The 144,179-nt window shown below is 40.4% G+C and overlaps 2 protein-coding genes and 1 long non-coding RNA gene across 5 annotated transcripts in view; 1 reads left to right on the plus strand and 2 right to left on the minus strand.

Annotated features, from left to right (window-relative positions):
- The first annotated feature begins 12,025 nt into the window (after positions 1-12,025).
- cox14.L lies at positions 12,026-14,825 on the plus strand. Its single transcript, XR_001934509.2, has 2 exons — positions 12,026-12,523; positions 14,423-14,825. It is a non-coding gene; the product is annotated as a cytochrome c oxidase assembly factor COX14 L homeolog (long non-coding RNA).
- A 3,264-nt stretch (positions 14,826-18,089) lies between these two features.
- cers5.L (ceramide synthase 5 L homeolog) lies at positions 18,090-67,252 on the minus strand. 2 transcript variants are annotated; one of them, XM_041580923.1, is made up of 11 exons: positions 66,922-67,252; positions 51,349-51,454; positions 43,969-44,099; positions 43,447-43,504; positions 39,925-39,975; positions 37,433-37,525; positions 32,474-32,602; positions 30,940-31,046; positions 29,485-29,641; positions 29,123-29,152; positions 18,090-19,877 (listed from the first exon to the last, which is right to left on the minus strand). In XM_041580923.1, exons 1-11 carry the CDS (start codon positions 67,092-67,094, stop codon positions 19,734-19,736), a joined length of 1,179 nt encoding a protein of 392 aa, XP_041436857.1. In that variant the 5' UTR covers positions 67,095-67,252; the 3' UTR covers positions 18,090-19,733.
- Positions 67,253-94,842: 27,590 nt separating this feature from the next.
- lima1.L (LIM domain and actin binding 1 L homeolog) overlaps positions 94,843-144,179 on the minus strand; it is a 57,015-nt gene continuing 7,678 nt past the window's right edge. Inside the window, 10 exon segments of one of the 2 annotated variants that reach the window (NM_001094929.1) lie at positions 94,845-97,166; positions 97,942-98,075; positions 101,429-101,526; positions 104,039-104,093; positions 104,281-104,364; positions 108,814-108,941; positions 113,085-113,178; positions 120,761-121,156; positions 136,346-136,391; positions 138,072-138,196. In NM_001094929.1, coding sequence (NP_001088398.1) covers positions 96,191-97,166; positions 97,942-98,075; positions 101,429-101,526; positions 104,039-104,093; positions 104,281-104,364; positions 108,814-108,941; positions 113,085-113,178; positions 120,761-121,156; positions 136,346-136,391; positions 138,072-138,187 — 2,127 coding nt within the window. In that variant the 5' untranslated portion in view covers positions 138,188-138,196 and the 3' untranslated portion in view covers positions 94,845-96,190. 2 annotated transcript variants of the gene reach the window in all.

Consider the following 144,179-nt stretch of genomic DNA (forward strand, 5'->3'; position numbering starts at 1 on the left):
ATTCATGGCTTTTGTGTATTATATATATATATATATATATATATATATATATATATATATATATATATATATATATATATATATATATATAATAGGGATGCACCGAATCCACTATTTTGGATTCAGCCGAACCCCTGAATCCTTCGCAAAAGATTTGGGCGAATGCCGAACCGAATCCTAATTTGCATATGCAAATTAGGGTGGAGAATTTTTTTTTTACTTCAGATGATTTCCCTCCCATCCCTAATTTGCATATGCAAATTAGGATTTGGTCGGCCATGCAAAAGGATTTGGCCGAATCCAAATCCTGCTGAAAAAGTCAGAATCCTGGATTCGGTGCATCCCTAATATATAAAGACCCTGTTTTAAGTGCAGAGACAATAAGCACTGCTGTCCCTAATTGTAGAGGTATTTCGCCTGCCAGGTTCTAATTAGTTTATGTTTGGTCCATGTGAGGTAGATAATTTGATTCCCAGTGCACAGATACTCCCCCTTCTAACAAAACAGTTACAACAAAGGGTGATGGAGCAAGCGCCAAACATGGGTGGTTTTAATTTCCCTGTTCAAGAAATTTTCGTGATTAAAACAATAAGCAAAAAGGATGTTCAGCACCAGCCCTATTCATTGCACTCAAGTTGAAGAAGGGGGTGGCAAGTGGAAAACAGTGACAAGCAAAATGCCCGCCGTGACTCCTGATGCAGCAAATGACAAGTGGCCGGGCTGAAACCAATGGAACAATGACAAACAGACGTCAGGTCATAAGGGGAACATTTTTGCTTCCTTGCAATTCTGGGCTGGCCATGTTCCAGCATGAGATGCAGGTGTAGTACTGAAGCCCTTGTGCCCCTTGAGATGCCTTACATACAATATACAGCTGCAGGCCCACACTTTGCTGCCACCTGACCACTTCCAAACAAATAGGAAAGATGGTAGTTTTTTTTAATAGATATTTGCAGTTGTCACAACATTGCTGATGGGGAGCACTCTGTATTAGCATCATGCATCGTGTGTAGCTTTAATCAGTACAGTGGGTGCCCTGCTATGATCTCTATACTGTGTGATATGGAACTGTATCAGTACCATTTGTGCATGCAATGCCCTTTATGCAGCTGGTTATGTATCAGACTGGGCAGAGGGCCTGTGAAGACTCTGACCTTCTACTGACTGGAGCTCCCACCCCCAACTCACAGGCCTAAGGATCCTAATCTGCTGAGTGAGCAGGGAGCTGGGAGGTAGTTTGTGCTAAATGTCACTGCCCTGGTAACCTTTCTCCAGCTAAACAAGAGCTCCCATCTTTCACTCTTGCATATTGACATTAAGTCCCAGGCACTGACTGCTGAGCCGGCCCCAGATGCAGCACACAGCTCTATTTGCCTGCTCTTATATAGAACTCACTCTCTGTGCTGTAAGCAAGTACAATAGGCTTCTGTGCTCTCTGTCACCCTGTGCTATGGCTGCACCTCTGAAGATGGATGGTATGCACATAGCAGGAATAGCACCCAGATCAAGCTACTCTGCTGTTACTAAATAAGGGTGCGCCACAGGACCTCACCACTGACCTTTTCATTCAGGGGAAGATTTAAAGGTGTATCTAACTCATTCCCTACAAGTCTTGTGTCTTAATACTGGTCTTCATTTTAGAATTTAGAAAGATAAACCTTTGTGAGCAATGTTACACAGAAAGAGTCTGAATAAAGACATAAAACAATCAAGTTCAGTCTTCCTATAACTCATAAGGGACCCCAAACTGTCTTACTACTCTTCTATGCTCAGGACCTGGGGTTTTCCAGACAACAGATCTTTCCATAATTTGGATCTTCATACCTAAAGTCTACTAGAAAAATCATGTAAACATTAAATAAACCCAATAGGATAGTTTTGCTTCCAATAAGGATTAATTATATCTTAGTTTGAATCAAGGTACTGTTTTATTATTATAAATATTATTATAAATATTAATATTATTATAGTTTTATTATTATAAATAATTTATTAGAAAAATAAATTTTAATTATTTGAATAAAATGGAGTCTATGGGAGACGCACATTTTTGGTAAAATGGCATCAGTCCATTTCTAAATCCTACCATTGCAGGTAAAGTTGCTGTACCATGTTAGCCAGTAAAAATGTTACAGGGCAACCCTTTTGAAATAAAAAAATAAAGTGGTATAAAGGTGATACCTTTATTGGCTAACTAATATACTCATAGCAAGCTTTCAGAACATTTTACTTCCTTTTTCAAGCTGATTACACTGAAGCTGTAGTGTTCTCTGGTATATACTATATATCCAATACTCAGCTCATAGGTCAAATGACCAACAAAAGGAATATCAATCGGCTTGTAAGGTGTCAAAGTCATTTAGGAGGGGATAAGGTACAAGATACTGTGGGTCAAAGAGGTCGAATATAAATTAGGGCTGAATTACTGAAGTGTGGAGTAAAAGGAATTCCATATGATCTCTTAGTCCAGATCCACACATGTTGGTATTTCTGACCTGGCACAGTCCTTTCTTAATCCACATAATTAGCCATAAATCCAAGGCCCAGGTTTAATCCCTTCTCCAAAGAATTAAAGTTTCCATTAGTTTGTACACTTTTCTTTCATTATCTGTTTTAAAATTGCCCTTAAAGGAGAAGTAAACCCCTTATTAAAAAAACTCATACCCCCTAACTAACATTGACCCCCCCTCCCTCCTCCCTCCAGCCTAGCTGCTACCCCGGGCAAATTCCCACTTCACAGCATCGGAGTTCACGGCAGCCATCTTCTTCTCTTCGGTCTTCATCAGGAAGTAATTTCCGTATCGGTACATGCGCAGTTAGAGCAATCTTCGGGTTTTTGTCAACTGTGCATGTGCCGAAAGTCACGAAAAAAAAAGTTAGGGGCAGTTAGGAGCATTTGCCTGAGGTAGCAGCTAGGCTGGGGGGAAGTGGGAGGGGGTCTATGTAGGGTAGGGGGTAGTTTTTTTTTTTTAAGAAGGGGTGTACCTTTAAGAACCAAAATTCTTAAATCCTTTATGGAGTGATTAGGGCCATTGAAATGATTTCCTATTGGTGTGTCCAGTTTTTATTGGTTATAGTGAATCGTCGTGTGTATTTCTCTTTCTCAGACTTTGCCCAGTCTCTCCTGTATACAGTCCCCCTGATATGCATTTAGTGCATTGTATTAAGTACACCACATTGGAAGAAGAACATTTGTAGTGACCATGGATGCTGTACTCCTCTAATGTGTCCGGAATTGGTATTTTGTCTGAAGTCAGGATGTGTGGACAGGTTTTACATTGTTTTTGCCACATGGGTATGTTCCATTTTTGGTGGGGAGCAATAAGGCACTACTTGTTATTAGTGTTTTTAGGTTGGGAGGCTGTCTGAATGCTAGGAGTGGTGGCTCTGGGAATATGTTTTTGAGCCTCTCATCCTTATGAAGTGTACCCTGTAGATCCCTGGCTATTTTTCTGAGGGTCCTTAGTTGTGGATTGTATGTGACCACTGGGGGAACCGATTTATTTCAGATTTTTGTTTATACTGTATATACTGCAAACTGAATAAGCTCTTTTCAGTATCTGTCCAGATTGTGAATATATCATCTATAAAGCGGAGGCTTGGTGTTGCAGATGGAGAGGAAGTCCTCTTCTAGTTTTTTTTTTTCTTGGCCAAAAAGAAGCAGTGGTGTGTTCATATAAACTCAATCAACTGTACAACAGCTTGGGATGGTAGAAATGTTTTGTAGGCATCTATTCCATCCTTGTGTGGAATGTTTGTGTATAATGATTCAACATCCATTGTTGCCAAAATGGTACCCTCCGGAAGTGATCCTATGCCTGCAGATCAGTTGTATCTTGTAAATCGCTTGTTGTACCCTTACAACAGGTTTTAAGATCTGCTCTACCCATCCTGATATGCCCTCCTACCACTTATGAGCCCCTTTTGTCCTCACTACAAGAAATAAGCACCTTGAGCCTCGGGCTGTTCTACAGGACTATACCCACACTAACATTAATCTTACCAAATACACAGTAACAGAGAATACAGAACTCCATATTCAGAATCACAGATAACAGATGTTTTGGTTTCTGACCTCAATTTACTGCTTTCTGTGAAATGTTATTTTACATACTGAATGCTATGAATATTGTTAATTATCAATGGCTGCACAAGGCATAACTGCAAGTCCAGTGCGCCCCCTACTGATGCCTTTAAAAAGTGTTAATTGGAATGCATGTGGTTCTAGTGAATTGCAGGCACAAATTGTCCCTGTTTACTAGGGGTGCTGGTTATTCTGGCACAGCAGAACCTGCTCCCTCACCATATGCTGGTATAAGCACCTGGTCCCAAAGGAATCCTACCTGGGTTTTAGAGACATTCTTCCATGACAGAGTGGCCAGACACCCAATCCACAGTTTCCCAAAACCTCTCAACCCCACTCACTATTAAATAAGTAGGAATGTTCATCAGTTTAAAAATTTCAGATGGCTTTTACCGAATTTCTTGTATTGTTAAGGGCTCTTTTGGGTCCTTATAGTCCTATTCCCCATTACTTTGTTGGTTTTTCAATTCTGTTGCTCTCCAGCTCATTTTTGGTGTTTAAGGCATGTGAATAACTTCTATTTTCAGAAGTGTTTGATTCAAAGTTTCAAACAACATCATGGTAGTGCATTGCTGCATATTTAAGTTTTTAAGCTAAAGCAGAAATGACTAAAGGTGGCCATACAAGGGCCGATAAAAGCTGACGACAGACAGAGTTGGCAGCTTATTGGCCCGTTTATGGGGCCCCCTGACGGGCTTCCCCGATCGAGATATGGCCGAAAGTCGGCCAGATCTCGATCGGAAGGGACTAAAAATCCCGTCAGATCACGGCCGCATCTGTTCGTTGATGCGGTCCTGCGATCCGCCCGCCCGTTAGGCATTGTTAGGATCGATCGTTGGGCCCTAGGGCCCACGATCGGATCAGCCCGATATTGGCCACCTTTAGGGTGGTGATTACACTGAGTAATCAATGCATTGTATACATGAAAAGCTTTCTGCATTAGTGTAGGAGACAAATAGGGTAAGGGGGCTGCTTAGCAACTAATATTCCTCTACACCCTGAGGGCACCCTCCTACATATTTTATGTCAACCTCACTAAAATATATAAACGCTGTGTAAAACAATAGGAGATCCATAACCTTTAAATCACAAGTATTGCCAATTAACTTGTGTTTACTTATTCAAATGCCAATTAGTAGAATCATTTGACGTTAGTGTCAGTTATTTAAGGACAGAATTAATGACATTGCAGATCACTTGGAACAAATGTTTACGTTGCATTTGCATGTTTTCATCCAGTCGGGCCATACTGGGAAAGAAAATACATCTACTGTAATTCGCCCTTTTTTATAATACCCTGTAATTCATCCACATTAAGTTCAAAAGCCTTCAAGCTGTTTTGATCAACAATTGCTGAACTAATTTATTTGCTTTCACATCAAAAGGGGGATGGAGGACTAATGTCACGTTCTTGGCTACCTGCTGAGCAGAGAGAATGTCAGGAATGGGCATTGATCATTTATAATCTGATTCTTTTCTTCCCATTTGCCTTTTCCTTTGTGTTGCCATCAAAGAGTCTAAACCGCAATGTATTTGATCAGGATTAGACAAACTGTGGCTGCCAAGATCCCTGACTCAAGGAGAGTCTTATAATGTTTTGGTGCAATGCTAAGGATGAGGGCACTGAACACAAAACTATGCATTTTTGTGATGGTATCTGCTCAGTGGGGCTTGTTTATAAACACTGGGCAAATTTGCACCTGGGCAGTAACCCATAGCAACCAGTGATTAGATTTTTTCAGACAGCTGCAAGGAGAACAATGAAATCAAACATCTGATTGGTTGCCATGGGTAACTGCCCAGGTGCAAATTTGCCCAGTGTTTATAAATGAGCCTCAGTATCTCTGCATGCAGACAATGTGGAGAGAAGCTGAGCCTGCACCTCCACCGGCCCAATAAATAGTGACTGTCGATGTCAGCCCCTTTGGCATTTGCCAGAATCCACAGATTGCCAGTTTGGGCCTATACTACATGCTCCTTATTTCCTACCCACTAACATTTCCACCTAATAATATCAGAGCACTTGGCTATGTCATAGGGTAAATGTGGGGACATCTGCTCTAGTCAAAGCAACTGGCAGGTATATGAACCATTTAGTGTACAGTGGAGTGAAGAAGAATAAAGCTGAGCCAGACTGAAGGTCACTATTACTGCTGAGCAAATGTTTCAGGAATCTCGGGAATTACAGCTGAGGTGGCCATTTTTTCATACCCTGTTTGGCATGTGAGACTGAGATTCAAATACATTGAGGCCCAGCAACCCTTCAGGGGCCTTAAATAAAGCAAATGGCAGTTACAGCAGCTTGTCTGGCATTTGTCAGTCTGGGCCTGTTGCTTGGGGTTAGTTATATAGTTCTGAATTTTGCGGGTTACCAGAATTTGCAGTTATATACCCCAGTCTCCCGTCACTCCAACACATTACCCTGATTTCTGATGACTTCTGACAATTTTCGGCAAAAATCCAGTGTGCGCATGTGAAATTTTTCAGGGCCCGCAACTGCCAGTTTGATAGCTCTGTATGGTTGAAAATGATGGCCCACACTAAATCTAACTTAAATTCTATATTCTTTCAATCCCTGCACTGACTTCCGTTATCTTTCAGAATCAAATTCAAATTATTGACACTGACTTTCAAAGCACTTCATAACTCTGCCCCACCCTACATCTCTGAACTCATCTCTATATACTCACCCAACCACTTACTACGCTCCTCTACTGACTTGCTACTCAACTCTTCTCTCATTACCTCCTCACATGCTCGCATTCAAGACTTTGCAAGGGCTGCACCCCTCCTCTGGAATTCTCTCCCACGGTCTGTCCGACTTTCTCCCAACCTTTCTGCTTTCAAGAAATCTCTTAAAACAGAGAAGCTTTCGAGAAGCCTACCCTCACTCTGCTTAACTACCAAATGCAACACCACATACAATACCACATTTCTCACCCACTTAATTCAATCTTGTCCACTCCCACACCTTGTGTATTACTCCCTTTAGACTGTATGCCTATGCATAGGGCCTTCCTCACCTTTTGTACCGGTATTATGTATGTAACTCCATATGTTCTATGTATATAATTCATGTGATTTAGTTGTATAATCACATTTACTTTACAGTGCTATGCAATATGTTGGCACTATATAAATACATGTTAATAATAATAATATATTATTATGTATTATTATTATTATAAATATAGCTGAATCAGGGGCTCTGTAGGTACAATCCCAGTATAAAAGGCACACACAATTATAAGGAGATAGAGTAAATTAACTACGCTCTGAATGGTGCTACATATATATATATATATATTCAGTATATATAAATATTCCAATGCTACCCTCTTGTGGTGACACAAATTTATTGTAGTCATAAGTGTACGCCATGTGCCATGATGAAGCAGGAAGACTATTTATAACATTTACAAACTGCTTTAACGGTTCCTCTGAAATGTGAAGAAATGCCATAACCATATAAATTCCTGCCTGTCTGTCAGCATTTGCATACTGTCTGATTCAGTACAGGCTAATAAAGGAGAAGGAAAGGTTCCGTCACAGGGGAACTTACCTGATACCCCAGGCTGGTGCTCCTGTTAGCAAATAAAGCTGCACTTACTATCCTCATATCTGTGTTACCCACCCACTTAGATGTTAAATTGTCAGCAACTTATTGGCCTGTGCAGGGCCCATCCCAGCAGCCTGCCCGAGTCATTTTTGGACAGTATAATCTAGCAATCTTGCAAGATCGCAGAACTTTCCATGGATGCCAGTCTTAACTGTGGAATTAGTAATGAAAATGATATCAAAGTAGTAAAATGCAGTAACGTAACTGGAGGGAGGCAAGCCCTGGTGTGGGATGTGCAGCCGGGCCCTCCGCCCCCTTCCATACCAGATTATCTGCCCCAAAATTGGCCGCTTTGGGGGGCCCTGGCCCAACTGCACCCCCCTGCTCCCCCGGTAGTTCCGCCACTGGTAAAATGTCAGGTTTCGGTAGTACTTTAAACTGGGCCTTGTGGCTTTCATTAGAATTCTGTATGCTTAATGCATGTGTTCACATTTCAACGGGATTAACCTTCTTGTGACACACCTAATCAATAAATATATTCGCAAAGGGTTTTTCCCCCTTTTTTTGATCTGTATATGATACTGGTATATGCTACCAGTGGAAATGCTGATATTACCCTGGTGGCAATAGGGGATTCCTATATTTATTGTACAGGTATGGGATCCATTATCCGTAAACCCGTTATCCAGAATGCCCATCTCCCATAGACTCCATTTTATCCAAATAATTCAGATTTTCTTTTTCTCTGTAATAATAAAACAGTACCTTGCACTTGATCCAAACTAAGATATAATTAATCCTTATAAAAGGCAAAACCAGGCTATTGGGTTTATTTAATGTTTACATGATTTTCTAGTAGACTTAAGGTATGAAGATCTAAATTACGGAAAGATCCCTTAACCGGAAACCCCCAGGTCATAAGCTTTCTGAATACCAGGTCCCATACTTGTATATGAAATGTTGATGTCATCTTGGTGATGTCATATTATATTTATGCCCTAGAAAAAATAAAGTGGAATAGTTGACTGAAGATGGGGAAAATGCACTATAACAGTGGTGAGTTTTCCTGACATTTATATTTAATTTACCTTTAAGATCCAAGATTTGGTTATCCCATTGGGCATGGATACCTTGGGCCATTGAAGGGCAAGTGCAGGTACAGTATATAAGTGATTGTGGCAGTTGGGTTTAGTCGAGGGATTTTGGACTCACATAATGAATTTACTTGTCCTGGTCAGTTCTTCTAACTGTATAGTTGGAGAGATATATGTTCAGAAAAAAACCCAGAACTGTTCTAATGTTGCTTTGCTCAAGAGAGAGAGAGAGAGAGAGATGGGAAAGGCCACTTGATGTTTCTGATCTCTTTCCTGAGCAGAGAAGTATGAGAACAATTCTCTGTTTTCCTTCTGAGCATATATCTCTCCAACCACACAGTCAGAGGAACTCAGTGTCGGACTGGCCCACCAGGAAACCAGGAAAACTCCCGGTGGGAATGATAGATTATAGTATTAGAATATGTAAAGAAAAGAGACTATAGAGGTTGAGTGAGGAGAGGAAGAATAATAGTACTGAGAGTGGGCCCCTGGTCTAAGGTTTTTTGGTGGGCCCCTGGTGTCCCAGTCCGACACTGGAGGAACTGTCAAGCAGGTGGCACCGCTGTTCCTATATTTATATTAGCAGTTATTAAGCGATGTAATAGCTTTGAAACAAAAGTACCCTGAGCAATCTTACATTCATGTTTTCAAGGTTTACATATCCTTTAAAGCAGGGGCAGCCAAGTTGGGGGGCACCTTAGGCAACCCAGCCAGGCAGGTTACCCCCCTCAACCTTGCGTGTGCATGCAAGTATTCTGACAATTGGAGACAACAATAAAAGAACAGCAGCAGTGGGGAGACACAAGGGCCCAGACTAGGGGTAGGCAACAGAAGAGGCACGCATACCTCCCAACAATTTTGAAATGGAAAGAGGGACAAAAAGATTTGCGGCACTGAGTGTGGAATTTTTTTGACCATACCCCTTTTTTGAGGCCACACCTCTTAATTACCAAGCCCATTTTACAAAATGTGCCAGGTTATGAAAGTTTGAACACATTTCTGTAGTTTTTATGTTTTAATACAGTTTTACTAATGAAGGCGAATTGTCCTTTAAGCTGTGAGTCTAATTTATCCCAAGGGACAAAACTGTTACAAATGTATCAAGTATCTCTTCTGGGCTCTCTGCCAAGAGCCAATTACGTTAGAAACATTAAATCTTATTTGGCTATTCAGTGCAGAGAAATAGGGACTTTCTGATTCAGTGCAGAAAAAGTCAGGTTTTTCCAGTACTAACAAGGGATTGCAGGTTGAGCTGTCAAAAGTGGGACTATCCCGCTCAAAACGAGACAGTTGGGAGGTATGGGTACGTGCTTGTCCCCCCAACTGTTGCACCCTAGAAATGTGCTTCTGCCAACCCTTACTGGAAATTCCAGCCCTTCTTTAAAGGGCATTTTAATTTTAACTCTTTCCAGGCAGCTGTTTTTGTTTACTGAATAAACTGTAATACAGAAGATATATTGTGCTGGTACCCTGACACTAGTAGATTCTACAAAGTATGGCAGAGAAGGGGATAAAAACTTGTGTGTGTTATACATGGACTTATTTAAAGCAACCTAGTTGTCTTCAAGCAGGGGCGTTACTACAGAGGAAGCAGACCCTGCAGCTGCAGGGGGGCCAGGAGGTAGAGGGGCCCTGCGAGGCCCTAATTCATATACAATTACAGTAAATATTGGTAAAACATATCAAATTCTAGACATTTTGGGGGCCTGAAAAATCATTTGCTGTGGTGCCCAGTAATATTTAGTTACACCACTGTCTTCAAGTTTTATGTTTTTAACCATCAAGCTCTAGCCTGGAGTTTAAAATGCTATCTGATTGCTGGAGTCCAAAAATAACTTACAGTTATACTCAGACGCTCTACTATACATCTCTCATTCTGGCTTTCTATCCTGGTTGTTAGGGTAACAATGACCTACATTTCAGAATGGAGAGCTCCAGTACAATAATAATTTCCAAAATAAAGACAAGGTGCTGTGTCCTACCTAGAACATAATTGTGTACAAATACTAAAAGTTAACTGAAAGGTGAACACATTATTAAAGGGCAAGTAACCCATCCTGCCTATAACATCACAACCTTCATTACCTGGATATATGCTGTTGCATTCTGGATCACAGATATAGGGAGTGAGGAGAGCAGTTGCCAGTTCTTTCCTGGGCACCTAAGGGTCTGCCCATTGAACAAGAAACTGATGTTTCCAACTGACATAGACATAAATAGGTTCTTGTGACAGTCATAGCAACTAACTCAGGTCTTGTTAAAGGGCATGTCGGACCAAACAATTAAAAATGTAAAGAAAATGAAACTGCAATAGAAGTAGTTTATCATTTGCTATTGTGTTATTTGTTTGCCCAACTACAAATACACTTTGGAAATCAGGCCTTCTTTGGTAAAGACTCCATTTCCTAGAATGACTCACATGGAATGTGATTAGGGTTGCCACCTTTTCCGGAAAAAAATACCGGCCTTCCTATATATCTATATTTTTTCCCTATAATAAATTATGGGATCAACCATATTTTTTACCGGCCAGGCCATTAAAATACTGGCCTGGACCAGACTGTAAATTATATCTTTATAAACGGCGCGTTCTGACGTCAGAACGCACCATTTATAACAGGCGTCCGTCCGAAACGGACGCCGGCACCATTAAAACGGATGCCGGCGCCTCCACAAACTGTAGATTATAATGCATAATGTACCCCCTACTAGAAATTTATAAAGATATCAGAAGTCACCTCGGCGTTATGTGACCTTTATCTGGTCACATAACTCCTCGGTGACTTATAATATCTTTATAAATTACAGTAGGGGGGTACATTATCCACTATATTACACCACTGGGTGTCACTGTTTCACTGGAGCAGAAGAATTGTATGTGGCTTGGGAATTCACTTCAAGCAGCAGTATGTGTTCATATAAGACTAATAGCAATATGTAGGTAAGTAAGAATCTCTGCGCAGGTCCTGGGAGGTATGTGTTATAGAATGGCCAATTCTAAGCAACTTTTCATTTGGCATTCATTTTTTTTTTATAGAGGTTATTTGACTTTTTCTTCTGACTCTTTCCAGCTTTCAAATGGGGGGTCACTGACCCCATCTAAAAAACCAAATGCTCTACAAATGTATTGTTATCGCTACTAAATACTTTCTCTTCAGGCCTCTCCATTGCATATTCCACTCTCTTCAGATTAATACATGGTTGCTAGGGTAAAGTGGATCCTAGCAACCAGATAGCTGAAATGACAAACTGGACAGCTGCTGAATAAAAAGCTAAATAACCATGAAAACCGAATATCACTCTGTACATCACACATAAATCTACATCAAAGTCGAATGAAAGGTGAACAAACACACATTGGTACGACATTTCTTATATAAGGCATCTTGTTACACTACAAATAGTAGCGACAGTCGCGAGGGCTCATGGGAAGGTGCATTTTAAAAAGAAAAAGTATCCGACTTAAAAATTCTAATACAGCATCATCAATCACCAAGACATTCCTGACAATATACGCATGCATAATGTGATATTACTTTCCTCAGCAACAGCTCTTTTTCATATAGTGCGAGGGAGGGGCGTAAGGCGCTCAGTGAAATAAGCGAGGGATGTCCCATAACGTGCACCGTAGTTAGTGGATCACATGTGGGTGGCGGAAGTGACGGATGAATCCTGTGAAAGTCAAGACCTTCGCTGTGGTTTGTTTAGCAGCTCATTTTGCGCTGTGTCTCGGAATCTCCTCACCTGCAGGAGACAGTGACAAGTAGGGGAAGCTGCTGACTGAAGGTGAGGGGAAGTCGCTACTGGGTGTGAGGTGTGTGTGTTGTGAAGCAGCAAATGGCTCTTGTACATCCCTGTCAGTCTAATGAGGGAATGAGATGTTGATCTACACTAACTCTTTCTACAGGCATCAGTGCCAACTACTCCTCTTTGGTACGAACTGGGTAGAATAGGGGAGTTGAAAGTGGTAATTCACCTGTAAGTCAAGTGTTATAGTGTGTTATACAATGCCATCAGCACATATTCACTGGCTCTTCCCTTTTTATAGCTATGAATTATTTCCAGACAATAAAGCTATCATTGGTGCCTATTTTTCCCACAACCCATCTTCCAGTCGCTCACTCAACTGCTGCCTGGGTTGCTAGGGTAAATTGGGCCCCAGCAACCAGATAGCTGCTGAGCAAAAACCTAAATAATAGATGCCTGTTTAAAGGTGAACTACCCCTTTGAATGAGAACAAACCATAAGCTCCTTTTGTGCTCTCAACTGGAACAAGGACACCCCCAGATAGTCCTGCTCTCCCATACTGGTGATACACGCAGATAAGTGAGGCTGGCAGCCACCTTGTCTGGCCATTTGCTTTATGGCAAACTACAAGAGAGACAAAGGTTGGAAGGCACTGGTACAGTGAAGGTTCTTGGTGCAGTTTAAAAGTGGGGACCTATGTTTGACTTTTATTTTATTTTCGAAAGATGGTTGTGATGTTGAAATGGGGGGGGGCACACTGACCCCATCTAAAAAAACAAATGCTCTGTAAGGCTACCAATTAATTTGTTATTGCTACTTGTTATTACTTATATTGCTATTCAGTCCCTCCTATTCATTTTCCAGTCTTACTCAAATCAGTGCATGGTTGCTAGGGTAGCTTGGACCCTAGCAACCACATTACTGAAACTGGAAACTGGAGAGCTGCTGAACAAAAAGCGAAATAACTCAAAAACCACAAATAATAAAAAGAGAGAACCCCATTGCAAATTCTCAGAACATCACTCTCTACATCATTGTAAAGTTAGCTCAAATGTGAGCAACCTCTTTAATAAACCATTTATAGCTCCAAATCTTGCCCACTTGTTAAACATCAGTGCAATGAATAGGGTTTGTGCTGATTATAGTTTGCCTATTGTTTATAAATATTCATGGATTTTTTTTTTAGCTAAATTGGACGAAAGAATAAACAAAAATAAGTCCCTTTCCAACTTCCTGGTTCTTGATGTATTAAATTTGCAATGGTTTCATATTTTTTATATAAAAATATATATATTTTCTGAAATAGAATACATTTTTTTTTGGCTCACATTCTATTTATTTCCCTATTGTAAATAAGTGTGTATATAGGCATATACTGCCACTTTTAAAGGGGAACTAAAGGCTTCCTGTCAGGTGCAAGTGCCCCAGCTCCAGAAATCAAAGCAATTAACAGCAATACTGTCTTCTCTCTGCAGCAGAAAACAAATACAGATGGTGCTTAAAGGAACAGTAAGGCCAACAAATTAGTCTTTTTAAGTAACAAATATAATGTACTGTTGTCTCTGCATATTACCTACAGATAATGTTTTCTATTTGGGCTCTATTAGATCCTATTGTCTGTGATGTCATCTAGTTTACCTCTTGTGGGATTTATGTAACTGCTCTTATAACTATTAGGCTGAGCTGGAAGGTACTCTTAGGAGATTTAACATTAAAAATGATCCCTATTGATGACAAAGTGAATTTGTGTGTGCTGGGAGTTTGTCACCACATACACTGGCGTCAGAAGTCCGCTTTAGACCCACCTCTACTAGTTGCTTGTAAAGGACCATACACAGTGTATTGCATGTAGGTAACAATTCATAGACATCACCGCTGACTTGTTCTTGCCCAGATAATTACTATTAACTGTTCTTTCCTTTTTTTTTTGTTTCCCAGGAAAGCAATGGCATCACCCAGACGTGTTGCAGATATTGGCTACAGACTCTTTTCTGGATCAATGATGCTGCTGACTCTATACGGCGGTTATTTGTGCAGTGTCCGGGCGTATAGATATTTCCAGCGTAGAGAACAACTGCGTTTGGCAGCAGAAAATCAGACGGATGAAATCCTAAAAGACTGAATCCATTCCTCCAACCTGGACACACTCACCACTCATCTGCCCTGAGTGAAGCATCCGGCCGTAACCATGAATTGGCTTTTTCTTCCAAATTACAACTTGTGCTTCTGGGATTTGTGACTGAAAATATAAATTTTTGGTGCATAAGTGATAATGTACCTCTTTTCCTGATGTTCAGCAAGTAAGATGTTGAATAAAATGTATTTTTTTTTATAAGCTGTACACCTTCCGGTTTAATAGACTTTTATACAGAACATTTGCTCAAACACACAGTGTAAATAGATCTTTGTAGAGAGAAATCAGCTGGATTTGACCTTAAAACTGGTTTGGACTGATGTCCCATGTATGGTGGTGGCACAATGCATGTTACTGGGGTATCTGAGCTTTCATTGGAAGGTTTTAACCAATAAGTTAATGGGAGAATTCACAGAAGAGACAAAAGCAGTGGTTTGCAACCTTTGTGTGAACCATTTACAGCCAATAACGGCCCATAGTAGTTAAAGGAATAGTAACACCAAAAAAAGTGTCCTAAAGTAATGACAATATAATGTACTGTTGTGCTGCACTGATAAAACTGGTGTTTGTTTCCGAAACACTACTATAGTTTATATATACAAGCTTCTATGCAGCTATACAAAGCGAGGAAAGGCACAGGATACACAGCACATAACATCAAACACCTGTTTTGCCAGTGCAGGGCAACATTATATTGTCTTTCCTTTAGAGCAGGACTCCATGGACGATTCCGGCGCAAATTTGACGAGCTGCGCAAAAACGCAAGTGTCACGACTGACGGAAATAAGGTAAGGAATGCTATTGTCGGATCGTGTCGCATTATTGATGCAGCGTCTGCTTTCGACAGTCACGTTGCATCAACTCTGTGACACGATCCGACAATAGAATTACCTTATTTCTGTTGCATCCGACGTGACGCCTGCGTTTTTGCATAGCACCTTGGATCGCACCGGAATCGTCCTGCCCAAAACACTGATTTTTTGTTGTTACTGTTCCTTTAACATGAGATGCAAACGTGTTCTAATACAAAGCTGGTAACCAAATTTAATCATAGACCCAGAGGAACAACTTGTGTGTTCAGCATGATTCTGTTAGATGTAATTAGCTTGAGTTAGGTGCCACATTATCATTAGACTGCCATGCATGTGCCACAGGTCTCCATACTACAAAGGCCTCCAGCTACTTGCAGAAATCAGGATACAAATAAAATGGCCTGTGTCCTGCATTCATAATGATCCCAAATATGTAGCGTAGGTACATCAGACTGGGACAGCACAATTGCACATACATGACAGTGAAGGAGTCATGTGTACAGCACCAAAAGTGCCCCATATAAAAGGCTAAAATTCAGTTTTAAAGGACCAGTAATACAAATTTTTAAGTTAAAAATCCACTCTACCATTTTCCACCTACAGAAAGTGTGTTATGCTTAACGTTTAAAAAAAAAAAAAATACCATTATAAAACACCGCTTCCGCATGTATACTGTCTTTCCCAAAAGGAGCTCGGCATCTCCTTATTGCCAGCCTTCTAATCCGGAAGTTAGTTCTTGCTGCGGGCAGTGTTTCTTCTTCTGCGTCATTTATTTCTGTAAGAGCGGATGAAGGAATGCACTCACTAATTTAGGAGGGGTCTTGGTTTTTAGGCTGACCAGTGTGCTGCTGCATTCTTCACCTCTCATCTGCTTTTACTGAAATAAATGACCGCCACACCTTGGAATCGTGGAGTCACCTTTTGGGAAAGACAGTGTACTTTCGGAAGCAGCGTTTTATAATGGTATTTTTTTTGCAAAGCAAAATACACTTTCTGCAGGATAGATCTGTAGGTGGAAACGGGTGTGAATTTTTAACTTTGAAAAATTTGTTACTGGTCCTTTAATCCTTTAGGAATATTGGCATGGGAGCAGGTTTCCATAGGAGGTGGCTCCTTTGTATTTTTCCAATGCGATTGTATTATTCCCCACCCCCCATGTATACAAGAGGCCTGTGCTATTCAGGGCCCCTCTATTTGCATGTGATTGTTCTTCAATATCCCCTCCTCCCCCCACATGCAGTGTCATCCACACTCCAGTCTTGCCTAAAGGTCCCCATAGAGGCAAACATTTTTCTTTGATGAACGACCAATTTTAGTGCAATCCCACAAATTATCGTGAGGTTAGTGGGAATCGAACGATCTTACGATTTTTCGTCCGACATCAGTCAGAAAATTGATTGGCCAGGTTAGAAAATTTTCATTGGTCACAGTGAAATGTATCCATTGTCTAATTGTTTGCAGGGCCAAGCAGGCAACTCCTCAGTTTTCCTGGCTTCAACTAGACAACATCACTTGAAATGGTCTTTTTAGATGATGGACAAATGGTACATTTAAACGATCGTTTCAAGATAAACTTGGTCTCACAATAACAAAAAGATCTTTTAAAAATCTTAACGTCTATGGCCATCTTTAGCCGCTTAATCTGTTGTAGATCATATCATCTACACTGCCAACTCTGAGTGGATTTCACATTTCTGGGTTGCTCTTTAATCTGTGCCACTTCACCATTTGTCTATCAAGATGCAAACTCCAGCAGTTAAACCACCACATTCAATTTTTAGTGTGGCTCTACATGTGCAGAAACGTTAGGCCAATTTGTATGATAATTAGAAAACGTCTGTCACCAGCTTTAAGGCTACAACTCTAGAGATTCTCTCCTCCTATGGGAGGCTGGCCACCATCTTCCTTAAAGGAACAGTTTAGTATAAAAATAAAAACTGGGTAAATAGGCTTTGCAAAATAAAAAAAATGTTTCTAATATAGTTAGACAAAAATGTAATGTATAAAGGCTGGAGTGACTGGATGTCCAACATAATAGCCAGAACACTACTTCCTGCTTTTCACCATTTCAGTTAACATACAATGGCCAGTTCCAAGCAACTTTTCAGTTAGTCTTCATTATTTATTTTTTATTAATTATTTACCTTTTTCTGCTGACTTCAAATGGGGGGTCATTTAAAAAACAAAACAAATGGTCGCTAGGGTAATTTGGACCCAACTCAAAAACCACAAATAATAGAAAATGAAAACAAATTGCAAATTGTCTCAGAATGTCACTCAGTAAATCATACTAAAAGTTACTTTAAAGGTGAAAAACCTTAACAACTCCCATAGCAATCTTATTATATTCCGTCATAAAAATCCAAAAGATAAAGTGATGAACTCAATAATTTCTCCAAGGCATGCTAGTAAGTAAAAAAATATACTTTATTTACATCAATAGTTAAAAAACATGAAAAATATCCCCTCTAACGCGTTTCATGCTTACCCAGCACTTAGTCATAGGCAGAATCCCTATCGTAAGTGCTGGGTAAGCATGAAACGCGTTAGAGGGGATATTTTTCATGTTTTTTAACTATTGATGTAAATAAAGTATATTTTTTTACTTACTAGCATGCCTTGGAGAAATTATTGAGTTTATGGTTTTACCTCTGTTTGGTCACTAGAGGTCTCCGGCATGCATACAAGTAATGTTTACTGATTCTGCTCCCAATTTGATTCTAATAGCAAAAGATAAAGTGGCCAAGCAACTAAAGACATACTTAAGGCTAGGGCCACGGGGGCTGAAATCCGCTGCTGTGGGCTGTAGCATCCTCTCATTTCTGCATTCAAAAAGATTGAATTGGAAGTGGCACAAACAGACTCGGCGGATTTTGGTGAGCACCGCAAGTCTCTGCATTTTGAGCCAAAGTCTGTTTGTGACACTTCAAATACTATATTTCTGAATGCAGAAAAGAAAGGATGCTACTATCAGCAGTACGGCAGAAATATGGCAGCCCCAAATTTAATTTAACAAGAGGGGTCACTCAGCGCACGCTCCGTCAAGCAAATGTGAGGTGCAATACTTACGGAAGTCACCAACAGGTAAGGAACGTTCCAAAAAGCTGAAGAATGCACAGAATATTCTATCAATTTTATTCCATCAAATACATTTCACAAAAATATAGGCCCTACGCGATTCGACCGTTAAGGTCTTTATCAGGGGCAAAATATTTCTTGTATATTTTTCCCCTGATGAAGACCTTAACGGTTGAAAGGCATGGGGCCCATGTTTTTGTAAAATGCATTCTTCACCTTTTTGGAAAATTCAATTTGCAACACTTTTGCTGAAAGTTCCTCTTCTCTCTAAAAAAAACAAAAAAACGCTCTGGCCCAGTTAAAGAACACACAGGCGAAGACCTTAAAATAAATAACACGACGCTAGCGCTCAAATCAAACCATGTTAAAAATACAGGATAGAATATAAATATTGGTCATTTAATAAGTTTTACTCTAAATTCCACAAAACTCAGGAGGTGAACAATCCTCTCTGCCCATTGAGTTGGGGAAAAAAATACTCATTTCAGATCCTGTATTTTTAATAGAACAAAAAAAAAAAAAAAAAAAAAAAAGTGACCAATGTTTTTCATTTTTTAAATTTTTTTTTCACAGAAAGTAAACAACGATATAAAATATAACATAGTAAGGCACACACTTCTGATTAGGGTTTCTACACACAGCCTTTCATTGGTCTTGCCGCTGTAACTGGCGCCTCTGTGTGGGAGCCCCGGTGCTGTTAACTGGCGATAAAAAGTTGCGCTCGCTTTAGACACCGCCTCCTTGTGACACGATATAAACAGCAAGTGTTACACAGCTGATCAGGTCACCATTGCTCCTATTCTGCTCCAGCTCTTGCGCACAGCAGTCTGGTTTGCGGAGCAGCTGAACTGCTGTGAGAGATCGGCACCAAACGAAGGCCTGTGCTGTTTTAGAGAGAGTTGAGAAGTGTGCAGTGTGTGCACAGAAAACAAACTGTGTAGCGGCAAAGTCAGTCTTCTCTTTTAAACCAGATCAGATTCTTATTCCAGGCAGAAATGTAAAAATGATCAAGTAAAGGTAAAATCTGTCATATGGTATAGGGAGAATCCAAGTGCTCCACCAATGAGAGGTTGCTCCACCAACAATGAGAGCTGGCTCCACCAATAAGATTGCTCCACCGGTTGGGCAGACTTCTGGATTGGTTGTGTGCAGAATAAAGTAGTCCGTGTCTCATGTGAAGTCTTTTAGGATACATCAGCCTGTCTCCTGGAGGTATGCCAAGAACTTATTCTTCAGCCCACTGACTGCTGGATGTTGCATGACCATTCACCCGGTTGGCACCATTATTGTGTATTGCTTTGGTGCCATTCAAAGTGGTATCCTCCTCTTCTGAGCTGCTTTCAACATCGCTGCGATCATCTTTCAGTACCTACCAAAAGTGGTTGAAAGGGAATTAGAAGGATTAAAGCTCAGTGTAATGAACACCTGACACAAGTTCAGGGAGGTGAGCTATCACATTGCCTCTAACAGCCTGTTACTTATTTTACATTACCCAGCAGCTGCCCCTTACAATAGTGTAATGTCATCCCAAAAGGCTCTGTTTAGCTTCCTGGCACTGTCACTGCTGAGCGTGACCTTATTCTACCTGGCCAATATCAATAAGCAGCTGGTAAAGGGGAGTTTGCTCTGCTAATCTGATACTGCTTATTGTACAGCATGATATATTACGGAATAGATAGATAGGACATTCAGATAGATAATAGATATATGATACTTATATAGATTATAGTTAGATGATAGTTAATTAAATAGATGATAGATATATAGATGATAACTAGATAGATAGATAACACATACAGATTGAGAATAGATATAGGATAGTTAGATAGAGTAAAGATAGATAGAGATATAGATGATACTTGGATAGATAGATGATAGTTTGATAGATAAATATAGGAGCTAATATCTGGAATGCTTAGGACCTGGTTTTTTTCTGGATAAAGGATCTTCATACCTCCATAAGAATGAGAGATTGTTAAAAATATTTCTGAACCTGCCCGTGCTTTCCTACACATAGCCCCCAAATCTGTTTATTATGCAGAACTCCCTGAATGCTGTGGAAGGTGGCAGTGCATCTCTCTACAGTCACAAGCTTGGTGGGATCTGCACCCATTGAGATAGCACTGGCAGGGTGTTGAGACTATATCCCTAAATAAAATATGGAATACAGGGTACCATCTCACTTATTGAATGTGTTTACTTGATTATGTGTCCCACTGCAGCACTATATTTTGGAGAGGACACTTCATCATAGAATGAAAGGGAACAGATTTACCTGGGAACATGAGTTAACAGCATACACATAAGTGCAAGTAAAAAAAAAAAAAGTGTGCACATTCTGAAAGGGGAAGGAAACCTAGTTGGCGCAAAAACCCTCCCCCCTCCCGTGTTTTGCCCACCCTCCCTCCTCCCCCCTGGCCTACCCGTCCTGCTGGGCAAATGCCCCTTACTTGTTACTTACCCTTCTGCGCAGGTCCAGTCCAGGGAGTTCACAGACGACATCTTCTTCCACGCGATTGTCTTCCTGCTTTGAACAGCGTTTTGGCGCATGCGCAGTAGATCCGTACCGGCGAAATGCTCCTACTGCGCATGCCCCAAAACGCCGTTCAAAGCAGGAAGACGATCGCGTGGAAGAAGATGTCGTCTGTGAACTCCCTGGACTGGACCTGCGCAGAAGGGTAAGTAACAAGTTAGGGGCATTTGCCCAGCGGGACGGGTAGGCCAGGGGGGAGGAGGGAGGGCTTTTGCACCAACTAGGTTGCCTTCCCCTTTAAAGGAGAAGGTAAGGCTAAAACCAAGTAAGCTTTATGAGAAAGGTCTATATAAATACACCAGTAAACCCTCAAAGTAATGCTGCTCTGAGTCCTCTGTCAAAAGAAACACAGCATTTCTTTCCTTCTATTGTGTACTCATGGGCTTCTTTATCAGACTTCCTGTTTTCATCTTAAACCTCCAGGGCTAGGGCTTGAGCATGCTCAGTTTGATCCTCCCTCCTCCCCCTCCCTACTGTAATCTGAGCCCAAAGCTATGAGTGAGCAGGGAGATACTCAGGCAGGAAGTAATGTGACACCAAGCTAATATGGCAGCTGCTATTCTAAACAAACAGAGCGCTTCTAGAGCTGTTTACTAAGGTATAGCAACGCATTCTGCAGATAAAATATAGGGTTATAGCTTGCAGGATTGTGGCTAATCTATTGGTAATAAATGGATTTGGAAAAACAAACTTACACTCCCATTTTGGTTATTTTACAAATGCTCTTACCCCTAACATTGGCTACTTCCCCATTCCTGAGAAGGGAACAAGGTACAAGAGTAAAATAACACATAACTGGGTGGTGCTTCCACATCATAATCCTCTTTTAGTGTAATCCATAACCTGCACTGTCTCTCTGTTTATATCTTTCATTTCACTTTCAGAAAAATGTAACATGGTTCCCCCGTGAGAGACAAAGGCATGTGCCACACAAAGAAGCTGACTGTCTAGGAACAGCGACAGAGCTAGATTTATAATGAAGGACAAACAAGTTCTCTCCAATCCATCCAAAATGATTTCTCATTGGCTGCTTCTAATTTCTTCACTGCGCAAACGACTCAACCTATGACTGCTGCAAAAACCCATGTGTGATATAAGTAGACAACCAAGAGATCCAAGTAAATTACATTATGGGGGTTATTTATCAAATGTCACATTTTTTAGACCTTGAATTAACTCAGATTAACTCACAACTTGAATGGTTTCTAATTTAAAGGGATGGTTCACCTTCAAGTTAACTTTTAGTATGTTATAAAATGGCCAACTTTTCAATTGGTCTTCATAGTTTATTTTGAATAGTTTTTGAACGATTTGCCTTAAGCCTTCTGACTCTTTCCAGCTTTCAAATGGGGGTCACTGATCCTGTCTAAAAACAAATACTCTGTAAGGCAGAGTTATTGACATTTTTTATTACTCATCTTTCTGTTCAGACCCTCCCCTATTAATATTCCATATTCTCATTCAAATCAATGCATGGTTGCTATGGTAATTTGGACCCTAGCAACCAGTTTGCTGCCATAGCAAACAGGAGAGCTGCTGAATAAAAAACTAAATAACTCAAAAACCACAAATAATAAAAATTGAAAACCAATTGCAAATTGTCTCCGAATATCCCTCTCTACATCATACTAAAAGTTAACTCAAGGGTGAACAACCCCTTTTAGAAAAATCTCAAAGGGAAAAAACTTGAATCACTCAAATTGATTGCATTTTCGAGTAAAACCTTCCGGAAAAAAAACCCTCAAACATCAAGAAGACTATTAACATCTTCACATGGTTCAAGGAGCCTCTGCCATTGACTCCTACATGTCCTCCACAGGTTTCAGATGGTGCATTTTCGGATCCCAGCTATTTCCAGGGTCAGGGTATAATAAATCTCAAAAGAATATGAGTTTTTTATAACCCAAAAATCTATTTTTGACCAAAAAAATAACCCAGAAAACTCGACTTTCGTGGAAAACACAACTGGAACTTTGATAAATAATCCCCTATGTATTAATATTAGAAAGGCAGCGGGTGCATTGTTAGCATTGCGCTGGATGTGAACAGGTTCCATATTTATCAAGTCACTAGCACAATCATTTATCAAACTGTATATTTGCACTGTAAATGTTTCTTTTACTGATTTAAAATTAAAATGTCTGCATTCCAACAAAATCTTTGCTGCTGCGTGTTCTATGGTACATGTATGGGAATGTTATCCGGAATGCCCTGAACCGAAGGTTTTCCGCATAGCGAAATTTGGATCTTCATACCTTAGATCTTGTAAACATTAAAGGGGTGGTTCAACTTTAAATTAACTTTTAGTATGTTATAGAATGGCAAATTCTAAGCAACTTTTCAATCGGTCTTCATTATTTATTTATTTTTATAGGTTTTTCATTATTTGCCCTTTTCTTTGGATTATTCTCAGATTTCAAACGGGGGTCACTGACCCCATCTCAAAACAAATTCTCTGTAAAGCTACATATTTATTGTTATTGCTACTTTTTATTACTCCTCTTTCTATTCAGGGCCTCGTCCAGTCTCTTATTCAAATGAGTGCATGGTTGCTAGGTTCATTTGGACCATAGCAACCGGATTGCTGAAATTGCAAACTGGAGAGCTGCTGAATAAAAAGATAAATATCTGAAAAACCACAAATAAAAAAAAAAAAAAATGAAAACCAATTGCAAATTGTCTCAGAATATCACTCTCTATATCAAATTCAAAGTTAATTTGAAGGTGAACAACCCCTTTAAATAAACCCAATAGGCTGGTTTTGCTTCCAATAAGGATTAATTATATCTTAGTTTGGATCAAGTAAAAAGTAGTGTTTATTATAGAGATTATTATGCACCGAATCCAGGATTCTGCTCGGGATTCGAATCCTTCTGCCTGGCCGAACCGAATCCTAATTTGCGTACACAAATTAGTGGTGGGGAGGGAAATTGCTTGACTTTTTGTCACAAAACAAGGAAGTTAACAATGTTTTCCCCTTCCCACCCCTAATTTGCATATGCAAATTAGGATTCGAAACGGTATTCACTCGAATTTTTCGTAAAGGATTTGGGAGTTCGGCTGAATCAAAAATAGTGGATTCGGTGGATCCCTAGAAAAAAGGAAATCATTTTTAAAAATTTGAAATATTTGGATAAAATGGAGTCTAAGGGAGACGGCCTTTCCATAATTTGAAGCTTTCTGGATAATGGGTTTCCAGATAACGGATTAGATAAAGCATTATTAATATAAGATAAAGCATTATTAATATAAATGCCAGGTCTCGGCTGGCACCTGTCCTGGGTACAGTTAAGTCCACTACCTGCCACTACTTAACAGAAGGGTTAATTCCCCCATCCAAGTTCAGATCACCTGCAGATTTAGGGCAGGTCCAGCCCATAATTCAGAAACATGCACAATGCAATAAACTTACTAAAAACCAATGAAAAAACTAATTTTGCACAGTAGGACTGGTGGTCATAATTGCAGTTCCACTAGTCTCAGACTGATTTTGCCTTTTCTCTGATGGTGGAGAAGACACGTTATCCCATAGGCCTTAGAGAAAATGTGGATGTTCCAGTTCAGCATTTATCAGGAGGATTTGTACAATTTGTAGCAGTTTGACTCATGCAGAGTAACTGAGGAGGAAGTGGTAGTGGGGTTTATTTATTTAAAGGGGTCATTCACCTTTAAATTAATCCTTAGTATGCTGTAGAGAGTGATATTCTGAGACAATTTGCAATTGGTTTTCATTTTATTTATGCTTTTTTTGAGTTATTTATCTTTTTAGTCAACAGCTCTCCATTTTGCAATTATGGCAACTTGGTTGCTAGGGTCTGAAGTACCCTACCAACCACGCATTGATTTGAATAAGAGACTGGATGTGAGCAAGAGAGGGTCTGAAGTGTCTGAATATAAAAATGAGTAATAAAAAAAGTAGCAATAACATTAGCATTTGTTTTTAGATGGGGTCAGTGACCCCACATTTAAAAGCTGGAAAGTCAGACGAAAAAGGCAAATAAATTTAAAAAAAACACAAAATGAAGGCCAGTGGAAAACTTGCTTAGAATTAGCCATTCTGTAACATAATAAAAGTGAACTTAAAGGTGAACCATCCATTTAAAAGGTTGCACCGTGTGCATTTGTTTAGATACATATACACATAGATTATTATGATAGTAAACCATAACAGCAGAGAGGGGTATTTTGACTAGGGATGCACCAAATCCACTATTTTGGATTCAGCCGAACCCCCGAATCCTTTGTGAAAGATTCGGCCAAATACCGAATCAAATCCGAATTTGCATATGCAAAATAGGGGTGGGAAGGTGAAAAATATTTTTTACTTCCTTGTTTTGTGACAAAAAGTCATGCAATTTTCCTCCCCACCACTAATTTGAATATGCAAATTAGGATTCAGATTCAGTTTGGCCGAGCAGAAGGATTCGGCCGAATCTGAATACTGCTAAAAAAGGCCGAATCCTGAATTCAGTGAATCCCTAATTTTGACAACCTGATAGCAACAGCAGTCAAACACCCACTGTGACATTAGCTGAAAGGGGTGGTTCACCTTTAAGTTAACTTTTAGTATGATATAGAATGGTTAATTACAAGCAACTTTTCAATTGGTCTTCATTAATTTATTTTCTATAGTTTTTTTAATTATTTGTTTTCTGACTCTTTCCCAGCTTTCAAATGGGAGTCACTGACCCCATCTAAAAAACAAATGCTCTGTAAGGCTACAAATGTATTGTTATTGCTACTTATGAGTTTATTACTAATTTTTCTATTTGGTCCCTCTCCTTTTTATATTCCAGTTTCTTCGACAAATCAGTGCATGGTTGCCAGGGGACCCTAGCAACCAGACTGCTGAACTTGCAAACTGGAGAGCTGCTGAATAAAAAACGAAATAACTCAAAAACTACAAATAATAAAAAATGAAAACCAATGGCAAATTGTCTCAGATTATCACTCTCTACATAATACTAAAAGTTAACTCAACTCCTTTAACACACACAGTCCAGGTGCATGCTCTTAAGCACTTGTACAAGGTTAACAGGCAGCTAAACGTGCCTAAGGTGGCCATAGACGTAACAATTATGATCTTTCTTGGAAAAGATCTTTCCAAGAAAGATCGTTCCTTTCAACACACACGTGTAGAGCTGGATTGTCCGATATACATTTAGAAACAACAGAATTCTACCTGTATCTGATGATTCAGCAATAACTATGGGCGATCAAAAATTTCCGTCCAGCCCAATCGACGAGCCGACCAATATCCAAGTCTTCTGCAGATATCGGTCGGCTCTTTTCCCACCATACACGCACCGAATATCGGACGAAAATTAGTTTCGTACCATATGATGTGTGTGTCTATGGCCACCTTTAGGTGTGTAGCCTGGCAAGTCCATCCTATTGTGTTATCTTCAATCAAATCTGACATAAGACAAAGCATCATGCAGTGGTGATGGTGCTCTGATGGCAACTACCCAAGTGCAATTCTGAAGGCTGGTTTAATAAGTTCTCTGGTATACGAGATACATGTGACACTGTATTGCTCTCCGTCAACATCTTTGGAGATCAAATATTTGCTACAAACAAGGCTCACGTTTGTGTAGCAATGCACTAAACTGCAGAAAATGGAATGGCTGGATGCATATGGATCTTGCAGGAGTTCTCTGAATGCTCTACATGATCAAGCAAGTAAGGATGCACTGAATCCAGGATTTGGTTCGGGATTCAGACAGGATTCTGAATCCCAATCCGAATCCTAGTTTGCATTAGAGTCCTGCAGCGGGTCAAGTACCCACGGGTTACCAGCAAAAACCTGCGGTACCCTGCAGGTTGTGGATAGAAGTTCCGGGTGCAGGTATAGACGCGGTTCTGCAGGTTTGCAGGTCAGGCCACGGGTCTTCTCAATAGCGATATTTACTCCTTTTTTCTGGTCACGGCTACTTCTGATGAGATCACTTCCGGTTTGCAATGAGAGCACTTCCCGTTTTACTCTTTCTTTCTGATCACGACTACTTCCGATGATGTCACTTCCGGTTTACAATGACAGCACTTCCTGATGGTCAGCGGGTTGCGGATAAAAAAAATGGACCCGCGCAGGACTTTAGTTTGCATATCCAAATTAGGGGTGGGGAGGGAAATAGCGTGAATTTTTGTCACAAAACATGGAAGTAAAAAATGTTTTCCCACCCCTAATTTGCATATGTAAATTAGGAGTTGTTAAGGTATTCTTATTTCATATTAAATACATTATTTTACAATCAAATTGGGATGCGTCGAAGGCAGGAGTTGGCACGTGACTCTGAACTTCTCGACAACTGTAAATGGCAGCGTTGATCAAAATTTGGAATTATTTTCTGCAAATCTGAAAATGAAGGTTTGGATTTGGTTTAGTATTCCGATGAATCTTCTGTAGATTATGGATTGAGTGCACCCCCTACAATCAAATGGTGCTTCCAAAAGAGGTGCACACTTTTCTTTTTATTTAAACGGGACCGGTCACCCCTAAAAAATTGTTCCAAATCCTATTTTATCACGTTAGTCAAGCAAAATAAACTTTAATTAAACTATATAAATTATTTGAATCTTGTTTCCTTTGGTCTGGGAATTCATAATTATAGCAAGCAGGCAGGAGCCATATTGTGGACACTGTTATTAAGGCAAGTCTTGATGTCCATCCCCATGCCCTGGCTACACAATTAAATGGTGAAGAGAGAGGGGGTAATTTGTGGAGCAGTGACATCTAGTAAGTGCTGAATGGAAAGTGAAAGTAATTGTCTGCCCCGCCTCTATAACGAAGGCATAAAGGAGGGGCAGACAATATTTGATTGACAGCTGCGACTTTTAAATGCATTTACAACAGCCATGAACACTTTAATAAAAAAAAATGGAATTTGGATTTCAGGTTTAATTTGAAAAGGACTTTTATTACACAGATTTTTGTGTCTGGCTGACAGGTCCATTTAAAGCCAGTGTGTTATTCATACCCCTTATGATCACTGGGGCCACAGATCCCAATTAGGAATAGTTGGATTCAGAAAAAGACAGGTGAATTACATTACTTAAATTACTACTACTTACAACACACTTAAATGAGAACTAAAGCTCAACTATAGATGTAGCTAGAAATGTTGTACATTATGTTTTGTGCTTCTTTACCAGCCCAAGGCAACCACAACCCTTTAGCAGTAAAGATCTCTGTTTCCAAAGATGCCCCAGTAGCTCCCCATCTTCTTTTCTGCTGATTCACTGCACATGCTCTGTGCTGCTGTCACTTACTGAGCTTAGGGACTCACTCACAATATACAGTACACATAGAATAGAAATGTCACAATATAAGGCTGATTAGTAATGAATACAGATAATTACTACATGGCAGGATAGAAACTAGTGCAATCAGCATAAGAATTTAATAATCAGCCCTGTAGCATCAGCTTATATTATTACAGGCCAACCTCATTTTCTGCTGGATAATTAGTGACGACCCCTAAGCTTAGCTTCTCAACAGCTGCTCAGAGCCCACTGAGCATGTGAGTGTCACAGACACTTTCCAAGATGGTGACTCCCCTGTGACATGTTTGAAGTCCTGGATCATTGCTGCTATTGACAAGCTGAAACTTTAGGCTGTTGCAAATTTAACCATATTCATTTTTAGGATTTAGTTCTCCTTTAAGTCATTTTTGGGGAACTCTCTCTTCAGATTAAAATTTTCTGCAAACATTTTCTGTGCACAATTAAATGTTAAACATATATTCTATGTTAGAATACTATGCATTTTGCTTTCTAAATGCCCTTATTAGAGGCTCCTGAAATAATAAGTGTGTGAAGATGCTGGTTATGAGCATAAATAGATCAGCTATTAGAGCATGTGATATTTTAGAAGACGGTGCAGGGAAGACACAGGACCAGATTTATCGGAAAATCGCATTCCATGCATACTGTACAATAATTCCAATTGTCTGCTGTAGGGATTATTACTGCAGTGCAGCCGAGATAAATCTGGACCAGAGTTAATTATGAAGGCAATGAACATGCACAGGGAGGTAGAGGAGAAGGACTGAACAGTGGCTGTAGCAGCAGGTAAAACTTACAGACAAAGGCTGATATTTTCCAGTTCCAACCTGACACAGAGAAAAGGAGGGAGAAAAAGAGTGAGGTGCAGAGCGCAAAGACATAAGAAGTTCAACCGTCACTTTGGTATAAGTTGGCAAGCAGCAATATCACCAGGAGGAATAGCAGCAAGTCGACTTCATCAAGCACCAATATAACCAAGAGCAACATCAATAATGCACTCGGCTACACTGGTCAACAAAGAAAGCTGTACGATAATCAACATGCAGATAATAGAGAGAGAGAGGGCCAGACATTCTCATGTAAAATGAAAACTAACATGTAAATCTCATAGGTCTGTCCGTTTACCAATGAAATAATCCACTATGAACAGGAAACCTACCTTTCCCCTAACCAAAGCCTTGTATGCGATGCGAAGTATGAGGTAAGACCATACGATGTGAAGAATCTGCAGGACCAGGAGGAGACCATTAAACAGCCACCACGAAGGATATGGACCAATAAGGTCCCAGCTCTCGAACATTGTGGTGTTCAAGATCCTGTAATTAAAAAAAACAAATATTAATGCACTGAAAAAAAGACGCATAATGAATGAAGTCATAATTGTAAGCAACTACTATATATATAGCATTTGCCTTCTTCTTCCAACTCTTTCCAGTTTTCAAATGGGGTCACCAATCCCATCTAAAAACAAATGCTCTGTAAGGCTACAATCACTCTTTACATCATACTAAAAGTTAACTCAAAAGGTGAACAGCCCCTTTAATAGCTATAGCCGTTTTCATTCCCCAATGTTGGTCTGCAAGGGGCCTCAAACGAAATAGTCAGGAGGACTCTACAGATAGGCAAGTGAAACCCCAAGAAGTAAACTGCCACACAAGGGTAAAAAACAGAACAAATGTAGTGAATTGAACCCTTCATTTTCTTTATTACAAATAACTGGCACATTTTTGTTCCGGGGTAATAAAAGGGATTCTGCATGACAAGCAGTATAGCCATAGTGTTTCCAGGCGAATGCTATATGAAGCTGTTTTTACAGTAAGATGGCACTAAAATAGAATAAGAAATGCTGTATTTTGTATACTAAACATAAACATGAACTTACTGCACCACAAGCCTAATCAAACAAATGATTTATGCTATTCAAAGTCACCATCTTGTAACTTGTTAAACATCTTTGCAAGACCAAGACTGTGCACATGCTCAGTGTGGTCTGGGCTGCTTAGGGGTCATCATAAAGCCGATACAGCAAGATTGATTAATAATCAGAATATGCAGACTGCACTGGGTCCTGTGTTGTCATGTAATCTAATGTGGATTTTAGAGTTTTTGTATTGTTTAATACAAACTTTTTCCAACTCCAACCAGTGGCTGCAGCAAAATAATCCTCCAAATAGAATCCCAGTTTATCTGTTTAAACCTGGCTCCATGATCTTTGTTCCTGCAGCTGGAGTTGGAAACAGTAAAGGGGATGTAAAGGCAAAAATAAAATCCAATACAAATTTCTACACAGTCGCCGACTGCTCTACAGGGAAACAAACAAAGCTGCCTGAGTTCTGTATGGCCGGGAGGTAAGGCGGGGGCTCCCCCTGCTGTTCATAAGTATGATTGTTTCCCTGCAGAGCAGTTAGGGACCGTATGATAATTCCTATCCACAGCAGTAAATGAAGGGAAAATTTCACTTTATACAGTCAGGTTTCTTATAAAAACGGTACACATTTTTTAATTAACGTATAATGGAAATAGGTTTTTTTTTTTTTTTTTAAAGAAAGTAAAAATGGGATTTTATTTTTTTGCCTTTACATGCCCTTTAAACAACAAACCCATGAGAACTTACCATAAGGGGAAAATAATAAGTCGTGTTGTAACAAACACAAGTGCGAAGAACATGAAGAAAGAGTCACACAAACGCTGGAATTTTGCATAGTTTGTCAGTTTTGCTGCCTTTGGGGAGAAAAAGAAAATAAAAATGATTTGTCTGAATATTCAAGAGGACATGTCTTATGTGTGACAGAAAAAACAATGAACACAGTACAAATATTAGATCAGTTATCTGAAAAGCCATTATCCAGAAATCCCCGAATTTCGTCTCCCAAATTTGTAAAAATGATTTCCTTTTTCTCTGTAATAATAAAACAGTAGCTTGTACTTGATCCAAACTAAGATATAATTAATCCTTATTGGAAGAAAAACAAACCTATTGGGTTTATTTAATGTTTACATGATTTTCTAGTAGACTTAAAGGTATGAAGATACAAATCACAGAAAGATCCATTATCCTGAAAAAGCCCATATCCCAAACATTCTGGATAACAGGTCCCGAGTATTCTGGACAACAGGACCCACACCTGTACCAGTAAGGGCAATTGCACATTGGTGGTTCTGAGCATTTTCACAGGTTAAATCATTGGTGCAGGAGATTTCCCAGAAACGGAGGGTGATTCTGAAATGTTTTATCATCCAGTTGCCCAGCAGGAAAAATGTTCAGGAGATCAAAACCCTGGAATCAACCCATGGGCAATTACCCTTAAAGGAACAGTTCAGTGTGAAAATAAAAACTGGGTAAATAGATAGGCTGTGCAAAATAAATAATGTATCTAATATAGTTAGCCAAAAATGTAATGTATAAAGGCTGGAGTGACTGGATGTCTAACATAATAGCCAGAACACTACTTCCTGCTTTTGAGCTCTCTTGGTTTCCACTGGTTACCAGGCAGTAACCAATCAGTGACTTGAGGGGGAGACACATGGTTCAGATCTGTTGCTTTTGAATCTGAGCAGAATGCTGAGGATCAATTGCAAACTCACTGAACAGATATGTCCCATGTGGCCCCCCTTATAGTCACTGACTAACTCAGAGTTAGAGCGCTGTTAAGCAGGAAGTCGTGTTCAGGCTATTATGTTACACTCCAGCCTTTATACATTACATTTTTGACTAACTAACTATATTAGAAACATGTTTTATTTTGCACAGTCTATCTATTTACCAAGTTTTTATTTTTATACTGAACTGTTCCTTTAAAGGGGCAGTATACCTCCTTGTTCAATACAATGAATAGGAATTGTTCTGAACATACTTTTTCAGGTTGGTGAGGTTCTCTCCACAGGGCTACTACATATTTACTATAGATATGGGATCAGTTATCCGGAAACCCATTATCCAGAAAGCTCCGAATTATGGAAAGGCCGACTCCCTTTTAATGAAATAATTCAAATGTGTTGTGCAGCTGGTGAACAGTAACTCACACTGGACCCAAACCATATCTAGATACACTGACTTCAGCCTAAACTTGCCTGATCTGTGGGTATTAAGACCAGTCAGCATATCACTAATTTCTGCCATATTCTATAGTTCATTAGTGAAAACTTACCTCTAGCAAAAAATCAGAAGCATCGTGCAAGCACATGACCAGGGTCCCAACACGCACCATGTTATTCACATAGGAAAAAGAGATTAGGCCAACTGTGGCCAAATGATGAATAAACATGATCAGGAAATCCTGCAAGAGAGAAAGACATTTCTGGAATGTAAAAAAAAGAAAAAGAAAATCTACCCTATAATACAAATCAGATTGCCTACATCAATGGGATAAGATTCCATTAGACAGTGTAATGAACTGAGCCAAAATAACACTAAAAGCCGCACGGAGCACTGCCCTGCATGTGGATAGAGTATATATCCATTAACTAAACATTTACACAATGCATTTTTAATATACAGTTATGGGATCCATTAACCGGAAAACCCATTATCCAAATGCTCCGAATTACGGAAAGGTTGTCTCCCACAGACTCCATTAAAAATGATTTCCTTTTTCTCGGTAATAATAAAAAAGTTCCTTGTACTTGATCCAAACTAAGATATAATTAATCTTTATTGGAAGCAAAACCAGCCTATTGGGTTTATTTAGGGGCAGATTTATTAAGGGTTGAATTGAAAATTCGAATTTTCACATTTTTATGGCCCAAACGGTCAAATTCAACTAGGGAATTGTTAAAATTCAATTAGAGTTTTTATAAAAAAAAAATCAAATTCGATTTTAGAGATTTATCAGTCCTTTAAGAACTATTTGCCACCTAAAACCTGCCGAATTGCTGTTTTAGTCAATGGGAGGTGTCCTGGGATCAATTCAAGTTTTCAGGTCAATTCTACTCACCCAAGTTTAAAAAAATTAGATTTTTTTTTTTAAAAAATAAATTTCGACTGGTCGAATTTCGAGGTTATGGGAGTTTTCAAAAACTCCCATGAATTCGAAATTCGACCCTTGATAAATCTGCCCCTTAACGTTTACATGATTTTCCAGTACACTTAAGATCTGAAGATTCAAATTACGGAAAGACCTGTAAAAGGTCCCGAGCATTCTGGATAACAGGTCCCATACCTGTATTTATACGTAGGACATTTTACAACTGTAACGCATCCATGGCAATTCAGCAAGCAGAGAGATTGCCCAGAAAGTTCCTTGCAATTATTAGTATCTGCCACTAATTGTGGTCTAAGAAATCACAAGCTACATTAGAGCGTGTAGAAGGCAGGCAGATAATTACAGATTTCAGTCAAAGAGTGATGCTTTTATAATGAGAAGCATAATGAATGCAATTACTAATTGGACATGAGCACTGGGCTGTGGTAATAAGAGTTTTTTGTCCATTAACTTTCATTCAGCTTAGAGGACACAGCAAGAGTGGTTACAAGCTCAGTTGCCCGGTTCAATGGTTTTAGGCTTGCAACAATAACACTGTTTGACATGAATATGGCTTCCCTGCATGATTACAATACAGCCCAGCAACTTCATCCTGCCACAAAGTAACTTAAAGGGATGGTGTCGTTTAAATGACACTGTTAACACTGCAAATAATTCCCTCTACAATATAAAATTTAATTCCTGAACTAGCAAGTATATATTTTTTAGTTGTAATATTGGTGTGTAGGCAGCCATTTCAGGTCATTTTGCCTGGTCATGTGCTTTCAGAAAGAGCCAGCACTTTAGGATAGAACTGCTTTCTGGCAGGCTGTTGATTTTCCTACTCAATGTAACTGAATGTGTCGCAGTGGGACCTGGATTTTACTATTGAGTGCTGTTCTTAGCTCTATCAGGCAGCTGTTATCTTGTGTAAAGGTGGACATAGACGTAGAGATCCGCTCAATTGGCGACTAACCCCGATATGTCCACATAGGTGGAGATGGGCGATATCGGGCTGATCCAATCGTGGGCCCCAGGGACCTGCAGATTGAGGTCTGGCCGACTATCGATCGGGGAAGCCCGTCGGTTGGCCCCACGCATGGGCCAATAAGCTGTCGACTCTGTCTGTCGGCAGCTTTTATTGGCTCGTATATGGGAGACCTTTAGGGAGCGGCTATCTGGTTACTTTCCCATTGTTCGTTTGTTAAGACTGCTGGGGGACGGAGGGGGTGATATCACTCCACTTGCAGTACGGCAGTAAAGAGTGACTGAAGTTTATCAGAGCACAAGTCATATGACATGGGGCAGCTGGGAAACAAACAATATGTCTAGCCCCATGTCAGATTTCAAAATTAAATATAAAAAACATCTGTTTGCTCTTTTGAGAAATGGATTTCAGTGCAGAATTCTGCTGGAGCAGCACTATTAACTGATGTGTTTTGAAAAAACTCTAGTTGAGCATCATCGCACGCAGAGTAAAGCCAACAGCTGCTGGTTTCACTGAAGCTCCCGGAATGGTGGCGCACACTTACAGGAAAAGTTGTGGTGTAGGTGTGCAATGCAGAAGTCAAGCGCAACAGGAATGTGTCAATATTTGAGTTCAGATTTAGCTGAAACGTAGGTTTTGGACATGGGGCCAGCTGTAAACAATCTAAGAACACATTGTCACTTTGTGATTATATGGCAGAGACAATTACACAGGCAATAATTTGCATTATACAGTGAATAACATGGAAGTATTAAGTAAAATATAGGGATATAATAACAGAGGTGTTCCATGATCATATAAAGGCTCAGTGCTTGTATACAGGCCATGGAACTTCGCTGTGACTTCTAATATGCTCATACATTACAACAGGTGGTATTTTATTTATTATAATAATACACAAGTTTCGCGCACTGATTATAAGGATTAAATTTGAAGATATTGTGGATCTTGTGTATACATGTCAATTATAATGAGCTTATTATATGTAGTGTGTGAATACACTGTTATAATGGCTTTGTACAGGGCAGTCATGCTGCGATCCTTCTGTTATTCATTCCATTGCTCTCCGTCAGGCAGGGAAGCCATGTTTAAACACAATACTGGCTAAGGATGTTTATATGGCTGTTATTGTGTAATGCAATCTATGACCATGCTCTGTACAGTTGGCTCCTAAGATTATTATTATATTGTATTTGCCAAGGAGCAGCACATTATACTGTGCAGTACAACGAGAGAAATGCAGATATTACTGTTGCACAACAGGTAAGGATGGCCAAGCTCAAATGAGTCTAAAGTCTAGTAGCAAATGGGAATACATGAGACTATGAGCAGGGGTGGAAAATTGGTACAGTGATTTAGAGTGCCACCCCGCCGGAGATTTACATTCTAGCCGGCGGGAAGGCAGTTCGGGGAGATTAGTAGCCCGAAGAAGAAGCGATTTGTCGCTGGGTGACTAATCTCCCGAAATAGCAGTGTGCGTCTCTGCCCTTAAAGGGCACCTTAATCTAACCAACATAAACCAAATTTAAAAGGACTTGAACTGAATTTGTGTTCTGTTCTATAGAGTTTCATTGTTTAAATTAATGGATGGTCTTACTGGTTTCTACCCCTCCCTGGTAGACATAAAGAACTTTGTATATACATGGCTGCCGCTCACCCTTCCCAGGCAGCTGTTTGGCCCTAGCACAATAGATTAACCTCTCCATCAAGGACAGGGGAGGCTTCCTACATGTGCACATAAACAGAATATATTCATTTAAGTGCAAGTTCTCACATGCCACAGATTTAGTGCTGCAAAGGCCACGTGAGCTTGCTCCTTTAGACTTGCATAAACCTAGATTTATCTTCTCAGACAGCTGATGCACTACAAGACAGCATTGGGCATTGTAATGGTGAGGCTCCAATACCACTGCTCCTGCAGAACAAGCCACTTCTGAAACTGCACCTTGGAATTTCTTAGACTACTAGTAAACACTGTCCAGGCAGCTGTTATCTTGTGTTAGGGAGCTGCTATCTGGTTACCTTCCCATTGTTCTGTTTGGCTGCTGGGGGGAAAAGGGAGGGGGGTGATATCACTCCAACTTGCAGTACAGCAGTAAAGAGTGATTGAAGTTTATCCGAGCACAAGTCACATGACTTGGTGCAGCTGGGAAATTGACAATATATCTAGCCCCATGTCAGATTTCAAAATTGAATATAAAAAAAATCTGTTTGATCTTTTAAGAAATGGATTTCAGTGCAGAATTCTGCTGGAGCAGCACTATTAACTGAATCATTTTGGAAAAAAATTTTTTTCTCATGACAGTATCCCTTTAAGTGGGTAAAAAGGGGGGAAAAAAGGGAAAGAGATGCTCGTTTGATGACCTTGGATCATAAAGTGTATGGCCACCTCACGTTCATTCAAGAGAATACAGAATTCCTAGCCAAATTCATATCAGACTTGAGTTGACCTTTAAAGGGGAACTATCACGAAAATTTAATATAAGCTTCATCTTACTGAAATATGAAACTTTCTATATGCAATCAGTTAAATATTCTGAATTGTTGTTGAAATAATCAAGTTCATGTTCACTATCCCTCTCTCAGCATCTGTTTCTCTTCATTCTGTCTTCATGCAGCAGTTGGGTGTCAGATATTCATTGACAGTTAGATCCACTATATATTATAGGGGGGCTCCTTTTGCTTATAAGATTTATTAGAACTCACTTTATTAAAATCAGCAGACATCATGTCTCGCTACATGCAGAATTTGTGCAAAAGGCAGTTATTTTGTTAGATTGTGTTTGTAATGGAATCAGTTATTTGAGTGAGCTTTAATACATCTGCTAGGAAAGGAAGCCTCCCCTATTAGATATATTGGATCTAACTGTCAATGAATATCTGACACCCAACTCCTGAATGAAGAGAAACAGATGCTGAGAGAAGGATAGTGAAAATAAACATTATTATTTCATAAACAGTGCAGAATATTTAATTGATTGTATTTACAAAGTTTCTTATTTCAGTATGAGGAAGCTTATATTAAATTTTCCTTTTCATCATAGTTCCCCTTCAAGCTATGGAATATTGAACCTATGGGTTGCCTGTGGATAAATCAATCTATTCTATAGGTCTATAATGTGTGCCACTAAAACCTGGTCAATGTTACTTTTACTTACCTTTCGCTTAATATCTGTAAACTGGGAGAACATAAGGGACCAGTAGAATGCCAGCTCCTTGATGTAATAATAGTACAACCCTGAAGTGAGTGGCTGAAAAAAAAAAAAGAGGGTGGAAAGGATGAGCCTGCCGAATTACAAGACTTTCAGTAGAAACTTACACTTGCATTTATCAATGGAGTTACATAAGGAGGCTTACATACACACAGGGTACAATGAAAGCAGTCTGCTCTGGCTACAAAGATCACAGATTCTGCCCCCCCCCAAGCAGCTCTCTGAATGGTCAAGAAATGTGGTATAATAAATAATACACATGGAAAATTTGCAACTATGTGGTTTTTCTGGATGCAATTTATAGAAAATAAGAATTCTGCACTGAAATCCATTTCTCAAAAGAGCAAACAGATTTTTTATATTCAATTTTGAAATCTGACATGGGGCTAGACATATTGTCAATTTCCCAGCTGCCCCAAATCATGTGACTTGTGCTCTGATAAACTTCAATCACTCTTTACTGCTGTACTGCAAGTTGGAGTGATATCAACCCTCCCTTTTCCCCACCAGCAGCCAAACAAAAGAACAATGGGAAGGTAACCACATAGCAGCTCCCTAACACAAGATAACAGCTGCCTGGTAGATCTAAGAACAACACTCAATAGTAAAATCCCATGTCACACTGAGACACATTCAGTTACATTGAGAAGGAAAAACAGCAGCCTGCCAGAAAGCATTTCTCTCCTAAAGTGCAGGCACAAGTCACATGACTGGGGGCAGCTGGGAAATTGACAAAATGTCTAGCCCCATGTCAGATTTCCAAATTGAATATAAAAAAATCTGTTTGCTCTTTTGAGAAATGGATTTCAGTGCAGAATTCTACTGGAGCAGCACTATTAACTGATTCATTTTGACCAATGAAAACATTCAATGGAAATGTATAAATTATATTAATATGAGAAATGATTAACACGGTCTCATATACAGAAATGTAAAACATTTTCTTTCAATAAAAAGTTGAATAAGAAAAAAAGAAATGTGGTATATACGGAAAATATAGGGGACTATGCTGCGTAAAACAAAATTCGCCAGAAAAAGTGCGTAAAAAGCTGTGTAAAATAATTGGCAAATTTATAAAAGTGTGTATTATTTTACTCCATGCGAACGCCAGATTTGCCGCCTTTATTTTACACTGCTTCAGGCCTTTGTAAGTAAATTCCAACAAAAATTGCTCAAAGAAAAACAGTGTTTTTGTGACAACATTTTACGCCATATTTTACACACGTGTGGCGAATTATTGCGCTCTTTTTTTACACCACATAATAAATCTGCCCCATAATGCCATTGTACTGGCATGAATAGATATACAATGTTCCACCACTTCACTTCAAGGCATGTCTTTATAATATCACCCACCTTGACAAGTACAGATTAGGGTAACTGACCCAAAGGATTATCTACACAGACTGCCTTCTGTTTCTGTAAAGACATTGCTTAGGGCTATAGGGCTGGCAATTCAAAAGAGCAAACTACAACCAAAAATCTGTGGGTTTATGGCAGTCTGGACCACTGACTGAGCTGTACAAAGAGACTCCATGAACAGACAACAAAAATATTTCTCTGGTCAGTATTTTCTGAAGGAGTGGACTATGTATCACATATAAGGCGTCTCCATTGCTAGTTCTATATAGAAAATAAGGCAGCACTTTATAATATTGTGCTAAGGGGCAAGGAAAAGCCATCTGTACACAATACATACCCTGCACAGGTCTCTCCTTATGAAATGCACAGTATGCAATTGCCAATATGGTGCCTTCCATAACAGTTATAAAAGCAGAGTAGCGCAGCAGGGTTTGCAACTCCATGTCAGGTTTTTTTTTTTTTTTAACAGGTATGGACAGTAGCAGTACTGGGGATTGCAGATGGAATGGTTTGGTAAGGGAGCAACATGTGTAGATGGCTTCCCTTGCCTGAAATATAATTTGGTGTGGGGCCCTGTAATATCTATCTATCTATCTATCTATCTATCTATCTATCTAAAAAAAAAGACACCAACACATTTTAAACTTTAAAGTCGGTATTTTCGGTAAGAAATAACTTCCCGAAAATCCCCTTGCACTCCTCTTCAGAAAAGGCGATCGGCAATCCATCGTGCGGCACTCCATTTCTCCTCCCTGCCTTCCTTATAGGAGATAGCTAGGGAGGAGAAATCGAGCGCTGATGGATCGTCGCCCTGTTGCCTTTTCTAAAGAGGAGAGCAAAGCAGAGTTTTCGGTAAGTTGTTTCTTAATAAAGACTTAGCAATTTTAAAGTTTAATTTGTGTTACCGACTTTTTTCGTAGTGTATGATTTTTTTTTTTTTTTTTTTAGAACATTTTTGCCGTTACTGGTGTTTTAAGCTAGTCTTGTCCTTTAATAATAACAACACATTTTGGAATACTTTTCTGCAAACAGTTAAAAAAAGGGTGGAGAAATAATATTCTCTAGAGATAATGTACCTGATAAGGATAATTATACCAGCACTGTCGTGTATCCCAGAACCATGTGGTCTGAAAAGAAAAACAAAGCAGAATCTTATGTAAGGACTTCTTTATGATTCATCATATATGAATTATAATAACATCTGATAACCGGGAATATTTCAATTCTAATATGTTATTCATATGTTCAAGTAAATATGCAAGAAAGGCAGTTTTTCTGCATCTATCTATCCATCCATCCATAGATATATATATATATATATATATATATATATATATATATATATATATATATATATATATATATATATATATATATATATATATATATATATATATATATATATATATATAGAAGTTGCTGCTTGAAAGGGTAATGTTGGGGCCATAAACTAAGAATTGAATCAGCATGCACGTAGGTGATATAATTAATTAAGAGGAATGCAATCCAAACAGTTTCAGGAGTCTAATCCAGAATTGAATATAAACCACCAGAAAGATGCTGCTTGTAATTGCAATTACATTTACAAATGTAAAAGTGATTAATGGATATTGGAAGGTTGCTTAGAACTCCGGTTCATTTAATTATGCTAGGAATGCACTGAATCCACTATTTTGAATTCGGCCGAACTCCCAAACCTTTCGCGACCTGGCCGAATACTGAACCGATCCTAATTTGCATATTCAAACTAGGGGTGGGAAAACATTTTTTACTTCCTTGTTTTGTGACAAAAAGTCGCATGATTTCCCTCCACATCACTAATTTGCATATGCAAATTAGGATTCGGTTCGGCTGGGCAGAAGGATTCGGCCGAATCTAAATCCTGCTGAAAAAGGCCGAATCCCTAAGCGAATTCTGAATTCGGTGCATCCCTAGATGATGCAAAAACTTATTTAAAGGCAAATCTCCCTTCTAAGGTAAATATGTACCGTACTCTATATATTTTGTGTTGATTAATGAGGATTTTTGCTATCGTACTAGAGAGTTATCGCACAGTCCTGGGATCCCTTCAAATTTCTCGCTGGAGGAGAAAGCTAATGGCCTGGTTAATAAAGGCTTGCACACGGCCAATATAGTTTGTGAAACAGTTAACATTTTCATGTGACAAAGTCCTTGTCTTAGTTGATGGCTGTGAATCAAGGGCCCAAGTTTGATGTGCAAAATCAAAAGTAGTCACATAGTAACAGTTCATTAAATATTAGCAGTTTTGTAGTTACTGGAAAAGCTGCTCAGAATAGGAAAGCCAATTGTTTCTATGTTGCTTTCCAAAGCATTTCATATACTGACTGAACAGCAAACATGTGGAGTGTCGGTTTGTAAATGCACTCACTGGGGTAAAGGGCCAATATTCCTGAAATACACCTGCGTGTTGCTGCATTATGTTTGAATAAGATATAAGAATAATATGAACTTTCTGCTGCACCTTTGATACTGAGAGGCGAGAACCAGGAATAACCAGAATCCTGTATCATATAGTCACTCCATCAAATGCTACATTAGTTCTTTATTATCCAATCAACAGTCATGCTAGCTCATTAAAGGGAAAGTTAATGTTTTCTAAAAGATAGATGCAGTCTGTGCTAATATACGACAATTTACAACTGGTCTTCAGTTTTTTTGGTTTTTTTTAGAGGAACAGTTCAGTGTAAAAATAAAAACTGGGTAAATAGATAGGCTGTGCAAAATAAAAAAATATTTCTTATATCACAAAAATGTGATCTAAAAAGGCTGGAGTGATTGGATGTCTAACATAATAGCCAGAACACTACTTCCTGCTTTGCAGCTCTCTTGGTTTCCACTGATTGGTTACCAGGCAGTAACCAATCAGTGACTTTGGGGGGGGGGGCACGTGGGTCATAACTGTTGCTTTTCAATCTGACCTGCATGTTAAGGATCAATTGCAAACTCACTGAACATTTACAGTATGTCCCATGGGGCCCCTTTCAAGTCATTGACTAACTCAGAGTTAGAGAGCTGAAAAGCAGGAAGTAGTGTTCTGGCTATTATGTTACACATCCAGTCACTCCAGCCTTTATACATTACATTTTTGGCTAACTAACTATATTAGAATTTTTTTTATTTTGCACAGCCTATTTAAACCAGTTTTTATTTTTACACTGAACTGTTCCTTTAATACATCCGCCTTTCAGCTCTGCCTTCCTCCAGCCTAAAATTAAAGATGCAATCTGGCTGCAGGGGTTCCAGGCAGCTAAAATCCTAAAGAATTATAATTATTATTACTTATTGCTGATCTTTCCATTCCGGCTCTCTTCTAAGTGGGCCTCTTGCAAGAATATAGCCATTCAAGTGGAGAGCTGCTAGACGAATTCAAATTGCTTTAGAATGCTCCTGTCTACAATAGCATACATTATAATAATAAATGACCATGGTTATTAGAGACAACCAGGACACAGCTCAATGACAGGGAAGACACTTAGTATACTATTACAATTAGTGCTTAGAGAGTTGCTTTGTATATTTAACAAGCAGAAGAACTCAGCTGAAGAGGAGTGATTGGATACAGCACTGTAAGGTGAATTGACCGTATCAGAGGCTATAACTTTGGGCACGGCTATGGAACAGTTAGGGAATGTGGGAATCTGTGTGTGGCTGTGTGGGAAGGAGACATGCAGAAATATCCATAGCAGCATTCAGATCTATAGCTGGACTACAAATCCCAACACCCTCCCAAAGCCACTGCAGAGTCAACCATAGCTGGAGGTCTATAGCTTTTCCCACCCTCTTCTTCTATAAATCTACTGCAAGTTCCCTTTTTAATGTCAATCAGTCCACTCCCTTTGGTGCTTTTCTCATTACATGCTGCTTTGTAAGGGCTGTAAAACACACACAAACATCACGTGTCATACAAGATATGCAGACATGAAAGAACACTGAACTTTTAACAGTTTTACAGCTATGTGGTTTCTGGGATCAGTGACCCCCTAACAACGCAAAAGTGGTTTCAGTTACAAGGCTTTATAACCTGTCTCATGTCTGTAAATGCAACTAAAAGCATCTATCCTTCAGCTAGTGAACTTTCTAGTAACAAAGGGTGAATGAAACCCGCTGCCAATGACAGCCATCAACACTACCACGAAGCTATTACTCAAAAAAAGTGATGGTTGTAAAGTAACAGTAATACTAAGAAATGGAAGTGTTTTAAATTAATGAACATTTAGGGGGTTATTTATCAAAGTCCGAATTTATCTCAATATCTTCTGCTACAAACTCCGCTCAGGGTTTTAAGGCTTATTTATTATTAAATTTTCCCGAATTTTTTTTTGGGGGGAAAAAAACAGATTTTCACGATTTCTTCAGATTTTTCCATCCGATTTTCACGTTTTTTTCTGAATTTTCACGCGAAAGCTTCGGGATATTGCAAGAAACCCAGAAACAATTAGCTTCAACCCCTGAAATGTTTACACGGAACCAACCATAGAAATCTAGGGTACAAAAGACTAGTAAAAAAAAAATAAAATAAAGCACAGCATTTTGTGTTCAAGGATCCTGCAACGTAGTTAAATAATCATCTTACTTACCGACCAAAGAAAACGTATTCCATAGCAAAATATATACAGGTAAAATGTAAACCTCCACCTGACAGGGAAACAAATGAAGAAATGAGCTGGTAACAGAAAGAATTAAAAAAAAAAAAAAACAAACATCCACACACTTGGGTACTACCTGGCTATATCTTAAAGTGATCAAGTACAAGCTACTATTTTATTATTACAGAGAAATCATTTGAATTGTTTAGATAAAATGGAGTCTATGGGAGACGGCCTCTCTGCAATTTCTGGATAACGGATACCATACTTGTAATACATTTTACAGTCTTTTGGCAGTTTTATAAATAGGCTCTTGTCATTCAGTGAATTAAACAATTCTTTAACCAGTGGCAACACGTCTGCTTTCTGAATCACAAAGCAATTTTGAGCGTATTTTACCTGCCCTGGTGACAAAACAAAAGCAAATGCCTTGTAAGAGGGCAAAGAGCATCAGGACTCTTGCAGGAAAGGTTTATGAATGCAGTGTATGTGTCTATTTATACATTTACTTACATGCTCTCACAAAATTTTGTTAATGTGCTTGGCTTGTCCTGATTCCGCCTATGTCTGAACCATCTCTGGATCTTGCGTGCATCCCAGTCTAATTGTTTGGATAAGCCTTCCAGCCTTTTCCCATCAGGACACTGTAGAACACAAAAGCACTACATTACACAAGGAGCATACATTTCTCTGAACCCATGGAAATTTGTTTCAAGCTTGATTTCAGGTAGGGTCCACCATATAATGCTCTTTTATAAAGAAAAATAGTCAAAATCTGTTAAAGCATGACAACTGCTCCTTTTTGGAAGAAAGGAAACACACAGTCACATCAAGAGGAAGATCAATACACGTTACACTTGAAGATAAGAATAAGAAAGCATTGCTATTCAAAAGGCATTTGGTGAATTTTGCATGTGGGTACTGATGGCACAAAGTGACAATAAATGGGTAAAATAACTCTCACACTTTCTGTTTGTTACCATGGGATTTTTAGAAGTGTATTTATCAAATGGTGAACTGTTCCATTCAAACAAGGGAATGGGAACAGCTACAGTCATGTGATCAAGCCCGGACTGGCAATCTGTGGGTTCTGGCAAATGCCAGAGGGGCTGCTGTATGGTTCCATAGAAATTTACCATATAGTGGGCTGGTAGGGGGCTATTTGGGCCTCTGTGTACTTGGAATGGCAGGGCCTATTTTGACTCCCAGTCCAGGCCTGCATGTGATCCCACTGGTGTCTAATAAAAGGGCAGCCAAGTTTGGGAGTTTTACTTTGAAAGCAGCAAGTAAGTTGCAGGTAAAACTTAGTCCCTTTGTAAAATGTATAATGAAGCAATTGAATTCTTAATGAATCATGAAAATTAAGCGTAGGACTGGCCAGATATGGGATGACTTTGACGTAGTTGGTCAGCTCAAATATATTGCAATATATGGACAAACAATCCCTGTTTTGTTTAAAGGGTAAGACATTTTTCAGTAGCAGTTTGCACAAAATGTCTCTGTCTTAACTATATTGATAATGTGTTCAGTACAGAGGACTCTTGTATTTGTCGAACTGTTCCATTCACCCAGTGATAAACACACTTCTAAAAAAATCCCATAGGAATGAATAGGAAGTGAGTTTTGTTTTTGCGGCAAGCTCTAATCTCCTATTTTGATAAATCTGCCCCTACGTTGCATTGCTTCCCCCCCCCCCCCCAAGTTATTTCCCCTACTATTTATATTCCTGTGTCACATTCAAGCCACTGCCTGGTTGCTAGGATAAATTGGGCCTTAGAATCAGATAGCTGCTGTCATTCCAAATTGGAACTTGAAATAATGGAAACACTACAAAAAATAAATAAGGACCAACTGCAGATTGTCTCAGAATAAAGAGAGGAAGATGCTGAAACGGGATAGTGAAGATTTAGAAAGTTACTTATTTCACTATGATGAAGCTTATATTAAATTTTAATTTTCGGATAGTTTCCATTTAACTTTTAGTATAATGTAGATCAGGAGTGCCCATACTTTACTAATATGAGGTCTACTTTTAGTGATATTGTCCCATTATGATCCACATCCATAAAATAATTGTTAGCATCTGTTCCATGTCAATATTACTTAAATACTGAAAATGTATATTGCTATATTCAAAATCAACAATTTCTTATGTAACCTTAACATAAATATCTGAAAGAAAAGCAAGAAACAGGAGGATTATATGGAAAAGCTGTTTATTGACAGTGTCTTGAGATCTACTGATCACCAGCTAAAGGTCTACTGGTAGATCCCCATCTACCTTTTGGGCACCCCTGATGTAGAAAGTGATATTCCCCTTGAAGTTAAAGGTGAACTACCCCTTTTAGAGCAGAAGTCGCCTGAAGTTGCCTTGGAGGAAAGTTTGGGTGACCTTGTGATATGTTGTTTTTACTGCCAGCGATTTCCGTTATTTCCAATGGAGGCGCATTTTCAGGAGATTTGTCACCCACAGTTGTGGATAAATAATCACGCATGACAAACCTAAGACAGACAAATGTTTGAGGAAGAACTTTGGAGTACTTATTGCTAATAAAAGGTAGCAGCTGTAATAAGCAATGGCAGTCTTCAGCAGGAGAGGAAGTTCATATGTACTTTTGTTTAATTCCACATTGCTGTGGTTTTGAGATATATATATATTTTATAAAATGTATAATGAAACCATAGAATTCTTAATGAATCAAATGAAAATTGAGCATAGGACTGGCCAGATATGGGATGACTTTGACGTAGTTGGCCAGCTTAAATATATTGCAATATATGGACAAACAATCCCTGTTTTGTTTAAAGGGTAAGGCATTTTTCAGTAGCAGTATGCACAAAATGTCTCTGTCTTAAATATATTGATAATGGGTTGAGTGCAGAGGAATCTTGTATTTGTCTATATATATATATATATATATATATATATATATATATATATATATATATATATATATATATATAAAAAAAATATATATATATATATATATATATATATACACATATACATATACATATACATATATATATATATATATATATATATACATATACATATATATATATATATATATATATATATATACATATACATATACATATACATATACATATATATATATATATATATATATATATATATATATATATATATTCCTCCAGATGACACACGGGCATCTTTGAGAATAGGTGACATTTTTTTTTTTTTAATATAATAAGATAAGATTCTTTATTTGTCACATGCATAGTTATACAGGTACAACATGCATGAAATGCATCCTGATCCACTTGTTTAGACTGTGCAAAATTAAACATACTAGTTAAATACTACAACTAAGTACAAAAGGGTTTCAGGGGGAGACGTAGATAAAAAGTTCAGATGATTTTTCCTGCCTACTACTGTATCACCTACAACGTAGGCAGGATTTACTTGGCCAAGTGTTTAACCTGCCGGCCTTTATTTCAACCTCTTCAACTTCAGTGTAACTATTCAAATACAGTATTCCTACTATGCACTGAAATGCAAGCACAACTCTAAATTTTATTTTTAGGACTTTAATGGGAAAACATTTTAAAAATTAAAATTGCCTTCTTAATGAATTCCAAGGTTTATGCGATTATAAAATGTACTTCTATAAATAAGAGTAGGAATTATTAAGTGATGTCATTGTTTCTTCTGATATAAAAGGAATGCCCTGAGTGCTGAACCCTGGTTGGGAATACAAGAGCCAAAGCCTGTCTGCTTGCCTGCAGAGCACACAGATACTTTCCCTGCTTAAAAATTCACCATATCCTTATTGAGGCCTTCTCCCAGGCTCATTGGCATCAATCACCAACCAGGTTCGTGAGCAGTTGAAACCAGGACTAAATTGCACATACTTTTGGTCAAAGAGCCTGGTGGTGGCAGTCAAGTGGCACCAACCATGTTGAGCTACTGCAGGGGTGCCCAAACTTTTTGCAACGAGGGCCAGATTTGGTGAGGTGAAAATGTGTGGGGGCCGACCATTCAGCCCGACATTCTTTGAAGCATTAACATTAAATTACAGGAATCGAGTAGCTGTAGCAGTAATATTTGGGCACATTAGTGAAATGATCTGCCACTTGGGAGGAGTCTGCAGGGTACCAATGTTGCTTAAAGGAGAAGGAACACTACCAAAGCAGTTCATAGCCAATAGATTAGCCACAATAGTGCAAGATATAACTATATTTATTCTGCAGAATGCTTTCCCATACCTGAGTAAACAGCTCTAGAAACTCTCTGTTTGTTAAGGATAGCAGCTGCCATATTAGCTTGCTATAACATAACTTCCTGCCTGAGCCTCTCCCTGCTGCTCATAGCTATGGGCTCAGATTACAGCAGGGAGGGGCAGAGGAGCAAACTGAGCATGCTCAAGCCCTAGCCCTGGAGGTTTAAGCTTAAAGAAGGAAGTCGGATACAGAAGCCCATGAGTACACAACAGAAAGAAAGAAATGCAGTGTTTCTTTTGACAGAGTACTCAGAGCAGCATTACTTTGAGGGTTTACTGTTGTATTTATGTAGACTTTTCTGATCAAGCTTTCTTAATTGTAGCCTTTCCTTCTCCTTTAAATGGATTTTGCTCTCCTTTAATTATGCCTACATAATAGAGATTAATAATTCAAATGATTAAATATTTAATGGATCTGTAGATAAGAGTTTATTAAATAGCATCATCAGCATAATTCAGCACTTAGTTTCTTCACATTAGCAGTAGGCACTGGCAGTCATTAAAAAAAAACAAAAAAAAAACACCCATTAAGCATTCTGTGGTATCATTAGCCAGTGTTGTGCTGGCATACCATATAAAGCTAATGAATGTACAAGAGCACTCTAATTTCAATGTGCGACAACGTCACATTTCAGAATAACAATAAAAGTTTCAATGTGTCCCTTTTAAGTATGTGAAGAATAAAAGTTGTATTGAATGGCTTTACTAAGCCTTCTCCGTGTGTCTGGCTGTGACAAACAGGCTGACCTAAGAACAAACAAGCAAATTATTGACAGAAATGTGAAATCCCTAGACTTTACCCTAAATTTCACTCCTCCCTCCATTTGTTATTACAAAACCAGAGGAGATATGATGTGTACAAGGTGCAAGGTAGAGTCATAATACAAAGCTTGTGACCAGACCCATTACTTTTTTATGCCTTAAAGGAGAAGGAAAGCTATGGAGGCATTTTATTGCCAGTAGATTTGCTGCAATAGTGCAAGCTAGAATGCGATATTTATTCTGTAGAATGTTTTACCAGCTCTAGAAGCTCTCTGTTTAGGATAGCAGCTGCAGTATTAGCTTGGTATGACATCACTTCCTGCCTGAGACTCTCCCTGCTCACGTATAGCTCTGGGCTCAGATTACAGCAGAGAAGGGGGGGGGGGAGAGGAACAAACTGAGCATGCTCACAGCTGGGGGAAGGAGGTTTAAGCTGAAGGCAGGAAGTCTGATACAGAAGCCCATGTGTACACAGGAAAGAAATACAGTGTTTCTTTTGACAGAGGACTCAGAGCAACATTACTTTGAGGGTTTATTGGTATATTTAGGGTGACCTTTCTGATAAGGCTTTCTTGGCTTTAACCTTTCCTTCTGCTTTTCTTCTCCTTTAAAGGACCAGTAACATCAAAAAATCTTTTAAAAAAATTCGTTAGTACACAACGAAAAAAAACACATACACAAATTATACTTTAAAAAAGCAAAGTCTTTATTAAGAAATAACTTACAGAAACTCTGCTTCCTGTCTTCTACAGAAACGGCGAAAGGGCGACCATCCATTGAGCGGTGCTTGATTTCTCCTCCCTGGCTCTCTGCTGGAACTTGAGGCGGATCTGCGGTGCCGGTGTTCCTATGGGCCATGATCTCTCTATCACTGCTGTAACAGCTCAGGCCCTACAAGATCCCCCTCCGCCCGGGGAGGTGAGTCCTGGTCAGTTCCCTGTAGGGCGGCTGTGTGGCAAGGGGAGAAAGAAGACTCTTCACAGTTCTCTTCACAGTTTGCTGGGACAACCGGTAGTTGGCCCTCGCAGCTGCGCGCACCCGCTGCAACTGTTTCTCTCTGGGCTTCGTAGCTACCGACAAAACTACAAGTCCCACCATGCATCCGTCCCATCTGCTGGGCAGCTTCTCCGAAAGCGTTAACGGCAGAGGGACGCAGGGACTTGTAGTCAGCTGGATGCAGAGCCCCGCAGCTCAGCAGTGCCTGAGCTGTTACAGCAATGAGAGAGAGAACATGGCCCATAGGAACAACGGCACCGCAGATCCGCCTCAAGTTCCTGCTGGAAGCGCCGCTGCACTACAGAAAGCACAGAATGTGGCAGCTGAAGGATCCAGCAGCAGAGAGCCAGGGAGGAGAAATCAAGCACCGCTCAATGGATGGTCGCCCTTTCGCCGTTTCTGTAGAAGACAGGAAGCAGAGTTTCTGTAAGTTATTTCTTAATAAAGACTTTGCTTTTTTTAAAGTATAATTTGTGTATGTGTTTTTTTTTCGTTGTGTACTAACGAATTTTTTTAAAAATTTTTTTGATGTTACTGGTCCTTTAAGGGTGTCAAGTTATTGTGGCTCATGTCATTTATACGAAGTACATTGGCATGAAAAAGTACCCTCCACTCGCAGTCAGTATCCATTATTGTAAAATAATGATCAAAGGGTAGGAAAAGGAAATTGAAATTAGACCAAGAGATGGGTGTTAAAGAGATCAATCGCTGTTGCCTTGTGAACCTTCTGTTTGCTATTGTGAACATATAAACAAACAAATGTATGTTCAGTGAATTCCACGTGCACACCAAGAAGGAGGGTGAAATGGGACACTGCAGGACAAGACCAACGCTATTCACAACAAGCAGGTGAGGAGAGAAATCTAGAACTGTACAAGGTGAAATTCCAGCCACACACTGGTTATGTTTGATATTTTAGCTCAACATCAACTGACTATACAGGAAAAACCTCCAATAGGGACCCTTCCCTCCCCCATATAACAGCTATGAATGCTTAAATAATAAAAGAATTTGGGTTTGATGTTTAATTTGAAAAAGACATTTATTATACAGCTTTTTAGGTCTAGGTGACAGGCCACTTTAACAAGCCATGACATAAATCTTAAGGGGATCTATACCCGAACATAAATCATAATGCCAATATATTTATGCTACTGAATTGTTTATCCATTTCAGTTGACTGGTTCTGATTCTTGACACTATGTAGAGGTCAGTGCACCCGTACTAGAAAAAAACCCCTATCCTGCATAGACCAACCTCCCTTCTCCCCCACAGCCTTACTGCCCCCTGAAAAGCTTTCTTAATTTTCAGCGCATGCAAAGTCGTTCATGACCGGAAATTTACTTCAACTGCGCATGTGCCGAAACTCCACTCAGATTCCAAGAAAAAAGAAGATGGCGCCCGTGAACTCCTGAGGCCAGATCTGCACGGAGGGGTAAGTAAAAAATTAGGGGCATTTGCCTGGGGGGCAGTAAGGTTGTGGGGGGGGGAGGTTGGTCTACGCAGGGTAGGGGGTTAGGGGATTTTCTAGTACGGGTTTGTTTCTAAGGGGGGATACATGGGATATAACTGTTCAGTGAGTTTACAATTGATCCTTAGCTTTCAGCTCAGATTCAAAAGCAATAGTTATGACCCAACCAGAGTCACTACTTTGGCCTGGGTGCATACCAGGTGTGAATTTTGGAGCGGAGTATGCATTTCATTTTTTTTGGGCAAATCTTTAACAGAAATTCCCTACGGTGGAAAATGATGCTGGTCGGGACAAAAGGGTAGCCGTTTGCTTCACTAGATTGCCCAATGTTTTAATTCAGAGGTGCACTGACCTCTACATAGTGTCAAGAAGGAAAAGAATGAAACCGTATCCTCTGGCATGTAACTGGGCACTGACCTTTGTAATGGACACAAAGACTTTTTCTAGGATGGCGTTGGGCTGAGCCCTGCGTGGGCCGCTGCTCTGGATTCCCACACGAATCGCACATGGCTTTGCGATAAACCTGTAAGAGTTCCAAATATGAAATAATCAGAATCTTTATTAAAACAAATTGCCAAAAGAAAGAGGCTGTATCTGAAATCCGTATCTGATCCTGGCAACAAATATGGTTGAAGCATGAAAAAAAAAAAAGAAGTGAATAATTAAGAGAATTTTTCAGACTTGCTAGGCACATTCAGTGCTTCAAGTGGCACAAATGTTAAAAGCTTCAAACACATGCAAATAACTGCTGTCCTGTGACTAAATTCCCTTTTGTAATTTCCCCCTTGTGCAACTCTATGAGTTCATTCAGTTGGGTTGTATCAACACTATCTGAACTGCTGCTCCTCCCTCACCTTGTTGCATGTTGATGTCCCTCTGCATTCCATGGTGGGTGGTGCACACATTCTCTAAAATGCTGAGAGGATTCAGCAGTCAATCCAATTAAGAGAACTTGAGCCGAACACACTTTATGCCCATTGCTTTAATCTAACATTTTTTTTTGTTTCTCTAACTCACAGGACGTAAAGGGAAACAGCGACAACTCCATGTCTGATCCTTGCGAGGTCAATAATTAGATTATAAATGCACAGCCCTTCACCCTTTGTTGCGATTGTTTTTCTCTAGCACAAGTCCATTTTGCAGTGTCATTATCTGTGCACTGGCAGGCAAACAACAAACTGACTATGGGGCTTCAATTTTAGAGGTATTCTTATTTTCTATTGCTTATTTTTCTTTTCAGGCCCTCTGATATTTATCTTTCCATTATAACTTCAGGAGAGTTCCCAGGTTACTATGGTAATACCTTAGCAACTAGATAACCGTTTAATTCCAAGCAAAAAATAAAATGGAAATAGTTCATAAATCACAAAAAATTATAGGAGATGGTCGTATAATTTTGTTCACGAAAAATTATTTTAAGGTGGACTATCCTTTAATGGCTACATGATAAATTATACCTATGTAATGTATTTCCTTTATAATGTGTATCCAGCACCTACAAACTAATGACAAGTCATTTTCTATATTAGAGCAGCTTTTATTCTATAGTTTTGTACAGACATTTGACAAACGTTTACATTCCTTTATATGTTATGTAAACATGTACCGTTTACCCTACTCAACTCGAATGGCTGTCCAATGGCTACACAGAAGCTTATTTATATAAACTGTAGCAGTGTTTCTAAAACAAACCATTTTTACCAGCGCATTATCTTTAAATGCATATAAATCCCTGATGTTGATGTTTCTGGTGTTACAAAGCCCTTTCATTTTTGTGTTGTTACTGCCTCTTTAAAGGAATTTTTTAAAATTTACTTTCATGATTTGAATGAATACAATTTGCCCTAAATGACACAGCTAGAAAAACATAACTGCTTGGGACACTGCGGATAAGAAAAACTGCTTAAAGGGATACTGTCATGAGAAAACTTTTTTTTTTTTTTAAACACATCAGTTAATAGTGCTGCTTCTGCACTGAAATCTGTTTCTCAAAAGAGTAAACAGATTTTTTTTTATATTTAATTTTGAAATCGGACATATTGTCAGTTTCCCAGCTGCCCCCAGTCATGTGACGTGTGCTCTGATAAACTTCAGTCACTTTTTACTGCTGTACTGCAAGTTGGAGTGATATCACCCCCTCCCTTTCCCCCAGCAGCCAGAACAATGGGAAGGTAACCAGATAGCAGCTCCCTAAGATAACAGCTAACTGGTAGATATAAGAACAACACTCAATAGTAAAATCCAGGTCCCACTGCGACACATTCAGTTACATTGAGGAGGAGAAACAACAGCCTGCCAGAAAGCAGTTCCATCCTAAAGTGCTGGCTCTTTCTGAAAGCACATGACCAGGCAAAATGACCTGAGATGGCTGCCTACACACCAATATTATAAATAAAAAATACACTTGCTGGTTCAGGAATTGTAGAGTGAATTATTTGAAGTGTAAACAGTGTAATTTAGAAATAAAAACGACACCATAAAAATTATGACAGATCATGCCATTGTCTCGTATGCAACATATTTTCTTCATCTGCATAACATTTGTTGTCATTTTGATTTAATTTGTTTAATATGAAAATCAAATAAAATATTTTAAACAGAAAAATCATGACAGAATCCCTTTAAGACCTGGAGGAATGATGTAACACTCTTTATGTAGTAATAACTTAACATTACATGCAATAATGGGATGAGTAAAAGGTAAAAGCTGAGGTTCATGGGAAGTGCATGTGTAACATTTATGGCTAAAAGGCAATGACCTTCAGATAATTGGATGAAGCTGCTGTAAGAGGACATTTGAGCAAAGAATAATGTTTCATTCACTAATAGAAATACTTTGTGCCTTAATGGGTTGTTCACCTTTGAAATAACTTTTAGTATGATGTAGAGATATTCTGAGACAATTTGCAATTTGTTGTCATTTTTTATTATTGAAGGTTTTTGTTATTAAGCTCTTCAATTTGCATCTTAAACAATCTGGTAACTAGGGCCCAAATTACTTGCAACCATGCATGGATTTGAATAAGAGACTGGAATATGAATAGGAGAGGGCCTGAAAAGAAGAAGTCAGAAGAAAAAGGCAAATAACTATAAAAAATAAATAATGAAAGTCAATTGAAAAGATGCTTAGTATTGGCCGTTCTATAACATAATAAAAGTTATTTTAAAGGTGACCCAACCCTTTAAAAAGTTTTTGAGAGTGGAAAGATAGCAGATTGGGGCAAGTTATATCATATAGTCATTTTTATTTCCATTTAAAGGACTGTCATGTAAAAAAAGAATTACGTTTTTACAAATAAATTAGTTATTGACCCATTTTATTATTTTAGGAAATATTGCACCAGTCCAGGGAAAAATGTAAGGCAGTGCCATGCCATGTTACTTGCCTTTCCCAGGCATCCCTAGTACAGGCAAGACCGTTGTTACACGGGCCCAGTACAACAACATTTTCGGGGCCTCCTTGGCCCGCCCACCAAGCCCCTCCCAAGATACCGTCCACTCCACATCACAGTTAAAAGACCACACAGACACCAACGCTAAAAAAGGTAACCCCCCATACACGTTATAAAAAGTTATTGGGGACCAGGGCCCCCCTATAAGTTAAAACAAAAATATTGGCGCCAGGGCCACCCATAAAAAAGCATTGTTCTAGGAATCCCCTTACAAGTTAAAAAAATTGGGGCACCAAAGAATATTTTATAAAAAAACATTGGTGGCAGGGGCCTATAGAGTATTAATATAATACATTGGTGACCAGGGGATTAAAAAAAACACACATTGGTGTTCAGAGGAATTGAACTCGTGGCTTCAGGACTTCAACTTCGCCTCCTTTCGTGACTTCGGGTCTTTTCCCACAACAGGACTTCAATTTCGTCTGTTTCCGTGACTTCGGGTCTTTTTCCACTTCAGGAATTCAATTTCGGCTGTTTCCGTGACTTCGGGTCTTTTCCCACAACAGGACTTCAATTTCGGCTGTTTCCGTGACATTGGGTCTTTTCCCACAACAGGACTTCAATTTCGGCTGTTTCCGTGACATTGGGTCTTTTCCCACAACAGGACTTCAATTTCGGCTGTTTCCGTGACATTGGGTCTTTTCCCACTTCAGGAATTCAATTTCGACTGTTTCCTTGACATTGGGTCTTTTCCCACTTCAGGAATTCAATTTCGTCTGTTTCCGTGACTTCGGGTCTTTTCCCACTTCAGGAATTCAATTTCGGCTGTTTCCGTGACTTCGGGTCTTTTCCCACAACAGGACTTCAATTTCGGCTGTTTCCGTGACATCGGGTCTTTTCGTGCTTCAGGACTTTGTGGGATCTGTGAGCGCCTGCAGTTTTCTCTTTTGGTTGGATAACTCCAACCTGAGCTGTAGGTTAGGGAAATGAGCACCCAGACCCCCACGTAGTACTGGTGAGATATTAAACTTATTAGCTTTACATTGGGATGTTTTCTTTAAATACCCCCCTGTACCATTAGCATTGAGAAAATCTCTTCTTTGCAGAACTAATTGCTCTAGTTGAACTGCAGAATTACACCCTACAAGGGATTCGAAGTGCTTCTCTTTATTTTAGAAAAACATTGTAATAGGGTTTAGCATGTGCATGAGCAAATACTGGCTGTTTGCCTCCTGTATGAAATCTCACCATTCCATTATCCCAACCATGTGGAATTTCTCACGACTTCTGATGTGACCACTCTCTGCATCAAGGAAGTGCACTCCCATTTGCAAATGCTTCTGTAGCGCCACATCATTTGTTCGGTGTTTATAAATAAATGAGCAAAACAATAATAATTACAGATGATGTGAACCAATTTAGACACACCTCATGGAAAAACACAGGCAGTAGACGGCTCTCTCCTTTAATTACCAAGTCTATGAGATGAGAAAGAATATCTTGCAGCTATGTAGTCTTATTTTGTAAGGGCGTCTCTCACTTGCACGTGTGGATAATAAGCAACATTTACAGAATGCTTTTCTAGAAAGATATTTATTTATTTCACATTTATTTGCAGGCCTTGTGGGTTCTCTTCTAAGCACAATGCTGGAGTGAAGAATCTGTTGTAACTACCTACGTACAGGTTTGCCAAGGTAACAATCCATAAGACTACAAACAAACAGATGCCTGGTATGATGGATAGCTACAGATATAGAGGCACATGCTCTGGCACATGATCACAAGGGAATTGTAGTATACGTGTGCCACAACACAGATGAAGATGTATTAGAGCTCACTCTATTAAAATCACCAGAAATCCTGTCTCTCTACATGCAGAGTTTGTGCAAAAGGCAGTTATTTTGTTAGATTTTGTTTGTACTGGAATCAGTTATTTGAGTAAGCTCTAATACATCTGCTAGGAAAGGGAGCCCCACTATAAGATATATTGGATCATTCATCTGACACCCAACTGCTGGATCAAGAGAGAATGAAGAGAAACAAATGTTGAGAGAAGAGTAGTGGAGATAAACTTGATTATTTCAGAAACAATGCAGATGTTTTAATTTATTGTATTTAAAAAGTTTCTTACTTCAAGGAAGCTTATATTAAATTTTCATTTTCACGATGGTTCCCCATTAATGAAGTGCTGGTTGGCATTCATTAGCACGCCTTGCCTCTTGTAACCATAACACGATTGTTTCACAGCCACAAAAATGGCTTCCAACTCATGTCAATCAAGTCACATCTCTGATGAATCAGAATTCCCTTATCACTTCACAACATCTGGGAACCAACAGTCTCTTCTGAAATGGAACATTATTGGAGCTACTGTTAATAGGCTGTGGCTTTGAAATATACAGGGATGTACTTATTAACATCAGAGACAAATATCACCAGTGGTGTTGCCCATGGCAACCAATCAGATATCTGCTTGTATTTTCTAAAGGTCATGGCCATCTGATTGTTTGGAGAAGTCATCAAACGAGTGGATCTGGCCCCAAATCGTCCACCTTGAGTAGGCAATATCGGGCTGGTACGATCGTGAGCCCTAATTATAGGAATGCATGCGTTTGGCGCAAGGACCGCATCAACGAACCAATATGTCGCTCAATCTGACTGGATTTTTAAACCTGCCTGATCGACATCCGGCCAGATATCGGTTGGGGAATGCCGTCGGAGGGCACCATGCACTAGCCAATAACCTGCTGACTGGCTTTCACCAGCTTTCATTGGCCCGTGCATGGCCACCTTAACTTGTAGGTAACTGTTCAGATCTAATAGCTGATTGGTTGCTATGGGCATCATTAACGGTGATGTTTGTCTCCAATGGAGTCTGTTAGAGTGAAAGATGGTTCTTCAAGGGGAACTAAAGTCTAAAATGAAATAATGATAGAAATGCTGTATTTTGTATACTAAACTAAACTAAACATGAACTTACTGCACCAGAATATGCAGACTGCACTGGGTCTGTAGATACAAATCTCTACACAGTCGTCGGCTGCTCTACAGGGAAACAAACAAAGCTGCTGGAGTTCTGGGAAGTAAGGCGAAGGGGCTCCCCCTGCTGTTTGAAAGTATGATCGTTTCCCTGCAGAGCAGTTAGGGACCGTCTGAAGTTTCCTATCCACAGCAGTCAGAGCAATTAAATGAAGGGGGCATTTCACTGCATACAGTCAAGTTTCTTATAAAAACAGTAAACATTTTTTTAATGAAGTATACTGAAGATAGATTTCTCTTTCATTAAAGAATGTAAAAAATTGGATTTTATTTTTTTTTCCTTTACCAGTCGCCCCACAATCATGACATTTAAATCTACTGATGTCTACAGAACACAACACGTGTTTATTTACCGTTTTTTTTATTTACGTATTCATTTATCTTTTGTGTTATATCAACAAGATGACTGCTGGTGTCAATCTGTCAGAAGTAAAGCAAGCCCAGGGTATCCTAATCAATCACCTTTATTTTTTTATTTACTGTTTATCTTTTGCGTTGTATTAACAAAACAACTACTGGTGTCAATCTGTCAGAAGTAAAACGAGCAGCCCAGGGTATACTATTCAATCACCAAACCTAACAGAGCTGAAATACAAAGAAAAGAGGCACATTAGGATACAATATTGTATAAAGAACCGATTCTCTAAAAACAGCTTCAGCTGTGCTTAGTACCATATGAGTTGAGCAACATCACTAAATGCCACGGGCCCCCTATTTTTGTTTATACATATACAGAATTTAGTGTCCCAGCCCAGAGCTTCAATTACCGTATAGAGATCTATGTGACAAAAGCTGTCCATAGCAACTCCCCATCTTTGGGAAATCATTAAACCATTTAGCAGAAAGAAACGTTGCATCTTTTATGGTAGCTGATCCTACAGGACTAATTATCAATTCTGATATTGAATGCCCTGGTTTCTATACTGCCATGTAATGTGAATCTGAATTAATTAGTTATCAGACTCATATCGTTAATGTTTTATTATATATATATATATTAGGGATGCACCGAATCCACTTTTTCGGCCGAATACCAAACCGAATCCGAACCTTAATTTGCATATGCAAATTAGGGTTCGGTTCGGCCGGACAGAAGGTACCAGATGCTGGTAACAACACAAGTAATGCACACCTACAATGGAATCAAAACAAATAAGTACATAAATTAAGTTATGTGTAATAAAGTGGAATGACACATGGAATAAGCTTTGAACACATGAAGAAAAAAAGGTGTAAAAAGCCACGGAAAGCCAAGAAACCTGCTGAAATCTGTCAGTATTTAGAAAGCAAACCTGCCCCCTATAAGTGCAAAGTAAGATCAGTTGATTTAATCCTAATTGATAGCCTATAACAAGGTTTCTCATTGCCAAGGGATCACAGAAGAAACATCTCATGATGGGTAAAAGCAAAGAGCCCTCTCAAGACCTTCGCAACTATATATATATATAATATATATATATATATATATATATATATATATATATATATATATATATATATATATATATATATATATATATATATATATATATATATATCCCACAAAGAAGGTCCGCACTCTCAGGACTTAAATTGAAATAAAAATGTTTTTATTCACTAAACGACTAACGTTTCGGCCTCTCCGAGGCCTTTCTCAAACTGTGTGTGTATATATATATATATATATATATATATATATCCCACAAAGAAGGTCCGCACTCTCAGGACTTAAATTGAAATAAAAATGTTTTTATTCACTAAACGACTAACGTTTCGGCCTCTCCGAGGCCTTTCTCAAACTGTGTGTATATATATATATATATATATATATATATATATATATATATATATATATATATATATATATATATATATATATATATCCCACAAAGAAGGTCCGCACTCTCAGGACTTAAATTGAAATAAAAATGTTTTTATTCACTAAACGACTAACGTTTCGGCCTCTCCGAGGCCTTTCTCAAACTGTGTGTGTGTATGTATATATATATATATATATATATATATATATATATATATATATATATATATATATATATATATATATATATATATATATATATATATATACACATATATATATATACACATATACAGTTTGAGAAAGGCCTCGGAGAGGCTGAAACGTTTCTCAAACTGTGTGTGTGTATATATATATATATATATATATATATACACACATATACAGTTTGAGAAAGGCCTCGGAGAGGCCGAAACGTTATATATATATATATATATATAACGTTTCGGCCTCTCCGAGGCCTTTCTCAAACTGTATGTATATATATATATATAGTCGTTTAGTGAATAAAAACATTTTTATTTCAATTTAAGTCCTGAGAGTGTGGACCTTCTTTGTGGGATATATATATATATATATATATATATATATATATATATATATATATATATATATATATATATATATATATATATATATATATATATATATATATATATATATATATACACAGTTTGAGAAAGGCCGAAACGTTAGTCGTTTAGTGAATAAAAACATTTTTATTTCAATTTAAGTCCTGAGACTGGAAAATGGACCAGCACTCCAATAGTTTTGAAACACACAATTTATTCAATCATCCCTTTTGGGGCCTTTATCAACAGGGGCCGAAACTTCAGATACACAAGTGATGATTGAATAAATAGTGTGTTGCAAAAATATTGGAGTGCTGGTCCATTTTGAACTATATACAATATATTTGACTAATTGAACAGTGCGGGTACTTTCTAAACCATTAGAAAATTATATAGTGAATAAAGTACCCCCTTTTGTAAAATATAGGGATATTATAAGTTACCGAGGAGTTTCATGACCATATAAAAACACGTGGCCGAAGGCCGAGTGTTTTTATACAGGTCATGGAACTCCGAGGTAACTTCTAATATCCTCATATTTTACAACTGGGGGTACTTTATTTATTATAATACACAGATTTCAATGAGTCATGTGACAGAAATGACATCAGAACTCACAGTTTATAACTGATGACATCAGAACTCACCGTTTATAAGGATATAATTTACAGGATATTCATGGCTTTTGTGTATTATATATATATATATATCTATCATGGAGGACCACTCACCAAAAAAAAAAAACACAGTTAAAAGTAACAAACAAAAGAAATTCCAACGTTTTAATCACATCAATTTTGTAGGGAAAAAAAATGTGCTGCAGCTTTGTGACTATTAATACTGACAACATATCAGTCAGAGGAGTCAATATCACTTTAAGACAAAGAATGAAGACTAGAGCTAAAACCGACAGCTTGTTTATAGAGCAAATTTGTCTTAAAAGGAAAAAAAAATCCACCAACGACCAATGAGATGTTAAGGTTTCACAGATGGTAACCGCACATGACTGGTTCATGACAACAGTGCTCATTCAGTCATCAGATGCACTTGGCTAATTCACAGAGCGTCTTAAATAGAGAGTAGAACTTAAGCAATTTCCTGATCATCTTATAATGTCACATGAAATGTTCAGCCACATCAAAAAGCCTTTTCTAATCCACAAGCGAACTCAGCGGAGAGTATCTGGCACACACCAAAGGCAAACCTTCCCAAACCGCTCACTGGAGCAGAGCACACAGCCCCATGGGGAGGCTCATCGAATTTCGAATTTATGCAAGTTTTTTTTGTTTATTAAACTCCCATGAACTCGAAATTCGATTAATCAAAATGTATTATAAAAATCTAAATTTTTCAGCTTGAGTGAATTCAAACCGAAAACTCAAATCGAATTTTATTTGAATTTTAAAAACTCGATGTAACGTACTTGTCAGTTGTAACCTCTAGAGGCAGCGGGTTACACTCAGATGCACAGGGCACCCCTGTGGATTCTGGTATTCACAGACGTCCTTTTGGGGCCCCGGGGCTTCTGCTGAGGAACAAGGAGTAGTGCAAAATAGTAACAAGTCCAAAACGAGGTAGATCAGGCAAAAAGGTCAGGGCAGGCAGCCGGAATCGGAGTCAAAAAGTCAAGCAGGAGACAAAAACCAGGAATTCAAACACAATTTAAAGGAAAACTTTACCCCTCAAACAATGTAGGTGTCTATAAAAAGATATTGCATAAAACAGCTCATATGTAAAACCCTGCTTCATGTAAATAAACCATTTTCATAATAATAAACTTTTTTAAGTAGTATGTGCCATTGGGTAATCATAAATAGAAAATTGCCATTTTAAAAAATAAGGGCCGCCCCCTGGGATCGTATGATTCACTGTGCACACAAACATACCAAACAAACCATACATGTTAGGTCACATGAGCCAATTAACAGACAGAGTTGTGTCTTTTGCTTCAACACTTCTTCCTGTTACAGTTAGAGTTGTAGTATTTCTGGATCTCTGAGGCAGCACACAGACCATCAGAAAATGGTGGCTCAAGGCAAGAGATGTAAAAGGGCAATATTTACTTAAATATATATTCCAGTTTGGTAAGATTCTTTAATATGCCACTTAATATGATGTAAACTATCTGTTGCTTAAGTGTTCATTTTGAGGGTATAGTTTACCTATAAACGCTTCAGCAGGATCTGTAAACAGAAGCCAGCTTGAGCACTGTCAAAATGGAGAATTGGGCTTTTAAAGACAATTTGGCGCCAAAAATTCGTATTCGCCGTCAAAAGATGATGTCATGGCACTCGGGGTCAAGTGCCAGCTTCACAAAGATGAGAAGAGACGCGCCGGGAGGTAAGGGACGGAGGAAATCTCCCGGCGCGTCTTACACTCTATTGGAGTTTTCTCTCCGAAAAAACTTGAATATCTGGAAGGTTGCAAACAACTCCAAAATGATCCCTGGACATGTCCCACTGACAAACAGCAATTCGCAGGTTTTAGGTCCCGAATAGTCGACTTTTAGTTCTTAAAGGGCTAGAGTATGATAAATCTCAAAAATCGAATTCAAATTTTTTAAGAATCTGGAATAGTATTTAAATAATTCCCTAGTCGAATTTGACAGTTTTGACCATAAAAATTAAAATTTGAATTTTCAATTCGACCCTTGGTAAATCTGCCCCTAAGGGTAACGATCACGCTACATGGCATCAGTGTCGGACTGGGACACCAGGGGCCCACCAAAAAACCTTAGACCAGGGTCCCACCAAAAGTTTTTAGACCAGGGACCCACTCTCAGTACTATTTTCTTCCTCTCCTCACTCAACCTCTATTCTCCTAATCTCTTTTCTTTACATACTATAATCTATTATTCCATCTATTTAGCCTCTTTGTTCTCATAGAAATAGGGAATGACCATGAAATAGGCCAAGTGTTTAGCAGCATGAGGGCCCACTGACACCTGGGCCCACCAGGAATTTTCCTGGTTCCCAGTGGGCCAGTCCGACACTGCATGGCATCCCTTGGCCAGGTGACCGCTCACTGCACACCAAGGGGCACATTTACTTAGGGTTAGGGATGGGCGAATTTTTTCACCTCTTCTCGCCGAAAAAATGATGCCCATAGACTTGTATCAAAAAAAAAAAAAGTTGCGCGTCAAAAAGATTTCGCCGCGCGACAACATTTTTTTGACGCCCATAGACTTTAATGGGCATCTGCGACATTTGGCTGGCGGCAAATTTTTGGCGAAATTAAACAGGTCAAATTCGCCCATCCCTACTTAGGGTCAAATATCGAGGGTTAATTAACCCTCGATATTCGACCATCGAAGTAAAATCTTTGAACTTCGAATATCGAAGTCAAAGGATTTACCGCATTTCCTACGATCGATCGAAGGAAAAACAAATAAATCCTTCGAATTGAACGATTCGAAGGATTTTAATCCATCGATCGAACGATTTTCCTTCAATCAGAAAATTGTTAGGAAGCCTTCCCCATAGGCTAACATTGATATTCGGTAGGTTTGACGTGGCGAAGTGCTTGGTCGAATTTTTTTTAAAGAGACAGTACTTAGACTATGGAATGGTCGAACGATTTTTAGTTTGAATCGTTCGATTTGAAGTTGAAGTCGTAGTCGAAGGTCGAAATAGCCAATTCGATGGTTGAAGTAGCCAAAAAAAAAACATTCGAAATTCGAAGTTGTTTTCCTTCTATTCCTTCACTCGAGCTAAGTAAATGTGCCCCAAGTGTTCCAGTAACAATGGGCTAATGAGTGCCTTTCCCTGATGAGGAGGAGAATGAATCACTTCCCAGGCTGCAGTGAGTGGTGACCACAAACCATCCTGCAGGAAATGAGAACGGTTTTAATTGTGAAAGTCAGAAACACTTATCTTCTTCATATGATTTTAATAAGAACATCGATTGAAACAAAGATGCTATAGCTAAAACATTAGCTGCAAATTACATCTAGGGGGATATTTATCAAAGGTCGAAATTTAAGCGTTATGTGAGCCTTTTAAAACCTTGCTTGAACATGAATGAACTCACAACTCGAATGGTTACAAAATAAAGATAAAACAGAATAAATGATATTCTGCAAGTTCGGGGTTAACAAACTCAAATTAATTGAGTTTTCAGGGGGGGGGAATTCAAACTGCTCGAATTGATGGGAGTTTTCGACCAAACCCCTCCGAATTAACTATTAACTAGGAATGCACCGAATCCACTATTTTGGATTCGGCCGAACCCCCGAATCCTTAGTGGAAGGAAACCAAATTTGCATATGCATATCCTAATTTGCATATGCAAATTAGGGATGGGACAATTGTTTTTACTTCCTTGCTTTGTGACAAAGTCACACGACTTACCTCCCGACCCGGATTGGCCGGGCAGAAGGATTTGGCCGAGTCCGAATCCTGCTGAAAAAGGCCAAATCCCGAACCGAATCCTGGATTCGGTGCATCCCTACTATTAACATCTTCAATGTTTCAAGGGACCTCTGCCATTGACTTCGACATGACCTCAATAGTTTTAGATGGTGTATTTTTGGATCCAAGCTATTTCCAGGGTCTGGGTATAATAAATCTAAAAAAAAGTATTTTTTTTTCAACCTGAAAAATCTATTTTTGACCAAAAAATAACCTTGAAAACTCAAATTTTTGTGGAAAACAACTCAACCCTTAATAAAGCTGCCCCTTAATTACTGCAGACTGTCAGGACTATATAAATAAAGGATGATAATAAAAATAATCATAGTATTTCCCCCCAATTATACAGTATCCAACCATTCAGCCCGTAGGGCATTTGGTCAAATACATTGGATTGGAGTTGGATCACAACAGTCCTCACAAAACAGGACTTTCTAACATGTCAAATAGATACACAGATAAGCAGTGGACTTATTTCATTCAGCTGTATACATAAAGGCTCATTTACAAAGCACAATGCTAAACTGCACCACCGCAGCTGATAACAGCAACCAAATCAAATGCGTTTTGATCTAATTTGGCTATGGGACCTGTTATCCAGAATTTTTGGGACATGGTTTTCCAGATAACGGATCTTTTCATAATTTGGGTCTTCATCCCTTAGGGTAGGACTACACGAACACAGTTAAAGGGTAACTATTATTATTGCTGTACTGAAGCAGCCAAGTAGCTCTTTTTACAGCAAGGGAGTGTTTGCTGCCAGAAAAAAAAAAAATACTTGCAAGAAGAAAATATAACAAAAGACTGCAGATTTATAAAATCACCACTACAGCTTAGTTGTTTTGTTTTTTTGTTTTATCATAAAGACAGTTCCCCTACCATAAAGCAAGACTGGTCTGCTGTTTTTAGTTTTTTTTATCTCGCCAGAAAGGAAACAGTAGAAGTTACATAATTAGCAGGAACACACTTCCTCATAAACACAAAAAATGTCTAGAATGGCTTCAGGAAGAATCATTTTTCCCCAAAACTTCATGAATACCTGTTTATTGTTGAAGGACAATGTTTCATTCATGAACAAAGCTCATTTCAGTGAATGGAGTGAGGTGCAGCTGAGCCAAGCAGAGAGTGACCTTCAGAGCAATGGCATATGGATGTTCAATAATGGAGAGGTATGTTCAGCAGATCTGCCTGCAGGCAACACATCTGATAACATACCTCTCCGTTTACTAACACTGGGAAATGTAAAACACTTTACATATTGCTATCTGGTGTTGTTGGGGAAAAATGCATTCTTCTGTATTTTGTCACAACTGTGGTGACACCCTGTGTGTCATCACCCTCAGACCAACATGGTTGTCCAGTGGTACATAGCAAAATGCCCTGATCTCCTGTCACTGCTCCTAAAATTACTTAAAGCAGACAAATTGTGTGAAAAACAAGAATGAGCCAGGGCATTATACAGTCTTAAATATAGAAGTAAAGTGCTGAAAAAAAAGCAGAGCTTCTTGTAAAAATTTCTGGAAAATTCCACTTCCATTCCTGTTGCCTCCTTTCCCAGGCTGTAGCACTCAGCCCACTGTACTGTAGGACAGGAACCAATCAGCAGCTAGCAGGACCTGATAGGGAACTGGAGCCTGTCTTCATGTGTGTGACTGCAGGGCTGTGATTGGCTGTCCACTGACCACTGGGCTTTGGGCAGGGATCATTAGGACACACCCACCCCATGTATAACAGGGACAGCAACTGTGGCAAATCTATAGAGAGCTACAATAAAGGGGACATTTTTAAAGAAAATATAAATTTTTCGCTCAAAGTAAAACCAGCAGCATATAGTACTCTAACCCTTAAAAAATAGGGTTTTTTTATTTATCCTTTAGGATTCCTTTAAAGGTGAGTGTCCTGGCAGGAGTACATAGGGCAGTGATAGTTGGACATCGGAGCAAAACACACAATCATGAAAACAGTCCCATGTGCCATTATTTTAAATGTATGTGCTTTAGGGTAGGACTACACGGACGGTTTCTGCGCGATCCGACGCACTGCGACAAAAAGCCTACGACAAGTTGCATGTGGCAGAAATAGGGTAAAGGTGGCCGTACACGGAGAGATCTTTGACAATGTCTCCAAACGAGAGGATCTCTCCCCAATAAGGTGGGCAATATCGGGCTGATCCGATCGTGGGCCCTAGGGCTAATGATGGGTAACGGGCGGTCGGATCGCGGGGCCGCATCAATGAACAGATGCGGCCACGATCCAATGGGATTTTTAGTCCGGTCGACATCTGGCAGATATCGATCGGGGAAGCCCGTCGGAGGGCCCCATACACGGTCCAATAAGTTGCTGACTTGGTCTGTCGGCAGATTTTATCGGCCCCTGTATGGCCACCTTAAGAGATAGAAATGTCGGATGAAGTCGCAGCGTTGATCAGACACAAGGCTTGCGAGCCAACCATTTTAGTAAAAACCTGATTCTTCAGAGTATCCTGCTGTTGTTAAACTACAGCTCCCAGTAGCCATACCAAATGAGGAGCAGCAGCTACACATAACGGGCAGGTCACCAATACAACTATGGTTTAAAATCCAGTCGCCTGGAGCCAATGTTTAAAAGGCGATCCCGCCCCAACAATAAAGATTATCTAATACGTTCCTGTTCCATGTGGCGTGCGGCCCCCTCAGCATTCTGGGAGTAGTAGTTTAGAAGACCCTCGGCCTACATGTTGGACCCCCAATGATCGGCGAACAGGCTGCAGCCACCAGACCCCTCGCCCATCCCTCACTCACCTCTCAAACAGCAGCCTGACAGCGAAGATCCCCAGAGCTACAGGGAGTGCGCAGAGGATGTGTCCTGCTTGCGGGTATTGTTCCCCGGACTCAGTGTCTGCCAGGTCCGCCCAAGTAACATTCTGCGGTAGCCAGAAGCGCTCATTCCAGAACCAGGCCGAGAGAGCCGCCATGTTCCCGGGGCAGCAGGAAAGACAGCACCGGGGTATAATACCTCAGCCCCCCGCTCTTCAGTATGACACGGAAACCACTAGGAGGTGTGAAAACTCCGCGCTTAACCCCGCCCCCTACCACACGCCACACCCGGAATCAGCCAATCGTCTCTGCGCCATGTTGGTTCACCTCAGCTCAGGAGCAGCCATTTTAGTACTCTCAGTCAGATAGGGACCTACACATTACTCCTCCCAAAAAATCAAAGTGTACAATCTATTCATCTTATCATACTGCCTCAGTGTTTCCCGCTTTTCATTCTCCGTAGATTTTTTGTTTCCTATCAGCCATCTTGCTACCAGATACCCTCAGTGATTTATTAACAAGTTAGCACCCTCTTGTGGAGCATTGTTATATTTATTTTTAGTTTAGTTGTAATGTACAGGTATGGGGACTGTTTTCCCCTTTTGGGGCAGAGACACACGCTGCTATTTCGAGAGATTAATCACTTCTTTTTCCGGGTCACCGGGTGACTAATCTCCCCGAACTGCCTTCCTCGTGAGGCAACTTCGGGCTACGTCAGAAAACAAAGTGCTCCAAGTGCCATATCCCAGCGATTTAGGGCAGAGACGCACATTTAGATTCGGGCAGATTCTTTTCTTCAGGGTGACTAGTCTCCCCGAACTGTCTGCCGCCGGCTACAATGTAAATCACCCCACAGGATGGCAATCAGTGCATTCTGGCGACTTCTGAAAATGAAGCACTCACAGTGCCATGCCGCCGGCAATTTACATTCTAGCCGGCAGGAAGGCAGTTCTGGGAGATTAGTCGCCTGAACAGGAGCGCTCCTGCCATGATGCAAGGTGAGAATCTTGCCTCAGGTGCTACACAGCGGCCAGTTACCAGAGAGCGGCAAAAACCCACCCCTGGTAAGTTTAAGAGCCGAATTTCCATTTTTTAAAACAGAAATTCGTCTCTGCTAGTGCAGCGAGCGCAATAGTTCTCACTGCATTAGCGATGCGGCCACTCCTCGGCCCACTCTGACGCTATAAATTAGAAGCACGGAGCGGTGGGGTGACAGCAGCCCCTGAAATGCCCCTGCGCCCAAAGAAGTGGCGATTTGTCTTCAGGCGACTAATCTCCCCGAATCTCCATGTGTGTCTCTGCCCTTAGTTTCAATTGGCTTTCATTTATTCTACAAAATACTGAACCAAATCCTAATTTGCATTTGTAAATTAGGGAAATGAGGGGAAAGAGAATCATTCGCTTGTTATCATTTTTCGATTTCCTTGTTTGTGTTTGTGAAAAGTCACATGATTTTTTTGTATTTGGATTTAGTTTGACCAGGCACTTGAATTCGGCCAAATACGAATCCTGCTGAAAAAGGCCAAATCTTTTCTGAATCCTGTATTCGGTGCATCCCTACTTTCATTATTTATTTTTTATAGTTTTTTCATTAATTGTTTCTTCTTCTGACTCTTTCCGGTTTTCAAATGGGGGTCACTGACCACATCTAAAAAAACAAATATCCGGTAAGGCTACAAATGTATCACTATTGGTACTTTTTTATTAGTCCTCTTTCTATTCAGACTCTTTCCTATTCATATTCCAGTCCCTCACTCGAATCAATGCATGGTTGCTAGGTTTATTTGTACCCCAGCAACCGTGATTGCTCAAATTGCAAACTGTTGAGCTGCTGAATAAAAAGCGAAATAAATCAAAAACCACAAATAATAAAAAATGAAAACCAATTGGCAATTGTCTCAGAATATGATTGCATCATATAAAAGTCAAAGGTGAACAACCCCTTTACGGCTACTAAAAAATCATTTAAACGTTGATTTATCTAATTAAAGGGCACCTGTTGGGCAAAAATATTATTATTAAAAATATGAAATATTATTATTGGGAGAAATGGCACAGCAGTGAAGTGATAAGGCTGCTATCCCTAGTAGAGAATAACCAGGCAGCTGTAACTCTTTCTCATAGTTTATTGCAAACAGCGATATTGTTGGACAAAGTACTGAGATAGTTCTTTGCAAAGAGGGAGGGTAACACAGTACCCTTTTTATACCCTCTTACATACAGGTAGATATGACTTATTTTACCATTATACAGAAAAGGAGAAGTAACAAGCTAGCTATTATTATTTTTAGAAGAACTGTGAAAAAGTCCACCAATCATAAGGCATAGATTCTTGTGGTTTTCTTATCTTTTGCTCCTTTAGCCTTTAGAGATGGGTTAATGAGCCTGATTTAGTCTTGGCTTCTTTTGTTTTTAACACTTGCATGGTCCTTGCCATTTTTGTTGTAGGAAAAATATGCATTTTACAGCAACAGAAAAATATCAGCGAAAAAAATAGAATCATTACTATGAAAGATACATTTCATTTTCAGAGATACTTTTGTAATGCAAAAGCAAAACGGCAACAGTTTGGTTCTGACCTTAACAGAAGGTTAAAGCAGAGTGTTCAGTTCTTAGTATTTCCCTGGTTTCTACATGTCAGCTATTGCAATGGACATTATCCCCACCAGTCCCGGACTGGCAATCACTGTTCCTTTTTCTCTGCACCCCTTGATGATCTTCAGAAGAGATGGGAAAGGTTGTGTGGATGGTATCACAGGCTCTGGGATTCTTGCAATTAAAGGAACAGTAACACCAAGAAAATGAAAGTGTTTTAAAGTAATGAAAATATCAAGTAATGTTCCCCTGCACTGTTAAAACTTATGTGTTTGCTTCAGAAACACTACTATAGTTCATATAAACAAGCTGCTGTTTAGCAGTGGCAAACAGGGCGGAGTAGGCACGTGTCGAGGGCGCAAAGCTAGGGGGCGTCAGGCACATATCTTCTCTGTCCTACCCCATGTCCGGTCCCCTCTCTCCCTGACTGTTGCAGCAATTTGGGGTTTTGCACTTGCGCGCCAATTTGTGCATGCGCGCACGACCGCCAATTTTCAAATTTGCATAAGCTCCAGCTCTGATTATAGAAATTGAAAAAAGGCTTTATGGCACAGGTTAAATAGTGGATAGAATTATGTTCTACAGAGTTTATCCCCATTGCTACACAGCAGCTTATTTATATAAACAATAGTAGTGTTTCTGAAGGAAACACACCAGTTTTACCAGTGCAGGGCAACACTGCATTATATTTTTACTACTTTAATACACTTTAATTTTTTGATGTTACCGTTCATTTAAGCACAGGGATGGCAGATGTTGGTGTTCACGTCACTGGTTGCATCTACTTTGACCATTTGGATGATGCTGTATACAGCTATGTACACTAGTACCTGGCAGCCAAGGCTTCCTTCTACATCCCTTAGGCAAGACAAATGCGGAGACTGGCCACCATTAAGCTGGCCATAGACGCAAAGATCCAATCGTACGAATCAACGTACGATCGGACTTTCCCATCTCCCGACCCTCCACTAACCATTCAGATCAAAGTCTTTACCATTCCGATCAAATAAGAACAGATCACCCAATGTTCTGCCCCTGACGGCAATCGTACGATACTTATGTCTGACAACACTAGTGACAGTCTCCCTCGTACGATCGGCAATACACGCAGAGATATTATCGGCAGCCGACAGAAATTTTCTAACCTGTCCGATCGACCAAACGACCGATCTCCGACGGACGAAAAATGTCGGGACTCTCCACACATGGTCCGAAAATCATACGAATCCACGATTCGTACGATTGGATCTTTGCGTCTATGGCCAGCTTTAGAGAGACACATCTTGGCGTGTCTGTGACTCTTTGCTGAAGATGCACTTCATGTCAGGTGGCATGTTCAGCTGTGTATGTAGGGATTCATTTTGCTGAACCTAATGCAGGTATGGGATCTATTATTCAGAAACCCTAAACTCTGAATTACAGGGCTCTCCCATTGACTCCATTTTAATCAATTCAAATTTTTAAAAATGATTCCTTTTTCTCTGTAATAATAAAACAGTACCTTGTACTTGATCCCAACTAAGATATAATGTATCCTTATTGGAAGCAAAACCAGCCTATTGGGTTTATTTAATGTTTAAATGTTTTTAAGTAGAATTGAAGTATGTTGATTTAAATCATGGAACAACATTTTAATCCAGGAAACCACTGGGCCCAAGCATTCTGGATAAGAGGACCCATACATGCATGTTTTAGTTTTTTAGTTAGGGTTCCCATGAATTTTATTTTTTGTCTAAATCGAAAGCTTGAGGGAATTTCATTTTTCATTTACTTTCATTTATCATTCACACTCTTCAGTAGTAATGGGCCCAGGGTCACAACTCATAATAGTCAAGACTTGTGGTGCCTTTATGATTTATCTATTATTTAGTTTTATTCTCCAAAACAAAAAGTATTTTCCTAGATAAAGCAAGCTGTGGATAAATACGGATACATAGCTGCTGTAGATTTGGACAGATAAAATCCTGCTACCTCTTGTCCTCTCTCCGAAGAGGAAAATGTTCCAGCAATGGTGTGCCCAGTCCTCAAGTTTCTAAAACAGTTTCTAAGGATACTGGGATTAAGTGGGGCAGGGTTGTTGGGTGGCAGAGGGTACTCTTCAGAGAGTTGCCTTTCCTTTCCAGGCTAGTGGAAGATTTGTCTAAACATGGTTCTGGGTATTGTTGGCGTAGCTTTCATCATTTATTTAGACCTTGGCAATAGTTTTTTTCCTTCAGATGATGGAAGCATGAGTTTCAATGTTCTGGATATCAGAGTTCTCTGGAAAGAGATTTAAGTCTTTAAGGATCAGTTATTGTCGCGATCGCCGCCCGGAGCAGATCCAGGAGCTCCGGGCGGCGCGTCCTCTCCTGCCGGCGTCGCTCCCAAAATGGTGGCGCCCATGGCCGCCACGTGGGTAAGCGGCGCCGGCGCGATGACGTCAGTGCGCCGACGTCGGCGCAAGGGCGTCAATGGCGCCAAATTCAAAATAAAAAGACGATCTAGACGCCAGAATGGCGCCCAAGTATAGGAAACCTTTCCCAAAGTATTTCCTGGGTTCCCTGTGTGCTCATATTGCTAATCCTGTTCCTGTTTATTATCCTTGACCCTTGCCTGGACTTTGGACTTTGCTGATATCTACCTGCCTGAGAACTCTTGCCTGGATCCTGACTATTCTTTGATTAACCCTTTGGACACCGCGACCTTGTTCCCTCAAGAGGGCTTCCTCCTTGATCCTGGCTCCCGGCTCCCTGACTTTATACTTGGGCCATGGATCCTACTGAGGAAGCCACGCCTGATGTCGGACGAGCGCTCCGCGGACTGGCATCCCGCATGCAGGAATATGAAGCCCAGCAGTACCACATTGGACAGGCACTCTATACCCTTCTCTCCCGAGTGCCACCAGCGCCTCCTGCTTCCCAAGCGGCTGCAAATCCTCCCATGGCGGACGTCTCGTCTAGCACTGGTTTTTCATCTGGTGAGCCTCGTATTCCGCCACCTCCTCGCTTCAGTGGGGACCCACAGGCCTGCAGAGGTTTCGCTACACAGTGCCAGATCCAGTTCGAGTTCCAACCCTCGCACTTCCCCAATGAACGTTCCAAGGTGGGGTATGTGTTGTCTCGTTTGGTGGGCAAACCGCTTGAGTGGGCAACATCTCTTTGGGAGAAGAATTCTCCGCTGACTTTTGATGCCAAGGCTTTTCTTCAAGCATTTCGTACTGTGTTTGATGCCCCGGGTCGGGTCACTAATGCCCCTTCTCGTCTTCTGGAACTCCGGCAGGAAAACTGCAGTGTCAGTGACTATGCTATTGACTTTAGAACTCTGATGGCTGAGACTTCCTGGAATCACGATGCCTATAAGGCCGTATTCTATCAAGGTCTGTCTATTCGCATTAAAGATGATCTTGTCTCCAGAGAGTTCCCTGACCTGCTGGAGGATCTGATCGCACTTTCTATTAAGGTGGACACTCAGCTCAGAGAGCATCAAGTGGAGAGGGAGCGCTGTAAAAGATTTCAACCCTTGCTGGCACCTCGCTTCCAGAGACCTCTCCTGCAGACTCCTGCTACTCAAGCTTCTCCTTCTCCTCCGGAGGAACCAATGCAAGTTGGAAGGGCTCGTCTATCCGAACATGAAAGACTCCGTAGACGAATGGCTGGCTTATGTCTGTATTGTGGCGGACAGTCTCATTTTGCGAACTCTTGTCCGGTGAAGCCCAAGAGTTCTGTTCCCCGAGGTATTTCTAGGGTAACTCATGTAGGGGGCACTACTCCGAAGTCTCAAGAGAACACTCACAGGTTTCTCCTTCCATTACAGATTCGCCTAGCCACTAAGACTATTGTCGGCTCCGCTTTCATTGACTCTGGAGCTGCTGGGAACTTCATGGACGCTCAATTCGCCAAACACATGGAAGTTCCCTTATTCCCATTGTCTACTCCTCTCCGTGTCACTGCCATTGACGACAGACCCCTGGAGGCTGAATTTATCTCCATGACGACTGGGGAATTGCCTGTGCAGGTTGGGACGCTGCATAAAGAAAGACTTTCGTTCCTAATTATTTCCTGCCCATCCGTTCCAGTTGTGTTGGGTCTCCCTTGGCTGCGCCTGCATAATCCTTCCATTGATTGGTCCGCAGGACAGATCTCCCGTTGGAGCCCATTTTGCCAGCAGCACTGTCTTCCTGCTGAACCCCTCCAGAGGGTGAATATCTCTTTGTCTGATCTGAAGACTCTACCCCCCTTTTACAAGGAATTCGCTGATGTGTTCTGTAAGAAGTCTGCAGAATTCCTTCCTCCACATCGACAATACGATTGTCCTGTCGATCTCCTGCCTGGAACCATGCCCCCTAGAGGTCGTACTTATCCTCTCTCTCCAGCGGAGACCACTGCCATGAAGCAGTATATCCAAGAAAATCTCCAGCGGGGGTTATTCGCCCTTCTACTTCTCCTGCCGGGGCTGGATTCTTCTTCGTGGAAAAGAAGGATGGAGGCCTACGTCCTTGCATCGACTACCGGGGTCTTAATAAGATTACGGTTAAGAACCGGTATCCCTTGCCCTTGATTGCCGAACTCTTTGACCAACTGAAGGGGGCTAAAATCTTCACTAAGTTGGATCTCCGTGGGGGCGTATAACCTTATCCGCATCCGGGAAGGTGACGAATGGAAGACAGCATTCAACACTCGGGATGGGCACTATGAGTACCTCGTAATGCCCTTTGGTCTCTGCAATGCCCCCGCTGTCTTTCAAGAATTCGTGAACGACATTTTCCGGGATCTCTTGGGAAAATTTGTGGTCGTGTACCTAGATGACATCCTGATTTTCTCCAAGGATCTTGCAAGCCATCGCTCTCAGGTGAAGGAAGTACTCTCTCGTTTGAGGAAGAACTCTCTCTTTGCCAAACTGGAGAAATGTGTGTTTGAAGTGTCCAAGATCCCTTTTCTGGGCTATATCATCTCCCCAGAGGGTTTCGAGATGGATCCTGTGAAAGTGTCTGCAATCCAAGAGTGGCCTATACCCCTAAGTACTAAGGCAATCCAGAGATTCATTGGTTTTGCTAACTACTATCGGCAATTCATTAAGGGATTCTCTTCTCGTATTGCTCCAATCCTTGCTCTCATCCGGAAAGGGGGTAAACCCAGCTCTTGGCCCCCACCTGCTGTTGAAGCTTTTCAATCCTTGAAGGATGCCTTCACTTCTGCTTCGGTTCTCCGCCATCCTGATCCAGAGTTACCTTTCTTCATCGAGGTGGATGCTTCTGAAGTTGGAGCCGGAGCTATCTTGTCCCAAAGACATCCCTCTGATGGGAAGCTGCATCCATGTGGGTATTTCTCTAAGAAGTTCTCTCCTGCGGAGCAAAATTATGATGTAGGAAATCGAGAACTCCTGGCGGTTAAGCTTGCCTTAGAAGAGTGGCGTCACCTCCTTGAAGGTTCCTTGATCCCAGTCACGATCTACACAGATCATAAGAATCTTGAATTCATCCAATCTCTCAAGAGGCTGAATCCCAGACAAGCAAGGTGGTCTCTCTTCTTCTCTCGATTTAACTTCGTCTTGACTTTTCGCCCCGGCTCCAAGAATCGGAAGGCCGATGCTCTGTCTCGAAGTTTCACTCCGGTGGATCGTACTCCTGAAAGACTAGAGCCTATTATTCCGCCTGTCAAGATCATCGCTTCCTTGTACCCTCAATTCGCTGATCAAATCCTGGCTGGTCAATCCTCTGCTCCTCCTGATACCCACATTGGGATGGCATTTGTCCCCCCCGAGTTACGTCTGTCTATCCTGCAACAGACTCATAGTTCCAAGCAGGCGGGACATCCTGGTCCTGCTAGGACTCTTGAACTTTTACGACGTCTAGTTTGGTGGCCGATAATTTGTAAAGATGTCAAAGATTTTGTTGCTGCTTGTACCGTTTGTGCCACTTCCAAGTCTAGCCATTCTCGCCCTAGCGGGTTACTACAGCCGTTGCCTGTTCCCTCTCGTCCTTGGACGCATTTGGCAATGGACTTTATTGTTGAACTTCCTCCCTCCAGTGGGAACACCGTGATCTGGGTTGTCATTGACCGCTTCAGTAAGATGGCCCACTTCATCCCTCTACGGAAGCTTCCATCTGCAGTGGAGTTGTCACAGTTGTTCATCCAGTTCATTTTTCGCCTACATGGCTTCCCGGCCGAGATCGTTTCTGACAGAGGGTCCCAATTCACTGCAAAATTCTGGCGTTCCCTGTGCAAAGATCTGGGTATTAATCTTCAGTTCTCCTCAGCTTATCATCCCCAGACGAATGGAGCGGCTGAGCGAGTGAACCAAGCCTTGGAACAGTTCTTGAGAAACCACGTTTCCCTTTGTCAAGATGATTGGTCTGATCTCCTCCCGTGGGCGGAATTTGCTCATAACAATGCCTGCCACACTTTCCACTGGAAGGTCCCCATTTATGTCGGTGTATGGTCAACATCCTCAAGCCTTCCCACAAGACTTTGTGTTGTCCGATGTTCCAGCCGCTGATGACCATGCAGCCCACATGTCTGCTATTTGGGCGGCAACCAAGTCCAACCTGGAGAAGAGTGCTCTGGTTCATAAGATGTTTGCAGATCGTAGACGTAGACCCTCTCCTCCCTACAAGGTCGGTGATAAAGTCTGGTTGTCTTCCAGGAACATTCGGTTGAAGGTACCATCTCCTAAGTTGGGTCCGAGGTTCGTGGGTCCTTTTTTCCATCTTGGAGGTGATCAATCCCGTGGCTGTCAGACTTCAGCTTCCTCCTGAGATGCGAATTCCCAACGTGTTTCATGTCTCCTTGGTGAAGCCCGCTACCTCCAATCGCTTTTCTGTTGTCCAGCCTCCTCCTCCTGCTATCTCTGTGGATGGGCAACAAGAATATGAAGTGGAGAAGATCCTTGACTCCAGAATCTCCAGGGGATCTCTTCAGTACCTCATCAAATGGAAAGGCTTTGGCCCTGAAGAAAGTTCCTGGGAGAGACGCTCTGATGTCCATGCTCCTCGTCTGGTGAGGGAGTTCCACTCCAAATTTCCCCAGAAACCAAGTCCTGGTGGTCCGGAGGCCCCCCGTGAGGGGGGGGGTACTGTCGCGATCGCCGCCCGGAGCAGATCCAGGAGCTCCGGGCGGCGCGTCCTCTCCTGCCGGCGTTGCTCCCAAAATGGCGGCGCCCATGGCCGCCACGTGGGTAAGCGGCGCCGGCGCGATGACGTCAGTGCGCCGACGTCGGCGGAAGGGCGTCATTGGCGCCAAATTCTAAATAAAAAGACGATCTAGACGCCAGAATGGCGCCCAAGTATAGGAAACCTTTCCCAAAGTATTTCCTGGGTTCCCTGTGTGCTCATTTTGCTAATCCTGTTCCTGTTTATTATCCTTGACCCTTGCCTGGACTTTGGACTTTGCTGATATCTACCTGCCTGAGAACTCTTGCCTGGATCCTGACTATTCTTTGATTAACCCTTTGGACACCGCGACCTTGTTCCCTCAAGAGGGCTTCCTCCTTGATCCTGACTACCTCCCTGGAGGGAGCTCCCGGCTCCCTGACAGTTATAGATGTCTTTTGTGAAATTCCTATTTGTGGCAACACATTTCCATGATGATTTTCTCAATAGTGTATATCCTGGTTAGCGGAAATTGTCTTCACGTGATTACATTCAAGTGCCCACTTATTGATGTGGCTTCCTTTTAGGATTACAGTGCCAGAATTCTTATTTAGGTTTTGGTGGCCATGAATGTTATGCTTTTCCGTAAATTACTTGTATTGCAAAGCTGCTGCAAAAAGTTTTGTGGGAAGACCACTAGTCCATTGCTTTTGTTCCATTTGACCCTGAAAGCCATGATGTTCTAGTCCACAGAGATTAGACATCATACCTCTCTGGTGTCTGCAGAATGTTCCACAGTTGTTGACAAGGTCTATCCTCAGTTGTGGAAAAGGTTGTTCCTTCTGGAAGAAATGTCTTAGCTTGTCGTCTATAGGAGAATGTGGTAAACTTTCTGATTTGTTGCAAAAGTTAAATTTCAGATATTGGAAAATATGGAAAGATTTCCTATGCTGGCTTCAGTCCCAGAATCAATATTCCTGGAGTCAAGCCAGAAATTAGATCCCTCGCTTAGTCTTCTAACACAGTTATTTCCTCATTGAGTGGTTTTCTACAATTAGACTGAGTGTAAACCCTAGTTGTCACAATACCTAAACTATTAAGTGTAAAGGTGGCAAAACAGATTAATAGAGGCAAGTCATTAGCCTGGGCAGTGTTGCAAAACCATTTTCTATGGCTCTGAACCTCAAGCAACCCATACTCAATCCCATACTCATTGAATGAGAGGATAAGAAAAGAAAGCACAGTGGTAATCTATCAAGTAGTGACAATGCTGCCAAATTAGAAACATAAAATCATTAAAGAGTTTAAAGAACCCCACAACAAAGATGAAAGTCCATCAGGTACAACCTTTTTGTCTACATGAAACCTACTAACTGCTAGTTGATTCAGAGGAACGTGACAACCCCATCTGAAGACGCTCTAGTTTACCTCAGTTTACTTGTATAGGTATGGGATCTGTTATCCAGTATGCTCAGGACCTCGGGTTTTCCAAATAATGGATCTTTCTGTAATTTGGATCTTCATACCTTAAGCTTACTAGAAAATCATGTAAACATTAAATAAAACCAATAGGCTGGTTTTCTTCCAATAAGGATTAATTATATCTTAGTTTGGATCAAGTACAAGGTACTGTTTTATTATTACAGAGGAAAAGGAAATCATTTTTAGAAATTCTGATTATTTGAATAAAATGCAGTCTATGGGAGATGGCCTTTCTGTAATTTGGAGCTTTCTGAAAAACGGGTTTCCAGATAACGAGTCCCATACCTGTACTAAGTTTATTTAGATCAGTGTGTTATGTCCTATTCCTGCTCTGTCTTGATCTGTCTGTTTTTTTCTGCACCTTCTTCACCCTGCTCCAGTCTGTCTTGTTCTATGCCTGTTTTTTTCCTGCTCCAGTCTCTTGCTGTTTTGACTTGCCTTGTCTGGAAATCTATCTTTGCCTGAGAATCCATGCCTTACTTAGATTGATTTTTCTTCTTCCCCTGCCTTGCCCTGTTGCAATCTGTTCTTTTCTATGAGTGTGAGCATAGGACTGAGGTACCAGGGGCCATAGATGGACCTCACGGGCCCCCTCCTGCAGATGAACATTGATGCACATACACTGGGATAGAAGCATTACAACTGCTGGGAGAGCTGGGAGCCTTCTGGGGTCAGTGAGGTATAGATCAGGCCAATATCTTCTGCTTCTTCTCTTTGGCAGTGAACTGTGCACTTATTGGAGAAGCTGATTGAGACATCCAATAGGTTTTCAGCTCCTTTGTAAGAGAAGAGCAATACACTCTTTGGAGCCTAAAGGAGAGCAGCAAATTTATTTTCTTCTGTTGGGTTGCAAGACAGGGACCACAGGGCTAATACAAACCATGGGGCATGGAGTTGCAGGAGGGGGCCCTTCATGGTTGTCCAGTCCAACAATGACAACTCCTGTACTATTTAATGTTCTATGCATTCTCCTTCCTGTACCAGTCTGTTCTTTACTGTGCCTTCTTCCTCTTGCTCTAGTCTATTCCTAGACCCCATTTGAACTGTATTTTGCTTGAAAGGTTCCTTGTATCCACCACAGATCCCTGAGATCCCATGATATGGGGGATCCCCACCTACAAAGTCAGGGCATCCAGGATGATGGTTCTGCCCTAAGGCTTAGTCTAAAACTAATACAACTGTGGATGGCTCTGCCCATGGTCCAGCCAAGTCTGCTAATGATATTGTTTTTATTCCTGCTCCCAAGTCTGCTCCTAAACTTGTTTCCATGCCTACTCCTAAGTCTGCCCCTGATCTTGTTTTCATGCCTGCTCCCAAGTCTGCCCCTGATCTTGTTTCCGTGCAAGCTCCTAAATCTGCTCCTGATCCTATTTATTTTCCAGTTTCTAGTCTGAAGCTGATCATGTTCCCATTCCTGCAGACCTGGGAGGCTTATCTTTTCCAGAACATTTTAAAAACATAGTGCTATTAGTCACCTGGAATAGGCCTTGTGATAAGGTGAGATTCAAACCTGGGCCCTCCTGGCTTTAGGCTGCCTTTGTGTGTAAAGGGTTCCCACCTACATTCCTTTTTATCCATGTCTGAATCCATCCATGCAAAATTTCTGGCACTTTACTTATTTAAACCACAAATTGACATGTGCTGGAAATTCAATGTTTCAGGATGACAAACTTTCCCTTCTTCAATCTGTGTCTTAAATAAAAGGAAATGGCCGGAATCTATCTGCTTTCTCTGCTGTGTGTTGAATTCCAGCACTCTCTAGTTAGGTCCAGCTAATCCCAGTTGAGTTATTTCTATTGAATCCCTTCCCTCTGTCCTGCTCCAATCTGTCCTGTTTCCACCCTCTCCTTCCTTTTCAGTCTGTCCTGTCTTTTGCCTGAAAGACTAACAACCTTCCTTAGTTTTTAGTATCAGGATTCACCCCACGTCCCGAAGATTCGTTTCACAAATCCTTTACAGGAGGGTCTATCCAGCACTACTAGACCTACATTATACTTTGATTATATATAATTATTTGTATTGAAGAATATGTGTTTCCCAAAATTACCAGCAGAGTGTGCTAGAGTACTAAATGTAACTTTGTGCATGTGTGTGAATAGCAAACAAGATTGGCAGCTAAGTAGATATTCGTAAGGGCAGAGACACATGCTTAGATTTGGGGCCCAGTGACAAATCTCCTCTTCAGGCGACTAATCTCCCTGAACTGCCTTCCCACTGGCTAGAATGTAAATCACCGGCGGGATGCACTCAGATCGCTTCATTTTCCAAAGTTGCCTCACAAGGAAACTTCGGGCGACATCAGAAAATGAAGCACCACTCCGTCAGCGATTTACATTCTAGACAGTGTGAAGGCAAGGGAAGACAGGTCGGGGAGATTTGTCGCCCGAAGAATAGACAATTAATCACCGGGCGACTAAATCTCCCCTAATCTGAGTGTGTGTCTCTGCCCTAAGAGAGAATGGGTGATAAAAATCCAGCAACTTTTTTATTGTTTGTTTTTTTGTGTGTTTTCAAACATGTAGAAGAATACAATAGTGTCTCTCAAATTCTGCCCAATCACCTGCTATCATATCCCTTGGGGCCCGCTCTGCCATGGGCCCCTGACAGGACTTTTTATTCCCCCATAATGGCAGCCTTGCACCCAGAGGTTAAAGGAGACATTTTATGTAAAAAAACAGAATGCACCAGATCACTTAACTCTTTTTGATACAGACAGAATGTGCTTTAAAGAGTTTTGTTTCTGGTTACTTTATTGTAAATTTCTGCAAAAACCCTACTAGTCCCGCCCATCTGTTCCACTTCCTGCTGCTCCCCTGTGCAGGGGAGCTGGTGGCACTCAGCACACTGCACTGTAGGACAGGAACCAATCAGCAGCTAGGCAAACATGATGCTTCTGTCCTTCTGGCAGGGACCCTTAGGACACGCCCACCCTTCATTTAAAACAGGGACATCTATGAGGAGCTCAAATAAAGGGTTAATTTTTAAAGACAATATTAATTTACAGCCAATAGTAAAATCAGTACCATATAGTTTACATGTTTGCCTGCAAAATTAGGGGGGTTTCATTTATCCTTTATGTCTCCTTTAAGATACCAGTAGCCGGGGCTGGAACTAGAGGTAGGCAGAGTAGGCACGTGTCTAGTGAGCAAAGCTGGAGGGGCGCCAGGCACACACTTTCTCTGTCTCATACCCCCTAGTCCAGTCCCCTCTCACCACTCTGCCCAGCGTTCACGTCCTTTATGAGCATGTGCACACGGCACTTTTTTTATGCACTTGTTTTCACGCATCTTTTTAGAAACTTTGTACCTATTTCTGGATGTTCAGTGCAGGAGATCAAAGAGAAAGTCGGGACTGCCGGTTGATCTGTCAAAATCGGGACTGTCCCACGAAAAACAGGACAGTGGGAAGGTATGGATAAACTGATAATATGGAGCAATAGTTGCATAACAGAATGTGCTCTTTGTACCACTTTTATTCACATTCAAATCAACCCAGAATAAATGCACTAAAACCTACCCAGCCCTACATTCCCATTGTATTTAATGTTCAAAGCAACATCCTGCTGCTGAACAGCCTACTGACTGGAGAGTTACTATATGCTCAGTGAGTATCTACCGAAATATTTATCTTGTAATGTATGCTGTGTACTATATCCATCCTACCAATGGAAATTGCACATGATATTGTGTGTACATACTGTATGTCATGAAAATCAACAACTGCATTAGTATTATTTAATTAGTGGCAAGAGAATTGAAGAGACCCATAGTTGGTTAATATTTATCACATATAAATAATGATTATTACTAGAAAAGGAGTAACACCCAATCTTTTTAACAGCACCAGGAGCCTATCGTCGCTCTATAGAAACGCTATTTACTTATTGCAGTCTCCTTTTCTTATCTACTCAGAAGCAGTCAGTGTGGCCTTTTACTGTTTATTATTAGATGCAAATAGGAGGAAAAGTCAATTGGTTTTATTCTCCATTGTAAACCTTATTGTGCCTATTGGTCAGTATCAATTGACTGTGAAACTAGCTCATAGATAAGGCAATCAAGCAGAGCGCAAGAGATAAGGACAATAAACAAAGGACAATATACAATCATTGGCTGAGAACTGAAGCCGGTCCTGTAGTGCCAATGTAATAATGTTACCCAGTGGAAATCCTATGCACATTAGGGTGGTGCCACACATTAAGTGTCAGGGCACACAGGCAGATTGAGGAAGATTACTCGCCCAGCGACAAATCTCCGCTTCTAAGAGGCGATTAGTCTCCCCAAACTGCCTTCCCGCCGGCTAAAATGTAAATCCCTGGCAGGATGGCACTCTGCACATTTTCCGAAGTTTCCATGTGAGGCAACTTCGGGGACTTTGGAAAACGAATCATGCCAAGTGCCATCCCGCAGACAGGGCAGGCAGTTTGGAGAGATTAGTCACCCCCTGAATTTGCCTGTGTCCCCTGACCCTAAGATTCGGCAAGAATGTGAATCGCCGGTGGGATTGTATATGGATTGCTTTGCTTTCTGAAGTTGCCTCACAAGGACACTTTGGGCGACTTTGGAAAACCGAATCGATCCGTATGCCATCCCACCAGTGGTTCACATTTTTTCCGGTGGGAAGGCATTTTAGGGAGATTAGTCGCCCTAAGAAGAGGAGATTTTTCACAGGGCAACTAATCTCCCCCGAATCTTACTGTGTGCCACCACCCTTACCAATATGGGCAATTGTTGGAGAATCAGCCCCTATGCTACAATCTGCCTACCTTGCCTGCACCAAGAACTATTGTGTCAGGCACAGGGGGCAGATTTTGGCGCCAAAACTCGAGAGTTTGTTTTGGAATCAGCTGTGTGTGGCTGCACCTGGTGAGGCCTCATATGAGGCAACTTCGGGCAACTATAGAGAACGCATCGCCGCGTGTGCATTAGCGCAGGCGACTTTTCATAGCAACCTATGGGGAAAAACGCTGAGGCAGTTCGGGGAGATAGTCGCTCAAAAGACGAGGCGATTAGTCGCCAGGCGACAAAATCTCCCCGAATCGCCTCGTGTGGCCTTACCCTTACCGCAGGCCAGGATTCAGCCCGTGTGGCATTTAGCAGTGTACATAAGCCACACTCTTGTGTATACACTTAGGGACAGTTTGCTTAGGCTTCTGTGCAGGGTTTGCAGGTGTATATTTTGGGCCAAAAGGAATTTTGCAGGTTGCAGTGATCACTAAGCATGAAGGGTTGGGGGGGGGGTAACAATACAAAAGAACGAGTCACAAACCTGAGCTCAAACTCACTCTTCACTTCGGCGGCCATGGGAGGATTCCCGGTGACCGATTACCTGCACTTTATGTTTATTTTATGCTGGAAGCTTAAAATTACTCATGAGATGATGCAATTTGAAGCAAATAATTTCTCTGTGATCCTGGTCCCCCCTTTTTTTAAAATTCTATAACATGTTCTCACATATTTTTATATTTCTTCTTCTGTCTGTTTATCTCATATTTCACTGCATTTCTTCGTTACCTGTTTTTCTAATTTTCCCCTTTTTTCGCAAGAATTTCAACATCCTTCTTGGCGGATATATAGATGGAATATTCCGCTCAGAACATAATGTTCCTGCTGAAATGCTATCGAAATACAGGTAAAGGGATTTATGTAATGTTGTAGTACTTGGATGAAATCTCCAATCTTTCATAAACACTTTGACAGAATACTGATCGCATCCAAACACAAATTTACATATTCAATTCTGTGCAAAAATAAATGCATGATCCAATTAAATTTGTCAGCTTCGATAGCGGAGTGCTTTACAGCCACGTGATTTTTAAGGACTTGGATTCCAGTGAGCCAGATTTAGTGCATCTTTTATTATTATCTCATTTAAATACAGAGGGCTAAGGGGTATATGGCACATGGGATGTTTGGAGCCCATAGCACTCATGAAGGTTAAAATACCTAGAGAGTGATATTCTGACATAATTTGCAACTGGATTTCATTTTCTATTAAAGTTAGAAACTTTGTTTCTTTTTCTGGCTGTTCAGTGCAGAGAAAAACAGAACTTTCCAGTACAAATGAGTTACTGCAGGTTGAGCTGTCAAAAGAGGGACTGTCCCTCTAAAAACGGGACAGTTATCAGCAGAAAATTATTAAAAAAATAAATAATGAAGACAATGAAGGGAAATTTGTGTGACCACAGCTGCACTAACTGTCATAAACAACCCCTTAAACGGCACTATGCTGTGTTGCTTTCCTTTTAAATTAAATTTAATGTATTTTGATGAAGGTCCCCCTAATATCATGCCTTATATAATCTATCCAGAGACTGAAGACTCAAGCTCCCAGTGCCCGATCTTTTGGTTGGAACATCATTGAAAACTGCACCTCCTTAGCCCTCCCGCCTTACCATCAGCCTTTCGTCTCCAGTATAAACATAGCACTGTGGCCCTGGACCTTCAGACTTGTCTGTTCCAATCATCAAATTTTGGACTGAAAGTGTGAGAGTTGTTAGATGATAAATGATGTTGGAGAGATTGTTGATCTGGAGAAGGGAGGACTGAGGATGAAGTAGAAGAGCAGAGGAGTGATGGAAAGGTAAGGGGGATAAAAGTGCAAGGAGAACTTATGGGATGTGCTATGTCTGAGTTTTGGGGAAGGGAGGAAGAATAGCATGCTTCTGAATGTCCTGATATTTAAATCATATTTCACATACACAAGTACTATCTTCTCTTTCAATAAGTCCTGGATTCCAGTGTTATTCCAGAACAGCTCACTGCTCACATAGGACACATGCTTTATATTCTTTATATACTTTCAAGCATTCCTCGGGGGCAGAGATGCATTGGGAAGCAAACAATGATCCTACATCAAGGGCAAAGCAAATAAAGTTCTTTACGCTACCAAAGATATATGTATGCCTTTCAGGGGTGATCATGTGAATAGCAAGCTCGTCCAACCTGCACCCCCCCCCCCAACAGTGCATAAATGTAACTCCCAGCATCTTCTTGTAATTAAATAGGCCTCACTTCCTGAATGAACAGCCCAGTTCATGATTAAAACTACAGCATGAATTAGCTGTAGCACATTTATACCCTACACTTATAATCTTGACTACTTTTCTTCTCACTTCAGCTTTGCATGGAAGGTCTAGACTTACTCCCCAACTAAGCTTCAGCAGCCTCCTCACCTCAGCCTATCATGAACATGTTGACCAAGTCGCATTTAATTCTGCTGCTCCTTTCAAAAGTTAAGCTAACCATAGACGCAAAGATCCAATCATATGCATTTTCGTTTCGTATAATTTTTGGGCCATGTGTGGAGTGTCCCAACATTTTTCGTGCCATCGGTCGTTCAGTTGATCGGACAGGTTAGAAAATTTGTTTCGGCAACCGAGAATATCTCTGCGTGTATTGCTGATCTGACGATATCAGGGGGAGACTGTCACCAGCTTTTGTTGGATATAACTATCGTACGATTGCTGTAAGGGGCAGAACATTGGCTGATCTGTTCTTTTCTACTTTATTTGATCGGAATGGTTAGTGGCAGGTCTGGAGATGGCAGATCTTTCGTCCGATATGAAGGTAAATCTGCACGTCTATGGGCAGCTTTACTCCTTGACATCTCGTATATGCCAACCTCATTCCCCCATACACTTGTCATTGCTCCAGTATGGGGCTACCACTATCTTCACTTGACTTCATATCACTCCTACTACAATTTGTCTCTGGTGGAACCTCACTAGTCATACCTGTATGCAAACATGAGAAACTAGTTTAGACTGAAGGAGCAGCTGAATACCAAGTACAAGACAAAGGCTTAAGTGGGCTTTAAAGGGCTTTAATATATTTCATCCTACTTTGGAGATTTATCCAACCTTAAAGGTTATTCTGTCATGGGAAAAAAAATTTTTTCAAAATGAATCAGTTAATAGTGCTGCTCCAGCAGAATTCTGCACTGAAATCCATTTCTCAAAAGAGCAAACAGATTTTTTTTATATTCAATTTTGAAATCTGACATGGGGCTAGACATTTTGTCAATTTCCCAGCTGCCCCAAGTCATGTGACTTATGCTCTGATAAACTTCAGTCACTCTTTACTGCTGTACTGCAAGTTGGAGTGATATCACCCCCTCCCTTCCCCCCCCCCAGCAGCCAAACAAAAGAGCAATGGGAAGGTAACCAGATAACAGCTCCCTAACACAAGATAACAGCTGCCTGGTAGATCTAAGAACAACACTCAATAGTAAAAACCCATCTCTCACTGAGACACATTCAGTTACATTGAGAAGGCCTGCCTGCCAGAAAACATTTCTCTCCTAAAGTGCAGGCACAAGCCACATGACCAGGGGCACTCACTCACAGTGACATACTGATCATATAACCGCACAGCATGTCCTCTCACTGATGTCAGGATGATAGTGCAGAGTAATACATTCAGTCAGGAGGGAGAACATAAATGCAGAGGGTCAAGGGAGAAGGGCACGGATTATGATGGGTTTGTTAAACAAAGGAAAAGCATTGTGTGGTTCTATGTCCAGCGAGTGCAAGTGGTTGTACCTTGCTTGTGCCAGGTGATTGCCTTTAATAAAATGCAACATAATGGCATCACCCATAGAGATAAATGGTCTGGCTAATCCAGGTGATGACCCAGGGTTCTGTACAGTATAGTCAGGTAGAGACTGCTCACAGGGACTGATGTCGATTTTTGTCTGAATGGATTTTCTACCTGATCAATAGATGAACTCCAACCTGATAAGGTAGCCTTTATTGTAGTCACATACATACTATATCTAATATATAACTGTATACCACTTTCAGCTAAGTCTCTTTCTTGTGGCAATTATAACATGTGACTCATGTTATGTCAAAGTTTGTTTTTCTGTTTGTATTCTTATATGAGCTATATTTACTGTTTATATTGTCAATGTTTGTTTCCCATAATTTGTTACTCTCATCACTTTTTGTGGTTTGTCCTCCTTGCCCTTTTTTATTTTTTCATCAATTCCAGTACAAACAATGATCATTGATCCTTCATGGTTCTTGCTTCTGGTCTGGAGGTGATTAGGGAGTCCTTATAATCTTTCTAGGAAAGTGGTTCTTAATTGTATTTTGTCCCTGTCATTTGTTTCTAAATACCCAGCTTCCATAAATGCTGTTTTAAGTTTATGGAAGAATTCTACAGACCCCTCAGTACTTGTTTGTTTTAGGCTGGTGGCCCGTGCCCAAACTTTATTTAATTTGTCCGCCAGCCAATGTTGTTCTAAGGCTTGAATCAAAGCCTCTCCCCTCTTTTTTATCCTTTATCTCTATAGCAGGGATCCCCAACCTTTAGAACTCGTGAGCAACATTCAGCAGTAAAAGGAGTTGAGGAGCAACACTGGCATGAAAAGATGTTCCTGGGGTGCCAACCAAGGACTGTGATTAGCCATTTAGTAGCCCCTATGATTGTCAACCTACATTGAGACTCTGTTTGGCAGTACACCTGGTTTTTATACAACCAAAACTTGCCTCCAAGCCTGGAATTCAAAAATAAGCTCCTGCTTTGAGGCCACTGAGAGCAACATCCAAGAGGATGGAGAGCAACATGTTGCTCACGGGCTACTGGTTGGGGATCACTGCTCTATAGTGTCTCCTTCCATTTCCTCCTCTTTTCACATATGTGCCTTACAGAGTTCCAAAATTGGCAATACTGGAGCCAATTTCATGATTTGTTCTGTATCCTTGCGTGTTGCTGTGTAAATTGTCTGTATGGCTTTTAACTTTTTAACAAACCCTGCCGGGTTAATGTCAGGGTCCGGTACACCTTCTAGAAGTGCCAATTGCTCAGAGCGAGGAAAAGGCTGGTACCAGGTAACACTATATTTAGGCAAAGTGCTTTCCCCTTCGAATACAGCTTGGCTACGTAATGGATATGTACTTACCACATCCAGAGGAGGGGCAGAGGGTAGCGTGTCTTTTCCTATATTAGTAAGAGAGGGGTAAAGATTCCTTCCTGACCCCCAAAATGGAGTCCCTGGATCAACTTGTACTATGAGCTATCTCCCATAACCCTGTATTCCCTCACTTGCTAAACACCATCCAACCCCTTCTTAAAGCTATCTAATGTATCAGCCTGTACAACTGATTCAGGGAGAGAATTCCACATCTTCACAGCTCTCACTGTAACAAACCCCTTCCCAATATTTAGGCAGAACCTCCCTTCTGCTAAGCGTCAGCTGGAAGTACCTACTGGTAAATAAAGCATTAGAGAGATTATTATATGATCCCCTTATATATTTATACATAGTCATCATATCACCCCTTAAGCGCCTCTTCTCCAGCGTGAAAATCCCCAATTTGGCCAGTCTTTCCTCATAGCTAAGATTTTCAATACCTTTTACCAGCTTATTTGCCCTTCTCTGTACCCTCTCTAATACAATAAGGTCCTGTTTGAGTGATGGAGACCAAAACTGTACGGCATATTCTAGATGGGGCCTTACAAGTGCTCTATACAGTGGAAGAATGACCCCCTCCTCCCTTGACTCTATGCCCCTTTTAATACAGCTCAAGACCTTAGTTGCCCTTGATGCTGCCAACTGGCATTGCTTGCTACAGCCAAGTTTATCATCTACAAGGACTCCAAGGTCCTTTTCCATAATGGATTTGCCTAGTGCAGTCTCATTAAGGGTATAAGAGGCTTGGATATTTTTATATCCCAGGTGCAGGACTTTACATTTATCAACATTGAATCTCATTTGCCACTTGTACCCGATCCTATAGCCAGGAATGACCTAATTTTTCACTTGTGTGCCAGCAATTGTGCTGACCCCTTATACCAGGAGACCCCAACTTTTTTTTTACCCATGAGCCACATTCAAATGTAAAAAGAGTTGGGGAGCAACACAAGAAAATGAAAAAGTCCCTTGGGGTGCCAGATAAGAGCTGTGATTGGCTATTTGGTAGCCACTATGTGGACTGGCAGCCTACAAGAGGCTCTACTTGGCACTATACTTAGTTTTTATGCAATTAAAATTAAAAAGCTATTGGTTGGGGATCACTGCCTTTTACAGTATATAAGCCCATATGTTTGAGCTGCTAGAGTCCTCTCCAAAAGGCTAACCAGTTTTACTACCAGACCACTCCATCTATATTCATTCACCTCTTCTAAAATAGCATCTTCTCATTTGGAACACTTACACTGAGTTCCAAAGTATCCCTGGAAGCAACGTCCCCACAAGAACTATTTGTCGGGAGCATTGTGCTTTTACAGGCGATCAGCAGCTCACAAGCCTAACACAAGCCTAACACAAGCCTAACACAAGCAGTTGTAATTGTACAAAACTATGCACAGCTTGTGCACCAACAATAAAGTCTTCTGCATTGATGAGCAATGAATTAGCAACACAGGGAAAATCCGGTGCCACTAAACCTTCCTGATCAATGAAATGATGTCACGTCCTCATTGTGTAACAGACAGGACTCCCTCCAGCTAATGTGCTGGATCTTGTATTTATGTGCAAGTCACAGCTAGTGCAGGGCAAGTGACAGCTAGTAAAGACTGCGGCACTCAAAGCAAACAACAAAAAAGCAAGAAATGTCATTACTCAACCCTGTGATACACTTAGATTTTATATGAGAAGCTAATTTGAGATTTGCTATAGGAATAGTCTGTGATGCTTCATCGCTAAATTCAGTTGTTGCTGTGGTCTACACTGTCATTAAAAGGATGAACCTTAACCCCTGTGTTATGTTGTGCAGAGTAATGCTGCAAAAAATCTCTTGAAGAAGGCTCAAGTACAGGAGCCGAAACGTCGCAATAAATTGGTTATCTATCTATATATCTTAAAATAAAGTATTTGCAGAGCATTCCCATACCCAGAGTTATTGAGAAAGATGAGCTTTGAACATATTACACTGAAATGATATCAGTCAGGTGTGTACCTCTGTATTACTGCACTGCAAGAAGCCAGGTCCAATGTCTTTATTGTTAATTACTGGCTTTTCTACTTGCACGGAGAAACATAAACTGGCTATACCGGGGCTGATAAATGCTGATGACTTGGCTGCACCAGATGACAGTTTATTGACTTTCCTGACTGATATCTGGCTCCGAATCAGATATCTATCCAGGAGGTTTGAAAGTCCCTTTGAGGCAAGGACAATCCCGGCCCATGTTTCTTGCCCGACAGGTCTCCATAGGCCCTCGTGAACCAATCAATTTGGTTATATATACATACGGTGATTCCGCTCATTTAGCAAGGTCACCAAATCAGATCTCTCCCCGATATGCCCACCTTGAGATGGGCGATATTGGGCTGATTCAATCTTGGGCCCTAGGGCCCAACAACCGGATCACAATGAGGAGAATACGGTTGGTCGGAACAAGTACCACATCAACGAACCAACGCAATCCCTATCTGACGGATTTTAAACCCGCCCACTTGACATCTGGCTGACTCTTGGCCAGATATCGATCAGGGAAGCCCATCTGAGGGCCCCATACACTGCCCAATAAACTGCCAACGTAATCTGTCAGCAGTTTATATCTGCTCGTGTATGAGGACCTTAAGGCCAACTTTACAGTTCTGGTTACTGGATGATATAAACTCTTTGCAGTCCAGTCACTGCTTACACCCCAGCAGCCTCACAGTGGGGTATATTTATCAAAAAGTGAAGTTAGAGATCACCACAGTTCGCTAGAGTGCAATTCAGCCTCTCTCCATTTATTTCCATGGGACTTTTAAAAGAGTATTTATCAATGGGTGAAAGTTCATCCTTTGATAAATACGCCTTTAAAAATGCCATAGAAATGAATGGAAAGAGGCGGTAGTTCATTCTAGAGGACTGTGGTGATCTCTAACTTCACTCTTCGATAAATATACCCAGTGAGTCCATATAGACAACTTCACGGGCAGGAAAGCAGTCGTCAGATACTTGGCTTGAGAATCACTATTTTCACAGCTTTCCCTATTAGATGAGTAAAATCGTATGGGGAAGTAACCCCAAGACTATAGCCAACGGCTCACATAAAAATACAGCTATGAGACCAGAAGGCTCAGGGTTTTCGGATAAGGGCCCTTTCCATAATTTGGATCCATAATTTGTGTCTAATAACAAATCATTTAAACATTAAATAAACCCAATAGACTGGTTTTGCTTCCAGAAAGGATTAATGATATCTTAGTTTGGACCAAGTACAAGGTACTGTTTTATTATTACAGAGAAAACCTGTACTGCATCTGATTGCTTTTATTGGCAACTGATATGCTCTTCCATGGCTTCAACTCTAAATGCCACATATGAAAGTAATATGTGGATAAAAATGACTTTATTGGCTTACTGATGAAGGCTCGTGGGGTCACAGTGTCATTTTATTTTGGGAGTTGCTGGGAGTCACTATGGCATTATATGCTGGGGGCCCTTATTATATGCAGGGAGTTGCTGAGCATTACAGAGCCATTATTATTGGTGGTCATTATTTCCTGGGGTCAGTATTTGTGGGACAAAGTCTTTGTTTCAAGCAGTGAGTTGTTGCCACTAGTATGTCAGCAGTCTATCTATCCTATTGTGTGTAAATGGCCTCCAGAATCATCATATCAGTTCACAAGTGATGAGTTATTACCTCTGACAATGTCAGCCCACCAGCAGTGAGTTACTGTCTCCGGCAGTTTTCTGTCCCACAAGCAGTGAGTTATTACCTCTTGCCCCTTGGCAGTTGGACAGACACTATGTAATTGCCTCGTGCAGACTCACATACAGGGAGCTGCTACCAGCAATATGTCAGTAGTACATTAAGTGGATTATTGATGTGTAACAATGGAAGCTCTCATTCCTAAAACAGAACCTCTCTTTATTGAACAGTAGTTGCCGGGCAGAACAGAAACAAAGCTTCTCTCTGGGTCACATTTTGCAGTAATCATGAGGAGTCACATGGAGCCAGGAGTGTAACTTATAGGGGAAGTCAGTTCTCATAGTCATGGGGGAGTCTGCAAAGAGAGGGGCCCAATAAGAACCCGTGATCCACCAGACGCACATCCTGTGATACAGTATCTTGTCCTCACAATTTATACACCACACGGGGGGGGGGGGGGGGGGGTTGGTAGAGAGGATGATCTTATCTTATTTTTATTTTCTTGTTTGATTTTACTCTTATTTTCCTTGATGAATATTGTTCACGTCAATATTTGGTGTTTTGTTCAATGAATTGTTATGTAATACCCCTTTGTCTTGATGAGCTAATAATTTTCTGCTTTTATTCGTTTTGTTTATTAAAAAAATAATCATAATTGAAAAGAGAAATTAGGAAAAGTCTGACAGTGGATGACAAGGAAGAGTCCTGCAGCGGGTCGGGTACCCGTGGGTTACCCACAAAAAAAGAAGCAGGCACCCTGCGGAATGAGGGGAGGATTTTCAGTTGCGGATATAGATGCAAGTCTGCGGGTCGCAGGTCAGGTTGCGGGTCTCATCTAAATTTGTTATGTACCATTGTCTCTATTTTACTCCTTTTAAAGTTTTCCAAAACTTGTTTGTGCCGCCCACTTTTGATGTCACTTCCAGTTTGCAGCAACATCACTTCCTGTTTGATGGTGGTTGGCGGGTTGAGGATAAGGCAGTTGTGGGCTGCGGGTCTTAGAAATTGGTTCCGCGTGGGACTCTGACAGGGTGAAGTGACAAATGAAGGCGACTCCATATAAATTAGGGTGAGTTGACATTTGTTTTACAAATGCCTCAGTGTGATGTCCAGCCATACACCCCAAGAACTTTAAGAAAATAAAAAAAAATAAAAAGGATGACATTCCACAGTGAAAAGCACAATATCTATCTATCTATCAATTTTATATATGTGTACCAAAAATATCTGTCTGTCTGTCTGTCTATCTACTTAAGTCTCTAGAGCAGAGGCATCACAGTCATTTTTCTTCACTGGCAACACACACCATATGCTGCTTGCGGGATCTGCACATCTTTCCGTAGCTAAACCTGAACTTTAATCCTAATCTCCATGCGGCACAATTCACTAACAGGGAAATTCCAAGACCTTTGTTCAAGCCACTTGCTTGGGAATTTACCGGAACTACAAACAGACTGGAAAATCCACTGTTCCCCTCCATCTGAAATTGCCCTTATCTTTGAGTATTCCAGTAAATTGCTGGGTTTAATGTCTTTATTGCATGAGCCAGAAGTTCCTTTATTCTCTGGACTGAAAGGTTTCTAGTTTATGTAAGCATGTTGTAAGAAAACGACTTTCTTTTGTATCATCATACATGTACATGTATTGGACCTATTAATCAGGATACTCCGGACCTGCGGTTTTTCTGATAACAAATCTTTCCGTAATTTGGATCTTCATACCTTAAGTCTACTAGAAAATCATTTAAACATTAGACTGGTTTTGCTTCCAATAAGGATTAATTATATCTCAGTTGGGATCAAGTACAAGATACTGTTTTATTATTACAGAGGAAATCTGGATTATTTAGATAAAATGGAGTCTATGGGAGACGTCCTTTCTGTAATTCGGAGCTTTCTGGATAACTGGCTTCCAGGTCCCATACCTGTACCAGATATAGCCAGATGAGTAGAACGACTGTTGTATATAAAGTTGCCTGACTTCATAGCAATAACATACATTTAAAGGGACAGAATACCTCTATAACCACACAAGAGGAAAATGGAACGTCTGCCTAAGAAAAATTCTGCCTATTCCTTTAATTTAAAATGTATATTCCTACCTTTAATATTAAGAGATATTTTGCTTTAAAGCTTACTGTCTTACTACTTATCAGGCTTATTGGTTTCACTAGTGATAAGGAGCTCAGTATAAACATCCCTACCCCCCACCCCTTTCCTGGGACAGTTTTTGGATTACACATAAACAGGAGTCCATTACGCAGGGGGATTATCTGTGCACTGGGAATCTAATTATCTACATTCCAAGGACCAAACATGGAGAAGCTTCTATTTTTCTTGTTTAGCTCAAGAAATGAAACCCATCGATTTTTTTTGTGTTTTTAAAACAGGCAAACGGTATATTCAGCATAAAACTTATTCAAGGCACTCATATTGACAAGGGGTATACTGTCCCTTTATAGGAACAGTAACCTCAAAATAAATGAGTGTTTAATAAACGGATTGCTGCTCTGCACTGGTACAACTGGTGTTTTTGCTTCAGAAACTCTGCTTTAGTTTATATACCAAGACTATTATAGTTTATATATAAACAAGCAGATAACAGATACGCTGTTACTTTAGCCGAGGTTATCTTCTGTGTATCCTGTGCTTGAATGGCTGCACAGCATCTTATTTATATAAACTAGAATAGTGTTTCTGGAGCAAACGCCAATTTTTACCAGTGCAGGGAAATTGTCACGTATTTAATTTTTTAATGTTACTGTTCCTTTAACTTCACTCTGCTTAAAAACACCCAACATGATTTTCTTGCCATTCTGTGATGATACAGGGCTAGGAGTTCACAATTCTACATATAAGGGTAGGACTACATGGACGTTTTCGGCGCGATCCGACGCGCTGCGACAAAACGCCTGTGACAAGTCACACGCGACAAAAATAAGATAAGTGAATGCATTGTCGCAGCGCTGATCCGACGCAACACGACTGTCGACTGCATCTGAAAGTCATGTCGGATCAATGCTGTGACGCCATGCGACAATGTATTCGCGTAACTTATTTTTGTCGCAGCGTGTCGGATCTCGCCATAAACGTCCATGTAGTCCTACCCTAAACTAAAAGATCATATAAAGGTATTAAAGCCAATGGCAAAACAAAAACCCCATAAGCAAAGTATCAGTGAATAAAATTCTTTATTGTCAGATTGGTTGTAAAGCAAAATATATTACACCTTTTTATATATATATAAAAAAAACAAACACTCTTTATACCATGCATACAGCAATTAAGATGGCTGCATCACACATAAAACAGTCTCGTCATCCATCAATATGAAGAATCAAAACAGGGTAAAACTATTTTAAAAATTACCCTCTAAAATTAGTGTTGCGCCTGTTGGAATCCTGTTAATTACAGAATCCACTGAAAAATAGGTATAAGTGAAACGAATGAACACACAATGCAGGTCGTTGTCATTTACCGACATAAAACGTTGAGACTGGCTCCTAACTGCTCACTAAGCGCTCAGCGTGAAAAAAAAACAAACTTCGGAATGTATAATATCCAGAATAAAACGGGATAAGGGAGATTCTTCAGCAGCAAACTTGGAATGTAGAAGAAGTCATCGGCTACTTTTGCTAACAAATTCCTCCAGTGCAAAATAATGCATATTAAATAACACCAGTACGTCAGCTCGACTGATAACATTCCAGTTCACAACATGGACAGCTCATTGCACATTGAGACCCGTTTAGGGGTTGGTGTCTGGGTCACTCAACCACAACTGAAGGCTCTATTGTACCAGATAAGAGATTTTTTGTTTCCAGTTTGCATATTATTCTCATACACAATGAATGCACTTCTGCGGAATGGGGGGGGGGGTGCATTTGATCAGAATTATTACAGTACTGAGAGAACCGGCTACCAGCAAATACAGGTTCTCAAAGCCAAATAAGATTTGAGGCAAGTCAATCAGTGCCAGTTACATTCACAATCCCTATGACATTTACAAAGTTGCATATTTTTATAGTGATAAGTTTCTGGCAAGAGATGCCAACATGAAGCGTTTAACATACATATCCGACGCACGAAGGTTCTGCAATGTGAAACATGGATCAGGCAGCATTCAGTATCTCGTCTTACCTGGAAATAAGGGCACATGTGAGGTGGCAGACAGAATTGCCACTCCATGGAATGAACCTCTAGATTTCATAGGAAACTGGCATTTACCACCAAGAAGCCAGAAGTGTGCCAATATCTGACCAGCTGCACCTTTAAGGAAAACCCATGAGAGTGTCCCTTGCTAGTTGAAAGCTAAACCAGGTTGCATTTACTAGTTTCCGAATTTTCTTTCCGTTTCCCACCCACTGGTTTGGTATCAGCAACATTCCATATTTTCAACCTCACGCAGTCCTTTAAAAGGAATAAGCTTTACAGGAAAGACATTTATACACATTTATATGATATACTAAATGAGAAAATTAAGCCCCAGACAGACACACACACACACTGGACAAGCCATGTTAGTCATTCTCTTCACCATCAACATCTTCATCATCCTCATCATAGTACCGATTCCTTTTGATCTGATCTTCAACAGAAAGCTCTTCAAGCTCTTCTCCCTCCCAGTAGCCAACATCTTGGGACCTGCGGTTCTCCTCAGCGGAGGCATTCTTAGGGACTACTGGATCTTCCAGACTCGAGAGGTTCATTTCGGTGGACCCTTCAGGGGAATGTTGCTGTTCGGCAACTTCCACTTTAGAAACATCCTCACTCGCCAAGACTTTATCAGCCAGGTCAGCGGGAATCTCCTTTTTTTCCTCAGCAACATCTTTATTATCTTGTGAGGGCTTGTTCTCTTCTTCCACCGATTGCCTTTCTTCTGGCTTCTTTATCCAGGTATCGCGTAGCTTAAAAGAATTTGACTTTCTCAATTTTGGAGGTGATGTGGGCAAGTTATCCATGGATTTTTCACTATCCACATGCTTAGCCACAGAGAATATAAAAGGTCGGCTGCGCTCTCTAAGTGATCCACTTCGCCTGAGCTTTTTAAGGTCCAAGTCCTCTTCAGTTTCTACTTTTTGAATTTCTTCAGTTGGTGGCCACTTTGGTCTAAGCACTTTCAAATTCTCCTCCAAAGAACCACTAGAGGAACTGGATTCAGCTGGGGGAGGCCAGGCAATTCTCAGCCTTTTGGTCTCCACTTGCTTTTCCTTATCTTGCAAACTATTAACAGTTTTAGCTTCCATGGATGCAGCTAGGACTCCAACCTTTGCTATGGGAGCTTCTTCCACAACAGGGCTGTTGGGATCCTTGGAAACATTAGCAGAAGTCTGCATGGGGCTCTCTTCTGCTTCACTTGTCTCGGTTTTGTTCACCCAAAGTTCTTTGTGCGGTTTGTGCCCAAAACCTTCATCATAATTCCCCTTGGATTTGAACAGCTGGTTGAAGTGGGGTTTGCAGTAAGCAGTACCATGTAGTGATGCAAAAGTTCCAAGACTGCAGAAAAACAAAGAAGAAAACATTACTATACCACTCCTGGTTATAAGAGAATATATTGGTGAACAATTGTAGAATTTAGATCATCAAGAAAGAACGAAAAGTAACATTTCCAGCAGTTAAACAAAGGAGATAATTAGGGATGTACAACATACAGGATCTGGTTCAGGACATGAGGAAAATACTAGATATTTTTACAGAATTCACATGAATTTCTCTAAACAAGAGGTTGTGACTGTTTTGGCTTACAGATAATCTAAAGCCCATTATGCAGGGGGACCATTTATATAATGAAATTGCAAGGACCAAAGCAGGAGTAGTTTGCCCTGTTTCAAGAGTCTATGGGGATTATGTAATAAAAGGCACTAAGTGTGCCCAAGGGCAGTAACCCATAGCAACCAATCAGGAGAATTTACTGTTTAAATGCAAACATTTTATTGGATGCTATGGGTTACTGCTCCTGGGCAAAATGAGTGCCTTATATTGCAAATGGGGGTTAAAATTATTATGTGCACATTAGAGTTCTAATTGAACAAAATATTTTTTGGAGGATTCGGTGTATACACAAATATAAACATTATGGATTCAGTACATCAATACAACCAGTTTGTGGCTTCTTATATTCTTTCCATCTGTTTGGTCTGTGAACCAATTGGTACCCAATCAGCCCAAATGGAAACCATAAGTCTGGCGTAGACATTACTAGTACCAAATGCCAAAAGGTAGCGCACTCATTTGCACTAATTTTGGATTTGTTTGTGACAATGATACATACCTAAGCTTGGTTGAACAATGAGAACAACGAAAGCAGCTGTTGTGGTACACCTGATTATTGGCAAAGAGACGTTCCATCGGATATACGGTTTTCTGACAGCTAAAGCAGACTTCTCTGGCCGGCAACTGGAACTTCTAGGGGAAGAAAGATTGTGTTACCATTAAACCCATCAAATAAGGAGCCCCAACTAAGAACTGTATTCCAGTAATGGGCCATTTGCTTCCCCATATAGCTACTGTAAATAAAAACTCCCAGCACTGGCTGTTAGAGACTACAGGGAAAGGGTTAACCTGTATACATCAACTGTCTGCCTTAAAGGAACAGTAAAACCAAACAATTAAACGTTTTTTAAAGTAATTCATTGATAATGCACCGATGTCCTACACTGGTAAACATTGTGTGTTTGCTTCAGAAAGACTACTATAGTTTATATAAATAAGTTGCTGTGTAGCCATGGGGGCAGCCATTCAAGCTGGAAAAAAAAAAAAAAGGCTCAGGTTTACATAGTAGATAACAGATAAGCTCTGTAGAATACAATGGGAACTTTTCGGTTAACAACTATGTATCCTGTGCCTTTTCTCCCTTTTCCCAGCTTGAATTGCTGCCCCCATGGCTACACAGCAGCTTGTTTATATGAACTACAATAGTGTTTCTGAAGCAAATACACCAGTTTTACTAGTGCAGGGCAACACTACATTATCTTTTACTTACTTTAAAAAAAAACACTTAATTTCTTGTTGTTACTGTTCCTTTAAGATTAAGGACTTGTAGGTAAATTGGTTGAGATTCCCACTGACACCAATGTAAAGGTATTTTTAGTAGATGTGTCGTCTGCGGCGATTTCCCTTGAGATATAAATCTCCCCATGTGGCATAACCTGTTGCATCAGGCAGAATACTGAAGGTGAAACTCTGGTTGCTGTGGGTTACTGCATCATAGCATCTTGGCCTATTGTTAATAAATGATCCCCAGTTTATTTTTTTAGCACCACGTATACGGTGTAGTATAATAAAGCCAAAATAATATAACAATCTCCATTTGTACGATAATAGCAGGATCAATGGCTGCTGAGCAAGTTCTTTCATTTCAGTTTTAAAAAGTTTAGATCCCCTTTAATCAACAAAATAGCTTGAGTCCAAAAAAAATAGTCCAGAAAGAGCAGCAGCCGCTATGCGAAGATAATCAGACAAGTGTATGTTGTTCTAAAAAAATAATCTATGAAATTTCCTTTTTATTGCTGGAAATGTTTAATGCAGTATCACGCAAGGAATATTAGTCACTCCGTTATAAACACTGGGTAGATTTGCACCAGGGCAGTTACCCCTGGCAACAAGTATTATAAACAAGCCCCCAAAAAGAGTGCAGCAATCAAAGTGCCCAGAGCAACCCCTAAATCACTGGTCTCAAAATGAAGTAATGGCTTCAAAATAAGAAGATACAGGGAAGATTAGCCGTCTGCAGAGCATTTCCAAACCTTAATGATTAATATTGATGCGCAAGGCTAGTCAGGTCCCAATGTATAACACACAGAAAAGAATGCCATTGAGAGTGGCTGTGCACTCCATGTAGGGAGCAGAGGAGAGAGGTGGCCGCAGAAGTCATACTAGAAGGGGAGAGGAAGGCAGGAACAGAGAAGAGGTACCAGGAAAGCAGGAAACAGAAGCTGGAAGAAAGAGATAAGATGACTAAGTACTATTGGATGGTTTACTAGAGGCACAGTCTGACACACACTATCATTATGACTAAAAGCAACAAGCTGAGGACATGAACTGAATAGCTCCCCTTTAGTCTACCCAAACCACACCAAGCTACCAATTTACCCCTTTTTTGCCAGAAACAGTTTTTACGGACTACCTTTAAACCACCACTATGGACTGATCCATGAGGCACAAAAACACAGAACACAAAGCAAAACAGTTAGCTTAAGCTTACTCTTCAGCTTAACGGAGAATTCAATCTTAAACTTAAAAGAGAAGGAAAGTCATCCTGCACTTGGGGGTGCCAAATGTTAGGCACCCCCAAGTGATTGTATTGACTTACCTGAAACGCCGGGCTGGTGCTCCTATCAGCAGAAAACTGCACCTGCCTGGGGGTTATTCCAGTGAGCACCACGCAGAGATCCACTTTTGTCTCCTTTCTTCTTATTCCCCAGGGCAAACACATGTGCAGTTGAACAAAATAGCCGATTTTTTTGTTAAAATTTCGGCTTTTCTTTCTACTGTGCATGCGCAACCGCGCGAGAAAGTAGAAGAAGGAAGAAGATCTCTCCATGGTGCTCACTGGTATAATCGGTGCAGTTTTCTGCTGATAGGAGCACCGGGGTTTCAAATAAGTCAATACAATCACTTGGGGTGCCTAACATTTGGCACCCCCAAGTGCACGGATGCCTTTCCTTCTCCTTTAAAAAAAAAACGTACCCTACATAGACCCCTCTCCCTCTTCCCCCGAGCCCAAGTGTTACCCCGGGAAAAAGGCCCTAAAGTTTTAATTACGCCTCGTTTGCAGATTCAGGCATCGGAGTTCACAAGCGTCATCTTCAGCTGCTACGGTATCTTCTAAATGAGCGCTTTGGCAATTTTCGTACGTTTCGGCACATGCGCAGTTGTCGCAAAACAGAAAATTGCTCCAATTGCATATGCGTCCCCATGCCGGTTTCATTCCGAAGAGAAGAAGATGGCGCCTGTGAACTCTGATGCCTGAATCAGCACCGAGGGGTAAGTAAAACGTTAAGGGCATTTGCCCGGGGTAACACTTAGGCGGGGGGGGGGGGGAGGAGGTAGGGGTGTCTATGTAGGGTAGGGGGGTAGGTGTTTTTTAGGGTTGAATTCTCCTTTAATGCTATTAACAGTACTGGATCCTTCCTGTTGTCAACCAAACATGTTTGTTCCGTTACCGAAGCTGGCATATATGGATAAAAGAAAACTGCTTTCCAGAGTTATAACATTTTGGCTCAATATAAAATAGAAGCCCTAGAGTGCTGCTCTTGCCTGTTGTGTAGTGTCCAAATGTGTAGAATATTACTGCAATGAATATATGGAATTACCCTCACTAGTTGCCACTCCTAGTGATTATAATGCTAATGTCACATGGGGAGCAGATAAAACACAGGCATTGAGAAAACGATTTGCACCCTCCACTGTCTCTGAACTGACCTGTGTGCAGAAACCATGGAGTAGAAACCATGAGAAAATGCATAGTATTGTGTGCCAGACAGAAGCTGAGGCTTTACTCTTCATGTGAGATTAGCCTTACTGTGATCCCATTTATCTTGTGATGATTTGTGTGCACCCACTCATATATGGTAAATATACAAGAGGAGAAGGAGAATCTCAAACTGGGCAATTTTTACAGCGGAAAATGGAAGGTATACAAACCTCAATGTGATAGAATTAAAAACACCTAAAAGTACAGAAGTGCTTGCAATCACTGTGTGCCCAAACCACATCACAGATTTGCCAATTTATTTAGCTTAAGACATCACACTGACCTTTACAGATTTGGGAGGTGAAGCCTCCACTGGATTTAGCACTCTTTGGGGACTGTATTCAGAAGAGCTGCCGGATCTCTGAATCTCTTCCGATTTATCTGTTAGATAGACAAGGAAAACAAAGTTAATAAAATAGCAACTCATAAAATAACTACATATAGTTGCTCTTACAACTTTGGGACAATCAAAAAAAAAATAGTGATTTTATTACAATCAGTTCATGATTAGTGCAGGCCCAGGCAATCAGTGGATTGTGGCAAATACCAGAGGGGCTGCTATAAGGTGCCAGAGACAGTCTATATGTATTGGGCTGATGGGGCTGTTTGGGCCTCTGTGTACCTGAAATGCCAGGGCCTATTTTGATTCTCAGTCCGGATCTGAGTGCAGTTTAGCCACTTTTTATTATACGGATTTACCAAATGATCTAGTAATTGTACATTTAACATTCAGTACATAGAGGAACAAGCAGAGCTGTACTCCAAAGAGAATATTGCAAGCTTGTACCAAATTGGTTAGAACTTTTTCAATATTATAACATGTTTATTTTTTTCTAGGAACAAAGGTAGAGGTTTGGGATCAGTGGACAGCCTGGGAAGGGGGCAGAAAATGTTAAAGGGATTCTGTTATGATTTTTATTGTGTACTTTTTATTACTGATTACACAGTTTAGACTGCAAAAATTCACTATATATATATATATATATATATATATATATATATATATATATATATATATATAATATATATATATATATATATATATATATATATATATATATATATATATATATATATATATATATATATATATATATATATATATATATATATATATATATATATATATATATATATATATCTCTATCTACACACACAAAAATAAAAGTTTATCCCTGAACCAACAAGTATATATTTTTTAGCTGTAATATTGTCGTGTAGACAGGCATCTCAGGTCATTTTGCCTGGTCATGTGCTTTCTGAAAGAGCCAGCACTTTAGGATGGAACTGCTTTCTGACAGGCTGTTGTTTCTCCTACTCAATATAACTGAATGACTCGCAGTGGGACATGGATTTTTTTACTATTGAGTGCTGTTCTTAGATCTACCAGGGAGCGGATAGCTTCCTTCCCATAGTTTTGCTGATGGGGTGCTGGGAGGGGGTGATATCACTCCAACTTGCAGTGCAGCATTAAAGAGCGACTGAAGTTTATCAGAGCACAAGTCACATGACTGGGGCCTGACAATATGTCTAGCCCCATGAAGTCTGTTTCCATTTTCCTTCCCCTAATTTGCATATGCAAATTAGGATTTGGTTTTTGGCTGAATCTTTCACCAAGGATTCGGCAGCATCGCAAATAGTGCTTTCCTAGTATAAAGTAATTTTATTTAATTATTTTAGCAAATCATTTTGAAGTACAGGCATGTTATCTGGAAACCTTTTATAGAGAAAGCTCCGAATTACAGGAAGGCTATCTCCCACTGACTCCATATTAATCAAATAATTACAATTTTTAAAATGGATTATCCTTTTAAGTACCTTGTACTTGATACTCACTAACATATAATGGAGGTAAAACAATCCCATTGGATTTATTTATCTAAATTATTTTCTAGTAGGCTTAAAGGATACTGTCATCGGAAAACATGTTTTTTTCGAAACGCATCAGTTAATAGTGCTACTCCAGTAGAATTCTGCACTGAAATCCATTTCTCAAAAGAGCAAACAGATTTTTTTATATTCAATTTTGACATGGGGCTAGACATTTTGTCAATTTCCCAGCTGCCCCTGGTCATGTGACTTGTGCCTGCACTTTAGGAGAGAAATGCTTTCTGGCAGGCTGCTGTTTTTCCTTCTCAATGTAACTGAATGTGTCGCAGTGGGACCTGGAGTTAACTATTGAGTGCTGTTCTTAGATTTACCGGGCAGCTGTTATCTTGTGTTAGGGAGCTGTTATCTGGTTACCTTCCTATTGTTCTTTTGTTTGGCTGCTGGGGGGGAAAGGGAGGGGGTGATATCACTCCAACTTGCAGTACAGCAGTAAAGAGTGATTGAAGTTTATCAGAGTACAAGTCACATGACTTGGGGCAGCTGGGAAATTGACAAAATGTCTAGCCCCATGTCAGATTTCAAAATTGAATATAAAAAAATCTGTTTGTTCTTTTGAGAAATGGATTTCAGTGCAGAATTCTGCTGGAGCAGCACTATTAACCGATTCATTTTGAAAAAAAATGTTTTTTCCCATGACAGTATCCCTTTAAGGTATGACTTAAGAATGCTTGTGACCTGGTGTTTTCCCAGATAAAAGGTCCTGTACCTGTACTGCACAGTTCTTGGCAACATTACAATAGTTTGTGCTATGTCCAACCTACAACAAGCCTGTAAATGGAATTTACTTGGATTATACAGGCTCTAAATAGCAGCCTCTGATCCCTTGTCTTGGTTGGGTTGTTGCAATATTTGTCTTTTTTCTAAATATACTGTACAGCAGACACTTTCAGAGTGCTTTCTTTTGTATGCAAATGGTATTTATACGCCCCTACTTTATGGACAGAGACAATAAAAACAAAAGAATGGAATGTAGAAAAAAAAAAAAAGGGGAGGAGGGTGTTACCATGGTTATCCGAGGTGTTCCTGGAAATGACAGGGCTGTTCTCGTTCACAATTCTCTGGAGAAGAGATAACAAAAAGTTGTGCCATGAGCCCTACTACACAGACTGGTCGTACAATTAAACAATTAACAATTAGACAAAATTTCTTCAATGAATCATTCTCCGCACAGGCTGAAGTCTGACTGGTCAGTGCCAGTTGAATGAAGAAAGGCATTTGCTTCTCTTTGTGAAGTGGTCGTTTTACCTTTTCATGGTCAGGAGACGAGACGTTGTTCACGTGGGTCGGAGGGACGTTTTCTTTATGGTCAGTATGATTTTTCACCTCATTCTATCAAAACAAAAAGGCAGATACAGTGAAACCTCGATTTTAAGCTCCCGGATTTCAAGTTTTCTCGCAGTTTGCATTTTTATTTGTAGTCCCACCAATTTATAATGCATTTCAATGTTTTCCCTGATTTTACATGAAAATTATGTCCTGATGTTCCCAAAAACGGCTTTTTTCCCTCTATGAATGTTATTATTTGTGAAATAGAGTTTTAAAATACTTAGCAGATGTATATTTTGCCATGGTACTGCCTGTAAATGGTCAATTCCAATTAGTCTGCCCTTTATACAGTCCTGCACCAATCACTTATTGCTTTAGGTTGTGTATGTGACTGACAGAGAGTCTTGTACATGCCCCCCCCCCCATAGTGTAACATTAATGCTGCAATGCTTAAAGGGATACTGTCATGGGAAAAAACATTTTTTCAAAATGAATCCGTTAATAGTGCTGCTCCAGCAGAATTCTTCACTGAAATCCATTTCTCAAAAGAGATTTTTTTAAATTCAATTTTGAAATCTGACATGGGGCTAGACATATTGTCAATTTCTCAGCTGCCCCAAGTCATGTGACTTGTGCTCTGATAAACTTCAATCACTCTTTACTGCAAGTTGGAGTGATATCACCCCCCTCCCTTCCCCCCGCCCCCCAGCAGCCAAACAAAAGAACAATGGAAAGGTAACCAGATAACAGCTCCCTAACACAAGATAACAGCTGCCTGGTAGATCTAAGAACAACACTCAATAGTAAAAACCCATGTCCTACGGAGACACATTCAGTTACACTGAAGGAAAAACAGCAGCCTGCCAGAAAGCATTTCTCTCCTAAAGTGCAGGCACAAGTCACATGACATGGGACAGCTGGGAAATTGACAATATGTCTAGCTCCATGTCAGATTTCAAAATTGAATATAAAAAAATCTGTTTGCTCTTTTGAGAAATGGATTTTAATGCAGAATTCTGCTGGAGTAACACTATTTACTGATGTGTTTTGAAAAAAAAGAAAAACATGTTTTCCCAATGACAGGACCCCTTTAAAGGAGAAGAAAACCCTAAAAATAATTATGGCTAAAAATACCATATTTTATATACTGAACTTATTGCATCAGCCTAAAGTATCAGCTTGTCAATAGCAGCAATGATCCAGGACTTCAAACTTGTCACAGGGGGTCACCATCTTGGAAAGTGTCTGCAACACTCACATGCTCAGTGGGCTCTGAGCAGCTGTTGAGAAGCTAAGCTTAGGGGTCGTCACTAATTATCCAGCAGAAAATGAGGTTGGCCTGTAATATAAGCTGATGCTACAGGGCTGATTATTAAATTCTGATGCTAATTGCACTAGTTTCTGTGCTGCCATGTACTAATTATCTGTATATTACCAATCAGCCTTATATTGTGACATTTCTATTCTACTGTATATTCTGAGTGGGTCCCTAAGCTCAGTATCAGACAGCATCACAGAGCATGTGCAGTGAATCAGCAGAAAAGAAGATGGGGAGCTACTGGGGCATCTTTGGAGACAAAGATCTTTACTGCTAAAGAGCTGTGGTTGCCCTTGGCTGGTACAGAAGCACAAAACTTGGGGAGCAGATTTATCAAGGGTCGAATTTCAAATTTGAAAAAAAAACTTTTAAATTCGAATTCAAAAAGACCAACCAAAATTAAATCTGTTCAGTCAGTTTTCAACCTAATAGGTCAGTTTTAGATAGAAATGTACGAATCGAAGTAAGAGCGCATTCGAATCGTATGATTCAAAGTTTTTCCCCCAAAAAAACTTAGATTTTTTTTAGGCTAAAACAGCAATTCGGCAGGTTTTAGATGGCGAATGGTCAAAGTCGACAGTACATGATACATTTCAAAATTAAAAATGTTCGATTTTTTCTTTCCAAATTAGAATCTAATTTGGACTATTCCCTAGTCGAAGTACACAAAAATTAGCTTGAAATTCAATTTTTTTTTCATTCAGATTTTCACTTCGACCTTTAGTAAATCTGCCCCATAATGTACAACATTTCTAGCTACTTCTTTAGTTAAGCTTTAGTTCTCCTTTAACCCTGGTTATTAAAGGGGTGGTTCACCTTCAAACAACTAGTTGGTTTCAGATAGATCACCAGAAATAACGACGTTTCCCAATGACTTTCTATTTTATATGTGTCACCGTTTTTCTAATATTGATGAGTAAAGTGTCTTTTTTTCACCTTCTGAAGCAGCTCTGGGAGGGGGGGGTCGCCGACCCTGTAAACTGTTCTAAATGGATACATTTAGTTGATACATTTCTTATCTTTGTCCCTGCTGAGCAGAATCTCTGAGTTTCATTACAGGCAGCTGTTAGAATTGATACAATAGCTGCTAATACTCCAGAGATGCTGCTGAGAAATGGATCAACTAAATGTTACAAATTGTAACAGTTCAGAATCTGGACCTGAATTACTGAGCTGCTAGACTCAAACACCAGAGACACGAACATTCAACTTTTAACATAGATTTTGGAAAAACAGTAAAAAACAAATAATGGAAAGTAATTGAAAATAATCTTTATTTCTGGGGAACAATCTAAAAACAACTTAACTAAAAAAGTGTTTGGAAGGTGAACAACCCCTTTAACACAGTAAATATTGCATCTCAAAGTAAAACCGACTCCTGTCCATTTTCCTGATTTTACATTTTCCTAGATTTTAGTTCTATAGAGAGGATTGCTTACAGGCTCTGCCTTGCAAATAGAAGCCATTGTTCTTTTCCAATGAATATCCTGATCACAGGCTGAAGCGGAGTTGAAAATCCTATACACCGACATGGTGATGTGGCCCAACGTGAGGCATGCTCTGATGGAACTATGGGCATGGCTGAAAAGTCCTTTCAGGCATCTGCACTCCTCTATAATAAGGTCAACTAAATGAAAATGCATTTTAATGTTAAAGGGGCAGTTCACCTTCACAACCTTCAAGGGGCAGTTCACCTTCAAAAGGCTTATTTTGATAAGCACAGCATTATTTACGGTTAGTTTCCATTACTTACTATCTTCTATATTTCCCCTGTTTCCAGTAGCAGCTCAGAATGCCAGGTCACGGACTTTATAAACTGTTATAATCTAATCCTTCAGTCTTAAGGGTCAAACACAGAGATCTGCTCTTTTGGCGACCGCAAAAAGAGCGTATCTCTCGCTTATATGTCCACCTAGGGTAAAGGGTAAAGCTGGCCATAGGCGCAAAGATCTGATCGTACGAATCAAAGATTCGTACGATTTTTGGACCGTGTGTGGAGAGTCCCGACATTTTTCGTCCGGCGGAGATCGGTCAGGTTCGAAAATTTCTGTCGGCTGCCGATAACATCTCTGCGTGTATTGCCGATCGTACAATTTTCAGTGGGAGACTGTCACTAGCTTTGGTTGGACATAGATATCGTACGATTGCTGTCAGGAGCAGAACATTGCTGATCTGTTCTTTAACTACTTTATTTGATCTGAATGGTAAGACTTTGATCTGAATGGTTAGTGTCGGGTCGGGAGATCTGAAAGTCCGATCGTACGATGATTCGTACGATCGGATCTTTGCATCTATGGCCAGCTTAAACGGGCAGTCAGATCACGGGACCGTATCAACAAACAGATGTGGCTGAGATCCGACGGGATTTTTAGTCCTGTCCGATCAACATCTGGCCAGATATCAATTGGGGAAGCCATCAGAGGGCCTCATACACGGGCCAATAAGCTGACGACTTACTTAGTGACATTTCTCGGATGATGCTTCCAACAGAACTTATGGTGTTCATAGAGAATATGATTCATTTTTGAATCCTACATTTTTGAAAACTGGTTAAAAAAAAGAAAACGGAAAAAATACATGTGGCATGCTATTTGAAAGAGATTTCTAAAGGTGAACGGTCCCTTTAATGCTCTTTTTAAAAAGTGGATGAGGCAACTGGAAAATAGTCAGGTTCCATAACAGGACAGACTTGTTTTTCAGCGGGAACAGCAGAAATGACAGGGTTCATCCATTAGTAGAACATATACAGAAAAGCCAAGGGATCTTCGTAGGGGTACTACTCTCATGAAATCAATCATATGATTTAGGGACAGAAAAATAGCAATTTTTGCCAGGAAGAAATCTAATGTGATACATTATTGTTAACTATTGAATTATAATATTATATGTATTGTAATATTATTGTAAACAATGTGCCTCAAGCCTACTTTTATGGCAAGACCTGTTACATTTTCCTTAGTATTCTGTTTTTAAAGGGGCAGCATATCAAATAAGCTACTACCTTTTGCAGCAAATGACCTTTCACATGATCATGTATGTCAGAGAGATCCTCGCTGTTGTGGGCTATTGAATCAAGAGCATTCTCTGAATCTTTACTTGTTCATTAGGAATTATGACTTTCACTTTACTTCTATAGAAGAAAGAAATGCGACCGTACAAAGGCAACATTAACACATGAAAAGCAGAGGACGTGCCTGTTTGGAAAGAGCTGCCTGATACTTGGCCATCCTGTCTCGCAGCGGAGTGGCCTGCAGAATGGGGGACTCTTCCAGGCGAGTGGTGTGTTTGCTTGGAGAGCCATCAGGAGAGCCAGAAGATATACCTACAAGAAACAAGATTGTTAATATTACAGCATACATTGCACCACTTTCAAATGAACTGAGGGCAACCTATAATTTTCTTTTATTAATACCCTGAAAAAGACCTAAAAAAATTCACTGTAGCAGTTGCAAAAGCCTCTCCGGATCAATAAATAAGTCAGCTCTCCACCAGTCAAGACTACATTTCCACAATGCCTTGCATTAGTGATGTGCGCCTTGGGATTTCCCTGACCTGCACCCGACCCTAACCCGTCCTACCTTGGCCGCGCCAGCCCACATTTGAGTTCTGGGTTACTTTTATAGACCCACTACGCCGGTGACGGCACAAAAGGGGCGGGGCGAGCAGACACAGCGTCTATAAAAGTGGAACTCAGAAGTCGACACTTGACGGTGGCGGGCGGAGCAGGAGAAGAGCTCAATCAGCACATGTGGAGGAGTGCGAGGTCGGCCAGAACCACGAGTCCTGTGGGGAGTGCGAGGTCGGCCGGCCTCACATCACTACCTTGCATGCTTTTCCATGGGCCATTTTAGAAGCTACACTGTTGCAATAGTCAAAAACAGCACAGAGAACAATAGACAGTTTCTGGTTTCAGTAGCAACTACAAATAACTTTCAGATTTGCAATAAACTACAGGTATGGGACCGGTTATTCAGAATGCTTGGGACATGGGATCTTCTGGATAAAGGATATTTCTGTTATTTGTATCTTCATACCTTAAGTCTACCAGAAAACTATGCAAACATTTACTAAATCCAACAGGTTGGTTTTGCTTCCAGTAAGGATTAATTCGTTTGGATCAAGTACAAGGTACTGTTTTTATATTACAGAGAAAAAATAAATTAAAAAAAAAAAAAAATATGGATTATTTGGATAAAACAGAGTCTAAAGTCTTCATTTTGTTTTTCTTCAGCCATTCAGAGGTGGATTTGCTGGTGTGTTTTGGGTCATTGTCCTGCTGCAGCACCCAAGATCGCTTCAGCTTGAGTTGACGAACAGATGGCCGGACATTCTCCTTCAGGATTTTTGGTAGACAGTAGAATTCATGGTTCCATCTATCACAGCAAGTCTTCCAGGTCCTGAAGCAGCAAAACAACCCCAGACCATCACACTACCACCACCATATTTTACTGTTGGTATGATGTTCTTTTTCTGAAATGCTGTGTTACTTTTACGCCAGATGTAACGGGACGCGCACCTTCCAAAAAGTTCAACTTTTGTCTCGTCGGTCCACAAGGTATTTTCCCAAAAGTCTTGGCAATCATTGAGATGTTTTTTTAGCAAAATTGAGACGAGCCTTAATGTTCTTTTTGCTTAAAAGTGGTTTGCGCCTTGGAAATCTGCCATGCAGGCCGTTTTTGCCCAGTCTCTTTCTTATGGTGGAGTCGTGAACACTGACCTTAATTGAGGCAAGTGAGGCCTGCAGTTCTTTAGATGTTGTCCTGGGGTCTTTTGTGGCCTCTCGGATGAGTTGTCTCTGCGCTCTTGGGGTAATTTTGGTCGGCCGGCCACTCCTGGGAAGGTTCACCACTGTTCCATGTTTTTGCCATTTGTGGATAATGGCTCTCACTGTGGTTCGCTGGAGTCCCAAAGCTTAGAAATGGCTTTATAACCTTTGAAATTGAACTCAGGTGTGATAAACCACAGTTAAGTTATTTTTTAACAAGGGGGGCAATCACTTTTTCACACAGGCCCATGTAGATTTGGAGTTTTTTTTCTCCCTTAATAACGTAAACCTTCATTTAAAAACTGCATTTTGTGTTCAATTATGTTATCTTTGACTAATAGTTAACGGTTTTTGATGAGCAGAAACATTTAAGTGTGACAAACATGCAAAAGAATAAGAAATCAGGAAGGGGGCAAATAGTTTTTCACACCACTGTATGTATGTTACTTTTCACCAGGTGATGATCAACTGAAAAAAAATAAAAAAATAAAAAAAGATGGTAGCTTGGCTGCAAAAATGTTCGCATGTTGTTAATAAAAGCATGAAACAAATGTTGACAATGCAGTGATTAAGGATGGGCAGGGGGGGGAGGCAAATACCTGAGCACATTCTTTAAAAATAAGCTGAATTCTCCTTTAAAGGGGTTATTCACCTTCCAAAACAATTTTTTCAAAGGAGTTGTTTTCAGATTTTTCACCAGAAATAAAGACTTTTTTCTTTTAACTAGGTCCCCTTTTTTATTTATTTTTTTACCGGTTTTCCAAAATCTAAGTTTAAAGTTCATGTTTCTGGTGTTTCAGTCTGGCAGCTCAGTAATTCAGGCGCAGACTCTAAACTGTTACAATTTTGCAACATTTAGTTGATACATTTCTCAGCAGCATCTCTGGAGTATTAGCAACTATTGTATCAATTCTAACAGCTGCCTGTAATGAAACCCAGAGATTCTGCTCAGCAGGGACAAACATAAGAAATGTATCAACTAAGTGTATCAATTTAGAACAGTTTACAGGGTCGACGACCCCCCCCCTTCCAGAGCTGCTTCAGAAGGTGAAAAATGACACTTGAATATTAGAAAAAATATCACACATAGAAAATGGAAAATCATTGGAAAAAGTCATTATTTCAGATGATCTACCTGAAAATGACTAGTTGTTTCAAGGTGAGCCAGACCTTTAGGGTCTATCCACACAAGCAGATTTGGGGAGATTAGTCGCCGCAGTGACAAATCTCTTCTTCTGGGCAAAAATCTCTCCGAATTGCCTTTCCCCTGCCCTCCACCGGCTAAAATGAAAAATCGCCTGGGGGAAGGCACATGCGGCACTACGTTTTCCGAAGTCGCCTCACTAGGAAACTTTGAGCGACTTCGGAAAGTGAAGCGCCGCGAGTGCATTGGCGCAGGCGATTTTCATTTTAGCTGTCGAAGGGCAGGGGGAAGGCAGTTCAGGGAGATTGTTGCCCCAAAGAAGAGGAGATTTGTTGCAGGGGCGACTAATCTCCCTGAATCTGCTCATGTGGACAGACCCTTAATAAAACTGAGGGATTCTGCTCAGCAGGGACAAGGATAAGAAACATATGAATTTAGAACAGTTTAGAGAGTCAGTGACTCCCCCCTCCCAGAGCTGCTTTAGAAGGTGAAAAATTTAACACTTCAATATTAGAAAAACGGTCACACATAGAAAATAGAAAGTAATTGGAAAAAGATTTTTTCTGGTGAATAATCTGAGACCAATTAAACAAAGTGTTGGATGGTGAACAACTCCTTTAAAGGGAAACTAATAAAGGTGGCCATAGATGCAAAGATCCGCTCGTTTGGCGATGTTGCCAAACGAGCGGATCTTTCCCCAATATGCCATTAACAAACATGGCTATATCGGGTGTAATCTGATTGTTCGGCCGTATGGCTGAACGATCCGATTACGATGTGCCGTGGGCTCAGGCGGGATCGGTCGGGTCAAAATCAAACCTGACCGATTGACCAAACGACCGATCTCCGCCAGACGAAAGATGTCGGCACTCTCCACACGCGATCCGAAAATCGTACGAATCCTTGATTTGTACGATAGGATCTGTGTGTCTATGGCCACCTTAAAGGCTTGCTGACAGATTTAATCTAGTTTCTTCCAAGGTACACATCCAATGCCTTGCTTTCCACTGCCAGTTTATATTTTCATGCCAAATTAACTAGATCATTTTCCATTTCAGCAATTTATATATTTACAGTTAAGGATTTAGTTTATAGTGGGATTTTAGATGTGATGTAAACCCTGGGTTTATGGAAAAGCTGAAACTTCCTGTTTTTATTTCCCTATTAATCACTGCTTGTACAATATTACAGGCAGATCAGGAAATAAACAAAAAGCTTGACTGTTGATTTGTTAGTACATGCCTAAAATATTTCGGTGCTTGGCACATGATCAGTCTCTACAAATAAGATAAGTAGAGGATTGTGAACTTTAAAGATGTCTAGCAACCAGGCTTATGTTTTAAACACAAGTTTTTTGCGATTCCCACTACATACAGTTACAAAACTACAAAGTTGGCTTGATGCAGTGCTTCAATGGGTATTGCCCTAGTCTTTCCATGTTCTCTTGCTCCCAGCAACACATACTTTATCAGATAACAACCCCATTAGATGGGGAAAAGATAAACACTATACTGACCAAAGGAGTGACCCAGCCCCCTTAGTATATTAACACTCACTCTTGTCAGTGAAGCAGCTATCAGAGTCTTCAGAGGAGATATACTTGTCTGTAATAATTCTTCCCACACTGATTTTCCCAGGTTCCTGTTGAGGCTGTTTGGAAAAAAACAAGACAGACAGACGTTTAATAATTTGTTGGCAACAATCGGTGTATCCTGGACTCGTTGCATCTCTAGTGGGAAGCAGAGTATAAGTCATTACTGATGATTATTCAAATATGGTGACACAGTCAAATGAAGTCAAGTAATAAACTAGTGTTTTCCAGTGAGATATTTTATATTGACTGAATGTAATAAGTAGGGATGCACGGAATCCTGGATTCGGTTCGGGATTCGGCCGAATCCTTCTGCATGACCGAACCGAATACTAATTTGCATATGTAAATTAGGGGCGGGGAGGGAAATCACGACTTTTTGTCACAAAACAAGGAAGTAAAAAATGTTCTCCTTCCCACCCCTAATTTGCATATGTAAATTAGGGTTCGGATTCGGCCGAATCTTTCGCAAAGGGTTCGGACGAATCCAAAAAAATGGATTTGGTGCATCCCTAGTAATAAGACACAAGGTTTTATGATTCCAAGTTCCATAGCTGCATTTTTAAGCACAATGTGAATGACAGACCTGGAACATTGGGATTTGGAACAGGAGTGTGCCTTTAATTCATCTTAAAATCAGTAAAAACCTTAGAAGGTAATTAACATGTCTCATAAACATATACAGCACTCTCTATGGAAAACTTGATAGTCAAAACTAAAAGGAGTTTCTTTTCCCCACTTTGAATGTCTCCAAATCAGTCAAATGACTAGTGCCAGTCCAAGTGTACATTGGCTTGCGTTTCTCCTCCCCTCCTTTTCTGCTGCTCTGCCTGTACCCAGAAACATTGTCTCTGCTTGGGTACAGGCAGACAGTGGATTTCGGTGTGAAATGCAAAATCTCCATTTTTTTTGTCTATATCTGCTGCATCTGCCTGCACCTGGGCAGAGACAATGTTTCTGGGTGCAGACACATCCATAAGGACATGGGCAGCAGCGTAGTGGATTCTTAGTCTTCATTTCTTCATAGGCCGAGATCCACTTAGTCTGGCGCTAGCCTTAAGGCCCCCATAAACGGGCTGATAAAAGGTGCCGACAGAGCGAGTCAGCAGCTTATTGGCCCATGTGTAGGAGGGGCTGCCCCAATATTGCGGCTGCATCTGTTTGTTGATACAGCCCCGCAATCCAACCGCCCGTATGGCCTCTATTCTGATCCGATCGTTGGGCCCTAGGGCCCACCTCAATGTGGCTCGTTTGGCGACACCGCAAAATGAGTGGATCTCCTTGTGTATGGCCACCTTTATGTCCCTATGGCCAACTGTGTATTAAGATCTGATGGGGTATTAGCACAGTAACGGCTTAAATGCAACTTGCAGACAGTCTTTTGACCTTGTTAGATCTGATCAGTGCAAGGGAATATGGCTTCTAAGGGGCTAGAGTACCAAAGAGGCTAGAGTGATGAGGGCTAAAAAGAATCCAAGTGGGAAGTCTCCTATAATTATTCCTTGAGTGAGTTAAAGCTGCTCGCGTTTGGTTTGACGGGAGATGTGTGTGTGTTGCTACATTAATTGCTCAGTGGAAGCTATTTGGCTCATTCTACTGTAGCTCTTCTCACTCTAATCTCTTTGGTGCTTCTGTTCAATCGGCCGTAACTATCTGCAAGTGAAGCACATTTCAGTATTATCGTTATTATAGGAAAGCACAGAGTCCACTTTTTTGGGATTCAGCTGAATCCATCATGAAAGATTTGCAAATGTAAAATGGGCTCGCAAGGCATTGGATTCAGCCGAATCCTGCTAAAAAGGCCAAATCCTGATTCGGTACATCCGTACTTTATTAATACAATTAACTTATTTTAGTTGGTACACTTCTGTGGCACCGTGTGCCAACTGCTTAAATGAAACACTGTTAATTTGAGGGAACACATAGCCTAAGCCATATGTCAGCCTCTTTATTAAAATCTTCCCTTTTACACGCACGTAAACACAGAAGGACTGTGGCCACATTGAGGCAATATGTCTAGATACAGCAAGTCACATGCGCTGCAGTCATGATTCCAACTCTGGAATGTTTCTAATGGGCATCATCAATAGTTACATCATAAGGCCTTGTTAGCCAAGCCATTCCCGTATTTCCTGGGTGGGACAGAAAGATTACAGAATTGGCCGCTTGTCTTTTAGAGAGTTATAATGTCAAATATTCTATATCAGTCTAAAGTGGTCATGGTTGGGGTGGCAAATGTTTTAACATGAATTTCTGCTCTGCTACTTGAATGGATTTAATGGTACTTAAAGGGGCTTTTCAATTTGTCTTCATTATTTATTTTTTTATAGTTTGAGATATTTGCCTTTTTCTTCCGACTCTTTCCAGCTTTCAAATGGGGGTCACTGACCCCATCTAAAAAACAAATGTTCTGTAAGGCTACACATTTATTGTTATTGCTACTTGTTATTACTCATCTTTCTATTCAGGCATCTCCTATTCATATTCCAGTCTCTTATTCAAATCAGTGCATGGTTACTAGGGTAATTTGTACCCTAGCAACTAAATTGCTGACATTACAAACTGGAGAGCTGCTGAATAAAAAGAAAAAGCTAAATAGCTCAAAAACTACAAATAATATATTGCAAATTGTCTGAGAATATAACTCTACATCATACTATGATATTTGTCGCCTGGTGACTAATCTCCCCGAATCTGCCCGTGTGGCCTGACCCTTAAAGGGTCATGGGAAAAAAAAAATTTTTCAAAATGAATCTGTTAATAGTGCTGCTCCAGCAGAATTTTGCACTGAAATCCATTTCTCAAAAGAGCAAACAGATTTTTTTATATTCAATTTTGAAATCTGACATGGGGCTAGACATATTGTCAATTTCCCAGCTGCCCCAAGTCATGTGACTTGTGCTCTGATAAACTTCAATCACTCTTTACTGCTGTACTGCAAGATGGAGTGATATCACCCCCCTCCCTTTCCCCCCCAGCAGCCAAACAAAAGAACAATGGGAAGGTAACCAGATAGCAGCTCCCTAACACAAGATAACAGCTGCCTGGTAGATCTAAGAACAACACTCAATAGTAAAAACCCATGTCCCACTGAGACACATTCAGTTACATTGAGAAGGAAAAACAGCAGCCTGCCAGGAAGCATTTCTCTCCTAAAGTGCAGGCACAAGTCACATGACTGGGGGCAGCTGGGAAATTGACAAAATGTCTAGCCCCATGTCAGATTTCAAAATTGAATATAAAAAAAAATCTGTTTGCGCTTTTGAGAAATGGATTTCAGTTCAGAATTCTGCTGGAGTAGCACTATTAACTGATGCGTTTTGAAAAAAAACATGTTTTCTGATGACAGGATCCCATTAAAGACAATATTACAGTGGATCTCCATCCAAAAGCAAAGATATGGAGATCTAAGCAACATTCCAATATACATAAATGTATAGGTTCAAAGTTACTTGTAAATGTCATTGCTATTGAAAACAGCCACTAATCGCTGCACTCCCGTCTCCGACTCCTGAAACAATGTAACAGACGCCAGCTGATTAAGAGTTTCATTGTTTCAAGAGCCTGAGCCCGAAAATGAAAGGAAAACAAATAATGTTCTTCAACTGCAATTACATTTAGAAACTGTGAAAATGTTTGAAGAATGTATATTGGAAGGTTGCAATTACATCTTATTTAATTCATTTAACACTTTTTTTTTTTTTTTTTCAATTCAGTTGGTTTCAGCCTAATTCACAGATTTAAAGACTTTTTCCAATTATTTTCTTTTTTCTATTTGTGACCGTTTTTCTAATATTGAAGATTAAAATGTCCTTTTTCACCTTCTTATGTCTTTCTAAGGGCAGAGACACACTGCTATTTCGGGAGATTAGTCGCCCAGCGACGAATCGGTTCTTCTGGTGACCAATCTCTCTGAACTGCCTTCCTGCCGGCTAGAATGTAAATCGCCAGCGGGGTGGCACTCGTTTTCTGAAGACGCCCGAAGTTGCCTCACAGGCTATTGTGATACTAAACTCTATAGTTAGTATAGGTATATAGAATTTAATTAAAAGTAGGGAGGGGTGTGTGTGTGTGTATGGATACTGGGTTTTCATTTGGAGGGGTTGGACTTGATGGACTTTGTCTTTTTTCAACCTGATTTAACTATGTAACGATGAAACTTCGGGCGACTTGGGAAAGCCGAAGCGATCAGAGTGCTATCCCGCTGACGATTTACATTCTAGCTGGCGGGAAGGCAGTTCGGAGAGATTAGTCGCCCATTGACTAATCATTTCTTCTTCCGGCGACTAATCTCCCGAAATAGCAGTGTGTGTCTCTGCCCTAAAGGCGCTCGGTGGGGGGGGGGGGGGGTCACAGACTCTAACTGTTCTAAATTGATACATTTATTTGATACATTTCTAATCTTAGTCCCTGCTGAGCAGAATCCCTGAGTTCCATTAAACTGTTCATTTTAAACTTCAATTCTGGAAAGATTTTAAAATAATAAACAATGGAAAGCAATTTTTTTTTAAAAAAGTCCTTATTTCTGGCAAACAATTGAACTGAAAAAAAAGTGTTTTGACAGTGAACAACCCCTTAAAGTGCAACTTCTAGTTTCTGTACGTCTCCAGCATTAGTGCAAGATATAAGAGGCTCAGTTTCTAAACTTGGGGTGGGGGGGTGCCATTTCCAGCTGTGCGGGCTACAGAGGGTTAATGATTTTAGCGCTGCTCATATAACTGCTGAGGGGAGGGGGAAGAAGATTTACAGTCAATGACCTCACATGGTCTGCCCGAGGCAAACAGAACTGTAACCAGAGCTTGGGAGAGAACAGTATATGAGGCTTGCAAGGCTGGACAAAGGACCACTAAAAGTCAGTGTATTGGATTTCCTGTGGGGTGGAAACAAGGACACACCCAATCCCTTTATCTATCAGAAACAGGCCCAGCTAAATGGCTTATCAGAACATAGCCATGCTGGGAAGTCTACATGCCACTTTAGCCTCTGACCTTTTCACAGCTGCTCATTCAGTTTGTTGCTGAAGATCAGGGGGGTAATCTAGGTGCCACCCCCGAAAGTGCCAAATGAGCAAGGAATTTTTAAGTGAAAACCCACAGGGCCTGACATTTCCTCACTACAGGGGCATCTCAGACTCAAGTTTGGGGTCAGGACCAGGAAATCTGTCATACTATTCTCAGCTGAATCAGCTTTAACTAAAAGAATGCATTGAGTATTTATGGGGTTTAGTCCCGTGCCACATGTGCTTTTTTTATTCATGTTAATGGGAAGCCATTATTGTGACTGTGTAAAGAAACCCTTATTGGTACCATTTGGACTTGGTTGTTTCTTTACTGTGTTTATAAACAAGCACAGCAAACAACAGCGTTGCCCTACACCAAGTATATCGGGGCAACAACAGGGTTATTTTAACTGCACTACAGCAAACAATGTGCATTTCTGATAGGTGTATGGACAATTCTGCGTCACATCACTACATAAGCCAGGGGTCCCCAACCTTTTTCACCCAACATTCAGATGTAAAAAGAGTTGGGGAGCAACACAAGCATGAAACAAGATCCTGGGGTGCCAAATAAGGGCTGTGATTGGCTATTTGGTAGCCCCTATGTGGACTGGAAGCCTAAAGAGGCTCTGTTTGGCAGTACATCTGGTTTTTAAGCAACCAAAACTTGCCTCCAAGCCTGGAATTCAAAAATAAGCCCCTGCTTTGAGGCCACTGGGAGCAACATCCAAGGTGTTGGGGAGTAACATGTTGCTCACAAGCTACTGGTTGGGGATTACGGACATAAGCAATTACGGTTGCGACCTGGCCGGTATTCCACCGGTCTGGCCTGTATTTTTTTCCAGAAAATATGGCAACCCTATAAGCAATACATGCTGCATACAGGGGGTGCTTACTAACAGACACTCTAGAAGAGCCCAGCAATAACTAAGCTAAGGGATGCCAAGAGCCCACCCAATGAAAAGTAAATGACGCAAACACTCTGCCCCCCTCTCCACTGATGCAAACACTGGGACAGGAAAGGACTGAGAGGAAACCAGCAGCTGTTTCCTGGCAAGGACAGACTTAGATGCACTGATTCATACTTAAAATGCTGACTGGTCTGTTTCTGCAATGAGCTGCTTTACCACATTAAAGAAGGTCTATATACAGAATAAAATGAAGACTTTTGGGCACACCAGCTGCCAATGCTTGACCGGATAGAATAGGATGTCTGGCAGATATTAGGGGACTACTTTCTTGTGCATTTATAGGCAAGCTGTATGATGCAGGGAACCGTTTAACATTTACAGACCATACTTGTAATATAACACAAAATATACTGTATTTATTCAAATCCAAGAGGGACTTACTCATCGTGGCTGAGAATCTTATATCCCTGGAGGACTATAGGAGGATAAATCCAACACAGTGAATACACAAGGACAAATGTTTCTGCCCTTTCCCCAGCCTACAGCTGTTATTGAGGGATTAATATTCTTCTGTTTCTCAACAACTGCAAGCTGAGCAACATTATATATTTCTATCTTACCATCACATACGGTCATTCCCCCGCCAAGTATTTCCCCAATACCCCACTGCTACTATAGGCACCATCTCTCCCTACTATACCTGCTATCCCACAGTCACACTCCCTTCCCAGAGACTATTATCCTCACTGTTACTATAGACACCATCTCTCCCTACTATACCTGCTATCCCACAGTCACACTCCCTTCCCAGAGACTATTATCCCACTGTTACTATAGGCACCATCTCTCCCTACTATACCTGCTATCCCACAGTCACACTCCCTTCCCAGAGACTATTATCCACTGTTACTATAGGCACCATCTCTCCCTACTATACCTGCTATCCCACAGTCACACTCCCTTCCCAGAGACTATTATCCACTGTTACTATAGGCACCATCTCTCCCTACTATACCTGCTATCCCACAGTCACACTCCCTTCCCAGAGACTATTATCCCACTGTTACTATAGGCACCATCTCTCCCTACTATACCTGCTATCCCACAGTCACACTCCCTTCCCAGAGACTATTATCCACTGTTACTATAGGCACCATCTCTCCCTACTATACCTGCTATCCCACAGTCACACTCCCTTCCCAGAGACTATTATCCACTGTTACTATAGGCACCATCTCTCCCTACTATACCTGCTATCCCACAGTCACACTCCCTTCCCAGAGACTATTATCCCTCTGTTACTATAGACACCATCTCTCCCTACTATACCTGCTATCCCACAGTCACACTCCCTTCCCAGAGATTATTATCCCACTGTTACTATAGGCACCATCTCTCCCTACTAGTGTAGGATCTCCTACACTGCCTGCACAGTACAAGATGAGAATATGTGGGGTCTTAATGTACTCCATCTCACCACCCGCTGCTCCCCTCCAAGACAACTCTGGAGAGCAGGACCAGTGGATTCCATCTGTCTCCAGAACAAATAGCAAAGCTATGAATGCAAACTGTATGAACAGACAATGTATTTGCCAATAGAGATTTAAAGCAGAATGAAAGGGAAGCAAAACCAGTTTATTTGGCAGTATTTCATGCTACATAGGAGATGCTCAGCTCTATAGTAAGCTACTTTGCTTTGTAAACATGGCTTCACGCTCCACGGTTTCTTACCTTGTTGGCAACTTCACCTTTTTCAAACATCATCTTCAAGTTGTTCAATGGCACATTAAACTTTTCAACCTTGGGAGAAGGATCTGGGGTGTCCTGATTTGTAACCTCCAAGTCTTGGTCCATGTTTTCCCCCACGTTGTGGCCAGAGCCGTGTTCTGTGGCACTGGGATAGCGGAAGCGATTGCTGCGAAGTGCAGGAGACTGAGCCTTGGCGCTGACCACTTCAGAACGCTCTTCCGAGGAAATACTCTCACCCCTTGGGCTGCTGCTCACCTTCTGCCTCAGATGGGAGCTGCTGTTCACTTCAGTCAGACTTGCTTGACTAGGGATCTCCCACCTCTTCCTTAATACACTGAGAGAGCCCCGATTAAAACGGGGGGGCAGATTCTCTGCGTTCTAAAGGAACAGAAAGCGAATACTAGTTATAGCCTGAGAAATGGAAAACTCCCTGCAGAATAGGGGAAAATGTCTTAGGAAAGGGAGGTCCACAGAAAGCTCTGAAGCTAATTTGATTTGTGCCACATGTAAAAAAAAAAAAAAAAAATCCCAACTCAGAAGGGAATTAGAGGGCGGAGAAAAGGAAGTTTTTAAGGGGGGGGAGAGGAAATCCATATAAGGTCAAAACATGATGAAAAGGGGAAAAAAGCAACCAGCATGATTAAGAATGAAAGAATTTGTTTGGCAGTGAAGAAAGAAAAAGGCATGATCTGACAAAGAAATGTCTCCATTTCCCTGTTTCTGGTTCCCTCTGTGTGGACACATCTGGATTAAGTCTTTATGATGACTAACACAACTGGCACTTTCCCAGAAGGACACACTAGCATCCTGAGCAATAAGTGCCCATAGAAATATTCAGGGAAGATTCACTATTCCTGGATTTCTAGTATCAAAAGAAACTTTCAACAGGTAATCCCCACGATTCCCAGTATCAAACATAAAATCTTTCAACAGGTAATCCCCATACACTCCCAGCATTCACGTGCGGAGAAACTAACGGAAGTTCAGTGGCAGAGGAAAACCGCCTGCATGTACACAGCCATTATCATCCTTTAATTATACTTTTCCATCATATTCCGCATCATTTGACAGAGTTCAGAGTTGCTTCAGAAACACTACTATTGTTTCTATAAATAAGCTGCTGTGTAGCAATGGGGGCAGCCATTCAAAGGAGAAAAGGCTCAGGTTACACAGCAGATAAGCTCTGTAGAACATAATGGAGTTATCTGTTATCCACTATTTAACCTGTGCCATATAGTCTTTTATTCCATTTCGCCATTGCTACACAGCAGCTTGTTTATATGAACTATAGTTTATTATATGAAGCAATCAGTTTTACCAGAGCAGGGCAACAGTATCTGATATTTTTATTACTTTAAAACACTTTCATTTTTTGGTGTTACTGTTGGTGTTGTATGTTCTGGAGTACAAATCCGACACAAGCCAACTCCTTGCACACAGTGCCATTGCTGGAATCAATCCTAGGACACCAGTGCTTCAAGGCAGTAGTGTTATTATAATGAGAATCGAGACAAAATAATACACAATACTTAAAGGGGGCCGATCGCGAAAATGAAAAATTGAATGTAAGTTTCCTCTCACTGAAATAAGACACTTTCAACAACCAATTACAAATTCTGTACCATTGAAAGGAGAAGGAAAGCTAAACTTGCTGTGACATCACTTCCTGCCTGAGTCTCACCCTGCTCACTTACAGCTCTGAGCACAGATTACAGCAAGGATGGGAGGAGGGAGGGGGAGAGGAGCAAACTGAGCATGCTCAAGCCCTGCCCTGGAGGTTTACGCTGAAAACAGGAAGTCTGATACATAAGCCCATGTGTACACAATAAAAGCAAATAAATGCTGTGTTTCTTTTGACAGAGGACTTAGAGCAGCATTACTTTGAGGGTTTACTGGTGCATTTCTATAGACCTTTCTGATAAAGCTTACTTAGTTTTAACCTTTCCTTCTCCTTTAAGAAATAATCAAGTTACCCTTCACTGTCTCACTCTCCACAACCTGTCACTCTTCATGCGGAGGTCTGGGTTAGGTTTTGATGGACAGGTAGGTCTAATAAGCCTTCAAGAAGGGGCTCCTTTCCTTAGCAGAATAACTCAAATAACCAACTCCAGCACAAACAAAATAACATACCCTGCACTCAAAGAAAAAGGATTTCCATCAGTCATTTATTTTTAAAGAGTGAGAACCTGGGTTAAAGATGTATTAGACCTAACTGCCAATCAAAAACTGACTCCACCGACTGCATGAAGACAGAATGAAGAGAGACCGGCTGCTCTGAGGGGAAGATTAACTTGATTATTTCACAAATGGTACATCATTTTTAATTGATTATATTTAGAAAGTTTCTTATTCCAGCAAAATGAAGCTTATAGTAAATTTTCGTTATTGCAATAGATCCCCTTTAAGACCACAATGGGTGCAATAAAAACACCTCAAATTCACATGTTTAAGTGCAAACATACATCAAGATCAATACAAGTCCAATACTACAGTAATCTCCATTCACTGGATATGTCCAAAGCTGCTCATATACAATATCCAAGGTCCAGATAAAGCATCAAACCAGATGTACTATATAACACACACAAATATACACTGTACAAACACGCTATACATACACAAACACAAATAGCAGGTGTGCATCTGCAAGGGTACAATTAGCAGTCTGCTTACCAGGGCACTTCTATTGGGCAGAATTAAGCCGGACCTCTTTATTCTGCTTTGCTGCTGCTTCTGCGGCTGGGAAATCCAGCTTGGCGAGTGGAAACCTCTAAGGTTTTATAGAATTAGAAGGTATTAGAAGCTAAATTAGGATATAAGTCTCTCGCCTTATTAAATGGCAGAGACTCCAGCACCCTGCTAGCCGTCTTACACCAAAATGACAGTTGTAACTAGACACACGATTCCACGACCAGTTATAGGGCTGATGTAGCAGGTGATATTCTGAGATCATTTGAAATTGGTTGTCATTTTGTTTTATTGCATTTTTTCCTTTTTATTCAGCAGCTCTCCAGTTTGCAATTCAAGCAATATTGTTGCTAGGGTCCAAATTAACCTAGCAGCAACCATGCACTGATTTGAACAAGACACAGGATTATGAATAGGAAGGAGACTTAAGAGAAAGAGCAGTAATAACACGTGGCAATAGCAATACATTTGTAGCCTTACAGAGCATTTGTTTTTTAGATGGGGTCAGTGACTCCCATTTAAAAACTGGAAAGAGTCAAAATAAGGTGAATATTTTAAAAGCTGTAAAAAGAAATAATGAAGATCAACTGAAAAGTGACTTAAAATGACCATTCTATAACATATAAACGTTAACTGCGGAGAGGAGAGTTCTTGGCATTGGCGCAAGGCGTTTTCTCCTTATAGAAGGGGGAAGGCAGTTCGGGGAGATCTAGTCGCCTCTTCTGCAGGGCGACAATCTCCCCGAACTGCCTTCCCCCTGCTATAATGAGAAAATGCCTGTGCCAATCGCGGCACTTCGACTTCCGAAGTCGCCCGAAGTTGCCTCACGAGGAAACTTCGGGCGACTTCGGAAATCGAAGCACTACGAATGCATTGGCGCAGGCGTTTTCTCATTATAGCAGGCAGGGAGATTGTCGTGATTAGTGGCCAGACGACTAAATCTCCCCGAATCTGCCCACATGCCCCTGCCCTATGGGTGCATATATCAGGCAGTCCTTGCAAGATTTATTATCCTTCCAGGGCTCAAGTAACCCTCTACTCCTATAAAATGTACCCCACATTCAATCAGCAGAAGAATGTTTGGCATGACAAGGAATTTCTGTAAGGGGGAGGAGGAGAGGAATGGGAATGAAACATAACAGCAACCAGCTAAATACCCACGTGAGTAAAAGTTGAAATACAGCATATTTCTGCTTTATAAACATGGCATGCACTCACTCAGTTATCTGGCTAAGTACACAAGCCTTTAAAAAAATATATGTTTTAACATTTTTCAAATGAGTTGAGAGCAAGGCGAGCAGGCAATATTTGGACTCCTGTACATACAAATACAAGGTGACATGGTGGCATTGTCAAAGTGAAAAAAAGAAAAGAGAATCTGTTGCAATCCATGGGCCCTTTGGATATTTCTAAAAACAGGGGTTGTTCACCTTTGATTTAACTTTTAGTATGATGTAGAGAGTGATATTCTGAGACAATTTATAATTGGTTTTTAGTTTTTATTAGTTATGGCTTTTGAGATATTGAACTTTTTATTAACCTGCTCTCCATTTTGTAATTTTGGCAATCTAGTTGCTAGGGTCCAAATTACCCTAGCAACCATGCACTGTTTTGAGTAAGAGACTGAAATATGAATAGGAGAGGCCTGAACAGAAAGGAGAAATAAAAAGTAGCAATAACAATACATCTGTAGCCTTACAGAGCATTTGTTTTTAGAGGGGGTCAGTGACCCCCATTTGAAAGTTGGGAAGAGTCAGAAGGCAGCAAATCATTCAAAAACTATAAAAAAAAATGAAGACCAATTGAAAAGTTACTTTGAATTAACCATTCTATAATGGTTAACTTGAAGGTGAACCACCCCTTTAAGTTACAAATTTAGGCAACATTTAGGAAAATTCCATTTGGAAGGGGAAACCCAGTGTTTAACACTGCAATTATATGTTGTATAATAGAGAAGCAGCTACACTGCTCACTTTAGCCCACTCGGCAGTTTGACTCAGTGGGGCAAATTTATAAAGTGAAACTAAATCTTGCCATGGTCTCCCAGAGTGAAATTCCACGGCTCTCTTTTCAGTGATTTTTCATGTGATTTTTGAGTGTATTTCTTTAAGTGGGTTGCCACTTTAATAAATATGCTTTGAAAAATGACACAGAGCAGTGGAATTTACTCTGGGTAACTGTGACGAGCTCTAGTTTTACTTCTTGATAAATATGCCCTCATAACTGTGATAATAATCAAAAGAAAAAAAAGAAAATTACAAGACAAGCAGAAGATTCCTGCACACTGCAACTGCCTGGGTTTGCTGCTGCTTTGCTTCAATGTGAGGCTCTATAGCACCACCCTGAGGTACTTTCTGGAATGGCCGCGTAGTGTATGTTTTTAGTGCATGGTAACGGCACATTATATTTAAAATGTATAGTATAGAAAATAACCTTATGTGAAAGTTTAACTTCATTTTTGGTATTAAGGCAGCACTATGTATATGGCACGAGGCAAGTAAATACCTTCTATTTTCAGAAGGACTTATGCTGCATGTCTTGCACATGAAGGGCTTTTTGGCTCCTTTTAGCCCGTCTCATCCTAACCAGGCTAGGTACTTAATACACTTTTATGGAAAGCCCTGTCACTAGTGCAGCTGCTTTTCAGCATAAAAATACAAAAATGGCAATTTTTGGTCCAATAACTGCATTTAACAGGTGTCTGCCATTAAATTCAGAGGTGGCTCGGGAGGTTTCCCTGTAATAGAATAAACTGGTAATCTACAGAGCTTATCTGTTATGCAAACCAATGTCTTTTTTCCTTCCGCCTGAATAGCTGCACCCCTGGGCTACACAGCAGCTTGTTTACAGAGAACTATAGTAGCCTTGATGAAGCAAGCCCACAACGTTTACCAGTGCAGGGCAACAGCATATTATATTTCAATTATTTTAAAACACTTTTTGGTGTTACCGTTCCTTTAAGAATAGCGCTTTAATGACTTGAGGATGCTTAAAGACAGATGAACTATAAATCCCCTGCCCTTTTGCTTTCAGCTTCACCGGAAGCTCCACAGATTGATGCCTGCAAATTCCAAAGATGTGACTGCTGAAAGATTAACATGCTGCTTGTACAAAGACACACGGCGCAGGCATAAACTGGGTAGTTTTAGTACCAGGGGCACATTGCTCAGTACAACAAATAAATTATGGGGTTTTTTTGTTTTTTTTATGGTTTCGGTTTCAAAACTGATCAGATCTAACAAGATGGAAACAGGCTGTCTGCAAGTTTAAATACATGACTCCAAATTATTTGGATGTATCTGTGCTATAAAACCTGCATTTCTGGATGCAAAGGGACATAAAGGAGTGATTTGCATATCTCCACCCATAATGCCTTATGCGAGCGCTAAATACTTTTTGGTATTAAGGCAGTGCTATGTATATGGCACGAGGTAAGTAAATACAGTCATATGAAAAAGTTTAGGAACCCCTCTCAGCCTGCATAATAATTTACTCCACTTTCAACAACAACAACAAAAAATAACAGGGGTATGTCTTTCATTTCCCAGGACATCCGAGTACTGGGGTGTTTTCTGAACAAAGATTTTTAGTGAAGCAGTATTCAGTATGAAATTAAATCAAATGTGAAAAACTGGCTGTGCAAAAATTTGTGTACCCTTGTCATTTTGCTAATTTGAATGCATGTAACGGATCAATACCGATTACTGGCAACACCAAATTGGTTGGATTAGCTTGTTACTTGAACTTCATAGGCAAGTGTGTCCAATCATGAGAAAAGGTAGGGGAAGGCTACAAAAAGCTATCTCAGAGGTTTAAAGTGTCAGTTTCAACTGTAAGGAATGGAATCAGGAAATGGAAGGCCACAGGCACAGTTGCTGTAAACCCAGGTCTGGCAGGCCAAGAAAAATACAGGAGTGACATATGAGGAGGATTGTGAGAATGGTTACAGACAACCCAAAGATCACCTCCAAAGACCTGCAAGAACATCTTGCTGCAGATGGTGTATCTGTACATCGTTCTACAATTCAGCGCAATCTGTATGGCAGGGTGATGAGAAAGAAGCCCTTTCTGCACTCGCTTGTTGTATGCCAAAGCTCATTTAGACAAGCCATAATCATTTTGGAACAAAGTGCTTTGAATGATGAGACAAAAATTTAGTTATTTGGTCCTAACAAAAATCTCTTTGCATGGCGGAAGACGAACACCTCATTCCAAGAAAAACACCTGCTTCCTACTGTCAAATTTAGTGGAGGTTCAATCATGCTGTGTGGCCGTGTGGCTAGTTCAGGGACTGGGGTCCTGGTTAAAGTTGAGAGTCGGATGAATTCAACCCAATATCAATAAATTGTTCAGGATAATGTTCAAGCATCAGTCACAAAGTTGAAGTTACACAGGGGTTGGATATTCCAACAAGACAATGACCCTAAACACACTTGGAAATCTACAAAGGCATTTATGTACAATATTCTGGAATGGCCGTCACAGTCCCCCGACTTGAATATCATGGAAAATCTATGGGATGATTTGAAGCAGACTGTCCATGTTCGGCAGCCATCAAATTTAACTGAACTGGAGAGATTTTGTATGGACGAATAGTCATCAAAGGATATAGGAGGCGTCTAGAGGCTGTTACATTTGCAAAAGGAGGCTCAACTAAGTATTGATGTAATATCTCTGTTGGGGGGGCCCAAATTTATGCACCTAATTTTGTTATGATGCATATTGCATATTTTCTGTTAATCCAATAAACGTTGTCACTGCTGTAATACTACAGTTTCCATAAGGCATGGTGTATATTAAAAGGAAGTAGCTACTTTGAAAGCTCAGCCACGATAAACAAAACTCCAAAGAATTAAGAGGGGTTCCCAAACTTTTTCATATGACTGCACCTTCTATTTTCAGAAGGCTTAATGCTGTATGTCTAGCAGTGTGGACAATGAAACCCCTCATAAAAGAGGAATGACCTATGACACCAAATGTATCGATTTGGCGAGTAATTGTAGCACAAATTTATATCGGTGACTCATCACGACTATTAGTAGCCACAAATTGGCAAACTCTAGTATGATCCAATCATGTAGCAGTCCATGAGCTCAGTACTGGCAATGGGCATCAATGCACATAAAGAGTTAAACTCTATTATTATTTAATCATGAACAGGAGGTAAACATGTATTTATACACATAGGTGGGACCTGGTTGCCTTATGGTTTCCTTAAGGGCAACAGAAAAAGGTGCAATTGCTGGCAAAACACCTCGCAAGTGCCCTTTCAAAGAGCAACTGTAACTTGCCAGACCCAGTTGGTGCTATCGCTGGTCAGGTGATTAAAAATAAAAATGATCATTGTGTTTTTGAGCAGTAAAAACAAAACATTTTCCTGCACCGTGAGGGTGCCGCAGAAGTTTCCCTTTTTTAGCTTAACTTGTTTCGGCCGAAACACTGATTAAGGCCGGCCATATATTTAAAGATCCACTCCTTTGGCGAGGTCCAAGGCGAGTGGATCTTTGCCCTATATGTAGAGTTACCACCTTTATTAAAAAATGTTACCAGCCAGTGGGGGGCGGGCACCAAAAGGGGGCGGTCTGTGATGCTAAAAGGGCGGAGCTATGTGGTATGCCACAAAAGGGGCGGAGCAACATCGCACATCGCTGGAAAAAAGGTAAGTTCTTTTCGAATTGGGGGCAGGCCAGGGGCTTTTTTTAAAGGGTATTACATATTACCAGCAATTGGCAACTCTACCTATATGTCCACCTTGAGGTGGTCGATGTCGGGCTGATCTGATTGTTTGGCCTGAGGCCCTTGGGTCAAACAATCTGATCTCAATGACGGTAAATGCCGGCTTTTGGGGCAAGGACCACATTAACGAGCCAATGAGGTCCTCAACCCAACAGGTTCTTGAAACCTGTTCTATCAATATCTGCTCAGTTTTTGTCCAGATATTGGACACACAAACCCGTCTGAGGGTTATATACACAGGCCAATAAGCAGCAGCCCATGCACTTTAAAGGAACAGTAACATGAAAAAAAGTGTTTTAAAGTAACGCAAAAATATAACGCAGTGTTGCCCTGCACTCTTAAAACTGCCGTTTGCTTCACAAACACTACTATTATTTATATAAATAAGCTGTTGTGTAGCAATGGGGGCAGCCATTCAAAGGAGAAAAGGCTCAGGTTACACAGCAGATAAGCTCTGTAGAACATAATGGTGTTATCTATTATCCACTAATTAACCTGTACCATATAGTCGTTTTTCAATTTCTGCCATTGCTACACAGCAGCTTGTTTATATAAACAATAGTAGAGTTTCTGAAGCAAACACACCAGTTATACCAGTGCAGGGCAACAGTAAATGACATTTTCATTACTTTAAAACACAAATGTTTTGTTATTACTGCTCCTTTAAGTTGTTATGGAAATGTATAGGTGTAGGTCATGCCCAAGTGTTCAATGCAGCTGCCAAACATGCCACAAAAAACAGTCCAGAAACTGCATGGACAGCGGAACAGACTAACTAAACACATATTATAAATTCACCAGAATGAATAACTTCCACAAATTAATCTAGTTGGCATACACAATTTCATTCACACACGAAGGGTCAAGAAACAACCTTCATTTTCCAAAGTCACCTATACCATCCCTTTCTTCCATTTCTTAACTGCTTTAGATGAAATCCAATTATATATGAACATGCAAAATAATAAGGACCCATCTCTAACTCCTTTAGAATAGGCCCATCTACAACATAGCAAAAAAAAAAAAAAAAGTTAATAAAAAGATGGACTTCCCCTTTAAAAAAAGAGGCCAGAACACACAAGATATCTTTCAGATTTGTATTTAACCCATCCCTAATTCTGTAAATGCGTCAGATTTCAAGAAATCTGGCAAGTTGCTGAACTTTGGCTTTCCTCTGCAGAGCTATGTAAATAAGAGTGTGCTTGGCAGCACAGATAAGCTCCAGCAACACCATACAAACCACACATATCTCAGACAGCTATTACTTTTTTTTTTTTTTCAAAGATATTAGATTTATTACTCATGTGTGCAGAATATTAATTAAAATGAGATTTATAAATCTGCAGTGTGGCCCTCCTTTCTTCTCTGTCCCCATTCTGTTCTCTTCAACTACAAACAGCTTTAGAGGTGCTATGATTGGTTTATGTTTAGGCCTTCCAAACATAAACCAATTTCCAACATAAAATAAACCAAATTTCAAAATGAATCAGTTAATAGTGCTGCTCCAGCAGAATTCTGCACTGAAATTCATTTCTCAAAAGAGCAAACAGATTTTTTTATATTCAATTTTGAAATATGACATGGGGCTAGACATATTGTCAATTTCCCAGCTTTCCCAAGTCATGTAACTTGTGCTCTGATAAACTTCAATCACTCTTTACTCCTCTACGGCAAGTTGGAGTGATGTCACCCAAAAGAACAATGGGAAGGTAACCAGATAGCAGCTCATTAACACAAGATAACAGCTGCCTGGTAGATCTAAGAACAACACTCAATAGTAAAAACCCATGTCCCACTGAGACACATTCAGTTACATTGAGAAGGAAAAACAGCAGCCTGCCAGAAAGCATTTCTCTCCTAAAGTGCAGGCACAAGTCACATGACCAGGGGCAGCTGGGAAATTGACAAAATGTCTAGCCCCATGTCAGATTTCAAAATTGAATATAAAATAATCTGTTTGCTCTTTTGAGAAATGGATTTCAGTTCAGAATTTTGCTGGGGCAGCACTATTTACGGATGTGTTTTGAAAAAAAGATTTTTTTCCCAGTATCCCTTTAAACTTTTAAGCAGCATCCCCCCAAAATGGGAAGCCATGCTAATAAGGGCGCGTTTCAAATGATCCGCTTAACTACAGTGAAAAAGTATTTCCTCAATAGACCATTACTTACATCATTAATTATAGCCAAATTATTGGGTCCTAAAATGAATCTGGGCCTCCTGACATATGAGATAGTAGTCCAGATGGCAGCAGCACAAATGAGTTCAGTCTTTTCTTTAGTCTTACAGCAGTACTTATAGGCTAAAAACAGGCAACATACCCTTTGCACACTCCATTATCCCAATAATCTTATGCAAAACCCAAAAAGGCTCCAAGGATTCCAAGGTTGATGTAGTTGTACAGGTATGGGATCTGTTATCTAGAGCGCTTGGGGTTTTCTGGATAAGGGGTCTTTCCGTAATTTGAATCAGCATAATTTGCCTACTACAAAAAAAAAAAAATACCACCATAAAATAAACCCGATAGGATTTTTTGGTCACCAATAAGGGATCAAGTACAAGCCACTGTTTTATTATTACAGGTATAGGTTCTTTTATCCGGAAACCCGTTATCCAGCAAGCTCTGAATTACGGAAAGGCCATCTCCCATAGACTCCAACATTTTTAATAATAATTTCCCTTTTCTCTGTAATAAAACAGTATCTTGCACTTGATCCAAACTAAAATATAATTAAAGCAAAACCAGCCTATTGGGTTTATTTAATGTTTACATGATTTAAGGAATGAAGATCCAAATTAAAGAAAGATCCATTTTCCGGAAAACCCCAGGTCGCGAGCATTCTGGATAACAACTCCAAAACCTGTACAAAGAAAAAAATGGCATTTTTAATAATTTGAATCAAATATGGGGTATATTTATCAAAGAGTAAAGTTAGAGATCACCACAGCGCTCTAGAGTGAAATTCCGCCACTCTCCATTCATTTCTATAGGATTTTGAAAGGTGTATTTATCAAAGGAAAAACTTTCACCCATTGATAAATACGCTTTTAAAAAATCCCATAGAAATGAATGGAGAGTGGCGATATTTCACTGTGGCAATCTCAAACTTCACTTTTTGATACATATACCCCTATGGGAGAGGTCGTCCCATATTTCTAAGCATTCTGCATAATAGGTTTCAGGATAAAGGATCTTATACCCGTACTACGATTATCTGCCGATAAAGGATCCTATACCTGTCCGAAGATTATCTACAAAGCACCTGAATACACAAATTTCCCTGAAGCATTCCAAATGTGGCAACCGGAAGAAGTGATTGGTCCCAAAAACTGTTGGTCGTAGGTACATGCAGCAGACCCACTGAGTGCTGGATTCATTCAGTTATGTCCTTGCACAGCATGGGTGGATTTATGCTCACCTCCAGGTTATTTTTTATAGTAATAAAGTAAATTACATAGTTGCATAAAGAGAGCACCAGCCCATAGGATTATGGTAGCAGAAGTGGTTTAGCGGTTTATAGGGATAATTAAAAACAATCCATTTCATTTAAACTGAAGATTACAGGAGGAATGATTCAACAGACAAGGGAGTTTACTACTTTGTTCTAGTTTTAAGAAGGTCAGGTGTTTTAAATGGATAATAAAATCTAATTATATCCCTGCTAAAGAACACCAAAGCTAATGTTATTTTCACTGCCTCTGGAGAGGTTGCCCAGTGTGTGTAGTAACATACATATATGAATGGATCCATCTGTTGCTGCAAACATGGGGCAGACCTTGGACAGAAAATGCCATTTGCCAAAATACGCTCCGTGTATAAAGTGAAGAGAGGATTCTATTTGTGTTGGTCACTACACACAAACAGTGCCATTGCCTTTCTTTTTTTCTGAAAGGGTGGAAGGATTTGGGTGTATACCAGTATGGTTTACGTTATACGGAAATCCCTTATCCAGAAACCTCCTCATTACGGAAGGGCGGTCTCCCATAGGGGCAAATTTACTAAAGGGCAAAGTGACCAACGCTGGCAAAAATTCGCCAGCGTGACGTCCTTTCGGGACTTTGCTGAATTACTAACATCCACTGGTGTAAATTCGCTAGCGAAGGAGATAAGACTGTAGCGCTGCTTCGCACTCTAACGGCAGGCGAATTTTCAGTCTGGCGAATGGACGTAACTACGCAAATTCACTATGATGCAGATTTTAATGACCGTTACCTCTTGTGCCAGACTTGCCTTTGCCACCTCAGACCAGGAGAAGTGCAATAGAGTAGATAGGACTTCCTCCAAGTCCTAAAAAACGCTGGCGACTTTTCAGGGTGATAGGCTGCAAAAGATCGTAAATTTTTTTTAGGGTTCCCGGCTGCCTCCCCCTACATTTCCTAACATTTGGCACATAAACTATACACTGGGCTCATGTGTAGGGCAATATAACAACTTTATTTTATTAAGGTTCCCTGGGCTTGAGTAGTGCAATGTATTTGTTGCAACATATACGTCCAATGAACTTTGACTTCCCGCCATATGCAAATTAGCAAACGCTAGCGCAACTTCGCTTTGCTTGCCGAATTAACGCTAGCAAAACTTCGCCATCGTTCAGCGCCCTGGACGCAACTTCGCATTTTAGTGAATTAGCGTTGTCCTGGCGAATTTTCGCCTGGTGAAGTGTGCCGATGTGAGCGAAGCCGTCGCTGGCGAATTTCCCGAGTGAATATGCCCCACAGACTCCATATTGTTCAAACTATCCAAATGTTTATAAATGACTTCCTTTTTCTCTGTAATAATAAAACAGTACCTTGCACTTGATCGCAACTAAGATACAATTAAAGGCAAAATAATCCTATTGGGTTTAAATAATGTTTAAGGGATCTTCCAGTAGAAATAATGTACGACGATCCAAAGTAGATCAAAGAAGATCTTTTTTCTAGAAAACCCCAGGTATCATATTTGTATACCGAACAGAGGCCAACTCACACTTCAACACAGGTGGCAGACTATGAGCCACTACATATGTATATCGTTTTGGGACTGCATCTACAATATGATGGATGATTACGGTGATGGTAATGATTAGCACAGTGAGCAACCCACCTCTCAGCTGTGGGGGATCAACAGTTTCAGGGACACGACTAGATATTTCCCTTGTGAGGTTGAACTGGTAGCACACAGACACAACCTCATGAACTTTCTTATTAACCTCTCTATGTTATTATGCAGATTGGGTGTGAAAATGCAGGGCAGTTACTTTGCCAAGAATAACATGAATAGGAGACGCTCAGTTGATGAATGGAAGTTTCCAAGAAAAAGATGTAATTGGGCACTAATTGAAGACAGAAAGGAGAGCACATACTTGTGCTGACAGATAAAGAGCATTAGTGGAAATCACGAACAGAATTCAGCCACAGATAGAGTTCAGTGATTTTCAAACAAAAGCAACACATAGCAAAGTAAAAATATAATTCATGTCTAAACAATCGATCGTTCTATCACTCTACAACCCCAGTTTACAGCCCAGCCTTGTGTATCAATGTGAAATTTGGCAGAAAGTTTCTAATAAAGGTTTCTAAGAAAGGGGAGTTGAGGATGAGGTATAAGATTGTATTCTGCCAACCCCCTGGGCCTCTCCAACATCGACCCCCAACCAAGAGCATTTACGAAGGAGAAGACCTGCCATTCGCCACACTGGAGTCTGGGAAGTGACTTAGTCAAACACGGAGGCAATCAACCCTGCATCATAATAATTTTATACATACACACCCCTTAATATCTACACCACCTAACACGCCACAGAAATGCCTGTGCCGTTCAATGATTTCCTTGAAATAGCAACTGGCGTGACATCCTTAGAAATGGGAGAGAACATTTTTATTCACTATCTCCTGTTTCCAAAGCTAAAGCTGGCCATAGATGCAAAGATCCGATCGTACGAATCATGGTACGATCGGACTTTCCCATCTCCCGACCCGCCACTAACCATTCAGATCAAAGTCTTACCAGTCAGATCAAATAAAATAGTTAAAGAACAGATCAGCAATGTTCTGCCCCTGACAGCAATCGTACGATGTCTACGTCCAACCAAAGCTAGTGACAGTCTCCCACTGAAAATCGTACGATCAGCAATACACGCAGAGATATTATCTGCAGCCGACAAATTATCTAACCTGTCCGATCGACCAAACGACCGATCTCCGCCGGACGAAAAATGTCAGGACTCTCCACACACGGTTCGAAAATCGTACGAATCCTCGATTCGTACGATCAGATCTTTGCGTCTATGGCCAGCTTTAGGAGCATTTCAAAACATTAGGGGAATCTAGAATAGGTGCAACCTCTGGCCAGGTGTAGTAACCAATAGCAGCCAGAGATGCTGACTTTTATATTTTAAAATTACTGCAGACCAGTAAATTCTGATGATTGGTTACTACAAGACTACAAGCATCAGAACTTTAGAACATTACCTAAAGCGGGATTTGAACATATTTCTGTTTTTTTTGTTATTACAGTTTTGCTAATGAAGGTGAATTGTCCTTTAAACTGTGAGTCTAACTTTTCCCAAGGGACTGGTTAGCTTATATTGTTACAATTACTTATTTGCTTATCTCGAAATTGTTACAAAAGGTATCTTATCTGCTGCTGTGGCTGTTCTAGGCGCTCTGCCAAAAGCTAATTAAGTTACAAGCGATCTGTGTTTTCTATAGACGCCCGAAGTTGCCTCAGTGAGGCAACTTTGGGCAACTATTGAAAACGCATCGCCGCGTGTGCATTAGCGCAGACGACTTTGCATTGTAACCTATGGGGAAAAACGCAGAGGCAGTTCGGGGAGATAGTCGCTCAAAAGACGAGGCGATTAGTCGCCAGGAGATAAAATCCCCCCGAATCTCCACGTGTGGACTAGTCCTAAATGAGGGACTGCGGATTGAGCTGTCAAAAGAAGGACTGTCCCTCTAATAATGGGACAGTTGGGAGGCATGGTTATCTATAACAAATACATAAACAGAAAGGAACTATTTACTTTTATGCAATAAATTAAATACTAGCGCAGTACAATAGGGTACATCTGCGATGGCAGTTTCAATGATGGCTGATCAAATGTATGCACTGAACTGTATGCGACATGTGGAACCAAATGCTTTTACTCAACAAGTACTTACAGATCTCTTCTTTTCAAAACTTGACTCTTCAGCAGCTTTCTGATACCTTGGGAGGATAAAAAAGGGGCATAATGAGAATGTTTGGGAGTGGTAGGGGACTGATGCAGTAGCCAAGAATATATATTAATGACATAGAACAACCACACAAATGTACAGCACTGCAAAGCTAAAATTTACTGTGAGCAAATCTGACAGGTACTCCAAGTTAGGTCCTTCTAACATTCATAATTAGATTACTATTACACAACCCCCTCTCTTCACCAACTGTTTGAGTAGAAGTCCATTATGCAAGAGGGTTATAAACTGGTAATTATCTACCTTGAAAGTGCCAAACATGAAGTAGCTTCAATTTCCCAGTTTTGATCAAGACATAACCAACCACAGATTGTGATTTAAATACTAGGCAAAAGTATGGTCAGCACAAGCCCCTTTAACAGCTGTGCTGTTTCTGTGCGACTGGTGAGGGTTTAGGTGTTTGCACAGTAGGAAGCTGGTAAACCTCCCTGGGAGTGGTAAAGCAGGATGCGGCACGCCTGTGTGTACAGAGACCAGTCTTCCTCATCACTATAGGAATCTTCCTGCGCACACATTGTTGTGTTCATATAGCCAAAGCACACTCCTTAAGGGTGGTGGCACACATGGCTACTGGGGGAGATTAGTCATCCAGCGACAAATCGCCTATTCTTTGGGCGACTAATCTCCCCTGAATGCCTTCCCGCCGGCTAGAATGTAAATTGCCGGCGGGATGGCACTCAGATCGCTTCGTTTTTTCTAAGTCACCTGAAGTTGCCTCACGAGGAAACTTTATATTATTATGGTTTTTATCCTATGTAGTAAGGGTTGGGAATGGAAAAGATGCTGTAAAATTGGAAGTTTTGAAAAGATTTACAATGAAAGAAAAAAAAAAAAAAAAAAAAAAAAAAAGCTTTGCAGTTTGGTAAGCTGGGGGCAGAAAGACATTCTGAATGCATCAATGTGTACATTCCAAAAATAAATGAGTTTTCTGTGGTTTGTTTTTGGCTTGCAATCAAAAGTATAACTATTTCTACAATGGTAAATTGACAATACGGTATTAGGAATCTCCATAGAACTATACAAAATTGGTATTAGAGTGTTTTGGGAGAACCAAGTCAGTTGTGTTTTTGAGCAAATAAATATTTGAAAAGTATAATTTGTAACGTTTTTCTATACTAGAGATAGAGAGCATTTCTTTTTTTTAAATGTAAAGTAATTTTAAGTATAGTTATTGTTAGGGATGCACCGAATCCAGGATCCGGCTGTTTTCAGCAGGATTCGGCCGAATCCTTCTTCCCGGCCGAACCGAATCCTAATTTGCCTATGCAAATTAGGGGTGGGGAGGGAAATTGCATGACTTTTTGTCACAAAACATATGCAAATTAGGGTTCGGATTCAGTTTGGTATTCGGCCGAATCTTTGGCAAAGGATTCGAGGGTTCGGCCGAATCCAAAATAGTGGATTCGGTGCATCCCTAGTTATTGTTAGGTTGTGGGAAATAGACAGTACATCGTTTTCCTAGGAAAACTAAAGCTTTCATCAGGACATGACCCTACAGAGAAAGAGCAAAATATTCCAAAAATCTGCTGGCAGTTAACCGGAATGAAAGTGTGGAAATCATCAGGCAGTAAAAAGGATATAGTCAGGAGTTTCCCGGTTTATAAAGCAGTTTAAATGGCAATAATGAATATAAATTAGTCATGGTACTTACTTGGAGAAAATCTCCATAATTGCTGCATTCTTTGGTTTCACAAGGGACAGTTCCCTTGCAGTGACTCGGACAGACTGGGAGGCCCACTGCCCCCTTCTAAAGGGAGATGCATCCATCTTCACTACCTGGAAACAAATGGTTATGAATAATTACTATCAGGAAGAAGGAAGTTCTATTTGAACAACATCACCCTTACCTATATCTGATCTATGACAAACTTCCTCACAAATACCTGTGCAAACCACAGAAGGTTTTCCTAGGAAAAGCCGGCTCAGTATTTACAGTACAGAACAGAAGAATGACCTGATTTACACCACCTATAGCACATTCCATTCATCAAGGAACAACTATGTTCCTAAGCATTTGTGTACAGCATTCTGCAAGTCAACCAGTTGCAGAGTACTAATACTTTGCAAGAGTTCTAAGAAGGTCACAGCACTACTTAAAGGGGTTCTTCACCTTAAAATTAACTTTTAGTATGATGTAGAGTAGTATTCGGAATTATTTAGCTTTTTATTCAGCAGCTCACGAGTCTGCAATTTCAGTAATCCATTTGCTAGGGTACAAATTACTTTAGCAACTGTGCACTGATTTGAATAACAGACTGAAATATGAACAGGAGAGGCCTGGATAGAAAGAGGAGTAATAAAAATAAGCATTATACTTTTTTTAACTTTACAGAGCATTTGTTTCAGAAGAAGGTGACAAATTAAAAAACAAAAACTATAAAAAAAAATAATTAAATCCAATTAAAAAGTTGGTTAGAATTAGGACATACTAAAAAGGTAACTTAAATGCGAACCACCCCTTTAAGCTGCCCATGTACCGCATCTAAATAAATGCCTTTTAAAGCAGCTTCTACTTTGAACGTTTAGCTAATATAAATTCTGCTAACACCTAACTAAATAAAGCAGAACTCAACAAATATTACAAATAGAGAGCAAGAAAGGCAATGAGTGAAATAGGCCAAGTTCTTCTCAGTTATAGCTGTCATTATGTAGCAGTGATCCAAATTACCACCTGCAATTTCACTGGTGTGTGTTGCATATAATACAGTGATCCCTAGCCACTGGCCCGTGAGTAATGTTGCTTGCCCTTTGGATGTTAATCCAGTGTCTTCAAAGCAGGTGCTTATTTTTCCAGGCTTGGAGGCAAGTTTTGGTTGCATAAAACCCAGGTGCAAACAGAGCCCCCTGTAGGCTGCCAGTCACATCGGTGCTAGCAAACAGCCGACCACAGCACTTATTTGGGACCCAAAGGAACATTTCTCATGCTTGTGTTGCTCCCCAGGTTAAAAAAAAGATTGGGGACCCTGCATATAATGCAATAGCAGCAATGCATAACTAGCATGAAGAAACATGGGGTTGCCTCAAACACATTAGTGCAAATATGCAGTACTGTGTGTTTAAGTTCTCATATATAACTATTAACCTAATTTAGAATAGGAATATATTTATAAAATAAGACAAGAGAATAAAAGAAGACTGCTTTAAAATATTCACTAGTCTAAATGAGCAAAACGATGGTGGAGCTCATACCTAAAACTCACATAAATAACCCATGGACATAGAAAGAATACGGTTGCATAAAATATTTACAAAATTATATAATTTCATTATTGATGCGAAGACAGATATAAAGCCGAAAGTTTCAGATATTAGGTAGCAACAACTACGAGAAATGTGAATAAGACTATACCCTTTGCAACAGTGCAAGTGAGAAGCATGTGAGGCTTTAATGTGGATATGCATGACTAGCGACAATAAATCCCCTGTTGGGAATCAGACTTCCCAGGCAATAAATACCTCTAGCAAATAACTAAACATAGAACCCGCAAGAAGCAATTTAAGTGAATGTATAGAAATGTGTTATTGTGCCACGACAGCATAACAATACATTCCTGCTGATGCACCTTGTTGTCTGATAAACCAATTGAATTAATATCTGCCATGAGAAAAGAATCTCTGTGTCTGTATTAGTCACAAAGCAGTTAAATATACACAAAAAACATAATGTGAGATATTTTAAGAATTCCACAGCATCAGTTAACCACTAAAAATTAATATGGTTAAAAATGCCATATTTCACAAACTGATCTTACTGCACCAGCCTAAAGTTTCAGCTTGTCAATAGCAGCAATGATCCAGGACTTCAAACATGTCACAGGGGAGTCACCATCTTGGAAATTGTCTGTGACACTCACATGCTCAGTGGGCTCTGAACAGCTGTTGAGAAGCTAAGCTTAGGGGTTGTCGCAAATTATCCATCAGAAAATGAGGTTGGCCTGTAATATAAGCTAATGCTACAGGGCTGATTATTAAATTCTGATGCTAATTGCACTAGTTTCTGTGCTGCCATGTAGTAATTATCTGTATTAATTACTAATCAGCCTTATATTGTAACATTTCTATTCTATGTGTACTGTATATTGTGAGTGGGTCCGTAAGCTCAGTAAGTGACAGCAGCACAGAGCATGTGCAGTGAATCAGCAGAAAAGAAGATGGGGAGCTACTGGGGCATCGTTGGAGACACAGATCTTCCCTGCTAAAGGGCTGTGGTTGCCTTGGGCTGGTACAGAAGCCCAAAACATAATGTACAACATTTCTAGCTACTTCTTTAGTTAGGCTTTAGTTCTCCTTTAAGCGCCTGTTCTTCGTATAAAGGTATTTAAAACATCAAATCAGTCTTGTAGGGTATGTGGATAGAACAGGTAAAAATAATGTTTAACACTAAACCCAATTACCAGCTGTGGAAGAACAATAGAGCCATTCTTTGGGTGCTACAGCTGAGCAATGATTCCCACAGCCGGATAGATCTGTTTGTTATGTAGTTCATTTAGGTTATACACAGCACCCAAGTGCCCTGTGGAGTGGCCCCTTATGGAAAGCCCTGCCCTAAGCAGTGTAGTGGGTGTTTGCGCTAAAGTGCTGTAGTTAGTGTTTACCTTCTAATACTCACAACCAATGCGAGTCTGCAGTTTCATAGACTTGTTATTTCTACACTTGTTGTACGAAGCACCTCTGTTTCCAACATTGAACAGAGACTGAAAGACAAAATTGGAGCCACCCACAGAACTGTATATGCCCAATTAAACATGATAACATCCCTAGGTGGTACAGGCACCAGACATACCTGAGTAAACAGAAACACACAATAAGCACTGCCATACATCAAAGCCTCTGCATGTAAAGAACAGAGAGCCATAAATAGAGTCTAGAGCCAATAAAAGAACAACTTTTTGTGGTTGCTCCCTGCATCTGGTTGAGCCAGTCTGCTGAATCACTTACACAAGAGGCCCTCATTTATGCTCACAGGTGCGGAGAGGACTCACAGCAAGTACAGGTCAGACTGACTCCTCCGGTATTTCAGTGGGATCTGGCCTTCTTTTATGGAGAGTTTTTTAAAGCTGAAGATTGCTACTGTACTTATCCTAACTGCAAAGGAGGGCAGATGTTTGGAAGTGTGTTATCTCAGAGGGATATTATATTGTGCTTTATATAATAAATAATGTACCCCCTATTGTAAAATATAAGGATAAATGACCAAGGAGTTCCATGACCATTTTAAAGTAGAAGGCAGAGTGATTTTATAGAGGTCATGGAAGGTGGAGGGGGTACATTAATTATAATTCATAAGTTTCAGTGTACCACAAGAGACACATTATAACACTAAGCACCAATTATAACCAATGATATCACTAAGCACTGTTCAGAATGATATAATGTACAGGATATTCATGGCAAGTGCAAGTTGTAGTTACAAATCCTGTAAATTACATCCTAATTAATGGTGCTTAGTGATGTCACTTGTTATAATCGGGGTTTAGTGATGTAATTTCTGTGACATGACTCACTAAAACCTGCATATTATAATAAAGTACACCCTGTTGCAAAATGTGAGGATATTAGAAGTTACCTCGGAGTTCCAAGACCCGTATAAAAACACTCGGCCTTCAGCCTTGTGTTTTTATATGGTCACAGAACTCCTCTGTAACTTAGAATATCCTTATATTTTACAAGAGGGGGTACTTTATTTACTATATAATGCTAGTATATGCCGTCCTTGTGTAGAACCTAAGCCCTTGGAATTTGGGGCATTTATGTCTGTTGCTGTCCTCAGGCGAGGTTGGTGGATAAACCCCCCCCCCCCATTGTCTGCCACACTAGTGATCGAATATGGAGTGTTGATAGCAAACCCTTGAGGTAAAATGCTTCAGCGATTGACTTTGAGGACTGTCTGTCACCACTCCATGTGAATTCAGATGCACACTTGTCATACACTAGCATAACAAGTAGTAAGCAGCAGTGACAGTTGCTATGGCTATCACGGTTCTACTGCTGCTTCATTTCGAAAATCAATACAATAAAATGCGAAAGCAGCTACACTGACTTCAAACAAAGTTAAGTTAAATACAATCGTTGTGGCTTTCTTTTTGAAGGCTAATCTAGAAACTTACCAGATCTGTTACTCTCAGTACTAAGGGCAGGGGCACACTGGCAGATTCAGGGAGATTTAATTGCCTGGCAACTAATCGCCTTTTCTGCGGGGCGACAATCTCCCCGAACTGCCTTCCGTCTGCTATAATGAGAAAACCCCAGCGAAAAAAGCACTCGCGGTGGTTCGATTTCCAAAGTCACCCAAAGTTTCCTCGTGAGGCAACTTTGGGCGACTTTGGAAATCGAAACGCCTCGAGTGCATTGGCGTTTTCTCATTATAGCAGGCAGAATGCAGAGGTAAGTCAGTTCAGGGAGAGTGTTGCCGCGCAGAAGAGGCGATTAGTTGCCAGGCAACTAAATCTCCCCGTGTGCCCTTAGAGTTTTACAAACAGGAAGTTATCAGACAGAGAGATTAAAGCTACTCCATGCTTGGTCCTTGCAAGGTACATAATTAGATCACCAGAGCACAGATTCAGCATACTGAAGTTCTGCTAAAAAAAAGCTGAAGGGAGGCAGGTCTTATACTGGTAATCATATAACCTATTTGCAAGGACCAAATATAGAGTAGCTTCCGTTTTCCTGTTAAGTGCAAGAAATATGGATTATAACGGATTAAAACAATAGACAAAAATGATGTTGAGTAGATTCAGGCTGTAAACTTCCCCTTTTAAAGATGTATTTTCCGTCCTACATCCATATTTAGTTATATCTGTGTTACTATGTTATGCACTAGTTCTAATCCTTATTTTATTCGCCTTTGTAGTCGTATTGAGTTACCTCTATTTTCACCATTATATGCTCTTCCTGCAGTCACCAATTTGTATGCCTTTGGCCTGAATCTTTGGTTTCCTTGGACTTTCATGCACTTCTACTGTAAGTCCTGGACTCTGCAATGCTAATCTAATTTGGTATCGTCAGTTGTTGGAGCATCCCAATGTTGCTTTATGCTAGTTAACAAAAAAAAAATTGGAGCTCTTGTGACATGTGCAGCAGGTGAGGAGGAGCTCAATATTATTTCTGCACAACAAGACAGGTGTCAAGCCTCTCACACACCTTCTTTCCTTCGCTTGGTTGCATTCTTTTGTGAACTTTGGCTTTCAAGGAACTTTGTATTTGCAGACAGAAGCAAAAAAAAAAAAGTGATTCTTGGATGGTATTTAAGACAACCAAGTTACAGACACAAATGCATTATTATACATACAGGTATGGGAACTATTATCCAGAATGCTTGGGACCAGGGGTTTTCTGGATAAGAGACATTTCCAGAATTTGGATCTTCATACCTTAAACCTACTAGAATATCCCATAAACATAAAATAAACCCAGCAGGCTGGTTTTAATGATTAATTAGATCTTGGTTTGGATGAAATACAAGGCATTGTTTTATTATTTCAGAGAAAAAGAAAGTCATTTTGGATTATTTGCATAAAATAAGAGTATATGGGAGACTGCCTTTCTGTAATTCAGAGCTTTCTGGATAACTGGTTTCTGGATAACAGATCTCATACCTGATGATAGTTCTGTGATCTGAAATGCAGCTCAACTAAACGTAGGGTCAGGGCACACGCTCAGATTCGTGGAGATTAGTCACCCGGTGACAAATCTCCTCTTCTTCGGGGCGACTAATCTCCCTGAACTGACTCCCGCCAGCTACAATGTAAATCGACGCTGT

Source organism: Xenopus laevis, chromosome 2L (assembly GCF_017654675.1).
Source record: "Xenopus laevis strain J_2021 chromosome 2L, Xenopus_laevis_v10.1, whole genome shotgun sequence".
Lineage (NCBI taxonomy): Eukaryota > Metazoa > Chordata > Amphibia > Anura > Pipidae > Xenopus > Xenopus laevis.

Bases quoted from the DNA above. Each gene is read 5' to 3' on its own strand.
- cers5.L (XM_041580923.1), bottom strand. From the start codon at position 67,094: ATGGCGGCTCTCTCGGCCTGGTTCTGGAATGAGCGCTTCTGGCTACCG. The intron at 51,455-66,921 runs GTGAGTGAGGGA...GAACTCTTACAG, and splicing joins GTCAGGCTGCTGTTTGAGAG to GTTTATCGCAAAGCCATGTG. The intron at 29,153-29,484 runs GTAGGTTTCCTG...TCTCTGTGTCAG, and splicing joins AGGCTTTGGTTAGGGGAAAG to GTTGGAACTGGAAAATATCA.